The sequence below is a fragment of the Simochromis diagramma genome, unplaced genomic scaffold (assembly GCF_900408965.1).
Source record: "Simochromis diagramma unplaced genomic scaffold, fSimDia1.1 OVJJ01000753.1, whole genome shotgun sequence".
Lineage (NCBI taxonomy): Eukaryota > Metazoa > Chordata > Actinopteri > Cichliformes > Cichlidae > Simochromis > Simochromis diagramma.
The window spans coordinates 21751650-21870216 of record NW_024387523.1 but is presented as its reverse complement, the minus strand read 5'-3'; the positions used below and the strand labels follow the sequence as shown (position 1 = coordinate 21870216).

Below are 118567 nucleotides of genomic sequence, written 5' to 3'. Positions count from 1 at the left end.
AATCATTTCTTCAACAGATTTGATTCAGCCATGAGGCAGTCTGCAACATCGGCTGCAGACTCACCCACCCCCACTGCTGCTGTTCCACCTCAGACACTTCACACCTCCTCTATTCACCCTGCTCACTCTCCCCCACCCCCAACTGCAGCATCCAATACACACTCAACACAAGGCTCCAGCCTGTCTCTCTCAACCACCCAGGTTAGGAGGGAACTGAGGAGGATTAATGGCAAGAAGGCAGCGGGTCCAGATGGCATCAGCTCGAGGGTCGTCAGGTCCTGCGCGGACCAACTGTGTGGGGTGATGGAGCACCTCTTCAACCTGAGCCTGAGGTTGGGAAGAGTCCCACAGCTCTGGAAAACCTCCTGTGTTGTACCAGTGCCAAAGACTTCACGCCCCAAGGACCTCAACAGCTACAGGCCGGTGGCTCTGACATCCCACCTGATGAAGACCCTGGAGCGGTTGGTCCTGGCTCAGCTTCGGCGCCTAATAAGCTCATCACTGGACCCACTTCAGTTTGCCTACCAGCCTGGCATTGGAGCGGATGATGCCGTCATTCACCTCCTACATCGTTCCCTCGCTCACCTGGAGACCGCTGGAAGCACTGTGAGAATCATGTTCTTTGATTTCTCCAGTGCCTTCAACACCATTCTTCCCACAGTCCTGAAGGACAAGCTGGAGAACTCTGGAGTGGACCATCACCTCACTACCTGGATCCTGGACTACCTCACCGACCGACCACAGTATGTGAGGACTCAGGGCTGTGTGTCGGACAGGGTCGTCTGCAGTACGGGGGCCCCACAGGGAACGGTTCTGGCTCCGTTCCCCTTCACCATCTACACTGCAGACTTCTCCCACAATTCCACCCAGTGCTTCCTGCAGAAGTTCTCTGATGACTCTGCAATAGTCGGCCTCATCACTGATGGGGACGACAAGGAGTACAGAGGTCTGACCCAAGACTTTGTGGACTGGTGCCAGCTGAACTACCTCCAGATCAACGCCAGTAAAACCAAGGAACTGGTGGTAGACTTCCGCAGGCACAAGCATTCTCCACTGCAACCACTGAACATCCAAGGTATGGACATTGAGGCTGTGGACAGCTACAGGTACCTTGGTGTTCATCTGAACAATAGACTGGACTGGACTCATAACTCAGACGCCCTCTACAGGAAAGGGCAGAGCAGGCTGTACCTGCTGCGGAGACTCAGGTCGTTTGGAGTGGAGGGCCCACTCCTGAAGACCTTCTATGACTCTGTTGTGGCTTCTGCTATCTTTTATGGCGTGGTCTGCTGGGGCGGCAGCATCTCTGCTGGGGACAGGAAGAGACTGAACAGGGTGATCCGAAGGGCCAGCTCTGTTCTAGGATGCCCTCTGGACCCAGTGGAGGTGGTGAGTGACAGGAGAACGGCGGCTAAGCTGTCATCCCTGATGGACAACATCTCCCACCCCATGCAGCAGACTGTGACAGCACTGAGCAGCTCCTTCAGTGGGAGACTGCGGCACCCACGGTGTGGGACGGAGAGATTTCGCAGGTCTTTCCTCCCCACTGCTGTCAGACTCCATAATAAAGACTTTAACTGATCAAGCACACACATCCATACATATGCAATAATACTAAGTGCAATAATCCTTTCTGTCATCGTTGTATTTTTACTCAGTTGTATATAGTATTTGTATTTGTATTGTATTTTTATCTTATTGTATATTTATTTTATTTTATTCTACTGTACATAGTATTTTATTTTATTCTATTCTGTACAGTTGTGTACTGTATTTATTCTTATTGTATTCTAATTTTTGCCTCATAACTTTTGCACTGTCCACTTCCTGCTGTGACAAAACAAATTTCCCACGTGTGGGACTAATAAAGGTTATCTTATCTTATCTTATCTTATCTTATCTTATCTTCTTTTGTACGTCTCACAAGAAGAGTGATCTGTTCTCCTGAAGGCTTCGGATGACTTCAATTCAGTGGATACAGATGAATTGCTGGAAGTACTTGATGCACATGAGTGCAAGCAGGTTCCTACCAAGGACACACTGCTCCCTGTTTTGGCACAGATAGGACACAAAGTACTTATTCAGGCCCCAATGTTTGTAATCAAGTGCTGGCGTCCCGTTGTGGGTTCTGTAGCTGGTTTACTCCCACCAGAAGGACTGCATCATTTCATAGCAGAAAAAAAACCGACTGTAAAAACAGTGAAGGAGCTTCTAATCTTTCCAGAGGAGATGACAGCTGCCCAGTCAACAGTTTCTCGTTACCTGAAAAGGTACATTGGAGAAATTGATTTCAATTATCTTCAGCTTTTCCTGCGGTTCTGTACAGGATCCAATCTGTTGGATAAAGCCATACTAATTGAGTTCATAGAAACTACAGATTTCCTCCGCAGACCACAATCCCACACATGTGGATGTGTACTAAAGCTGCCCCTTGGTTATCACAGCTATCCAGACTTTCGCAGTGAATTTAACAGCATTCTCGCAAGCTCTATGTGGGTGATGGATGTGGTGTAGGTCAGTGTTACCCAACCTTGGTCCTCAAGGCACTCTGCCCTACATGTTTTAGGTTTTCCACCCTAACAGTTCATAGAAACACGGGTGTAGTTAACAGTAACATGAAGGAATGAATGTGAATGTTCAATAGACTGGGTGGTTAAGTTCTCTTAACAGTGTAGCCCGTTGTGCCTTTTTCATGTGCAGCCTTTTTTTTCATCTGGTCAGTAATTGCTTTCTTAGTTTCTCCCCCCAATTAAAATAGTAAGCTAAAGGGAATGTTCAGGTTTTTTGAAGTGGAGTTACCTGTAGTAGACAGCACTTAGCACTCTGATTTTGCAGAAGCAGCAGTGAGTGTTGGGGACAAAATAAGGCAACAAATTGCTTGGGGAATGAGACCACAAAACAACACCAGTTGAAAATACATATACATATTTAAATAACATTTTCAGTGCTTCACCTGGTAGGAATCCGTACACTAAACATAGAAGTGCATCTGTTCCTGCTGCACACATTGTTACTGTGTTTCTGGTTAGTGCCAAAATAAATTACTAATTTTAACATTCTAATACTTTTTTACTACAGGAAGAATAACAAATATTTCCAATATAGCATACAGTAACAGTTCTACAAACTGGAAGATTGCTGAGTGCTGTCTACTGTATATACATACATAAGTACAACACCATTACAAATACCATATTCCAACTGATTAAGCATGTTCTATATTAAAGTATTTCAGATGTTTGCAGAAATCTTAATAGAAACAAGAATGTGAACCTTTATGTTCCTAATGGGTTTAGAAGAAAAGTTGTCAATTACAGAGATTGGTTACATTGTAAAGAGGTTTGTATAACATTTTAGAAATAACTGTTATTTTATCCTGTTATTATATGCAAAATACAACCTGTTTTTGAGTATGGTGTATTTTGAAAGACACCAGTAAACCATTCTCATTTGTACAAAACTTTGCCCTCTCTGTTACATTCTATACATCTTTAAACATGAACATGTCTAATGACACCGCTGAAAGTTATTTAACTACTCATTCTATAATGTCATACATGTGCTGTGATTTTAAGAAAAGAAGCCGTTCTTTATCAAACATGGGATTGCTTTAATCTATTCCACAATAACAAAATTATAGGCTCAAGAAACATTTGGAGCATTGGTGACACAACTATGATTATATAGCCTACTTGGTCTTCTTGTCTAATTGATCACAACATTAGATATATTGCCAGTCTATGTGGTTGTTATCCAAGGTTGTTTTTGTTAGAAATGAACACATTTTTGGTACCAAAAACTATTATGAACAACTTTTGATGCTTTAACAGTGTGATAAGTTTAACTCAATCCCAAAAGGATTTATTTTTTTCTAACCTGTATCATATTTTAGTTTAATACTCCACGCTTTGTAGCTACCAAGAGCAAGCAACACTTCATGATGAGTTAATTTACTGACATGGATAAAATGAAAATTATGTTATACAGTCTTCTCTGATAATTTTGATACAAAGACAAGATAACTACACACTGGAGAAAAATAATTACTTAATAATAAGTACTTTAAGCTGTAGGAATACGTACTGAAGTACAAAATGTACTACATTTGTATGTTTGTGTCCATTTAAGTAGCCTCAAATAACTGTGAATGAACTGTATCCCTGAGATGAAAATATGAATCAAGGGCCTGGGACATGGTAGATGGGAATTCCAAGCTTGATTCCTCCATTATTATTGTGCACAAATCAAACACTTGCACATCACATGGGACTGAACTAACAAAAGTGCAGCTATTTTTACACAAGGTCAAATCTTCTGTCAGTGGAACGAGACAGTCTTCTGCACCCCAAAGGTGAGGGGCCATGTACATGACATCAGGTATCCCACAGGGCACGTTGTTATTCTTTGAGGGCCTTATACGGTGAGCATTCCAAACACTCCGGATGTCACCTCCTGATGAAGAAACAAGAATTAGGTCAGAGCTGTAATACAAGGCATTTTTAAAATGGTCGAAAATAAGTGTGGTGCATCCTTAAATGAATTGAAAAGCAGCGATGTTTGGATGCAGTTTAATGAAAACCAAAGGAAGAGGGAGTGATTGCAAAAAAAGAAAAGAAAGAACCACTGAGTTGTGGGATCTGGGCTTTATACTAATACTAATACTAATCTTGGTCCGGATGCGCAAAGCTTTTCAACTTCATGCGCATAATACAGGTGACAAAATCAATATTTTTCAATCCCATGAGGGGATCCAATATCATCTCAGACCTGAAATTACCAATGATAGAGCGCTGAAGAGTTACTGATGCGTGAAGCCTGACTGCTTTTGACAGACTGGCAGTGACAGATCGGTAGCTGCAGCATAACTGATGCAGAATGAGCGCAGACAAGGATAATGTCCTCCGATCAGAAAAAAACAACATTTAAGTTGTGCTGACTTCTGATCAGTTCAATTGGCAAAGTGTTCCCTGATTTAAAAACTTTGGCTGGGTTGATGCTTCAGCCTCCATTACGCACATACAGAGCGCAGTTGACCTACTTCAACAACGTTAGGAATACATTGCATTTACCGTTCGGTAAAGGTAATGTCGTTTTAACTATGTAAACGATTATTTTGTTACCCTTACTGCTAAAACAGCGTAATTTAATGTAATTAATTACCACCACTGGTTATCATAATATGGGCCATTTACCTGAATGATTGGCATGAAGCAGAACTGTGACAGAGCTTTGTCAATGAAATCCCCAAAGAAGAATCCTTCGTCCTTCAGTTCTCCTAGAAGCTTGATCCATGACTCGACTCCTTCTTTTCTCATCACTCCCCACCAGCTCTCAATTCTCTGGTTTGCTGTACTTGCTCCTGTGACGTAGCTTCTGTCTCCTGCTCTATCATCCCCGTCATTTCTCCGTAAATAACGCTGGAGGTCTCTGACTAACACGTTCTCAGTGCCCATGTCAGTTCGTACGAGCCTGGGGAAACCCCCACGACTCTCCACTGCTTCCACAAAGTAACCTCCGATAACCTTTGGGTCACTGTTAGTGTGTGCGGCCCGCAGCCAAATGATGTTGCGTGAGAAACCGTCGATGCATCCATTAATACATATCCCATATGGCTTTAGTTTGTCATAAGAGTCTATGTGCCACACAAAGTTAGGCCCCTGAGCAAAATATTGCCTCCTTCTGAGACGTCTGGTCTGGCGAACCTGGGAACCTACTGGGTCCAGTAAAGAGATGAGGATCCTGACGTCTTCTTTCCTGATCGCAATGCCGTGTTGTTTGCACTTTGTAAACATCCACCGATAACCGTGATCCTTCCCAGGTCCTTGCAGTTGGTTCACAATAAAATCTATCCCGGCGTCCAGGTCGTACTTACGTCTGTAAAGCGACTTGGCTCTCAATATCCGGTTTAAATGTCTCTCCGTAATGATGGTTCCTTGCATTGCCAGGCTTTTCAAAATGCATTTGTAGCTCATTCCCAGCCTGAAATAAAACTCAATCAGACTGTCTCTGTCCATGATGTATTTAGCCTACTTTTATGCTTGTGTCTCTACGCAGCTGTCCAGGAATTCTATCAATAAGATGTGCGCACGTTATCTATTTCGTGGCCACAAATGCGTAATTCGTTGCCACGTTATACCCAATTCGTGCCCACAAATTAGCATTTCGTGCGCACGTTATACCTATTTCGTGCCCTCGAAATAGTATTTCGTGGCCACAAATAAGTATTTCGTGGGCACGTTATACCTATTTCGTGCCCTCAAAGTAGTATGTTGTGGCCACAATTTATTTATTTTTTGGACCATGTCATCAGAGGGGCTCCGTACTTTATCCCTAGTCCTAAAGTGTATATTTATTTTCTTACTCTTATTATATATATTGTTTGTTTACTTGCACTGCTGTAACTGGAGCCTCGTCGTCTCGTGTCTCTTTATACTGGACTGTATGTAGCGAAGATGACAATAAAGTTTACTTTGACTTCAGCAGCGAGCAGGTGCACCGAAGGCTCTCGCGCTCACTTTTCGAAAAAACATCGATGCAAATTATAAGTCTGTATCATAATGTCTGGTGTTTTCGTGTTTGTTGGTTTGTTTTTATTTTGTTTTATTTTGCGAGTTGGTTTTTAGATGCCGCTCCAGCCGGTCAGAGAATCCCCCGCCGCCCCGCCCTCTCCTCTCTGCGCCGCAAGCAGCAGGCGCACCTCTCAAACGAAGGGCGCCCTTACTCCCAGCAAATGGGCGATAGAAAACCGATCGGTGACTATGCCATTCCCAATATGTGCTGGCTGACGTTGGGGCAGCATGAGTACGAGCATTTTTTTTTGCCGATGCCCGTGATGCCGCCCCCCACCACGATGCCGCCCCGGGCAACCGCCCATGTCGCCCGTATCTAAAACCGCTACTGCACATGACTGTAAAAAGGATATAAAAAGGATGATCTTCACTTAGCAAACAAATATTTCCATAACTGACAACATGACGGACATTTTACAGTGAAACATATGTGCATCCATTCATCTCTCCATTTGTTACAGTGTGTCTTGTAGGGTGATGGAGTACCTGGAGAGAAAGCATGCAGGAGTACGGAGAATGGTTCCTATGTGGGAACAGAACACACAAAACATAACATAACTTATTTTCCCATCATTTATCTCATTTATACAACTAAGAGAAGCCTCAGTTGTTTTGTATATAACTCATGTTGGGGAATTGGGTATATCATTAAAAAAGAAAACTGGGACAGAAAAAAGGCAATATATCCTTGCTTCATATATTGTCCTTATTAGATAGATGTAATTAATTGCCAGGAAGGTAAGGAGAAAGGAGTAAGGTAAGTTTCTTTCTTTGTTAAAACACAGTAACATGCATATAGTGTTGCAAAGCTGTGACTTTTCACAGTAACTCTAACTATTGTTTAATTCTTAATACATTTTTTTTTTTTTAATCCCAGTAGCGGTTTTAGATACAGGCGACACGTTATGTTTTGTCTGTGTGTGTGTGTGTGTGTGGGTGGGTGTGGGGGGGGGGGGGTTAGGGGCGCCACAGGGAGTGTTCGCCCAGGGCGCCAAACAGGCTAGGGCTGCCACTGCTTAATCCATTTATTTCAGTTCCCAGTAGTTCCGTTCTTTGGAATTGTAAGTCTGCTTCCATATCGATTGTATTTATCGGTTCCTCTTGCTCTTGTACTACAATAAGCTGATTTTAGTTTGTGTGCCAGAGGAGGAAAATAGTGGCGCATTCACAGCAGGGATATGGATAATATTTTGTTTTTTCACCTTTTAACAAAGGGGGAAATTCTTCCAACATGTACAAACATTTGAACACACAGCATGCAATTAATTTGCATGTTAGTAATGTCTTTGATATGCTGCTTAGCGATGATGGAGCCAATGATAATCAAATGAGAATCGATAAAGATAATCAATAGGGTATCAAATTGCTGATATCGATATGCCAGAACAGCCCTTACTTGTCAAACATGGACTCCACTAGACCCCTGAAAGAGTGCTGCAGTATCTGACACAAAGATGTTAGTAACAGATAGATAGTAGGTCCTGTGAGGTGTGAGCTGGGGGCTTCATGGATCTGACTTGCTTGTCCAGCATATTCATTGGCCCTTATCACACACACTCAAATCCTTACACTTGCCCATTTTTCCTGCTTTTAACAAATCAGTGGAGGATAAAATGTTCACTTGGTCCCTAATGTATCCCACCTACTAACAGGAGTCATAATGAAGAGATAAACATGGTATTCCCTTCACTATTCCCACTTGTCTGAAGGCCTCCACCATTTTTCCCATCCCCCAAAAGACTGGAATAGACAGCCTCAATGACTGAAGACCCATAGCCCTCACACCTATAGTCAAATTCAAATTCAAATTCAAATTTTATTTGTCACACACACAACCATACACAGTATGACATGAGGTGAAATGCTTGTAGCTGTGCAATGTAGTGCCCGACCATTAAATGACAGTGGTTTTACAGTATTTACAAATTTACAGGTTATACAAAATTTACAGATTTAACTTAGAAATTTACAGTAAAAAAATGTGCAAATAGCAGAAAGAGATTATAAATTATAGGAAGTGTGCATGAAGAAAAACCAGAGTGCGTGTGGTGATGTGATGTGTGTGAGAGTCCAGTCTTATAGTGATGTGATGTGTGTGGGAGAGTCCAGTCCTACACCTGGTTCAGGGCCCGAATAGCCTGGGGGAAGAAGCTCCTCCTCATTCTCTCTGTTTTGGCCTTCAGGGAGCGGAAGCGCTTCCCAGACCTCAACAGTGAGAAGAGTCCATTGTTGGGATGGGAGAGGTCCATCATAATCTTCCTAGCTTTGGTCTTGCACCGCTTGGTGTAGATGGACAGCAGGTCAGGGAGCTCTGATTGAATGATGCGTTCGGCTGAGCGCACCACTCTTTGCAGATCTCGTCTGTCCTGCTTGGTGTTGTTCCCAAACCAGGTGCAGATGTTTCCCGTCAGGATGCTCTCGATTTTGCAGGAGTAAAAGTTCTTGAGCACCTTCAGTGTCAGATGGAAGTCTCTAAGTCTTCTGAGGAAGAAGAGACGCTGACAGGCTTTCTTAACCAGGGTGTTGATGTGACAGGACCATGACAGGTCCTGAGTGATGTGGACACCCAGGTATCGGAAACTGTCCACTCTCTCCACTGGCGTGCCACTGATGATGAGGGGCTTGTAATTCCTCGCCTGCTTTGTAGTGAAGTCCACGATCAGCTTCTTAGTCTTGCTGATGTTTAGGAGGAGGTTATTCTCCTGGCACCAGGTCTCCAGGTTCCTAATCTCCTCCAGGTAGGCCGTCTTGATATTGTCGGAGATCAGGCCCACAACAACAGTGTCGTCAGCAAACTTGACAATGGAGGTGGTGTCTGATGTGGCTACACAGTCATAAGTGTACAGTGAGTACAGCAGGGGGCTTAAAACACAGCCCTGAGGCACTCCAGTGCTGAGTGAGATGGAGGGGGAGACAGTGATGGACTGTTTGAAGCACGTTTGAGGGAGAGCCAGGGAGAGGTTGAAGATCTCTGTGAACACCGGTGCTAGCTGGTCAGCGCAGGCTCTCAGGACCCGGCCAGGGGTTGCATCTGGTCCTGCTGCCTTCCTGGTGTTCACCCTCCTGAAGGTGTTCCTCAAGGCATGCTCTGTGATGATGAATGCATTGTCTTCACTGGTGCACTCCGAGCGCGCGCAGCCGTTTGTTGTTTTAATTGCCGCGGCGTCGAAGCGAGCATAAAACGTGTTCAGCTCATCAGCCAGTGAAGCGTCGGCATTCATCATTGACGAAGCTGGTCGTTTATAGTCCTTTATTGTCCGCAGTCCTTTCCACAGGCTCCTAGAGTCGCACTGTCGTAGCTGTGACTCTAGTTTTTCCCCGTAGCTCCGCTTTGCCTTTCTGACCGCACTGCGCACGTTGTAAGACGCAGCCTTGTATAGGTCCATATTACCGGAGACGAGCCCTTCATTGTAGGCAGCAGATCTCAGAGCGTCGTGGATGTTTTTATCCACCCACGGCTTCTGGTTGGGAAACGTTCGGTTGATAGATCTTTCTGCTGTGTCGTCCGCTAGTTTCCCGATGAATCCCACAACCGCTTCCGTAAACATGTTGATGTCATCAGAGCTGCGCCGAAACATGTCCCAGTCTGCGTCATCCAGTGCGTCCTGCAGCGCGGTCACTGATTGGTCCATTCAGCGAGCAACCTCCCTCCTAATTGGTGGTTGCTGCTTGAGCCTTTGTTTGTAAGCAGGCATGAGGAAGATGGCGGCATGGTCCGATTTTCCAAATGCCGGCCTTGTAACAGTTCTTGAACGGGGTGTAGCAGTGGTCTAATGTCCTAGTGCCCCGGGTGGGGCAGTTGATGTGCTGGTGAAGGTTGTGAAATGTCAGTTTGAGATTTACTATTTAAAATCTCCCATAACAATGAGTGCGGCATCTTGGTGAAGTGTTTGTTGATGTGTGAGAGCCTCATGTAGCTCACATAAGGCAGTGTCCGAGTCCGCGTGAGGCGGAATGTAAACAGTGCAGGCAATGACCGCAGTGAATTCCCGAGGGACATAGAAAGGGCGACATTTAACGATCAAAAGTTCCAGATTGGATGAGCAAGAGCGTGTGAGTGGGGAGATGTTTGTGCTGTCGCACCATCTGTTGTTCACCATCAAACACACTCCACCACCTCTTTTCTTCCCCGACTCCATTGTCCTGTCCATGCGGTAAACCGAAAAGAACCCCGCCGGCTGCACGGTGTGGTCTGGTATTGCTGGGTCCAGCCAAGTCTCGGTGAAGCAGAGGAGGTTGCAGTCCCGAATGTCTCTCTGGAACTTAGTTCTGGCTCTGAGGTCATCAAGCTTGTTCTCGATGGATTGAACATTGGCTAGCAGGATACTGGGCATGGGTGCGCAGTGTGCGCGAGCCCGTAGCCTGTTCCTGATGCCGGCTCGTTTCCCTCGAGGCCGTCGCTTAGGGTTGCGTCCTTTGTTCTCTCGCAGGATCTCCTTTGGCCAGGTTGGGTCCGGAGTTAAACATGGTGAAATGTTTGTGTATTGTAGACCAATAGAAACCAGAGTGTCTCTACTGTAGCGAATTTGTGTGTTTTGCATGATGCCCATGCAAGATTATGGCAGATATAGCAAAAAGTGACGAAAAAAGAAAAAAAGTGGAAAAGTTGGGGCAGAGCATCCAGCACGGCAGCCGACCTCACCGGCGCCATCTTAGACTTTTTCATGAAGTGTTTTGAGCGATTAGGTTCTCAGAACATCAGAGACTGTCTACCCCCCTCCCTCAACTCCCACCAGTTTGCTTACAGAGCGTATCAGTCCACGGTGGATGTTAGCACCATCGCCCATTACAGAGCGGTGCGAAATGTGGAAAACAGGTAGAGCTACGTAAGGATGCTGTCCAACACCAAAATACCAGACATCCTCACAACCATACTGGACCACCTTCAGATCCCCCCTGCCACCTGCTTCTGGATCAAAGACTTCCTCACCAACTGGCCTCAATCAGGCCATTGCCAAATTCTCCTGTCTCAAGAAACCCACGGCCATCACAGGGTCACCCCCTTCGCATCCTGCTAACCACATGACTTGATGCCCTCCAGTCGGCTCCTCAGGTCAATCGGGTCCCACACCTCCAGACTCACAAGCATCTTCTTCCTCTGGGCCATTTGGACTGTCAATAAACACTATCCAGCCACATCCCACCCCTGCCCACATATCTCACCAATCTGAGCCACGGTCTGAGTAACCCCCTTATTTAGGCCACTCACACACGGACTCTATTCAAGCCAAAGTCTTTTTTTTTGCACTACTTTCAAGCACTTTGCAAGTTGTCCTCTAATGTGTGGCTTTCTCTTATTTTTGTTCATATGTTTGTATCGTGTTTGTATATATATCTCCTATTTGCTATTCATCCCCGCTGTCAACTATGAATATTTCATTCTGGCACACTTGGTGTAGAGCACCCATCTCTGTATTCATGGTCTCGTTTACTGGTTCAGATGTGCTCATTTTGATTTTGTGGTCATTAATTAAGCCTTTTTAACATATTCACTGTAGCTCTGAGCTTTAGACAATACTCAACCAAGTTGCGTGTGAGATTACAAATACCAGACACAGTAAAATTGGGCATTAAATGATCTTTAAACTTCCATTAACAAATACGCTGGTGTGAGAATTGTTCATGGTAAGAGTGCTGAATTCCCAGCTTTTGAGTGGTCTTGTAATCTTCCTCCTGCTTTCCTCAATTACTTAAAACATTTTGAGCAGTAAGAATGCATCTGAAGCAGATTATCTCGTCTTATGTGAATGCATGTTTCTGAATGTGAAAAATGGCAAGTTGGAACAGTGTCCTGACCCTGGTTCATATGTAAAATCGTCTGTATTAATATTTATCAACTTGATGTTATAATTTTGTTGTGATTGAGAAATACTCCCTCTTCTACAGAAACCTTACAACAAATGAAAGTGTGGCAGTGCCTGCCTGACAGATGAGTTGTTTGAGCAGCAAGACAAGACAAGGCTCTGAAAGGTAAATTCAGTTTCAAAAGAGAAGCAAGATAGTAAAACAAGCAAAACAACAACAACAAAAAAACCCTCAAGGAGTATTAAAAATATTTACTATTCAGACAGTAACAAATGTTATAAACTTAAGTGAAACCAGATACACTAGGACGTAACACAGGGTATAAGCACACTCAGGAAACAGCATGACAAGACAAATAACTAAGGAGAGAATGAGGCGATAAATACACAAACAGTAACAGGAGAGAAAACTAAGCAGCTGACAATGACTCACAAGATCAGGCTCAGGGAATATGGCACCCAAGACTCAAGTTCAGGCTTTAGCTGCTTGGCACCTAAATGCTCCTTTTGTGCCTCTCTGGTTGCTCTTATTGCTGGGACTGAACAGAATTAGCTAGCCAGTTTAGGTTAGTTGAAGGCTCCAGGAGAGCTAAAAGCAGGAACAGAAAACTCACTGGGACAGCCGGCTCTGATTGCTCTGGTGGCAAACCAGACAGAGCAACAGTGTCTTAGGGGACTGTTACAGGAGACACAATGAGTTCAGGCAAAGCAGTGGAGGGCTGGAGGGTCCTGGTCCTGGCTGCATGGACAGGCTGGAGTCTAGCACCCTTTCTCGTCAGACTTGGGACAGGCTGAGAATTAGGCACCTTTACTCTTGGAGCAGGGACAGATTTGGTCTGCCGCTATGGGACTCAGGCAGAGGGGCTGGAATAGATCTGAAGACTCTCATTTTATGTGGGGGGACTAACGGATACTCGGCCAGGCACCACAACCTTGGTCAAATTAAGGTAAACTGAGCAGTGATGCCGGAAAATTTAGGGCAGTGTGGAGAAAATGTGGGATCTTGACAAGCGATTAGATGAGGACTACTGTGAGGGCCGGGTTACTGTCGTGGTGAGGAGTGTTGGAATTTAAAAATATAATCTGAAAGCTTATCTGCTATTATATTGTTTTCTGGATAAGAGAGGGCCAACTCTTAGTACAGTTTGTGCCGACAGGACTGACAGGAAATTACATGCTTTTGCAGAGCATGCTTTTGCAGGTGAAAAGTGAAACTAAGCAGAGTGTTTGATCAAAACGAAAGGTCTCCATATCCGGATATGTAAAATAAAGATCATTTTTTGAGTTTGACCACTTTGAGCCTTGTGTCTTTTTGGTCCTAAGAATCTAAAAGAACCATTTTTAATAGGAGCTGACCGGGTGCCGCAGGAACAAAGGGCTGGCCAGTAGCAGTGAGAATGTGAATTCAATAGTCTTTCAGAAAATCATGCAGAAATCCACAAGAAAAAATAATTAGCCACTTAATCTGACTGATTCTTTCTCTGTGGTGAAAACAGGGTACCATCATCCTCAGAGCCTGATTGCTTAAAGCAAAAACTCAAAAGGCAGGGGAAGGTAAACAGGACCCAAGACACAGGAGACAACTTACCAATAAAACAAAACAGGAAATGAATTATAACCACATCTGATGTACTAAACATGGGTGAACTTTACAAAAGGAAAACACAAGATATTACAGAGCGAAAACTGGTAATTTCAGAAAATACAAAAAACCCCACACATAATAAAGTCAAATTTAAACAGCAAACTGTAAAAACCTCAGAGAACATAAAAAGACAATAACTTAAAACCTAAAAGAAAATTAAAGAAATAAAATTTGAATTTTTTTTTTTACTATAAATCAGCCAAAGCCTAATCCAAAATGTAATCAGTAATTTAAAGCACTGGCTCCAGCCCCATTGATCATGATACCATAGCAGTACTTTTAAATGACTTGGTGGCAGAACACTGACATCTAAAGAGAGATTTAAAAAAAGAATTCTCATGTAAGACAACTGACTTGAAAGCATGACAGAAGACTAACACACTGATGAAATCTTCAGTGTTACAAAATCCATGTGTACCAGTGCAGTCTGACTGGCCCATTGCTCATGCATAGGTGTTAAGGGACCCATGGACTCAGGTACAGGAGGCATCAGACCGTCAAGCTTCATGGCTTTTAAATCTATTTGTTTACTCTAGGGGCTTAGTTTTCTTCTCTCCAAAACAGATCGATCTACTGGGAATGCTACTGGTGTTGTTATGATGTTTTCCAGGGTGCTGCTCTGCTGGTAGCAACAGCTCCTTCAGATTCACAAGATGCTGACACAGTGATACAAAGTTCTACAATTAACTCAGCATGGGAACCACAAAGCACCAGCCACCTTGCCATACAAATTTGGATCTTGGAATGAGATAGTGAGTCATTGTAGTGTTCAGATAGTCTGAGCCCAGTCCAAAACAAGAGAAAAAAGTAGCACTGACCGTATTATAAATTTTATTTATTTAGTTATAATTCTGACCTTTTTTGTTTGCCATACTGAGAGAAAGAGGCAATCACTGTATGAAACATTAATTTTTACTGAAGCTATTTGAAATGGTCTAAAATACATTAAGGTGACATCTGTGTCCACATAGATAGATGTGTTAGATATTGCTAAATTAACTTGTATTTTATTATTATTTCATAAGCATCAGATGAAGAGCCCAAAAGAAGAATTTTTCCCAGGAACCTCAAATCCAGTTAATTTGGCTATTAATTATAGTAATGATAATTACTCACTACCAGGGCTGGACTGGGACAAAAAACTGACCCGGGCATTTTGACTAGAGATCGGCCCACCAGGCATTATAGGGAAAACCATAAAGCCTTTGAATGAAAACAAACGTTGTTGTGACAATGATGTACACTGTCTTGTTGGTATATATGCATAAGTCTAATAAACTTAAACCTACACCATCCTCCATATTCTGGTATTCTAAATCGTACTTAGCAGAAACCAAAAGACTGCTTGGTCGAGTTAACCTCCTAAACTATCTACAACACATGGTGGAAACCTGACATTAAGGCTATGTTCACACTGCAGGCGAAAGTGCATCAAATCCGATTTATTTTGACCCTATGCGACCCATATCCGATCATGGTATGACAGTGTGAATGGCACAAATCCGATCTGGGTCACTTTCGTATGTGGTACTGAATCCGATACATATCTGATGTTCCAGAAAGCGACTGCTGTGTGAACGGTCAAGTCGCATTAAATCCGTCTTTTACGTCACTGACACAAGACAGACGCCAATTATCAGCGCCAGAGAAGCGCCCGATAAGACATCGCGAACGCTTCCTGGCCATCCGGTGAAACTGCTGGGAAGACAACGTTGGAGAAACGTTAACATTTTATTTGGACTGCATAATCTGCAGATTCTGACAGAAATGTGCAACTATCATTTGAAGCACCGCTCGTCTCTAAAACAGCAATAAGGATAATTATTAGGTTATTTACATTATTATGTAAATAACAAAATAACTTAAAGCAAAAATTGGGAAACGTAAAGTCCGAAGTCTTTATATTAAGGGCCATCAGTCAAACAATATTGTTTGCTCTGGGTCTAAACAGAGCGCGTTGTGTGTGACATCTTCTTTTGCGCATGCGGGCCGCTTTGAGCGTTCACACTAGAGCGCGTTTGCTGTCGCATTTTATTTGTAGTGTGAACGAGCAGACAAAAAAATCGGATTTGATCAAAAAATCGGAATTGAGCATTAAGACCTGCAGTGTGAACGTAGCCTTTGACAGAGAAGACTAAAGGTGAGACATGACCATTACTGAATATTAAAAATAATAAATGACAGATTTAGTGATATTTTCATAAACTATTTATTTACCACATCAATAAACAGCATGGCAGGGCAAAATATTTTTTCTAACATGGCAACCTTCAAAAAGTGACATAACATGACTTTGGTTGTAAGATTCAGATAATGATTTATTAAAAGCCAAACAGTTTAAATGAGAATAAGAAAGAAAAATATATTTTCTGCCCCCCTTTCCCTGTTAATGCCCTACCTGGCCCCCCTGGTAAAACTTTGTTAGACCCGCCCCTGCACAGTTACCAGCTGCCAGCTACTTAGAAAAGGATCTGTGTATTATTTGTCTCTCAGAAACAGTTCATAACTTCCCTTCAACTCATTCGTGTCACCTAAAAGGTAAACCTGTTTCTCCGTCACCTGTTCAGCTCTGATGATTCAGCAAGGACATCTCCTGGATTCATCTTCATGTTTCCCTGTCTCTAGATATCCAAACAATATCATGACCAGCAGCTTTTAAGGCTTTGGCTCCAGCAAACATCAGCTGATACTAGAAATTAATATTAAATACATTCTAACAACAGCTTATCAAGCTTAAACGTGCTGCTGTTGTTTATCCGCTGGTTTCCTCTTTCTGGGCAAAGTGGGCAATAAACAAACAAGAGAGAAAAGCCGATCAGCTGATCATTTATCAGTTTCATGATTGAAGTATCAACAGGAGAGGGAGGGGGAGAGAATGAGAGAAGTAATATTAATATTTTCTCTCAATACATGATGATTCCGTTTTTACAGAACTGTTTGCAACTCTAATAACTAATTGTGAATAAAATTAAGTTCACTATCAGTAATATCATAGCACCCGTCTAGCAGTATAAAAAATCCGTCATGCTAGCTGGTAAGCAGTACAAGTTATTTTAACTGGGAGGAAATAAAAATGTGAAAATAAACTACAACTAAACTTGGTTTATATCTGACCCACTCAGACCAACTTCTCACCTGCCCCTCGGACCGGCCGCGCCTCATGTCTCTCCTCCTCCTGCCTCCCTTATCCCTGATCCACCTGCTGGCCTCCACCACTTGCTAATGTTACTGAAACTGTGGAAGCTCCGCCATAGAAAACAACTGAGTTCTTTTTACACATCTGCCAACATCTGGCCAATCCACCACCTGTCATTGTTTATACCGTTACAAAAAACAAAGCAAAACGAAACGAAAAATCCCCATCTGCCCACCAGGCAAATGCCCATGCCCCATGGCCAGTCCAGCTATGCTCACTACTGCTAGTACTGCTCACTACTGAATTATACTGCTAATTGGGAATAAAATTGATGAACGCCAGAAAATAATTTGGATCATGTCTTTATGAGACGTAATATCATCACCTGAGCTCTGTAAAGCTATTTAAATATTGCTAGATTATTCTCCTCCCTTAACAAACACGCTACTTCTATCTATACAGAAACTTGGTGGCTTACTGTGTAAGTCACATTTATGAGGAAAAGATTCATAATCAGGGAAGATCATAATCGGGGTATGTCCACATTAATAAGTGACAGAGAGCGGAACTAACAGCCCTCCCGTTGTTCAATAAAAAATGAAATAAATATAGCTCATCCGAGGGTTACTCACACTTTAACGATGGTATGGAAACCAAAGGATCCACAGAGAAAATGTATTTTCTTAAATTGTGTAATCTGTAGTCTATGATGCAATAAACAAGCTTTGTCCTGGTGTGACTGATTTCGAAATGGGTGGTTTCCAAACGCGAACATGGGTACGTGAGGAAATCCGCGCAAACCACACCTCTCCACACCTTTGTCAGAGATGACGGTATCACGTTCCCTGGTAGCAAACGAGTATGTCACGCTTGTTACCTGTGAGTGAAACGGTGAAAAAGCTCTCACCGATAGAGTCTACGCATCGTTTGTACGTGTATTATATGAAACTGAACCAGAAAGCGATTTCCTCCTAGATCGGGTAAGTCATTTATAAAAGTATCATATTTTACCAGATGATGCGGTAAAAACAGCTTAATCTTCGCTGATGTTATTTTCTTTATTATCTGATAAGTGAATAGAAATGTTATCACAAAAGAGACATGGCTAAGTGTGTTGTAATGTTGCTTTATATATGATGACTTTCTAAACTATAACTTGTTATACTTTGCTGATTATATCACCACACACTCTGTCTGCAGATTGTTAATGTTTCCCAGTCAAACATCTAGAATGATTTCAAAATCAAAGGTGCTGGTTTTCCTGCTGTTTTTCACTGGTATTGGTGTGTATTTCAAAACGGGCTACCATTTGACTCATTATGCTGTGGACCAAAAGCTGTGTGCTTGCATAAAATGTTTATCAGAGGATAAGCAGTTGCTTCTGGATCGATCGAATAGAAGTGTTCAACCATTTTTGACTGCAAACTTAAACCTCTCACAGAATGAATTCAACTGGTGGAAGGTAAGTAGTCACCAGGAAAGGATGACATTTCTAACCCCCCCCCCCAGCTCATTTGGTCTAACAACAAAGTTTATTTGAAATGTCTGACAGGATTTGCAGGCTGAAAGCCGTAGCTTCAGAGTTTATGAAACAACGGTGGCCAACTTGTTTCAGATCTTCCCAAAGAATCCAGATGTTATACAACCCAAATATGACCACTGCAGGACTTGTGCTGTGGTGGGTAATTCTGGTAATTTAAGGAGATCGCATTATGGACCGCTGATAGATTTACATGAAGTTGTCATAAGGTACTTTCTAAGCTAAAGCAATTTTTCTTTACCATTAAATTCAAATTCAAATTCAAATTCAAATTCAAATTTTATTTGTCACGTACACAGTCATACACAGTACGATATGCAGTGAAATGCTTAGATATGCAGTGAAATGCAGTGAAATATCCCCTCCTACACAAAAGATCCAAACTGATGTGAAATATATCCCTTTGTGCTGTTTAGAATGAACACTGGTATTACCAGAGGCTTTGAAAAAGACGTTGGAAACAAGACAACTCATCGTGTCATGTATCCAGAGAGTGCTGTGGATTTGGATGACAACACCAATTTTGTACTGTTTCCCTTTAAGATACAGGACTTTGAGTGGCTCATTAATGCCTCTACAACAGGGTTTACTGGAAGGTGAGTTCTATTTTTCAGGGCTACATGCACATGTATTTGAAATTTATTTAACTAGACTCAGTGTCTCATTTACAAGAGACCTGTTTTAGACAACATAATTAAATGAAAATAATAAAATAGAAAAAATAAAATAGCAAAATCTGCCTCATTAAGATCAAGTTCCCAGTGATGGGAATGAAAAGTGATGAAAGTCTTTCTGTAATGTATTCCACGAAGAGAGACCTCAAATGACGGCACCTTCTTACTAAGCTCTCTACAAACTGATTATCCTGAAATCATACTATGACTACATTTTTATGCAACATGCAGACAGATGAAGTGTCCTCATAACAACTCATCTTACTGTAGTCCATTTAAGTATGCTTTTGTACTGTTCTTAGGATTGTGACTTAATATAAAGTAAAAATAAAAAAATTAAATAAAGACTCTTAATGCTTGTTGAAAAGTTATTTTATGTAAACCATTTTTAGGCAGTTGTGCAGCCACTAATTTGGGCACATGAAAATCATACATTCAATCATACAATCATTTTGTACTTTAATTTATTTTGTTTCAGATAAAATATTCTGATTTCATCTGAGCTTGCCCAGCTTTCTTCTTGGTCCCACCAATGCCACCCCATTAAAAGAAAAAATAACACTCTTAGGTTTAGATGTTACAGTCAGCATACACTACCTTCTTCTCTCCCAGCTGCTAAAATTACCGACACCTGCTACTAAGCAAAGTATCTCAAAAGATTTCCCCTAGATTGTCTTGCAGTACAGAATTTACATCAAATGCAAAAATAGAATGCCAGTGCATGAATTCAACATGTACGCAGATTAAAAGGATTTGGCTGATGGATGTAGTTTAAGGTGAAATAAGGTGAATTTCTGTATCAAACCATTACTCTGATCCTTCTCCATGTTCAAGACGGACCATGCCTTTTTTAGCTTTGTTTTTGTTAAACACCTACTTCATATTTTTCAATGTCATGCTGTTTCCAACAGGTCATATATGCCAGTGAAATCAAAGATCAAAACTAACAAGGATTTGGTGAGTAACGTCAATGGCAAAGCTTCCTGGTGGCAATGGTAAACATGAAAATAAAAGCTGTTTAAAGGCTCATTCTAATTTCTAACAGGTCATGGTGGTAAATCCAGCTTTTATGAAATATGTACATGAGGTTTGGCTTGGAAATAAGGGACGTTATCCATCCACTGGCTTTATGGCTTTGATTCTTGCACTTCACATTTGTGATGAGGTAAGTACAAAGTTTTCAGTTTCTGAAGTGCCAGACGTACAAAATAAAACATGATTTTTATTGTCATACAAGCTGGTCCATTTGAGTCTTTGCTAATTTGTTCTTTTGTTCTTATATTGCTCTCCTAAATAGATGTGCATTTCAAAAGTTCAAAATGTCTTTGGTGAAGATCAGAGCAGGTTTACCCACCAGTACCACTTGATTAAAAAACTCTGGTTTAATCTGTGAATGGTTAAATTTCAGTTCACATGCCCTATGAAAGTGAAAGCTGTTGCAAGTATTTTTGATGTGTCCCCTTCTTAAATTGACTAGACTACATTCTAGAAGACATTCCTTCATGGAAAGCTTTTTAGCTAAACCTCTCAATAAGAGGTTTTGTCATTGTATACTCATGGTATAATCATGGTGTTTCCATTTAGTGCTCAGGTCGCTGTCCAACTGTTCATTTCATTTTTCAGCAGCCATTGTTTGGATTTTAGTTAAAAAAGGGACATTTTGTTCATGCATTTGTTTCCCATTCATTCATATGTTCATTTTTGTCTTCCTAGGTTGATGTGTTTGGTTATGGCGCTGACAGTGATGGAAACTGGAGTCACTACTGGGAAATACTCACAAACAAAAGGTTAAGAACTGGAGTACATCCTGGAAATTATGAGTATAACATCATCCAGCAACTAGCTCAGCAACAAAAAATTAAGTTCTATGAAGGCCTAATGAAAAAAATGTGATTGAATGCCATACACTCAGTGGGGAAAGAACTGAAAGCCAAATGGATGTGTATCTTGTTTGCTTGAGAGGTATATGTGTTGTTGTAAAATGTGAAAGCTATATCTTAGAAGTGTGTTTTATTGCTGGTAAAGAGGAGCATCATAAGTAAATGATTATGATGGTAATGTTTAGTCTTCTCAATTGAATGGAATAGGCCATAGGAGAACATTGTATTTGGATAGCTTGAACTAGAACCAGTGATGGCCAAACGAAGCTTTCTGAAGCATTGAAGCTTGTGTTAAAAACGGTTCATTAATCGAAGCGTTTCAAGATAGTCCTCTCTGGTGACATCTGGTGGCCAAAAATATGAAGAACGTCTTGAATGTAGAAATTAAAGTGTACTGCTTCATTATGACTGCCCACTTTACAGAGTGGACTTCACAATTCTGTCTGATACTGGGCTACCCTTGTGTTGCTTTGAACATGTATTTTTTGGCTGGTTTTTTTTCCAATTTGTTTAATAAATATATTTGATCAATAAACTTCTTTTTAGTTAAACATGTACCATGGTGTGGTTGCTCTTTGCTTGATGTTGGTAAATACAATAGATTAAAAAATACATGTAATATATATATATATATATGTATGTGTATATATATATATATATATATATATATATATATATATATATGTATGTGTATGTATATGTATATGTATATATATATATATATATGTATATGTATATATATATATATATATATACGTGGCCTGAACCCCCTCAGTGAGATCATTAACAAGACTGGCTACGGATACCGACTACGGAACGGAACAGTTGTCAGCCACCTCCTGTACATGGATGACATCAAGCTGTATGCCAAGAGTGAACGAGACATCGATTCACTGATCCACACTACCAGGCTATACAGCAATGACATTGGAATGTCGTTCGGACTGGAGAAGTGTAGTCGGATGGTAACAAAGAGAGGGAAGGTAGTCAGAACTGAGGGGATTGAACTACCAGAAGGCAACATTGCAGACATAGAGGACAGTTACAAGTACCTGGGGATCCCGCAGGCAAATGGGAACCATGAAGAGGCCGCTAGAAAGGCTGCAACCACCAAGTACCTGCAGAGGGTCAGGCAAGTCCTGAGGAGTCAGCTGAATGGTAAGAACAAGATCCGGGCCATCAACACGTATGCCCTGCCCGTGATCAGGTACCCTGCTGGGGTAATAGGCTGGCCAAAGGAGGAGATAGAAGCCACTGACATAAAGACAAGAAAGCTCCTTACCATGCATGGAGGGTTTCACCCCAAGTCCAGCACCCTGAGGCTGTACGCTAAGCGGAAGGAAGGGGGCCGGGGACTGGTGAGTGTGAGCACCACAGTCCAGGATGAGACAACGAACATCCAAGAATACATTGGGAAGATGGCCCCAACTGACCGAGTGCTCAGTGAATACCTCAGGCAGCAGAAACCCAAGAAAGAGGAGGGAGACGAGGAACCATCATGGAAGGACAGGCCCCTGCACGGTATGTACCACCGGCAGATAGAGGAGGTGGCTGATATCCAGAAATCCTACCAGTGGCTGGACAAAGCTGGACTGAAAGACAGCACAGAGGCACTAATCATGGCAGCACAAGAACAAGCTCTGAGTACAAGATCCATAGAGGCTGGGGTCTATCACACCAGGCAAGACCCCAGGTGCAGGCTGTGTAAAGATGCCCCAGAGACAATCCAGCACATAACAGCAGGGTGCAAGATGCTAGCAGGCAAGGCATACATGGAACGCCATAACCAAGTGGCCGGCATAGTGTACAGGAACATCTGTGCCGAGTATAACCTGGAAGTCCCAAGGTCAAAATGGGAGATGCCCCCAAGGGTGGTGGAGAATGACCGAGCTAAGATCCTGTGGGACTTCCAGATACAGACGGACAAAATGGTGGTGGCTAACCAACCGGACATAGTGGTGGTAGACAAACAGAAGAAGACGGCCGTAGTGATCGATGTAGCGGTTCCGAATGACAGCAATATCAGGAAGAAGGAACACGAGAAGCTGGAGAAATACCAAGGGCTCAGAGAAGAGCTCGAGAGGATGTGGAGGGTGAAGGTAATGGTGGTCCCCGTGGTAATCGGAGCACTAGGTGCGGTGACTCCCAAGCTAGGCGAGTGGCTCCAGCAGATCCCGGGAATAACATCGGAGATCTCTGTCCAGAAGAGCGCAGTCCTGGGAACAGCTAAGATACTGCGCAGGACCCTCAAGCTCCCAGGCCTCTGGTAGAGGACCCGAGCTTGAAGGATAAACCGCCCGCAGGGGCGTGCTGGGTGTTGTTTTTTTTTACATATATATATATATATATATATATATATATATATATATATATACATATACATACATATATATATATATATATATACATATACATATATATACATATATACATATACATACATATACATATATATACATATATATATATATATATATATATATATATATATATATATATATATATATATAATGTACAACACCTTCTGGAGGATGCGTCTGCTGTGAGGTCCTGCCTACGTGTGCAATTAATCACTGGACAGCTGGAGAGATATGTTTATAGATAATATTGTATTAGGCCAATTTTCCTTCACATATTTTTCACCTGGGGGTAGAATTAACTGTGAACTGGCAAGGGAAAATGCTTATGAACTCGTAAAGTAAAGAAAATATGCATTTAACGTTATCCTGTTTGGTTTTTATTTAAGAAGAGAATTTGTTCCACGGTGCAATGGCCAAGTCTGTTTCCTTTCTGGGAGATAATTTCTCCTTAGAGAAAATCCTCTCACATGGAACAGAAGAGGCTGGAGTGGACGGAAACTGCAATGCAAGTTGGTAGAGATGCAGGTATATGGTCTTCCTGGGTCCCCCAGACTATCACCTAAAAAGAATAAACTGATTAAATTTGAAGCGTGAAATGGAAGTCTTTCTAAAGTAATTTAATGATATTTATATTATGAAAATGTGATTATTGTTTTGTTAAAACATTTTCTCACGTTTACAGATAAAAAGTAAACACACACAAAACAAAAGCAAACAACAAGAACAGAAACCTAGCAAACCACCCGACTGACCAAAATCAACTCAAAATACTTGCATATGACTAAACCACCTCTCTTCCTCGCTGGCTCCGTATGTCTCAATAGAATGATCAGTGGATTGATCAAATCCCACGAGTGATTCACTTCCTTATAAACCAGTGTATCAGGTACCGAAGTAGTTATGTTCTAAATGAAGCTTCAGATGTTACTGATCACGTGACTCTGGCCAAACAAATCAAGCCTTGACATGATGCTTCTGAAGCAGTATGGTTTTTTTTTTGACGCACACGCTGGAGTGTCAGGGCCATACCTTGGAGGGCGGGCCATCATTAAGAAGAACTCAGGTGTTTGAGAGAAGAGGACCAGGTCAGTGTGGCTGAGTGCACTTGACATTAATTTTGGCCAAGCTATCTGACAACCTGCTCACAGAGATTATCAACTCCCTAAGCAGGCCATTCTGACACCCATGCCTCCCTCTTTCTTTCATACTTCCAAGGCAGAAGAACAGATCACAAACAGGGCAACTAAAGTTTTTCTATCTGATAGAAATTATAACGTACAAATTAGTCAAAGGAGCTTGCAAAGAAAAGCGTCTGGACTTCTTTAAGTTGCTTGAAGATGTTTCACCTCTCATCCGAGAAGCTTCTTCAGTTCTAAGGTCAAATGGTGGGGAGTCCCAGATTTAAACCTAGTGGGAGAATATCCCCCCACAGATTTCAGCTGTTTGATCAAAGACTGCTGTCCTGAAAGAGCAGGCAGCCAAAATTAAAGTTTTCCCTCTTTATAGGACACTTGCAAACACTGGACAGCTGCTTCATCCAGCCATGCTTCACAAAACCCAAGACATTTACATCTAGAACAAATAAGAAGAGTTAGGATCAAAACCAATTGACCAATTTACAACTTAAAACCACTCATAAATATTTTGTTTTACATCTGATTGCCTCAAGGCCTTATGACATCCTCCTTGAACATACACTGAAAAAAGTCTAACATGCAGTCATTCATTCAATCTAATAAGTGCCATTCAAAACAGAATAAAATCATTGATTTGATTGTGAAACCCTTTCTTTTTGCATTTTAAAATACCACTTTTGATTTGGATGAAACTAAATATCTGTACAAAGGACACAACGCAAAGTTTTTGATTTCTCTCAAAACATATATTTCTTTTCATGTTGAACAGATAATATCTTTAATTTGAGTCAAAGTGATTTGCACTTGAACACGCCCACCAGAAATAGACCGGGACCCATTTTTATTCTGCATGGCTGCTGGAAACATCGTGTCACATCTTTGATTAATTTCATCTGAAAATAAACGTAAGTAAAGCCAAGTGTGTTACAAAAGCTTTTATAATTTGTATTGCCAAAATTGCAGAAAATAACCCCATTTAAGCTGGGTCGACAGCCACCCCCAATTTTTGCATGATTGTAGCTGCTAGCTATAAGCTAGCTAGCTATCCTGCGCAACGTTAGAACTGGTTACCAGAAACCGACCATCACAGTCGGGAATGCAAGTTTGGCAAAAAGCCGTTTTTTTACCAGTATACTAACTAGCTAGCGTTACCACGATGCATCGGTGGTGGATACAGCTAGCTAGCATAAGTTCATAGTTCATAACATTCATAGTATAACTCCGTGCTCCGCTTCGTTTGAATTTTTCTGGTGAGCTCGCGGTTTCTAGACACAAGCTTGTGTTTGTGCGCGCACGTTTGTCTCTCTTCATATAAATATCTGTGTGTTATGTGTGTGGACACCGAGCGCAAAAGATAATTATTAATGTGCATGATTTAGAGACAGAAATAACACGCCAGCATATAAGATCAATGACATAAGACTAATTCCTTCAATTGACTTTCAGGCGCGGCTCGGAAAAATGTGCATTTTCTGAAGAAATTGTAATTTTAACAGCAAAAAATTGACCCTATGCCAAACTTAGTCGCTAATGGCTGGTCTGTAGACTGTTTGGTATGTCATGTTACGTATTTCTTGGTTTTTCTATGTAATGTGTTTTATAGAGAAGTAACATTATTCTTTTTTTTCTGTATGCTTTCAGAACCACAGATCGCTCCATCCATTCCATGGCTGAAGCATACATTTTCATTTAATCTGAACAGGTATCATTTTGCATTTACACTGCACATCCTTTTTAAACATTTCATATTAATCTAAACTCTCCCTCATTATCCTCTCATTCACCTTGCTGATGTGTTGAGGACTTGATAAAAGAATACATGGTATGTCCATATCTGTTCTGTCTCTACATGAGATGCAGTCTCTTGATGTAAATTTGACAACTCTGCTATTAAATGCAGTGATTAATGTAGGACAGCAACGATTAATCAACTCATCAAGTTAATATCTTAGGGTTCTGTATTGTTTTCTTTTTTTTTTCTTGGGCTTTGTGGAACATTTATGAAAATGTTCCACCATTGATTTAATTTAATGATTATGCAATTCACAATCTGATTAGTCAAATAATTGTTCTAATAGTCTGTGACCAAACAACTATCAAAATAGTAGTTTATTATGGTCAAAGATTTATCAGGTGTGCCAGACTTCAGTTCTTCACTTGTACATTTTGTTCCATATTTTACCTCAAGATATCCCAGAAAGATGAAGCTGAGGAAGAGCTGCAGAGTACCACCATGGCACTCTTCGTCTTCAGGGACAACTCAAGCCTCCTACATCAGCCTCGAGACATCGGGATAATCATTGATGGTGTGGAAGTCCTGAATGAGTTGCCTTCTGTGGCAGCTGGAGTGGCAATGGTCTTTGGACTCTGTTATGCTCTTAATATGGAATATCCACGAGGATTCAGGTTCACCTTTGAGGCTCTTCAAAAGATTATGATGGAGCTTGACTTTAACAAGATGACCTCTAAGATTCGCAAACTTAATTGTGAACTTAACACTGCACAGTAGTGTGTTTGCATGCATGTGTGCATGTGTATGTGCACATGCATGTGCATGTGTGCTTGGGTATTTTGCTTGGTTGGCCTGCAGTGGTATTCTACATTCAAAATTTATAAGAACACCCATTTGAAAGGGAGATTTAAGTTGATTTCATTGATACATGTGTAGATTTTTTTTTTTTTTTTTTACATTGTACAGGCACAGTGCACATATAAACATTTTTGAGTACTTGCAAATTGGTTTAAAAAGAGTTTTTATAATGGTTTTATGCCAGTTTTAGACAGGTTGCAGGTTTTATACTGGTTTTCAAAAGATTGCAGGTTTTATAAAACAAACATTTCTCTAATCATTTCTGCCGTAGCACTAAATCTGTATATTACTAATCCTCTCTATTGATTATAGTTAAAATGGTTTGGAACAATAAATAATTTTGAAATAATTGGTTGGCCAACTGTCTTGTTTTTTTATAGGAAATGCAGAGCATTTTTGAACTGAAATAAAATGAAATGTAAAAAATATAGTTCGAATATATGTAAGTCAATTACCTGGCTTCAACACAAACATTAGTTCATGTTAATTTGGTTCGATGTGAATACATTAGGTTGGTTAAATTTCAATATATTAGCTTGGTTCAATAATTAAAATATGGTTCTATGTAAAAAAAATCAATTTGGATCAATGCAAAATTTAAAGTTTCAGTCAAGTCTAGTAATATTGTTTATATCAACATAAAAGTATCAGGTCATATCAAGTGACTCAATTTGGATTCTATAAAGCCAAATATTTTGGATGTGACAACTGGACATCATTTTTTAAAATTTGAATAGGGTTATTCTTTTTACAGTGTATAACAGTGATGATCACCTCTTTTATTGAATTTTATTGAAGACAAACAAGCTGATGAGTAAGATAACCAAAAAAATGTGAAACTCTGTTATAGAGTCTTGACAGCTGCTGGTAAGAATGACCTGCGGTAGCGCTCCTTCCTACACTGGGTGTAAAAGTCTACTGCTGAACGAGCTGCTCAGTGCTCGTACAGTCTCATGCAGGAGGTGGGAGGTGTTGTCCATGATGGATGTTAGCTTAGACAACATCCTCTCCTCCCCAACCTGCTCGATGGACTTCAGCGGACAGTGCAGGACAGAGCTAGGCCTCTTGGTTAAGTGTCCCCCTGTCCCTCTCTGCTATTCGTATGTATTATTGTAGGGTCTACCTTACAATATAAAGCACCTTGAGGCGACTGTTGTTGTAATTTGGCACTATATAAATAAAATTGAATTGAATTGCTATTCCACCACTCCAGCAGACCACAGCATAAAAGAGAGCAGACGCCACCACAGTGTTGTAAAACGTGCCTAGAAGAGTGCTGTTCATCGTAAAGGATTTCAGCCACCATAGCAGGTGGAGACGACTTAGACCCTTTTTGTAGAGTGCATTTGTGTTTGTGGACCAGTCCAGTTTGTTATTGAGGTGAACACCCAGGTAATTTTACTGCTCCACCGTTTCACTGTCCAAACCCTGGATGTTCACTGGTGTAATAGGGGGTGGCTTTTTGCTGAAGTCAATCACCGGCTCCTTCGTCTTGCTGGCATTAATGTGAAGATGGTTCTGTTCACACCAGCTGATGAAGTCATTGATGACCCCCCTGTATTCCAGTTCTTTTCCCTCCGACATCCGACCCACAATGGCGGTGTCGTCTGACAACTGTCCATGTCATAACGGAAGTCTGCAGTGTACAGGCTGAAGAGGAAAGGGGCGAGTACTGTTCCTTGTGGGGCCCCCGTGCTACAGATTTCCACCTCAGACACACAGTCCCGAAGCCTCACATACTGGGATCTACTGGTAAGGTAGTCAACAATTCACAAGGACAACTGATGGTCCACTCCCTGTAGCTTTTCCCTTAGCACTGAGGGCTGGATTGTGTTGATGGCACTGGAGAAATAAAAAATCATGACTCTCACAGTGCACCTGGCACTCTCCAGATGAGAGAAGGCCTGATGCTGCATTTAGATGACAGCGTAATTCACCTCGATGTTCGGCTGGCAGGCAAACTCCACCGGGTCTAGGTTTCTCCCGACTAGTGGGCGAAGGTGGTGAATTATGATCCTTTCCATGGTCTTCATCAGGTGTGAAGTCAGTACAACGGGCTTGAAGTAGTTCGGCTCCTTGGGGTATGTTGTCTTTGGGACTGGCACCATGCAAGAGGTCTTCCACAGAACGGGGACCCTCTCCAGACTGAGACTGACGTTAAAGATGTATGTGATAACCTCAAAGAGCTGATCTGCACAGTCCCTCAATAGTCTGGAGCTGATTCCATCCAGACACGTGGCCTTCCTGGTTTTCATCTTCCTTGGCTGACTCCGCACCTGGTCAGTTGTGATGGAGAGGCTGCAGTGTAGGGTGTGGGTGGTTAGCTCCTGATGGGGGGAGGAGGCAGTAGAGTTGTTGAAGGAAAAAGGGGGCAAGTGAGGTGCTGTCCACTACTGTGTGAAGTCACCAAATTAGTGTTGTAATGCTAATGGCCTTGTTAAGAAAGGGGGATGAGTGGAAGACAGCACTTAACACGGGTCAAATTCCTTCTCCAAGTCCATAAAACACATGTAGACATACATGTAAGTCACTTCTGATGAACAACAACTCAGTGTTTTGTGATGCTAGGGAGGCAATGAAACCAGTGTAAACCTGTTCAGACTGTGAGAGTGAATTATGAGTTGAAGAAAATAATCTTGTGGATAGAGGTGAAAAGGAAGAAATAAAAGTATCAAATTGAGTAATTTTAGATCAAATGTGAGTCATTATGATTGGCGATATTTTTATATATGGAATGGCAACCAATATGTAATGAAATGAAGAAATGTATAGTTTGAAATGTATGTGCCTCACACTGTGGTTCACTAAAATCTCTCTCCATGTTTTCCTTCTACATTTATTGATTCATACAAATATACTGGATAAGACAAAATGTGAAACCTTCATTAAAGAAAATCTAGTATGAGACAGAAAACTATATAGAAATGTGAGATGTGAATGAATAAATGAGAAAACTGAAACAACTGCCATCTGCTTTTAAAATAACCACATGCAAAAAAAGTTAAAAGGTGAAGAAGAAATAAAACCAAGGTCATATTGTTGTCTTTGGATTATCTAAGGTAATCTGATCTAATTGTTCATAAGGAATAACATATTATCTTACACATGTGCAAGCATACTCAGTCACACACCAACCCTTTTATGGATCTCAAGGAGATGAGAAGAGGCTTTTGAAGAAGTGTATGGTGAAAAACAAATATATCCTTTATCCTAACACTCACTCATCCTTTACTCAGGAGAAACTAAGATGAAGCAGCATTAACTTAATGAAAAGCACTCACTGAGGCACAGATACATAAACAGTCACCAGAGACAGTGAAAAGAATTCATTGGAAAATATTTCACACAACAAGATATAATACACTTCACTAAGCTTTTTTTTTTTTTTTTTTTTTTAAATCTGTTTCTGCATGCAAGTAAATAAGTAAATCATCTGTGTGTCAACAGATAATTCAGTTTTCTCACTTAGACAGAACCATAAATGCTGTTCGAAGTCCTTCATCATCTGTCCATTCTCTTCTGTTGCAGCCTATCTCAGCTGTCACAGGTCAAAACACTCTGCACTGTTCCAAAAAATAGTAATGTCAAAGTATTTTACTGTGTAGTTTACAGTTGTGTACTGTTTTTCTAGAATATCATTACATTTACATAAGTAGACTGTGATCTGACACGTCAAATGTAAAATAACATAACATCACTGTAAATGTAATAAAACACAATTTACTTGTTTGTTAAATATATTTTGTTGTACATATGCATATTTAGATCGTAAAAATACATCCAGGAATGTCTCCCATCATGCCTTGGGACATGTGCTGCTGTTTAGATGTTCTTGTTCTATTGTTTATGGTTACGTTACTTTTAACTGTTATCTTGAATGTTGTGTTTACGCCGTGGTGCAGCGTCACTGACAGTTGTTGTTTTTTAGAGAGATTGCTGTACCATGAGTGACTTCTGTTGTGCTGTTGTTGAACCTTGAGGCACATTGTAGCACAGCAAGTGTTTTAATAAGGAGCTTCCCCTATCAGCTTGGGGTTAAATAACAAGCTCAATCTCTCTCTGTGAGCTTCTTTGTTAAGATTTCTCTGCATGCCACAATGTAAAACATTACATGGACGCGCTGTGCTAATTATATATTTTGAAAAAGAAATGTAGAGGTAGGAATTGCAATTAATATAAATAACATGACGCTAAGCATCGGCCAATGAATGTGAACTAACAACAAGGTCGCGGGTAACGCTGCGACCGTAGGAAAAAAACCCTAATATGAAGGCATTTTACTGTGCATTTTACAGTAATGTTCTGTTCTTCTAGAATATCATTAAAGTTACGTAAATAGACTTTGACTTCACATTTTGAATGTAAATTAACGTTAAATCACTGTAATGTAATACTACATAATTGTCTTGATTATTAAATGTATCTGTCTGTACATATGCATATTTAGATTGTTAAAATACATTCACAAATGTATCATGATCTCACAAATATCTGTCCGTTATTTGAAAGATCAAATTCAAATGTAATGCTATGGAAAAGTATATAACATGATCCCTATAAGCTTGTGTTACATCACATAAGTATTATTATCACTGCTAGTTAGGCCGTTCGTGGCTCAAGAGTTGGCAGTTCGCCTTGTGATCAGAAGATTGCCGGTTCGAGCCCCGGCTCGGACACTCTCCGTCATTGTGTTCGTGGTCAGGACTCTTCACCTACCGCCTACTAGTGATGGCCAAAGGGGCCGATGGTGCGATATGGCAGCCTCGCCTCTGTCAGTCTGTCCCAAGGCATGCAATCAATTATTATTCAAACCAACTGTTAACTGTATATTTCTGTACATTTACGTATTATGATTCATATTTCCACATTCAGTGACCTTGTTTATAGGTAATTTCATTGTTTGATCGCGTAAAAATGTTCCTAATTTAATGTCTAAAAGCACTTGGAAAAGGCAGAATCCCATGTCAAATTAGCGCAACAAACTCTATTTTCATTACTGAAAATAACCGTATTTTTATGGGACAGTTATTTTCTGTTATTTTACGGTCGTATTTTGGCGCCCCAGCTGCCGTAAGATTACCGTTGTTTTACGATGTTTTTTGTAACAGTGTGGGCAGGTCACCAGTCTGTCACAGAGACTTGAGAAAAGCGCTATGGAAAGGTAAAACTGATATTATTTTTGAAATGACTACAAATATTGATTCATTATATTTGTATTGTTTTTAATTAAAGTGACATGATATCAAAAAACTGCACTTTAATAACATTTGATCTGAAAAACCTTAGCTATTGTCAAGAAACACAAGTCACTTGATGACTGATTAGGAGGAAGTCATTAGTTGACTCAGAGCTAGTAGCAACACGTTACGGAACAACAAACACTCCAAACACACCCTTAGAGTCAAACAATGAAGACACATCAAATGTAGATTTATGATAAAATGTGTCCTTCGACAAAACCTTGATAACTTTGTTATGAATAGACTTGTAGTCAACACCCTCTCTGTTTTTCACATAATGATATTATCCTATATCCTCGTATGTGATTGGCCACAATGTGGAGAGATTGGAGCATAGCTGAGCCACTGTGTGAGAGATGAGCAGCGAAAGGAAATTAAGTGAGGAGCCGGCTCTCGCTCAATGGGAGTCGACTCTTCTGATTCACTACAAAGCACTCTCTAAGCACGGCTCTTAGAGCTGATACTTTTGCACATGACACATTATCGAGCATTACGTTGTGTGTCATGGATACTGTTGACTCCAAATCTCCCGACCACTATCTCGATCTGAGACAGCAAGACTGAGACAGCAAGACCGAGACAAGACCGAGTGATCCGAGATCAAGACAAGAGTGAGAATAAATGGGGTTCTGTCTGACCCAGTGTTCTCCTCCACAGGTTCTCCTCAAGGGTGCGTCCTATCGCCCTTATTATTCACTCTCTATACAAATATGTGTCAGGGCAGACATGAAAACAGGGTCATTATTAAATATGCAGATGACTCTGTTATTGTCAGCTTACTGAAAGAGGGTGAAATTAACCACGGTCCAGTCATTGATGACTTTGTTCAGTGGTGTGAGGAGTCTTATCTCCAGCTGAACATATCTAAAACAAAAGATATGGTTGTTGATTTTAGGAAACAACAAAATGGGCATGGAGTCACTTTAATTAAAGGTCAGAAAATAGAGCAAGTACAATCATATAAATATCTTGGGACCATAATAAATGAAAAACTGAAATTTGATCAAAATTGCAAATCAGTTTGTAAAAAGGGTCACCAGCACCTTTATTGCCTTAGGAAACTTGTTCATTTCCACATTGACCAAAAAATTTTAACTTTGTTTTGTCGTTCTTTTATTGAGTCTGTTTTATCCTTTTGTTTGGTGGCATGGTTTGGTCAGACCTCTGTCACAGAGAAAAACTCTCTAAATCAGATAGTGAGATGGTCCAGTCGTCTGATAGGTGAGCCACAGTCTTGTTTAGCCTCCCTGTACTCTAAGCAGGTACAGAGGATGGCTTTATCAATCCTTAAAAATGGTTCCCATCCTCTAAGGGGTGAATTTCAGCTTCTTCCCTCAGGACGGAGGTTTCTATTTCCGAGATGTAGGACAAAGCGTTATAAAAATAGCTTTGTCCCCGTTGCTGTCACTGAATTAAATAAGAACTGTTTTTGATTCGAAATATTAAAATTACTATATATGTGCCACAGTGAGCTTTATATATTTACTAGGTATGTGTGTTTTTAAAGGGATGCCAAATGCTGTCATTTTTCTGTAAAGCAAATTTACCTTGCCTTTGGGTAAATAAAGTTACCTTGAGACCAAAACCAAAGATCGGTCTCGAGACATCCAACTCTACTGACTACATGAACAACACTTTACAGTGGTTGTATATAAAAAACATATCTGTACCCATTCATCTCTCCATCTGTTACAGGTCATGTAGGGTGATGGAGTACCTGGAGGGAACCCATGCAGGAGTACGGAGAACGGTTCCTGTGTGGGAACAGAACACACAAAACATAACATAACTTATTTGCCTAACATTTATCTCCATTATACAATTAACTTCCTAGGACCTGGTGTCCACATAGGTGGACATCACATTTTGGGTTGTCTAGACCAAAATACTAAATTTTGCTCTACAAGGGCCTGATATCCATTTATGAGGACATTATACTATCAGTGTTCTATCAAAATTTAAAACGAATGTCCTCATATGTGGATTTCATTTTTCTCAGAAAAAAAAAAATCAGGTAAAAAAAAAAAAAAATCAGGTAACTATTTGTTTTTACATTCATCAGGTCCCAATCAGTTGGAGCTTAAACAGTTTAGGCCAACATTTTGCTGTGATCTTTATTTTGAGTTTGTAGTTATAATCTTGATTATTTTGCATTACAACATAAAACAATATGCTCCACAAATTTGTCCTGCCTTGTTAATCTATTGGCTTGTTGTAAAGTGTTGGTAGGTGTCGTAAAGGGGGTGTGTTAGGTACGAGGGGGTGATGAAAGGTTAAGTAAGTAAGCAGGACGTGGAGCAACAGTTTTCTGATCGTCGCCGTTTATTGTGGTATCGTTGTAACATAAAAGGAATGTAAACAGAGCTCCCACCAGAGGCATTTGTTTTGTATTTTTCGGTTTGTATCGAGAATAAATGTTTTCCTTTTTTTTACATTTGCCTCGTTTTTGCTACCGAAAGGCATACAAGTGATCCAAGAAAAGCACGAGTCAGAAACTTTACGTCCTGCAGAAGCGGCAAAGAAGGACCAAAGGTTGCCGCTACACTGGGTATATCATTAAAAAAGAAAACTGGGGCAGAAAAAAGACAATATACCTGTCAGGGACTGGGTCTGTGACCCAGCATTTAGAGTTTATTGTTATATTTTTGTGATTTCTTAGGTATATTGGAGGTATGTTAAGATCTTGCTGTGGCTGTTATTAGTTTGGATTTGAGTTTTCTTGTATTTTGTTATTCATTGTTTATGTTTAAGTCCATCTAGTCATAAGCTCCTAGGTTGCCTAGTTATAGTTCTTTGTTTATTTAGATTCCTTTGTGTCATCACTCCCTGTGTTAAGTCTCCCTTGTTGGTTAGTGTGTCTAACCTGTCATGTTTCATGTCTGCGTGGTTTATGTTGTCAAGTTCGTTTCATATCTGTGTCCCCTCATCTTTCCTGTTTATTTTGAAAGTCTTGTTTCCATGTTCTGTGTACTTAGCTTACACTTTCCTTGTTGTGTCATTATGATCTATTGTGTCAGCTCTTTCCTCATGCGTTTCCACTTCAGCTGATCACCCCGTGTGTGTATTTAGTCTGTGTTTCCATTCAGTCATTGTCAGGTCGTCTGTTGTACTTCCCCCTAGTCATGTCAGTTTCTAGTGTATTTAGGGCATGTTCATGTTTCAAGTCTTGGTTTTTCCTCACCGTTTCTGTCATGCCCCTGCTCACTGCCATTTTAAGGTCAGGTATCATAGTTGCCATAGTCTAGTCTCGCCCAATTTAGGTTTAGTTTTAGTTCTCGCCACTGTTGATTTTACCTTATTGTATGTTCCTGTTTTTCATCAGCCACAATAAACGGCTCACTTTTACTTTACCACAGTTTTGTCTTCCTCCATGTCCTGCTTTTACATCTACTTCCTCATCACCGGTGTACCCTGTCGTGACAAAATCCTTGCTTCATAGATTGCCTGTATTAGATAGATGCAATTAAATGACAAGTAGGTAAGGAGAGAGGAGTAAGGTAAGTGTCTTTCTTTGTTAAAACACAGTGATGTGCATAAAGTGTTGCAAAGCAACAAGTATATTTACAGGATCTGTTGTCCATCACAATACTGTAATATAACCAGATCATCCACTTCTGTCACTTACGACAAGTTTTGTCTATGTCCTTCATCATAAAGTGCGGAAAAATGCACACACATGTATTCAACTCCTGTTGAATACATCACCTTGGTCCACAGCCAGACCTCTGTGGCACAAAGTTTCAGGTATTAAACTGCTAGAATTTCAATGAACATAGACCTTTTGTTTCATTGTTTTGAATTTCACCCACATTGGACAAAGACAGGAATACTTGCACAGCCTGTTAGGCTTCTTTCCTTTTTTGCATAAAGCAATTATTTACATTTATCTCTACTGTTGCTCTTTTGCTGACCTCAACATTCATTTGCTCATTCTCAAAATATTTTGAGTTAGGAGCAAAGGCTTTGGTCTGCTTAATTTTTACCTGTTTAGAAAACAACTATAGAAAAAAAACAACCACTGTACTTTTAAAATGTCAAAGTCATTGTCAATGTCAACTTTATTTATATGGCACTTTACAGCCAACAAGATGCACCAAAGTTCTGCACAGCACAAACACCAAAGCAATTGATAGGAGTACCTGAAAAGAACGAAGGGGGGAAAAAAGGCAGAGATTATTTGTTTTAAACGCGACACTAGTTTCATGTAGATGAAATCAAAACCAACTCTAGATAGGACACAGTTTATTTTTGAGCCATCATCTGGTGTTCACATTCTGTGGAGATTTTCACATTAGTCAGATATGAAAATAATAAAACACAGCTACAAGTTAGGGGCTCCTTGAAGCCAGTCTCAGATATAGAGATACTGTAAAAGTCAATTTATTCCTCTGCATGTAGGGAGGATTTTTTTTCAGAGAACTGGTTCTCAGTAGTTCAGTTCTTTGGATTGTGTTTATCGGTTACTATCGCACTTGTACAATTAACAGATTTCAGTTGTGTGCCAGAGGAGGAAAACAGTGGTGCATTCTACAGCAGGGATATGGACAATATTTTGTTTTTTCACCTTTTAACAAAGGGGGAAATCCCTCCAACATGTACAAACATTTGAACACACAGCATGCAATTAATTTGCATGTTAGTAATGTCTTTGATACACTGCTTAGTGATGGTGGAGCCAATGAAAACCCAATAAGAATCGATAAGAGAATCAATAAGGAATTAAATTGCTAAGTGATACTGATATGGGAAAACAGCCCTTACGTGTCGAAGCATGGACTCCACTAGACCCCTGAAAGAGTGCTGTAGTACCTGACACAAAGATGTTAGTAATATGATTTTTTTGATTTGATTTTGATTTTATTGATTAGCATTCAAATATCTCAGTGAAGACAGAACAAAGATCTACCACAAAACAAGAAAGCATGAGACAAGGCTAATCAAAAGGTATTGGCTGAAGAATTTGCTTATTACGCCAACCCTTTTAACAAAAGATCTTTTTGCATGCAGTTCCTGTACACAGGGCTCGAAGCAAATAATAAAACAAAGCAAAAACAAAACAAACAAACAAACAAACAAGAAAAAAAACTTTCCACTTTACAGGGAGTGCAGAATTATTAGGCAAGTTGTATTTTTGAGGAATAATTTTATTATTGAACAACAACCATGTTCTCAATGAACCCAAAAAACTCATTAATATCAAAGCTGAATGTTTTTGGAAGTAGTTTTTAGTGAAACCAATATAACATCTCCACATTCACAAATATACATTTCTGACATTCAAAAACAAAACAAAAACAAATCAGCGACCAATACAGCCACCTTTCTTTGCAAGGACACTCAAAAGCCTGCCATCCATGGATTCTGTCAGTGTTTTGATCTGTTCACCATCAACATTGCGTGCAGCAGCAACCACAGCCTCCCAGACACTGTTCAGAGAGGTGTACTGTTTTCCCTCCTTGTAAATCTCACATTTGATGATGGACCACAGGTTCTCAATGGGGTTCAGATCAGGTGAACAAGGAGGCCATGTCATTAGTTTTTCTTCTTTTATACCCTTTCTTGCCAGCCACGCTGTGGAGTACTGGACGCGTGTGATGGAGCATTGTCCTGCATGAAAATCATGTTTTTCTTGAAGGATGCAGACTTCTTCCTGTACCACTGCTTGAAGAAGGTGTCTTCCAGAAACTGGCAGTAGGACTGGGAGTTGAGCTTGACTCCATCCTCAACCCGAAAAGGCCCCACAAGCTCATCTTTGATGATACCAGCCCAAACCAGTACTCCACCTCCACCTTGCTGGCGTCTGAGTCGGACTGGAGGTCTCTGCCCTTTACCAATCCAGCCACGGGCCCATCCATCTGGCCCATCAAGACTCACTCTCATTTCATCAGTCCATAAAACCTTAGAAAAATCAGTCTTGAGATATTTCTTGGCCCAGTCTTGACGTTTCAGCTTGTGTGTCTTGTTCAGTGGTGGTCGTCTTTCAGCCTTTCTTACCTTGGCCATGTCTCTGAGTATTGCACACCTTGTGCTTTTGGGCACTCCAGTGATGTTGCAGCTCTGAAATATGGCCAAACTGGTGGCAAGTGGCATCTTGGCAGCTGCACGCTTGACTTTTCTCAGTTCATTGGCAGTTATTTTGCGCCTTGGTTTTTCCACACGCTTCTTGCGACCCTGTTGACTATTTTGAATGAAACGCTTGATTGTTCGATGATCACGCTTCAGAAGCTTTGCAATTTTGAGACTGCTGCATCCCTCTGCAAGATATCTCACTATTTTTGACTTTTCTGAGCCTGTCAAGTCCTTCTTTTGACCCATTTTGCCAAAGGAAAGGACGTTGCCTAATAATTATGCACACCTGATATAGGGTGTTGATGTCATTAGACCACACCCCTTCTCATTACAGAGATGCACATCACCTAATATGCTTAATTGGTAGTAGGCTTTCGAGCCTATACAGCTTGGAGTAAGACAACATGCATGAAGAGGATGATGTGGACAAAATACTCATTTGCCTAATAATTCTGCACTCCCTGTAGATAAGTAACTACAGTGGGGCAAAAAAGTATTTAGTCAGCCACCGATTGTGCAAGTTCCCCCACTTAAAATGATGACAGAGGTCAGTAATTTGCACCAGAGGTACACTTCAACTGTGAGAGACAGAATGTGAAAAAAAATCCATGAATTCACATGGTAGGATTTGTAAAGAATTTATTCGTAAATCAGGGTGGAAAATAAGTATTTGGTCACCTCAAACAAGGAAAATCTCTGGCTCTCACAGACCTGTAACGTCTTCTGTAAGAAGCTTTTCTGTCCCCCACTCGTTACCTGTATGAATGGCACCTGTTTGAACTCATCATCTGTATAAAAGACACCTGTCCACAGCCTCAAACAGTCAGACTCCAAACGCCGCCATGGCCAAGACCAAAGAGCTTTCGAAGGACACCAGGAAAAGTATTGTAGACCTGCACTAGACTGGGAAGAGTGAATCTACAATAGGCAAGCAGCTTGGTGTGAAAAAATCAACTGTGGGAGCAATCATCAGAAAATGGAAGACATACAAGACCACTGATAATCTCCCTCGATCTGGGGCTCCACGCAAGATCTCATCCCGTGGGGTCAAAATGATCATGAGAACGGTGAGCAAAGATCCCAGAACCACACGGGGGGACCTGGTGAATGACCTGCAGAGAGCTGGGACCAAAGTAACAAAGGTCACCATCAGTAACACACTACAACGGCAGGGAATCAAATCCCGCAGTGCCAGACGTGTTCCGCTGCTGAAGCCAGTGCATGTCCAGGCCCGTCTGACGTTTGCCAGAGAGCACATGGATGATACAGCAGAGGATTGGGAGAATGTCATGTGGTCAGATGAAACCAAAGTAGAACTTTTTGGTATAAACTCAACTCGTCGTGTTTGGAGGAAGAAGAATACTGAGTTGCATCCCAAGAACACCATACCTACTGTGAAGCATGGGGGTGGAAACATCATGCTATGGGGCTGTTTTTCTGCCAAGGGGACAGGACGACTGATCCGTGTTAAGGACAGAATGAATGGGGCCATGTATCGTGAGATTTTGAGCCAAAACCTCCTTCCATCAGTGAGAACTTTGAAGATGAAACGAGGCTGGGTCTTCCAACATGACAATGATCCAAAACACACCGCCCGGGCAACAAAGGAGTGGCTCCGTGAGAAGCATTTGAAAGTCCTGGAGTGGCCTAGCCAGTCTCCAGACCTCAACCCCATAGAAAATCTGTGGCGGGAGTTGAAAGTCCGTGTTGCTCGGCGACAGCCCCAAAACATCACTGCTCTCGAGAAGATCTGCATGGAGGAATGGGCCAAAACACCAGCTACTGTGTGTGCAAACCTGGTAAAGACCTATAGTAAACGTTTGACCTCTGTTATTGCCAACAAAGGTTATGTTACAAAGTATTGAGTTGTATTTTTGTTATTGACCAAATACTTATTTTCCACCCTGATTTACGAATAAATTCTTTACAAATCCTACCATGTGGATTCATGGATTTTTTTTTCACATTTTGTCTCTCACAGTTGAAGTGTACCTCTGGTGCAAATTACTGACCTCTGTCATCATTTTAGGTGGGGGAACTTGCACAATCGGTGGCTGACTAAATACTTTTTTGCCCCACTGTACATCAAAGCCAAAGAATCAAGAGTTTTTTTGGGTTTTTTTTTTTTTTTTGCTCTTTTCATTCTTGATATATATATTTTTCTAATACTCTATTTTTAAACATATTTTTAAACAAGGAAAATGAACTACACCTTTTTAAATCACTGTCATAACTATTCCACAGGTTAACTCCTCTAACAGAAACACATCTCTGCTCTATATTTGTCCTTATCTTGTTTTTTTTTTTAAAGAAATCTGTTCCCCTTAAGTCATATTGACTCTCTGACTTTAACCAGCTTCTGAGTACTGGGGCAAAGCAAGTTATTTTGTGCTTTATACATTATCTGTGCCATTTTATATTCAACTAAATCATAAAATTTCAAGGTATTCAAATTAATAAACAAAATGTTAGTTGGTTCCATATAGTTTGATTGGTTTATAATTCTTATAGCTCTTTTTTGTAACTTGAAAATAGGAAGAGTGTTCGTTTTATATGCATTACCCCATATCTCCAGACAGTAAGTCATATATGGAAGCAACAGAGTACAATAAAGTGTGTATAATGATTTTTTGTTCAGGACATGCTTTGTTTTATAGAGAATAGCAATGGTTTTTGACATTTTTGTTTTCATATGGTTTATATGAGACTTCCAACTCAGCTTATCATCAATTATCACTCCAAGAAATTTATTTTCGTTCACTCTTTCAATTTCAATTCCATTAACCCTGATTTTAGATACATTTTTCATTTGTCTAGTGCCAAAAATAATCAATTTTGTTTTCTTTATATTTAATGATAACTTATTTACATCAAACCAGTTTTTTAATATATTTAACTCCTTTTCCACTGTAGTCAGAAGCTGATCTAGGTTTTTACCTGAGCACTACAGAGTGGTGTCATCAGCAAACAACACAGTTTGGAAACACTACATATGTCATTTATATATAATATAAATAATTTAGGGCCCAGCACAGAGCCCTGAGGAACACCACAAGTTACCTTCAGCTGATTAGATTTTACATTATTGAATTCAACATATTGATATCTGTCATCCAGGTAACTTTTCATCCACTTGTATGCTAACCCTCTTATGCCATATCTCTCTAGTTTATTCATTAATATAGAATGATCAATTGTATCAAACGCCTTTTTTAAGTCTATAAAAACACCAACAGTATATTCCTTATTATCTATAGCATTAGATATCCCTTCAACAAGTTCCATCACTGCCATCGAAGTGGACCTTTTCGCTCTAAAACCATGTTGGTTATCACTTAGGAGATTATGCTTCTCCTTATATTTATTAAGTCTATTAACAAATAACTTTTCTAAAATTTTTGAGAACTGTGGGAGTAGTGATATTGGCCTGTAACTGGTAAACTGACATCTCTCTCCGTTTTTATGGATTGGAATAACTTTTGCTATTTTCATTTGTGAGGGAAATACACCAGTTTGAAAGGACAGATTACAAATGTATGCGAAAGGTTGCACTATATATTCTATAATACTTTTAACTAATATCATGTCAATACCAAAACAGTCAGTGGACTTTTTCTTTTTAAATGCCTTCACAATGTTAATTATTTCTCTATGAGTTGCAGCACCAATAAACATGGAGGACACAATCTGAGTAATACGTTTATTTAGGTCGTTATTATTTCTTGACTCTGGAATTTCTTTTGCTAAATTAAAGCCAACATTTACAAAGAAATCATTAAATTCATTTGCAATGTCTTTAGTTTTATCAATCACAATATCTTTATCTTTTTTAAAATAATCTGGATAATTCTTATTTTTTGAGCCCTTCTTGATTATACTATTTAATATCCTCCATGTTTCTTGTGTGTTACTTCTACTTTGCTCCAATAATTTGTGGTAATATTCTTTCTTATTTGTTCTTATAATATTTACTAATCTATTTTTATATAACTTGTACTTTATTTCAGCATCTTTTGTCCTCTGTTTTACGAATCTCTTATATAGATTATTTTTCTTTTTACATGCATCTTCTATCCCCTTTGTGATCCATGGGTTATTTGATCTGTGATGCTTTCTAGTGATTTTCATTAAAGGACAATGTTTTTCATATAGTGAAATTGCAGTTGATAGGAATGCATCATATGCACTATTTGAATCTTCATTTGCAAAAACCTCATTCCAATTGTGTTCCTTTAAGTCCACCTGGAGGGCAGCAATGGCTCTTGTTGTTCTATGTCGTATCATATCAAATATTTGATTCTTTTGTTTAGTTTTAATCCCAAAATAATTTTGAAAAATTGCAAAAACAGGACGATGATCGCTTATATCAGTTATAAGAAGTCCACCTACTATTTCACGGTCAATTTTATTTGTGAATATATTATCTATCAATGTAGCTGTATCAATTGTTATTTGGTTTTATAATTACAGGGAAAAGGGAGTTACTATACATTGTATTTATGAAATCTGTTGTTTTCTGATGTCCATTTGGGTTTAGCAAATCTATATTAAAATCACCACAAATTATTTGCACTTTTTTATCATTTAGGTTGCTAAACATAGCAGCAAGTTGTTCATTGAATGTATCAAGGCATGAACCTGGTGTCCTATAGATGCAACTTATAATTATACTGCTAGCTTTTTCAACATGGATTTCAATAGTGACACATTCCAATACGTTATCTATGGCGCTTGACATACATTCAATCAGACTACATTTCAAAACTTTATCTATATACAAAGCAACACCACCTCCTTTTTTATTCACCCTGTTCATTGTAAATAATTGGTATCCTTCCAGTCCCATTTCACTAACTTTCTCATTATCGAGCCATGTTTCTGATATTGCAATTATATTAAACTTTTTTAAGTTACTTAAACATTCTGTAATTTTAGAAAATTTTTTAATACAGGCTCCTACTATTGAAATGTATGACCGACAATGCATTTGCCATTTTAATATTCATATTGAATTGGTCATCTGTATAGTACTCACAAGTATTATTGGTGTTATTGTAGAAGTGGGTATCTGGGTCAATGTTACTTTCAGGGTCATGCATGTTGTGCTCTGCATAGTTAAACGTTTTGAAGTTCGTTTTCTCAGCGTGTGGCAAAATAACCACCTTGACAGTCCTTTTCATAATCAAAGTCTTCCTCTTCAATATCTCTGAATGGAAACCTATAATCTGTGTCCAAACTTGTCATTTATGTGTTTTTTGTTTTTGTTGTTGTTTTTTCCATTGTTTTTGAGCTGTAAGGCCAGAAATACTTTCCATACCCATTGTTCATTATCCAATTGTCACTTTTCCAATAGATTCCATAGTAGATTCCTGATTATTTATATTGCTCTAAGTCTTTGAGTTCTCTTATCATCACAACTTTCGCTTCTTCGGGAGTGCCATTTAGTCTTATCCTTACTTTGCAGTTCCTCGTCCATGTCGCTTGTATCTTATTTTGTTTTCTCAGGCTGCGTGCCTGTCTTGCAATTTCAGCAGTCTTTTTCGTTAAATGTTCATTTAAATAAACACCAGTCCCTTTTAGCTTCTTTCCCTGTTTCAGTAACTCAATCTTTGTTTTGCGACTCACAAACTGAAGAATAATTGATGGCTTTGTTTTACTGTCTTTTCTGGGGAGCGTGTGGCATGCAGCGATATGATGGCTCTGAATACTTACATTCTTCGTTTGAAGGAATTTTATCACTTGCTGTTCAAGCGTTTGCAGCTCCTCTACTGGGGCATCTTCACCGTCTTTACCTCCGCCAGCTGTTACTCTGGCGTAGGTTCGGTGTTGCGTCTCCAGTCCACCTATGACTAAATCATCCATTCTTGTGTATTGTTCAAGGGTCTCTATTCGCCGTTCCAAGTCGTCTATTTTCTTGTCCTTGTCCTTTATGAGGTTTTTTTAGTTGTTTTATTTCATCCATTGGGTGATGTAGCATACCTTGTTGTTTAGCCACTTTGCTCAGTTCATCAGACATGAAATTAAGCAATTTCCTAATCTCCTCCAACTCCTCTTCAACTCCTGGGTTTGCTAATAGATAGATAGTACCCACTTAGCAGACAGGTCTGGCCCAGATCTGGTGTCAAGCCGGCACTGCTGGCTGACTTCTGGCATGGTAAGTGGTATGTGATCCAGATAGGGCCAGGCCTGGCATAGATGGCACTGTTTGTGTGATGGCATGCCACATCTGGCCTGATTTCGGTTTGGTTTACATGGCCCACGCTCATAGAAAACAGGTCTGGCCTGTGCATCAAGCTGGCACTTCTGACTGGCTGGTGTCATGGCAGGGTGTATGTCAACCAGATGTGGGCCAGGTCTGACAATGATGGCACTATTTATGATCCTATTTTCCTATTTTAGTTAGAAGACCTAACTGCCACGTTGCAATACTATACTGCTATGGTAGCCAACGTTTCAAATGCAGGTTTGACAGGTTTGTGAGTGTTTACTTTATCAAAAACCTAGTGTGATTGGGTGAATGTGGCATGTTGTATAGAGTACCGTGAGTAATCCGGGAAAGCAGAAAAGCCCTATGTAAGAATCAGTCCATTCCCTGTCTGAATATAGTTTTGCCATGTTTCTTTTGCACTATTATGTTGTTATTACATGGCTCTGTTAAGGTACACATTAGCACAGCACAGGGCCAGCATAGTGTCTGCAACTGGCCCGTGGCTGCACACAACTTACACATGGCCAAAATACCAAAAAGAATGACGACACTTTGGCGGCCCAGATCAGGTTTGCCAGAGGTAAACCACACATGGGCGACCAAAGGGCCGTCATTCTTTGTGGTATGCTGGCTATGTGTAAGCACATTGTGGGGGCCAGATCCAGGCCATACCAATTTTGCTATGTGGGTAATAGGTGATGTAAGCTGTGAGGTGGCGGCTCCGTGGAGCTGACTTGCTTGTCCAGCATATCCATTGGCCCTTTTTCCACTCACTTAAATCCTTACACTTGCCCATTTTTCCTGGTTTTAACAAATCAGTGCTAAACTGCAAAATTCAGAAATTAAAAAAAAAAAGCAAATCAGTGCTGAGGGCAAAATGTTCACTTGCTCCCTAATGTATCCCACTTACTAACAGGAGTTATAATGTAGAGATAAACAAATTATAACTATAATTATATAAAATAATGTAAATAATAGTTATTGATATATTTCACTTTCAACAGAGACAGTGGAACAGCCACACCATTCTGCATGGTTAGAACAGAATTTGCCTCAAAGGAACCAGTAAACATGCTAACATACAGTAGTTTTGACTAGCACTGGATGAAACCATGCAAAAATGACTCATGTGTTATGCATGATAAGTTTTTCAAACATGTGACTAGCCAGGAAGCAGTTGGCACTCCCTTGTAATATAATACATGTAAGTACTGCTCACCCGGTCTTCACCAGCCCTGACATAGAAGCAGGAAAAAAAGGCATCACAGGGCCTCTGGTTAAAAGCCTGTGTGGGCAAACTAGCAGGGATCGTCACCAGGCTGTTCAACCTCTCCCTGACTCATGCCACTGTTCTTACCTGTCTGAAGGCCCACATCATCATTCCCATCCCCCAAAAGACTGGAATAGACAGCCTCAACGACTAAAGACCTATAGACCTCACACCTGTGGTCATGAAGTGTTTCGAGTGATTAGGTTAGGTTGATTAGGAACATCAGAGACTGCCTAAATCCCTCTCTCAACCCCCACCCGTTTGCTTACAGAGCGTATCTGGCCACGGGGGATACCATCACAATCACCCTTCACAGAGCGGTGGGAAATCTGGAGAACAGGTAGAGCTATGTGAGGATCTTTGTGGACTACAGCTAAGCATTCAACACCAAAATTCTCACTACCAAACTGTACCACCTTCAGATCTCCCCTGCCACCTGCTCCTGGATCAAAGACTTCCTCACCAATTTGGACTGTCAATAAACACTATGTTACTGCATGTGAGAAGCAGCAAGTTGGAACAGTGTCCTGACCCTGGTTCATATGTACAATCTGTACTAATGTTTATCAACATGATGATATAGTTTTGTTGTGATTGACAAACACTCACTCTTCTAGAGAAACCTTACAGTAAATGAAAGCATGGCAGTGCCTGCCTGCCTGACAGATGAATTGTTTCAGGAGAAAGACAAGACAAGGCTCAGAAAGGTAAAATTACTTTTAATAGAGAAGCAAGATAATCAAAAATAAGATAATCAAAGCAAACAAAAAAACTAAAAAAACGATTTACTATTCCGATTGTAAAAAATATTATAAACTTAAGTGAAACCAGCAACACTAGGAAGTAAAACAGGGTATAGCACAGTATGACAAGACAAATAACTGAGGGGAGAATGAGGCGATAAATACACAAACAGTAACAAGAGAGAAAACTAAGCAGCTGAGACAATGACTCACAAGATCAGGCTCAGGGAATATGGCACCCAAGACTCAAGTTCAGGCTTTAGCTGCTTGGCACCTAAATGCTCCTTTTGTGCCTCTCTGGTTGCTCTTGCTGCTGGAACTGAACAGAATTAGCTAGCCAGTTTAGGTTAGTTGGAATGGCCCAGGATAGTTGAAAGCAGGAGCAGAAAACACAGGAACAGAAAACTCACCGGGATAGCCAGCTCTGATTGTTCTGGTGAGAAACCAGTCAGAGCAATAGTGTCGTAGTGGGCTGTCACAGGAGACACAATGAGTTCAGGCAAAGCAGTGGAGGGTCTGGAGGGTCCTGGTCCTGGGTGCAGGGACAGGGTGGAATCTAGTGCCCTTTCTCCTCGGGATTGGGGCAGGCTTGGACCTAGCTACCTTTACCCTTCCTCTTGTGTTAGCTTTCTGTTATCATCGCTCATGTTAACGGGTTGGTTTTAACCTGTTTATTAAATCAGCTATAAAATACACTAAAAACAACAAGCTATCATCCAATTTGTTTCTCATCTCTTGGTTACCTTCTTAGGTTTCCTTATCCATGAAAATGTTGGTTTCAATACTTTTGGTGTGGCGGGGCCTTTTTCTCAGAATACCCCTCATTTTCAATTAAAAAAAAAAAAAATGGTAAAATGAACCTCAAGAGAATCATATTAGTACATAAAAGGTTGTCACCTGTTACCTGATTAATACTGAGGGGTATAGAAAACATCTCTTAAATAAAAGGTTTTGTATTTATTTATTTATTTATTTATTTATTTATTTATTTATTTATTTTAATATTAATATTAATAACTAAAGTGACATCTATGGTTTTATGGGTCAATTTTGGACCCATAGATATTTACATGAAGAAAAGTCAAAAAAGTTTTTTTTTTCCAGCAATAGAACTTTAATATAAACTGAAAAAAAGAAAAGAAAAGCAGAACAGGTGACAAGTGATACTTTTTGTGTGTTCTTTGCAGAGATATTTCTTGCAGTTGAAACACAATAAATTTGTCTTTCTGTCCTTACTGCTTGGGCAGACCTGACACCTCTTTCTTTTTGAATCAGGTGGCCTGACTGGGGTTGGGGCTGTTTCGGTCGGTGTTGAGGCAGGGCTGGCTGAGGAGGATGCTGATGCAGATTCTGTTTGTGTTGCTGATGGTGTGGACGGAGTGCTGGGTGAGCTCTGCAGCTGTCTGACAAAGGATGCAGTGTCTGGGTCATCCAGTAATCCACATGTTGGGAAAAATTAACTACTTAATCTGACAGACTTCTTTCTATTTGGTGAAAACAGGGTACCATTGTCCTCAGAGCCTGATTACTCACAGCAAAAACTCCTTAAAAGGCAGGGGAAGTTAAACTAGCCACAAGACACATGAGACAACTTGCCAATAAAACAAAACAGGAAATGAAAGGAAATGAATTACAACCAAACCTGATGTACTAAACATGCTGGTAATTTCAGCAAATACAAACTGCTTAGATTTGATCAAATGTTGGATGGCTGCAAATGTCCTCCAACTCAACGAGGGGAAAACTGAAGTCCTTATATGTGCTCCTGACAGATCTTTATCCCATAGTGAAAGCCCTTGGTCCTCTCTCAGTTTATGTTAAATCCTCTGTCAGGAATTTAAGTGTCACTTCTGACTCGACTCTCACACTGGACGGTCATGCTAAATCTCTGGTTCAGTCTTGTTTTTATCACTTAAGAAATGTAGCTAAGTTAAGCCCTATTTTATCTCGCTCTGAACTGGAAACTGGATTGCTATACATGCATTTATTTCCTCACACTTGGACTATTGTAACTCACTGTTTATGTGTCTAAGCAAAGGTGATCTGCATCGTCTGCAGGTTGTGCAAAACGCTGCAGCTAGGCTTTTGACAAAGTCCATTTTAAGATCCTGGTCTTGACTTTTAAAGCTTTGCACAGATTGCACCAGCCTACATCTCTGATCTGCTACAGCCTTAAGTCCCTAGCAGGTCCCTGAGGTCATCTGATCAGGGCTTACTTGCTATAAAAAACTAAGATGAGAACTAAGGGTGATAGTAGTGATGTGACGTTCTGTATCGAGGCTTCGAAGCTTGTGTCGAGTAACGCAATGCGCGTATCAAGGCTTGCTTCATTTATGGGAGGAGCTGAAAATGATGACATCCGAAGCCTCGCTGCCCGGCTGTACCACGTGACTGGTTCACGAAGTGGTTCGAACTTTGTCGCGAGCTATGACAGATATAAACCCCTCAGACTTCATTCAAAAATGTGGGTGTTTGATGGAGAGTTGCGGTTAGTGAGAGTTTGGAGACAGTTTGGAGGTTTATGAGAGTGAGGAGAGAAAGTCAGGAGAGAATGGAGCCAGCTAAGAAGAGGAGGATGTCCTCCCCTGTGTGGGAACATTTTGATTTTATTCCTCCCAACAAGGTATGTAGATTTCTACAGAAGATGTATTTTCATAATACTGATGGTGCAATACAATTTATGTTAAGCTGTCTTTACTTTTGTACAAGGTGAAGTGTTGGCTATGTGCCAGGGAGCTGGGATATAACAACAACACCTCATCCATGCTTAGGCACTACAGAGCTTTGCATGAGAATAAGGGGAACAACGATTGTGGAGCAAGACCAGGTGAGCCATCAAATGCCATGATAATATAGCATGCAGTAATGTTACTAAATGATATAACAATATTATACAGCTGTTATAAGTTACGTGTGTGATATTTATATTTGTGCTTTGTCTTTATTGTCTTTCCTCAGGAGAACAATCTCAAATAGATGAAGACCTGGTTAGCATGGTGATTGAGGACTCCCAGCCATTTAGCATTGTGGAGGACAAAGGATTTAAAAGATTTGTTAAATCATTAAATCCTAGCTATGTTCTCCCCACTAAAAAGGTCATAAAAGCAGTGAAAATGTAGTTTTTACAGAATAAAATGTGAACAGGCAGGAAGTGTGTAGCTGTCCATACCTCAACGTTACAAAAGCACAACTACTGTCCACACGCCAACCACACCTCACCTCACAGTAAATGATCATTTCCATTTTAAGCATTTCCAAATAATCATTTTCCATACTGCCAGTATAAATATACACAGTATACTGCCATATATACTACAATATAGATGTTTTACACACTCCTTTTGTTGTTGACATTTACTGGCTGTGTGCAAAAAGGCCACACTCTTCAAATTCATGCCAACTAATATTTTTACGTCCAGTAGATGTCCTACTAGAGCAAATGAAGCTTCAAGAAGCTTTGCGCTGGAGTGAACCAATTGGATGAAAAGCTTCAGTGCTTCATGAAGCTTCATCTGCCCATCACTAGGTGATAAAGCTTTTGCTATTGTGGCCCCTAGACTGTGGAACTCTCTCCCTCAAACCCTGGACTCTTTTGCTTTTTCTTAATTCTAGCCTTTTTCATATTGTCTGTTTTTGTCAGGGCTCTGCGTGCGGGCAGGTGGAAATGTGGATCCAAATGCAGGACTCCGAGACGAAATGTAACTGAAAACCACAGCTTTTATTGCTGGCATGAAACAAAAACAGAACCCAAGCAGGAACACACAGGCAGGATCTGAGGGTACGACACAACACTGGGTTGAGGAAAACACAGGGCTAATATACACAGGGTGGTAATCAGGGAATGGGTAACAGGAGGGAGACACAGCTGGGAGACACAATTGGGGCTAACGAGACAGGAGGAGCAAAGCTGGACACACTGATATAAGACACAATCCTTCAAAATAAAACAGGAAACAATACACAAGGACGCAGACTAGGAAACATAGACTTAACACGGGCAGAACTAAAAATAAACCAGAATAAGCTGGAACATAGAATATCATCATCAAATAGATCAAGAAGATAACCAAAAAATACAAAATCAAACCAAAACATGAAAACTCAAAATACTGGGTCAAAACTGACCCAGAACCATGACAGTTTTATCTTTTTATAACTTGTTATCTTATGTGCAGCACTTTGTGATTCTGTCTAGAAAGGTGCTATATAAATAAAACTTTAATTAATAATTTTTCCAGCTATATTCTCCCTAAAAATAAATGCATACCATTAGACCATTACAGCCCAACAGAAGAATTTTGCCCAGGAACCCCATATCCAGTTAATTGGGCTATGGTTAACAGTAATGATAATTACTCACTACTGATAATTATACTGCTAATTGGGGATAACATCGATTAACATAATCTTGATCATGTGACATTTATAAGGAAAAGATTCATAATCGGGGAAAATCATAATCGGGGTGTGTCCACATTAATAAGTGACAGAGAGCGGAACTAATATGCCAAGATCTTTATCGGACAGAAAGATGAATATATGTGGATTGTGGACGTGTTTTTATAGTTAACAGTATTTGTTCGTTTGTCGCGAGGTGCAACCCTCTCGTTGTTCAATAAAAAAAATTATTGAAATATAGCTCGTCCGGTGGTTACTCACACTTTATGGAGACGAAAGCAGCCACAGAGAAAAGGGATTTTCTTCATTTGTGTAATCTGCAATCTGTGATGCAATAAACAAGATACAGCTTTGTCCTGGTGTGACTAACTATCTAACTATCCTTTACAAAATGGGTGAAGCGGTTTCCAAACCTGAACATGGGTACATAAGGAAATCCTCACAAACCACACCTCTCCACATTTTTGTCAGAGATGAAGGTATCATGTTCTTGGTTAGCAAACGAGTATAGATGTCACGCTTGTTACCTGAAAGTCTTTCTGTAATGTATTCCATGAAGACATCACAGCACAGAATTTACATCAAATGCAAAAATAGAATGCCAGTGCATGAAGTCAACATGTACGCAGATTAAAAGTATTTGGATGATGGATGTAGTTTAAGGTGAAATAAGGTGAATTTCTGTATCAAACCATTACTCTGATCCTTCTCCATGTTCAAGACGGACCATGCCTTTTTTAGCTTTGTTTTTGTTAAACACCTACTTTATATTTTTCAAAGTCATGCTGTTTCCAACAGGTCATATGCCAGTGAAATCAAAGATCAAAACTAACAAGGATTTGGTGAGTAACGTCAATGGCAAAGCTTCCTGGTGGCAATGGTAAGCATAAAAATAAAAGCTGTTTAAAGGCTCATTCTAATTTCTAACAGGTCATGGTGGTAAATCCAGCTTTTATGAAATATGTACATGAGGTTTGGCTTGGAAATAAGGGACGTTATCCATCCACTGGCTTTATGGCTTTGACTCTTGCACTTCACATTTGTGATGAGGTAAGTACAAAGTTTTCAGTCTCTGAAGTCTCTGAAGTCCCAGAAGTACGAAGTAAAATATGTTTTTTATAGTGCTGTCATCGTTAATCTCACACCCCGTGCGTGGGGCTGAATCGCGCTAACATGTTGACACCGTGCAGCCCCACGCACTGGGCGATCCGCGCTAACTCGCTAACGGAGATTTGCCGTGTTAATGTGGTTATGGCATTAACGTCATTTTAACGAGATTAACACTGACAGCACTAGTTTTTTATTGTCATACAAGCTGGTCGATTTGAGTCTTTGTTAATTTGTTCATCATTTTTTTTGTATTGCCCTTTTAAATAGATATGCATTTCAAAAGTTATTCAAAAGTTCAAAACGTCTTTGGTGAAGATCAGAACGGGTTTAAACACCAGTATCACTTGATTAAAGAACTCTGGTTAAATCTGTGAATCGTTAAATTTCAATTCACATGCCCTATGAAAGTGAACGCTTCTGCAAGCCTTTCTGATGCTTCCCGTTCTTGATGTGACTAGACTACAATGTAGAGGACAGTCCTTCATGGAAAGCTTTTTAGCTAAACTTCTCAATAAGAGGTTTTGTCATTGTACAATCATGGTGTTTCCATTTAGTGCTTGCCCAGGTTGCTGTCCAACTGTTCATTTCATTTTTCAGCAGCCATTGTCTGGAGTTTGGTTAAAAAAGGGACATTTTGTTCATGCATTTGTTTCCCATTCATTCATATGTTCATTTTTTGTCTTCCTAGGTTGATGTGTTTGGTTATGGCGCTGACAGTGATGGAAACTGGAGTCACTACTGGGAAATACTCACAAACAAAAGGTTAAGAACTGGAGTACATCCTGGAAATTATGAGTATAACATCATCCAGCAACTAGCTCAGCAACAAAAAATTAAGTTCTATGAAGGCCTAATGAAAAAAATGTGATTGAATGCCATACACTCAGTGGGGAAAGTACTGAAAGCCAAATGGATGTGTATCTATAACTATAGTAATTTCCTAACCCTCCTAACTGAAACTGATATTGAGATTTATTAGGAAGGATGACAATTAATCTCTAAAGGGATTTTCTTTCCTAATCCATTGCTTAATTTAAATATGTAAATAAATGCACCCAGGAGTTATACTATATGGTAGTTTCTAACATGAGGTTTTTAAGAAATGAAGTATTTTCTTAAGAGTTGGTGGAATTACAAGAAGACAAACAACAGCAGGCAAGCTGTCGGATGTCTAAACATGTACATAGTATATTGTGTTTAACTGAAATACTATGCTGTATTATTCTTAGTTAAAATAAGCTGTTTACGTGAAAAGAAACATTTTACAGTTATGGTGAAGTAACTTATTAAGAGAGGGGGTGTTTATGTTCATGTACCGAATATTGTCTGCATTTTCTTTCATTTTTTGTTTCCTGTCCTGTTCAGTACTTCAGCAATCAGAATTGTTGTATGAATACAATACAATACAATTTTATTTATATAGCACAAAACCAGGGGGTACACCAAAGTGCTTCACAGTAAGGAATAACGGTAAATCATTAAATCATTAAAACAAGGTAAAATAGACAAAATAGAGAAAACAAACAAAAAGCATTAGTAAGTAGAGATGGGGAGAAATCATGATTATCCAGACAAATGAGTAGCGATACAGCAATTACTGAGCGGTGAGAATTAGCGAGTCGTAAAAGCCAGGTTGAATAGGTAAGTTTCAACCGTGCTTTAAAGGATTGAATGGAGTCAGAGGCACGAATGGTAACAGGAAGACTATTCCAGAGGTTTGGTGCTACAGAGGCAAAAGCACGATCACCCCTAGTCTTCAGACGGTAACGGGGCTGGGCCAGAAGTAACTGACCAGAAGATCGTAAAGAACGGCTTGGAGTATAGAGACTGAAGAGGTCGGTGAGAGAGTCAGGGGCAAGGTTGTTTAGGCATTTGAAAACAAGCAGCAGAACTTTAAAATCAATCCAAAATTTAATAGGCAGCCAATGTAGGTCAGACAGCACTGGAGTAATAGAAGCAAACTTTCTCGTTCCGGTTAGGTGATGAGCTGCAGCATTCTGAACGAGCTGTAATCGTTGGAGGTAAGCAAGTTGGAGTCCAGAGTAGAGCGAGTTACAATAATCTGATCTGGAGGTCACAAAGGCATGTATCAGTTTTTCAAGATCTTTGTACGGTATTAAGTGTTTGACCTTTGAAATTTGGCGCAATTGGAAGAAGCCAGATTTAACCACTGAGGAAACCTGTTTATCCAGCTTAAATGAACTATCCAGACAAACAACTAGATTACTTACAGTATCTGTAAGAAAGCAAGCAAAGGGACCAAATCGGGCAACTAGCTGGTCTCATGAAGTGTGACTATCAAACACCATAATCTCAGTTTTTTTCTCATTTAAAATGAGAGAATTGGCTGACAGCCACTCAGTCTGTAACCTCAGACAAACAATTCAATGAAGCTGACAGGTCATCAGACAATTGGAAATAGATTTGAATGTCGTCAGCATAACAGTGGTAGGAGATCTGATATATGTCAAAGATAAAACCCAGGGGTAGCATGTACAAGGCAAACAGCAAACAGTAGAGGGCCCAGCACAGACCCTTGTGGTACTCCACAACAAAGAGGGACAGCGGCGGACGAGTAGCAGTCCATCATGACAGAGAAAGTCCTACCCGAGAGAGGTTGATCTGATATCCTCGTGTTGGTGTTGTTCCCAGATCATCATACTAAATGTTGTTCCAGGATCAACATTGCAAGTGACCAATCAGAATGTTGTGACGTCATACTTTTGCGACTTCGGGAAAAACCGGCGTAAAACAAAAAACTGTACCTAAGCTGCGTGAAACCGCCTCTGTCCGCCGATCAATGGACCCTGACCCTAACCCTAACCCTAACCATAACCCTTTAATAAACAGTAAGCAGAATTGATATTGTCCTTGCAACATTGGAATTTCATAAATGCACGAATGGCTTGGCGCGCAAAAGAATAACATCACAACAATGTGATTGGTCACTTGCAATGTTGAACCTGGAACAACATTTTCATGATGGTCTGGGAACAACACCAACACGAGGATATCAGATCATCCCCCGAGAGGTAGGATTTAAACCAATTAATAACATGTTCCGGTCTCTCTAAAAGAATTTTATGGTCTACCATATCAAAAGCAGTGGACAGATCCAATAAAATTAAAATGGCAGGGCAACCTGAGTTGGTAATTAAAAGAAGATCATTGAAAACTCTCAGCAATCCTGTTTCAGTGCTGTGGTGAGGTTTAAAACCAGACTGAAATTTGTCACTAATGTTATTTGCATTTAAGTAGGCCTGTAGTTGTAAGAGGACACGGCCCGTGAATAATGATAAGTTAATCAATGATAAGAAATGAGGCCCAATTACATCGAACCCATCCTTTAAAATCCGGGATGGGAGGAAATGATGAGCCGAGATCGAATTTCTCAATTGATCAATTATACTTTTAAAAAGTAAAAAGTGAAATTGGCTCAAACTGGTAGAAGTTGGACAGAGATTCACCAGGAGGAAGAGGATTCACTACAGGAAGATGTGGGAGTGAGGTTTTTAGAAGTGAAATCTTCCGTGTAAAATAATTTAAAAACTGCTCACAGAGAGCTGGGGGGCCAAAGTCTAGTTTATCAGGGCAAGGATTGATGGCAGAATTGAAATTTTAGACAGGGCCCGGGGGTTATGGCTATTAGTCGCAATGATGTTGGACAAAAAAGCAGCTTTAGAAGTCTTAACACCATCCTGATATATAGTGCAGCTGCTACGTAAAATGTCGTAAAATGTCTGAAGGTGAGGAAAGAGCCCAGCTGATTTATTTTTTCAAGTGGAGAAAAAATGCCAATGTCATTTTGTCTAATACAGTCACCAAATATTTAGATATTTAGAATTTTACAAGGTTGATCTCCTGAAATTTGTGTTATTGTTAATATCTGTGGAGAGTGGAGAGTTGTCATACCCTGAGAGCAGGCAAAACTCTAACACGCACAAACAGTCAGAGACAGGGAGGCAAGAGAGCTAAGGTGGAGAGCAAGAAAAACTGTCAGCAGTATGCACACACACACACACACACACACACACACACACACACACACACACACACACACACACGATAAAGGTTGGTGGATCACCCAGCTTTGACAATGTATGGTATGCTGCTTTTCAAGAGGTGGACCCTTGGACTGTCGACCAGATTATGGTCCACAGTACTTTCCAAATTAAATATATACCCAGCAATATAGGCAATAGAGGATTAATGATTTAATGACCTCCAGAAAATCATTACCACCAATCAGAGTGAAAAGAAACACTTGTTCAAAATTACTCAAATGAAATAAAAGGGACATAAAAGAAAACAAAGGGGCTTATTAAACATCTATCCATTTCTACATGCACATTTTGAATAAAGAGGCTCACATGGAAGTGCTGAAGTGTTTTGCAATTACAAAATTTAAATTAGAATCCCCAAAATTGGACTTTTAGACTGATGAATCACAAAAGGTTAAAGTTAGATGTCATTATATATGATGATACATAGAGGGCGCTCTTTTACTACTTAATAGAGCAGAAGAAACTTGACACCCTAACCCTGTTAAACATAACAGGTAGGGTTATGTTACCTGTAGAGTTATGTTACCTGTAACTCTAAACCTACACAAAAAAGGGACTTATACTCCCAGGAGGCAGTATTTTTCCAAAGTCATGGCTTAATTTTAGTTATGTAAATTATTTATTATTATTAATATTTAAAATATTGTAAATGAGAACAAGAAAAAAAGAAATCATTTTATATATAAAGCGAGTGGTTCAGTTTCCCTGATGTGGATCAGGCCTAGTTTGAGAATAAAATGGTTATCACTGACATTTATCACACTGACATGAGACACAGACTTTCAAAGTAAAACAGGAAATATAACACAGAGACTTGACACTGAGACAGAGTCATGACTGACCGGAGAGACAGAGGGAACATGAAGCATAGAGAAAAAGGGTAACCACAACACAGGTAAGGTACAGAAACTCCAAGCTTCTTTAAGAATAACCAAGAAGTATAAATCAAACACAAAACACTGGGTCACAGCCAGGACCATGACAGCAATGACGAGAATGCAAAAGACAAACAATGAAAACCTGGAAAGCCAGTTTCCTGGTAATCAAAGGGCTAACATAGAGACAGACAACTAGGGCTGGGTATCGTCACTGATTTCTAGAATCGATTCAATTCCGATTCACAAGGTCCCGGATCGATTCGATCCACGATTCGATTTAATTCGATTCAATTTAAATCTGGGAAATTTTGACAGTCAGAAATATTATAATTCAGGTCAGTACATTTACATATTTTTGTATCAATAAAAAGGAAGCTGACACACACAAGACTTTATCACAGGTGTAAGCGTCACAGCAGATGCTTTTGTGTCAAAGTAGCTGAAGATAAAACACAGAAAAACATGAAGGTGATTTTCCTGGCCTGGGATTTTATAAAAATATTCTGCAGTACATCAAAAACAAAAGAAAACCATTAATCAACATATGAACATCACCTCTGACGTTACAGCGGTTTTATTAGAGACACGGCTAAGCGTTTTGCATTTTGAATAATTTTAAAAAGTTTAAATTTGTTCAGTATTGAACAGCAGAAATGAGGTTTTCTTTTCGGAAGAATGTAAAAGGGAAAAAAAACAGCGGCCGACAGCGCTGTAAACAACAGTAGACTGGTGCGTAACAAGCAAGCGAATAATGAAGAAAGGGAAACTGTTCTTGAAGTACAGAGAGAGAGAGAGAGAGAGAGAGAGAGAGAGAGAGAGAGAGAGCTGTGCATCGCGGTGGAAGCAAAACAGTAAAAGTCAGAGTGAATTCATGACGATGTTTATGTGAAGCGTTTGGATCTTCTTTTGCTGCTGGTTCGGTCAATATTGTTTGGAGAGAGATCAAACTAACAGCTTTAGAATCAGCACATAAAGGGCGTGAACACAAAGCGCGGACCCGCCGACAGATCAGAATCAGCGAGCTGTCGGCTTTCAGCCCCGACCGTGAGAAAGGGGACATCTAACTGATTCTGATCCGCGGGTCGCGCTGTGTGTTTAAGTCTATGTGCAGAATCTGTGTTCCTGCTCTCATTTACTGTCTTAACTGTTTGGTGGTTCTTGAAATTTTGTGAGATGTCACCTGAGATTCTGGCATTTTGGGCAAAATAAATTTATATTAAAAAATCGATTCAGGATTTTAATGAATCGATTTTACGTTATCCAAGCCAGAATCGATTTTAATCCATGAATCGATTATAAAAACCCAGCCCTACAGACAACCACTCAAGCTACCATTCACACCTGCAGCCAATTTAAAATAACACTTCACCTAGAATCCACCCAGTTACAAATAGATCATCAGTTGTAAGAAATTTGAAAAAATTAAAAGCTTATTTGTACTTTACATGTACTACCTGGTGTTCTAACACAAAAGCTGACAAAACATTCAGTTTTCCATGCTCAAATAAAGAGACGAAAAAAGGGCATATGACCAAAATAATTTGTTTGTTTGTATGACCAGAGTAAAATGGTGTACTTTGGTATACAACATTGGAATTATATGACAGTTGTTTAGCAGGTCAGATGAACACACTGGGAAATTGCTTCTTTTTAGAGAATCCATCTTAGAACTGTTAGGGTCCCTGGGTCGTTGACCCAGTGTTTTGTGTTTTGGTTCTTTGATTTTGTTATTTCATTATATTCTAGCTTTGCTTTATGGGTTTTAGGATCATTCTTAGTTTAGGTTCTCTGGGTGGGGTTTGGTTGGAGTTTTAGTGTTCTGGTTTTCTGTCTGTGTTCCATGTTGCTGTCTCCCCTGTCTGCTGTATCCCCACATCCAGTCAGTGTCTGTGTCTGCCCTGGTCCCACGTCTCTGTTCCCTTTGTTATAGTGCCTGCATGTGAGTCTGTGTCTTTGGTTCAGTCTGTGTTATGTGTTTCCTGTTTTACTTTGAAAGTCCATGTCTGATGTTAATGTATTTGGTTTCACTTCCCCTTGTCTCGTTAGGCCTGATTTGCCCCAGCTGTGTTTCCCTCCTGTTACCCATTCCCTGATTGTTCCCTCTGTGTATTTAAGCCCTGTGTTTCTCTGTGTCTGTGTCGCGATCTACTGTTTATTTAGCTGTGTGTTCTGTCAGTCCTCCGGTGTAAGTTTATTTTGATTTTTCCCCAGTTATGTTACATTTGAGTTTAATATTAAAGTTGTTTTGAGTTCTCATCTGTCTCTGGAGTCTGCACCTTGGGTCCTATTCCTGTCTGCACACTTAACAAGAATTTGCAAAGATCTAAAATAAAGTGTGTTCTGTGGCCTCAAATATCAGGCCACAGAACACTGATTTGGTTTCTGCTTATTAAATTTCTTATAACCTTCTTGCCATTGGTCTATGTTGAGTCAGTCTTGAGACTGACAGTTAACTTTTTTTTTTTTTTAAGCAGAAAACCTGCAGAAACAGGTAACGGGAGTATTATGATAATTTTCCTGAAAACTACCATCTAATTTCTTTCCAGTTTAGAACAGAAAATGATCAAAACAAGAAGCAAACAATGGAAAAAACCTATTACACCTTCCTGTGTTTTGGCACAAAAAGCAAGTACCACACAAAAGATCTAACGCCCACAGCATGCAAGACTGAAGGGTGGTTTTTGCAGCGCTTTCCCAACACTTTTGCTTTAAAGACAAAACCAGGAACTAAGAACTCAAATTAATTACAAATTAAAGGTAAGACAAACTAAACAACTGCAAGCAGCTGTAAAGTCAACCACACAGGATAAATACAATGGAAAAGACAAAAGAGAAAAGCTAAACAGACTAAAACTCAAACTGAACATAATTCAGCATAAACAGAAATTGGGAGTCCAAAAATACAAAATGCTTGGTCCAAAACCCAGAACAGTGGTTCCCAGAACCCAGAACAGATACAAGATGAAATTAGAAGAGACGACCAACAAAAACATTGTATATATGAAATTTTCTCTTTGATCAATAGAAGAATCTGTATTCCATCACAGAAATGGAAATAGGATTTAAAGTTTACCCCTGATGTCAACCAATTATTTATATAAGTATACAATACAGGGAACATACAGACTGCCAGTGGGGTCATGTAGTGGTATCTGGTTAAATTTGCTGGATATGATGTCACGGTCCTGGGTCGGTGACCCAGTGTTTTGAGTTTCGTACTTTTACTTTTGATTTTATCATGGATTATGACTGTTTGTTTTGGTTTCTGTCCCACATTTCAGGTCTCTATGTTCTGTCTCCTTAGTCTCTGTCAAGTTTACGTGTCGTATTTCTCTCCAGAATAGCTAGCTTTCTGTCCAGTCCGCAACTCGCAATAAAGCTGTGCATTTTGAGTTCACCTTGCCTCTGTGAGTCCTGCATTTTGGGTCCTTTTCCCTGCCTGCCTGCACACAGCCATGACATATGACATATCTAGTCTTTGATTTTCCATGTTACAAGATACTTTCTACTTCAGCAAATTAAGACAAGGCATCAGGTTTCACTTTAAGCACCATAGCTTAAAGTGAAACTGAATTGACCAAAAAGTAGCTGCCATCTGACTGGATGGGAGTTCAACTGTTTTTGTGCAGGTTGAACAGGTTTCTTTGGTCTGCCCAAACAATGAACGGTAGCGCGGTCCTCTCTAGCCTCTGATCAGACAAAGTTATCTTTACAGCAAGCTGCTTGTGGTTTCCCACATCATAATTTCTTCCTGCAGGTAATAGTCAGCAGAATAAAAAAAGGACAGGTAACTTTACCACCTGAGTCTACATGCAGAAACAGTGCTTCCCCCACCCGAGAGTCTCACGTGTCAGCCTCAACAACGAACCGTTTGAAGGGATCTGGATGGAGTAATTGTCACAACAAGCGGATCGGACTCAGGCACAGACTGGGAATCACAAGTTAACAGTTCTTTATTCACACAAAAACACCAGGTGCACCATATACAGGTGGGGGGAAAGGCAGGGGTTCCAGTGGTCCACGGGGAAGGTTTGGGGAAGAGAAACGGGTCCTTCTCACTCGTACGCCAAATCACTTCTCCACAAGCTCACTGGTTTGTTCTTTTTGAGAGATCCCACATGCATGCCACTCTAAACTGCCCACATTCACGCAAGGTTCCAAGTTTCGGGGAGTCTAAGCAGGGCTGGACTGGGACAAAAAATCAGCCCGGGCATTTTGACTAGAGACCGGCCCACCAAAAATGTGACGTCATTCAGGGGTAAAACCGCAAAGGATTCTGGGAATTTGTGGCAAGAGGTACTAGCGCATGCAGGCTTTCAATTGAACTCAGTTACACAGCGATAAAAAGAAACACAAAAAATGGCAAGAAGCTGTTGTATTATTAACTGCAATAGCCGGTGTTGTGCCAAAAACTGATTTCCGGTATTTGCCAAAAACTGATTGCTCGTATTTAAATTGCTATAAGTAACTTGTTGGGCTATAATATGTGAAACATATGTCAAATGCATCCCTCATGGATGACATAAAGTCATCTCTCCATCTCCATCTCTCTCTGCTGCTCTTCTGTCTCCTCTGTCACAGACTTCTCCACTTTTGATGATAAATCAGCCTGGTGCAACATGTAAGGATTGGCACAATTTGTTAAGATTTTGAGGAGTTTGAGAAACTAACCTTAAGCATAAAATAAAATTTACTATCAGTAACTTCATAGCACCCGCCCAGCAGTATATAAACTCGGTCATGCTAGCTAGTACGCAGTACCAGTTATTCTAAGCGACTGTAAAAAGTCAGCACAACGAAAACAAACTACAACTAAACTTGGTTTATATCTGACACAGACAGCAGGTCATAACTTCTTACCTGAAGTTCAGTTCCTCTGCCACTATGACCGGCGGCCGCCTTGGGTCTCTCCTCCTCTTGCCTCCCCTTTCCCTTATCCACCTGCTGGCCTCCACCACTTGCTGATGTTGCTAAATCTGTGGAAGCTATGCCATAGCTACCGCCAAACAATTGAGTTATTTTTACACATTTGGCAGCGTCTGCCTGAAGGGCTTGTTTCTTTTTGGCCCTAATTTTTTCTGCACCTCCTTTCCTATTTTTGTTCTCCATTTTCTTTAGTTCGTCTATAAGATTGCTAAACAAGGGGGAGGGTGCATCCGACCTCCTCGGCTGTAATTGGTCCAGCCCAGAGTCGATCATGACCAATTGGCCAATCCAACACCTTTCATTATTTATACCCTTCCAAAAAAAAAAAAAAATCGATCGGCCCATAAAAACAAAAAATCGCCAGCGGCCCACCGGGCAAATGCCCGGTATGCCCGATGGCCAGTCCAGCTATGAGTCTAAGCACAAAAAGATCAAAGTCATGAATAGGTATACACACAAAGACACTACAATTCACAAAGCCGGATTTACACTAACGTATCAAACTCAATAGTCCAGGGACGAGGAAGTCAGAGCCACTACCTTAACGAGTGGCCTAAGAACATGAAGAACCACCAATGAAAAAATGTTAGTTTACATAACAAAATAGTCGACAAATCACCTCGACAATGAACAATGATGACTAAAAGTTAACAGGAACAGGTATTGCCAAGTTTGTAGAGTTTTCTGCATGGTATTTATCTGAAACAGGGCAAATAATTAGGAAAGATGAATGAAGATACTGAGTAGCAGCTTTTGCCTTCATTTTATGTATTGAGTGAGGGAAGAGAGGCGCGAATCCCCCTACTGGAGCTCTGAGGCATTACTAATGGATCAACAGAAAGTCATCTCAGGCACTCGAAAGAACAATTAAGTCATGCCATGAAATATAAGGAACAGAAATGCACAGCCCAGAAAGGAATCAAACTTCTGATCCACCACATATGCTTTTCAAATTATTGCTCTGTGTGAAACAGGACCCCAAGAACATAAAAACAACAACAACAAACTTTATTTATATAGCACATTTAAAAACCAGCGGTGTACCAAAGTGCTTAACATGCAAGAGAGTAGGATGAAGTAACAGGGAAGGATGAGGGCTATGGCAAGGTACCAAAACATGCTAGGTTGAATTGCATATAAAAGCATAAAAGTAAGTATCGTATTCAATGTTTTATCCTAAGTGTAAAGGATAAAACAGTCAAAAAAAAATTAAAATGAAAAATGATTAAAAGTAATTAAGAATAAGCCGAAGATAAGAATAAGCATTAAGCTAACTGTAAGGAAGAGGACTCCCTTACTGCATTTATTTATATTATATGTATAGCACTTTGGAGCACACCTTTCACTTTATTAAAAGCACCTTATCAAGCACTTTATGAGCATTGCACTTTAAGCATGGATTTGCACACAAGCAGTTTAAATATTTATTGTCTATTTATTGGGAATTTTAAAATCAGTTGGTAGCCTTATTTCAGATCCTGCACAGCTGCTCCTCGTCAAGGAATGTGGTGGTTGTCTGTCAGGAGAGAAGAATGGTGATTGAGATTGTGATTAAGGTTTACCAATAAGGAAAACTAATGCAAATGTGTGTGTGAAATCTAGGGATAAAAGTGGTGCAAATAAGTGTTTGTAAGTTAATGATTACTCACCTTTCTTGCCTGTGTCCTCTTCAAGGTGTTTGGGCAAATGTTTCCCCGGGGGTCCAGACACCATTTAAAGGTTCCGGGAGAGACCATTGGTAAAGAGAGTGTGGTGAATCTTTTTGTGCTTGGGTTTCTGGGTTTTTATAATATTGGGTTTGGTGTAACATTAAAGTGTGAAGTATTTATTAATATGTAAATGTGAAAATGTATTTATTTATTCTTATTGATATATTGTATACTGTGGTGGAAGGTTGGGATTTAAGAATTTACCTGAGAGTGGAATAATGGTTGAGTCTGTGACAGCTGAACATATTTAAGGCTGCCAGTTGTCATTAGAGATGGATTTTTTGTGCTGTGAAGAAGCTCGACAAGTTAATTGTTTTAAGGAGAGCCATATAGCAAATAAATACTTTGTTCCACTACACTTGCCTTGGTCTGTCTCACTGTGTTTCCAGTCGCTAAGGGCTGCCCTGTTACACTAACTAACAAGCAAGCGTTAACTGGTAGAAAAGGCGAGGCTAAATAAGTGGGTTTTTAACCGCGATTTGAAGGAATGGATGGAATCAGACTCTCGCGTATAGCGATGGGGAGGTTATTCCATAAATCAGGTGCAGCCAAGGCAAACGCGCGGTCACCTCTAGTCTTCAGCCGGGATCTCGGTAGTACCAAGAGTGACTGGCAAGATGATCTTAGTGCTCTAGTAGGGGTGTATAATCAAAGTAGCTCAATGAGGTAGCTTAGCGCTATATTGTTAATAATTCGGAAGGTAAGCAGCAGGATTTTGAATTGAATACGATACTTAACGGGAAGCCAATGTAGATCAGCAAGGACAGGGGTAATAGAGACACGCCGCCCACTACCAGTAAAGAGACGAGCAGCCGCATTCTGAACAGTTTGGAGTCTATGGAGGAGAGTAGAGTTAAGACCGAAGTAAAGTGAGTTCCAATAATCCAACCTAGATGTCACCAAGGCGTGGATAATGTGCAATGTTATACTTCTTAAAGATTGCGCCTAAGGGGAGCATATACAGTGAGAAGAGCAGGGGGCCAAGGACAGATCCTTGAGGCATGCCGCAGGAGACAGGTGCAGCAGAGGAGAAATAAGGGCCAAAATTGACTGAGAAGGACCTATTAGAAAGGTATGACTTAAACCAATCTAGGGTGGCACCTCCAGTGCCAACTGTGTGTTCAAGCCTCGCTAATAGGATGGTATGATCTACCATATCAAAGGCCGAGGATAGATCTAGTAGGACCAAGACTGAAGAGCGTCCAGAGTCAGCAATCAGAAGGAGATCGTTGAGGACTCTGAGCAAGGCCGTTTCAGTGCTATAACAGGGTTTGTAAGCAGACTGAAATTTATCATAAATGGCATTCACATCCAAATACGACTGGAGTTGTGAAAGAACGATCCTCTCCAGTATTTTGGACAGGAATGGAAGCTTAGAGATCGGACTATAGTTTCCAAGATCGTTATGATCAAGGTTCCTTTTTTTAAGAATGGGCTGGACAACAGCGTGTTTGAAGGCTAAAGGAACAGAGCCTGCAAGAAGGGATATATTCATTAGAGATAGGATGCTGGGTCCAATTACGCTGAAGCAATCCTTAACTATACGAGATGGAAGGATATCATAAGCAGTAGAGGTGTTCTTTGATTGGACAATAAGTCGCTTGAGAGTATGGAGTGACACCGGCTCAAACTGTTGAAATGATGATGAACAACCAGGGGTGGGAATAAAACTCGGCACTGAAGGGAGCGAGGACTTAAGATGTAAAACTTTATGAATAAAATGAGTTGAAAAAACTTTCACAGAGAGCAGGAGAGCACGCCAGTGGCATTTCAGGACAGGGGTTAACCAATGAATTGAAAACATTAAAGAGAGATTGGGGGTTGTGACCATAAGTAAGAATAATTTTAGACAGGAAGGCAGCTTTGGCCATTTTATCAGCAAGTTGAAATTGCAACCGGCTGGCACGTAATGAACCTAGAGCCTATCTTTCTTCCATCTTCTCTCATCCCGGCAGCACACATGTCGCAAGGCACGTGTAGAATCGTTTAGCCAGCATCGGGAAAGGGATCTAGGGTGCTTCATTTTAACAGGGGCAACAGTATTGAGGATGGAGGAGCATGTGGAAAAAAAGGTGCTAGCAAAGTCATCAATCATGGAAGATAGTCAGGAATGGAGGAGGCAAGTTTCGGAAAAGACATTGAGTAATTCTCCACAGTTCCAGAATTAATTATACGTGTAGGGCGTAGGAGAGCATCAGAGTGAAGTTCAGAAGTACATAAGTTAACATCAAAGATAACAGGAAAGTGATCAGAAATCCCAACATTGCTTATATCCTTAATGCTATCCTTAATATGAAAAAAACAGTTCGAGAGTATGGCCCCTAGCGTGGGTTGGTTGGTTAACCCACTGGACAACATTAAAAGAGTCCATTAATGCAAGGAAATCTTTGGCTAATGGATCGTCATTACAGCAGATATGAATGTTAAAATCACTAACAATAAGCAAACAGTCATATTTAAAAATAACTGAACCAAGGAGGTCAGCAAATTCGTGAATAAAAGTCTTATTATATTTAGGTGGCCGTTAAACCACAACAAACAGAGAAGTTCGTGAGGCGATCATCTCCAGAAGTTGAGCCTCGTAGCTGAGGTAGGAAGGACAGGGTAGCTGTCGGACTTTGTATTTACATTTAGAGACCGAGGCTAAGCCACCGCCTCTACCGGTAAGCCTCGGAGAACTAAGACACAGTCCGGGGGGAGAAGCTCAGAAAAGGGAAGCGACTCACCAGGGCGAATCCAGGTCTCCGTCAAAAAGAGAGCATCAAGGCTCGTGGCGGAGAAAAAGTCGTTAAACACAAAGGTCTTATTTACCAGCGACCTGACGTTGAAAAGAGCCATCTGTGTCCAGGGTGCAGCATCCGCACGAGTAGCACGTTGCAGGGCACTGAGGTTGCTGTCGTTGACACCACGTCTGTATGAGGCGATCCAGGTCTGAGCAAGGAGGCATGCCGCTGGAAGGGCTGGGTAAGCTTGCTGTGAGACGGAGCAAATCCACCGGTGGCCAAGCAGTTTAGCGACGAGGCGATCACTGGAGACTGGATGGAAAGAGCGTAGCAAGTCCCCAGAGGCATATGGGTAAACCGTAGGTAAGCGTTCATACGCACACGGAAGCCACTCTTTTACCGCGTCTCCTGTATCGTTTCTTATACAGATTGAAAGGGGGTAGGCAGGGAAAGCTAGTGGGGGAGTCTGGTCGTAGTGGGGCGGCATCTCCCAAAGTCCAGTGTTGATCGAAGCGATGTGAATAGGAGAAACGGAGGTCTAGGAGTGTTTGCCGGTCATATGTTAATAATGCACAGCCACCTGATGAGCATAATATGAAGAAAATAGTACTATGCCAAAATCCAGAAGCCGGGGTAGAGAGGGTAAAGAGCAAAGGGGCAGATGCAGGCGAGAGCGAGGGTAAAGACAGCCAGCCATAGACACCGACGCCATCTTGAAAAGCGCACACGCACACACTGGCTTTAGGTTGGAGTAACACTCCTTTTTATTTGCAGCAATACAACTGCGGTTTTTAGCTTTGATCAGCTCAGGATGCAGACACTCCTGGCTCATTGCCACACACTCCTCTCCTGCCTGGCTATCGCTATTAAAAAAAACAAACAAACCCCCCCCAAAAAAAACCAGACACACAGGCAATTAACTTGCCAGGCACACCTGTTCTTCCCGCTTCCGCTCAGCCCTGCGAGCTGACTGCGTCACCCCTCCTTTGCAGCACGCCAGAGACCACACCGCCACCACACACTGGCATGGACGTTGTTAGTTTGTTATTATCATGTTCCCCGTACCTCTACGGCGTCTCCCAGGGCTAGAAACACCTCAGTGTTTGTTTTTGTTTCTGCTCTCTCTTTCTCTCTTTGTCTCTTGCTAAGGCAGAACTCACTGCAAGTTCCAGTCTCTGGCAGACACACCTGCAAATCATTACTGACCTGCAACTCTTTGCCTTGGCTTTCTGGTGTCCATTTAAAATGGCAGATCGAGGCTTCTCATCGCAGGATTGTTGCATGACTCCCATTTCCCTGGACCCGTCCCAGCCTGTGCTTTCCCAGAAATTTTGACGTGAGTGGTGTGTGGCTCCTGGATTCCTCCCTCCCTCCTGCACATTTTTGTATATAGAACTGGGTGTGTGTTTCGGTTGTAAATAAACTGTTAAATGTTTCTTGACTCCCACACCTGAGTCTGCATCCACCGCTGTAACAATTCTGTTATTGTGAATACGTTTAATGTTACGTCTAGGCTTCTTCTCAAGCAGTGGCGGTCCTAGCCTCTTTGGCGCCCCGGGCGAACACTCCCTCTGGCGCCCCCCCACCACACACACACACACACACACGTAAAACATATTAAGGATTGTACATTGACATAAAACTGTTGTCGGAATCATACTGAATTTCACCAGAGAAACACACACACACACACACATATGAAGAGAGAGGGAGAGAGTATGCATAGTATGCAAACAGCTACCAAACAGCCATCATAATTCGTCATACAATGAGCACAGAACAAATCAACAATTGACAATGACTAATTAATATTAAAATCTACAACATGATGTATTGTTTGGAGTTTAGTCTGTTACTGTTACTATTTTTACCATTTCTTTTTGGAGCAACTGAAATCCACATTATTTCCTTAGGGATTAATAAAGTATTCTGATTCTGATTCTGATTGTTCCAGGATGACCTGCCATTATCCAATGACACATCTATTTTTTCTAAACTGAGCACCTGATGGCTTTGACCTTTTCTTGTCCATCTTCCTTTGGTTTTAATTTTGCACTCCAGTATGAACACCCATCCCTCAACCCGAGGATCGCCACAACATAACCTACCAACCACCCTAGTTCACTTTGTCTAAGGTGTATTTCTGGGATTTCACACAACCCAGGATTCAAATCATGAATACATAATGGGCTTGGATTTACAACATTATGAATGAAATGTGCTCTATTTGGGAGCAGCCGGCCCCCCTCCCCTTTCGACGGGTTGTGTGTGAGACTTTAAATCATCAAACTGTAAATTATAAATGTTAAATTGTGTTGATCCCTTTAGCCCTAGTCCTAAAGTGTATATTTATTCTTACTCTTCTTATATTTATTGTTTGTTTACTTGCACTGCTGTAACTGGAGCCTCGGTTGGAGCAATTTGTCCCCCCGGTTCAAATCACAGACAAACGGTATCCCACAGTTGCTTATGTTTTTAAACTAGTGCTGTCAATGTTGGCGCGTTAGGATCATCACTATTAACGCAATTAACATTTTTAATGCACTCAACCTGTCTAGAGCACAGAATGAACAAACTTCGGACAAACTGCCCGAAATGCATTGACAGAGACATTGCAGGGATTTTGAGTCAGTCTGCACTCCAGATGAGTTAATTGTTAATCGTGTTAGTCATGATGACAGCGTTAGCACGCTTAAGATAAGAGAGATAAGAATTTATTGGTACCACGGTGGGGAAATATTTTTGTTACCTCAGCTCAGGTACAGATAGCAGAAGGAAAATACAAAAAGTAAGAATAAATAAAGTACAAACGAATATGAAATAAGTAGGATAATACACTATATACAATGGTAGCATACACAGTATGTGATTATGGATATGGTTGTGGAAATATACAAGACAAACTATAAACTATATAGTTATAACATAAATATTCTACCCCTACTATTCCTATGTAAGTAATAGATATCTAAGTATAGACATGTACTCGCACACACGTACACACTAAATATATATATATGTATACATAGACATCAGTGTAGGGACTAACGCGTTATTAAGTAACGCGTTACAGTAACTACGTTATTTTTGTGGTAACGAGCACGGTAACTAGTTATTATGCCAAAATCAGGAACGCGTTAATCGTTACTGGGATTTAGATAGGGTCGTTATTCGTTACTTCGTGTGGTGGCTATCGCGGAGCTTCCACAGATTCAGTAACATTAGCAAGTGGTGGAGGCCAGTAGGTGGATGAGGGAAAGGGTGAGGCGGTCGCTGTCCGATCAATGATCAGCTGATCGGCTTTTCTGTCGGAAGTCCCGTCTCTCTTGTTTGTTTATCGCCCGCTTTGCGCCAGAAAGAAGAGACCAGCGTTAAACAAAGAAAGAAATGACAAGCAACAGGGGTGGGTAAAGGGTGCAGCATCGGAAGGGAATGAGTGTCAAAGGCATTTGGAAAGGGAGGGGGGATGAGTGTGGGCATATCAATGTATAGGTATGTGTGTGCGTGTCCAGAGTTCAGCTGAGAAAGTGTCCTTTGCCCTGCTAGGCTGAGTAAACAGTCTTCCAGCCAACCCAGGTGGCCTTGTAGGGAATGGGAAGGAACAGACTAAACACAGTCGTTGGATATCTGGTGAGAGGGAAACATGAAGATGAAACCAAGAGATGTCCTTACTGAATCATCAGAGCTGAACAGGTGATGGAGAAACAGGTTTACCTTTTAGGTGACATGAATGACTTGAAGGGAAGTTATGAACTGTTTCTGAGAGACAAATAACACCAGGATCCTTTTTTTAACGTAGCTGACAGCTGGTAACTGTGCAGGGGCGGGTCTAGCAAAGTTTTGCCAGGGGGGCCAGGTAGGGCATTAACAGGGAGAGGGGGGCACAAAGAAATACTTTTCTTTCTTATTCTCATTTAAAATATCTAGCTTTTAAAAAATAATTATCTGAATCTTACAACAATCTTAGATTGATGCATATATACCATCAAAACAGTGTACATCACTGTCACAACAGCATTTGTTTTCATTCAAAGGCTTTATGATTTTTCCTATAATGGTGGGCTGGTCTCTAGTCAAAATGCCCGGGCCGATTTTTTGTCCCAGTTCAGCCCTGTATGCAGCTCATCTGCAGTCTGGAGTTACCTACATCTTCCTACTCAGAAGGCAGAATTTCTGAGTTCTGAGTACAACCGAAAGCACCATGACTGCAGTTTTCGTGTTGGATGTAAAAAGCGCACGTGAAGTAGGCTAGAATCATGGTGGCGGTCAATGACGGTCCAGGCATGGGATTTCTCTCATGGAAATATGCACATTATTCTTTCCTTTCTGCTGGTAGGTGGCACAGTGCACTTGTGGCAAGTAAGCAAGCTAGAAGACTGGCAGTATCCAGTTACGGAAGCAACACATTAACAAGAGAATTCTGAGTAAAACCAAAGTTACTTTCCTGAGTAACTAGTTACCTTGAAAGTAACGAGTAACTTGAAGCAACTGAGTTACTTTTGATAGAAGTAACTAGTAATGTAACTAAGTTACTAATTTAAAGTAACTTACCCAGCACTGATATACTTAACATCTATACCTGCACACGTCCATACACATAGAAGGTGCATTATGCATGACGTGGTGACCGTGGATGTCCACAGTGTCCAGTGACATAACATTGTGATTGAGGAGTTATAGAGACTAACTGCTGTTGGGATGAATGATCTGCGAAAGCGCTCCTTCCTGCAGCGAGGGTGTTTCAGTCTCTGACTAAAGGAGCTGCTCAGCACACTCAGACTCATGCAGAGGGTGATGTGGGTTGTTCATGATGTCAGCTTTACTAACATACTCCTCTCGCCCACCATTTTCACAGACTGCAGAGGACATCCCAACACAGAGCTAGACCTGTTTGACCAGTTTGTCAATCCTGCTCCTGTCCCTGTCTGTGCGTCCGCTCCCCCAGCAGGCCACTGCATAGAAAAAGGCAGATGCTACCACAGTGTGATAGAATGTCCTTAACAGAGTCCTGCAGACTCCAAAGGACGGAGTCAGCTCTGACCTTATACAGGAGGTCTGTATTTGTAGTCCAGTCCAGTTTATTGTTGAGGTGAATACCCAGGTACTTGTAAGAGTCCATTATTTCAATGTCTTTTCCTTGGATGTTCACCAGTGTTGTAGGGGGTGACTTCCTCCTTAAGTCTATGACCATCTCCTTTGTCTTGCTGGTGTTGATTTGGAGTGCATTGGTCTCACACCAGCCAACAAAGTAAATGGTAAATGGACTGGTTCTTATATAGTGCTTTATGAGCACTCAAAGCGCTTTACACAACTAATTCATTCACCCAATCGCACCCATTCACACAAGCACTTTTTGTATTGCAGATTATGTATCAGAATTTCAGGAGCAGGACCACGCCTCCAAACACGCCCCTTCTGGCTGTCATCTATATAGGTCCCCCTAGTTCTGCAAGATGATTGTTTACGTGCCCCACCCTCCCTCCCTCTTCTCCATTCTTCAACATCTTCACTTCTATTTAGTACATGGGGATCTGCCAGGCCCGGAAGCCATTGCCAGTCCCCTTCGAGGCCTTCCCCAAACCGCAGCTCAATTCATGTCAAAGTATTCACTTTTTCCTACTTAAAACGCTGTTAAACTTAAATGAGGACGTGGGCCCAGATAGTGAAACTGTTAAGTGTTTACTGTCTAACATTCATAAACATCATACCCCGATGGATGCATCGGAAAGCAACATGGGTTTAGTATCTTGCCCAAGGATATTTGGCATGCAGACGGGTTGAGAACCACCAACCTTCCAGTTAGTAGCTGACCTGCTCTACAACCTGAGCTACAGCCACCCCAAGCCACCAATATTAACTGTGTCCTTCTTCCCTCAAAATGGAAGTGTTTGTGCCTGCAACAAATCTTTAATAGAATATGACCCATGAACTTAGTGAACTTACAAAATAATCTCCTGAGCCCTTTTTATCACCCACAAACAATATCTCAGAGCATACATTCAACTGGTGGAAGGTAAATGTTAACTTTTATATTTTAAAAATGGATGATTTCTATTTCAGTTACACTTAAAAGTTGGTCTGTTGGTCCTCCAGCCGAGTCTCTCATTCAGGTGAATGTCCAAGCAAGACACCTGCATTCTCACATTTCACACATGAGGTCAATAGAATAGGGAGTGTGTGTGTTTTGGATGAAATATGTCTCACAGTTGCAAAGAAAAAAATCATTTTTGAACCCTTTAAACTCCACTGACTTTCAGGTCAAATTGACCTGAAGGTTATCTATGTAATACAACAAACCTATTTGTCACTGACAGGTACTACAATGGGGTCAAAGTTCTATAACTGATATGAGGAAGTTACATTTCCAAATTGCAATCTGCCTATAGCGAGAAGAAAAATATCAGATTCTGACTGCAGGATATGTCCCACCAGTCTCTTCCAGATTAAACAATCGGATTTAATCTTTCGTCAGGTAAGAGAGAAGTCATTGTTAGTTTGTAAAAAAAATGTTCTGCAGATTTTATTTTTAATCACTCATTAATTTAAATGACCATTGAGATAACACAGCACAATTGCATTAGTCAACTTCTATCACGCATATTATGAAAAAGTGATTCTTGATCAGTGGGCCTGAGGCACATTGAAATGAATACTCTTTAGCACCAAAGAACATAGGGTTGCAAAATATTAAAATAACAGGACTGTTGCATTGCTACCAGTTGGCTGGTACAGCATGTTATTTTTAGGAAACAAAAGCTCACTCACAGCAATGAGGAAGAGAATCAGAGAGAAATTACAATATGTTTTCTATTATGAAATTATGTTATGCACACAGTGCATACAGGGCCAGGCTGGGACACACATACTGTAGCAGTCGCAATGTAAGGTGAAGGGGACCAAACATGGAAAAACAACCACACGAGCCTTCAGACATCTTTCAGAGCACTGAATATATTTCATATACAGATACAGAGGTTTAACACTCTCAACAGCAACACATCTAAAGATGAATATGAATTTGTGAAAGATGAATTTCTCCCCTAGTAATTATGTCCCTCCATCTGCTTTCTTACCATGGTAATTTCACCTTCCTTTGTCTATTCCTCACTTCTCCACAGCTCGTGCTAGCACCAGAATTTGACACAGTTTGCTGCATCTCTTTTTTAGTTTTTATTCTCTTTCTGCTTTTCAGCACCACTTTTTCCACACTAAAAAATTTCCAGTAGCTGTGTGAGTGCACAGAAAAGGTCAGAGAGGAGACTTTAGTGGGTGACCCAGTGTAATGAAAATTAACCAATGACTGGTGCACAGTGGGGCTGCAGGCTGGCCCATGGGCCCAAAGGTATACTGGCCCACTGGAAAAATGCCAAGTATGCCAGACTACCATTCTAGCCCTGAGTGCACATAAATGATGTGTAACTGTGGCTGAGTTTAGGCATGGCAGTAAATAACAGTAATATCCTATAATTCACAGTAGTGTGGAGTAGTGATGTGCAGTGTCTACTGATTTTCATTCTGATCTGATACCAAGTAAGTTCAGGCTGGTATTGACAAGTCTGATCTGTACTGATACTTAAAAAAAAAAAAAAAAAAAAAAGTAAAATAAATATCCACATCACTAGTATGGACTGATTTTAACAAAGTTGTAGTCTATCATTAAAATGATTTGTCTTGTTTGTGGCAAACATATGGTTGATGTATTGCCACATTGTTAAATCCTGTGCTTTTTAATGTATCCACAGACACAACTAAATCCAAGAACATCAAAGTGCGAAGATGCTTCCCTTGAAGATGAAACTCTTCATCCTATTTTTCTTAATTTTTGCCACAGTCATCGGAATGTTTTATGGAAATTCATACATTTTGACTGTATACCAGCATTCCTTCTTCTATCGCAATACAAGTCTTTGTGCCTGTGACAAATGTTTAATGGAATACGATCCATGGCTTAGTGAGCTTATGGAAGCATCTCCTGAGCCCTTTTTGTCAGCCACAAACAATATATCAGAGGATATTTTTAACTGGTGGAAGGTAAATATGAAAACGTAATAAATACATTTTAAAAATAAGGATATGCTGTAATATGCAAGTTTTTTCCTATATCGTCATTAGTTATTTCAGGTACTCATGATTGTGTCAGATACTGATAATATATAGAGATAAATAAGGTATCCAATTATGTAACTTTTTTTAGACTGAAACATTTAGGGAATTTTCACTATTTTAGAACATGGAATACATTTGTCAAATATTTGCAATGCAGTAAGCACTGTAGTAATAGGACATTAAATGTGGATTTAAATAATGCAAATTTTATGACCTTATCAACAATCCTACATATGACATTAGAATTTCAATACTTTCAGACTAATCAGTTGTTACATATAGGTATTGAAGCCAGCAATTTAATAACCATAGTCTTGCTTTTGTTTCATGTCAGCGAATACAACGGGACAAACGCAAATATACTTTCTACAATAAAACCGTGGATAAGATGTTTCACATCTTCCCACCCAATGTGGGTTTTACAAGACCCAGCCCTGACCTCTGCAGAACTTGTGCTGTAGTTGGGAATTCTGGTAATCTAATGGGATCATTTTATGGACCTCTGATAGATTTTCACGATATTGTCATAAGGTAATGTTTACATAACTCCACAGGCAGTTTATCATGCAGTAATCTATATATACGTATGTGTATGTATGTACAATAAATCCTAATAAATAACATGTGTGGTAAATCCTGTTCTAGAATGAACCGTGGCCCTACCAAAGGTTTTGAAAGAGATGTAGGAACCAAAACAACACATCATGTGATGTATCCACACAGTTCTACCAGTTTGGACAACACCACTTACCTTGTTCTGTTCCCATTCAAAACCTATGATTTAGAGTGGCTCATCCAATCCTTCACTCAAAGGTATGTGCAGTTCAAAGTTAATACCAGTGTTTTTCTATTTGGATAAAAATTAGTTTCAATGGTCTTTGACAAAAAGAGTAATAAATGGTAGCAAAAACAAGATTGGACAAGTTAAAAAAAAGGTGATTTTCTGACAGATAGATGTATCATATCATTTCCTGCGGAAATGGAGCTAAACGAATCTGTTAGAGGCAGTAAGATAAAATGAAACAACATTTATCTCATGCTGGTCAAATTTAGTTGTCATATCAGTGCAATAGAACCACCTAAAAACAGTGAATTTGAACATAAAAAGAGATAAAGTAAATCTGAGAGTTAAAAACACTGAGAAGTGTCCACTGCATTTTATTTTTTGGATATATGGTGTTTTACACATTTTCTTTTCCCAGTGATCTCTGTCGCTCCCTTCCCTATTCCAACCTATTTGTGAACCATTCAGCATTACTGAATTTCCTGGAGGAAACCACCCGAGGGATTAATAAAGTTTCATCTAATCTAATCATACAACTCATGCATACAGGAGCAGGGTAATATTCCTAGAACTAGAACCAAACAAGGTGAGGCAGCATTTACTGTTCATGCATCTCTATTGTAGCATAAACTCCCCTCACACTTGCAGCGTGCAAAATCTATTAGTTAATTTAAATCAGGATTTAAAACTGTTTTTTGTTTGTTTTGCTTTTACGTGAAGTATAAATTCTAGCGCTGTCAGTATTTATCTTGTAAAAATGATGTTAACGCCATAACCGCATTAATCGGCAAATCTCCGTTAGCGAGTTGGGCTTACATAAGTTGGCTTGCGTTGGGCTACACGGCGTCAACGCATTAGCGCAGTTAGCTCCTTAACACGTTACCGCCGTGCAGCCCCACGCATGGGGCAATCCGCGTTAACTCGCTAATGGAGAATGCCGCATTAATGCGGTTATGGCGTTGACATCCTTTTAATGAGATTAATGCTGACAGCACTAATAAATTCTATTATAATTATTGTATTTTTGCTTAGTCCTAATGCTTTCCTCATTTTGTGTTTGTAAAGCACATAGAATTACTTTTGTATGAAAGGTGCTACAGTAGTTTGACTTTGACAGTTCATACATGTTCAGTGACATGCAGTTAAGGTTTTGGAGAACAGGATGGAAGCATGTTGGTGAAAACACTTTCTGTATGCTGTATGATAGAAAGGGGACAGAGGGGGGAATGCCTCCCCTGCACCCTGGTGACACACCTTTACCCCAAGGCCCTGCATGTGTGGGTGATTGTGGTGGAGCGGGAAGAGGGAGGCAGCTGGAGATGGGGAGGGAAGGAAGGGAGGGGCAAGTGGCTGGCGCCAGCTCTCCCGCTAACCCCAGTAGGCACCCCCACTCTGCAACCCACCAGGGCAAGGTGGCCCAGGCCCATCCGCACCGGGGCCCAGTTCACCAGCGCCGCCCGGCCCCACAGAGCTCAGGGACAGCCCACCCGACCCCACCACAGAGAAAACTGCACCCACCCTGTCATCCACTCATCTTCCAGACTACACAAGACAATAGACGCCCAGGCTGAGATCTTCCTCCACCTCTCCTGTATCTCCCCTCCTGCAGAGTGAGTTCGCGGAGAGAGGAGACCTCCTGCAAGATGTAACAGCCTCCCCCACCAGTTGAAGACCCCCCCAGGTGGCTCGATGCACTGGCGGCACCCTGCACCAGGGCTGAGGCCCCATACACCCACCCACCCACAACCCCAGCGACACACCAACCAGGACCCAAGCGCCCAAGGCACAGCCAGGGCCCCAGCCCAGAGACGGAGCACCCCCAGAACCCCATGCCCGCCCCGGACCCACCCTGGGGCAGCCAGGCTACCAGGTCAGTAACCCACGTCCGTCAGCACATACCCTCCCCTAGCCCCGCTGCATGCAGCCACGAGGAAGCCATCACCTAAGAGCCAACAGAGCCCTTAACAGGCCCTGACCGCAACCCCGGGTTGAGCCCTCCAAGGAAGATGCTCCTGGGGAACCCCCCGACGCCCCAAGCCTGTCCCTACCCCCACACCAATCACACCAGCGAAGGTGGGACCAAACTATGACCCCCCACCCCCACTAGGTGTTGAAGCTGATCAAAGGAGCCCAGAGCAATTGATCTGATGTGGTGGCAGAGGCTGCATCAAGACTAATGTAATCTATTAGATAATTTCTATATTGGTTAGAATTAAGATTATTCTTATTTTTCCAGTTCATGAGGACTTTTTTCTTGGCTATGCATAGGGCAGTGAAAACCATATGGGCTATATTCTTTTCTGTAGTGACATAATCTAAGCTGCCCAACAAACACACTAAAGGGGAAGTTGGGATGTTACATTTCAGACACTTCGATAAGTCTTCACATATCTCGCGCCAAAACTTCTGAACTGGTGGACAGAACCAAAGAGCGTGGATATAATTGTCCGGTGAATTGGTTTGACAGTGTGAGCAGTTGTTGGAAGATGAAAAGCCCATCTTGAACATCCGGTGACCTGTATAGTGTACTGTATGTCGTATTCTGTATTGAATTAACTGAAGACTGGGATTTAAATGAAAGGTTTTTAAGCATATCTGAGACCAGAAGTTTTGGTCTAAGTCAACTGATAAATCTGCTTCCCATTTTGCAATAGGAAGTGATATTGATTCATCTGTTTTAGAAAGCATTCTGTATATTTTGGAAAGTAATTTGGGGGTTTTAAGAGTAAGAAATTGTACCACACTTGATGGTGTTTGTAGTTCAACTTGACCGGGTTTAAATTTATTTTTTACTATGGATTTAATTTGTTGATATTCTAAAAATCTTTTCTTGTTGATCCTATATTGTGTAACTAGTCTGTCAAATGGAATAAATTCTGTTCCTTCTAGTATATGTTCTAAATATTTGATTCCTTTACCACTCCAATCTGAAAAGTTTATCATATTATTGTTTTGTAATATGTCAGGGTTGTTCCAGATAGGTGTACGTTTGCATGGGATTAATGAAGACGCCGTCAATTTTAGAAACTCCCACCATGCTGTCAGAGAAGAGCTGATGTTGATGCTTTTGAAGCATTCATGTCGTTGGATGTTTGAGCTGATAAATGGTAGGTCTGAAATCTCTAGATTATTGCAAAGTGCTTGTTCTATATCTAGCCAAGGTTCGTTTAAGAAGGTATGTTTTAGCCATGCTAAGATAAATTGAAGCCTGTTGGCTAAGAAGTAGTGCTGAAAGTTAGGTAGTTCTAATCCTCCTTTATCCTTGGTCTTTTGTAATGTTTTTAAGCTTATACGTGGGGGTTTATCTTTCCAAAGGAATTTGGACATGTATGAATCTAGAGATCTGAACCAATCTTGTGGTGGCTTAGTTGGGATCATTGAGAATAAATAATTTATTTTTGGTAAGACCATCATTTTTATAGCGGCAACCCTTCCCATGAGTGATATGGGTAGACGTTTCCATCTAGCCAGATTGCCTTCTACTTTCTTTAAAAGTGGGATATGGTTTAATTTAGTTAGATCTGCAAGCTTGGGGGAAACATTAATACCGGCGACCGTGGCTCAGGGGGTTGGAAATCACATCTGTAACCGGAAGGTCGCCGGTTCGATCCCCGGGCTCTCTGTCCTGGTCGTTGTGTCCTTGGGCAAGACACTTTACCCTACTTGCTTACTGGTGTTGGCCAGAGGGGCCGATGGCGCGATATGGCAGCCTCGCTTCTGTCAGTCTGCCCCAGGGCAGCTGTGGCTACAACTGTAGCTTGCCTCCACCAGTGTATGAATGTGAGAGTGAATGAATAGTGGTATTGTAAAGCGCTTTGGGTGCCTTGAAAAGCGCAAAATAAATCCAATCCATTATTATTATTATTAAATATTTTATATTTCCCGATTGCAGTGGTGTAGAAGAGGAATTATGGAGGGAGCAATTAATCGGAAGGACTGTAGATTTTGACCAGTTAATTGAGTAATCTGATATTCTTGCAAAAGAGTTTATCAATGCAATTACCCCAGAGAGATTGGTTTGTGAGTTTTGGAGAAAAAGTAATACATCATCCACATAAAGGCTGATTTTATGTTCCACGTTCTTACCTTTTATGCCCTTAATTACTGAATTCTGTCTAATTGCTGGCGCTGGTGATTCAATAAAAATTGCGAACAGTGAAGGGGAGAGTGGACATCCCTGCCTGGTGCCCCTCAGGAGACAGAGGCTGGGGGATATTTGGTCATTTGTTTTGACACAAGCTGTTGGGGAATTATATAATATTTTTAACCAGTTAATGAATGAGGATCCAAAACCAAATTTGTGTAAAGTTGCAAATAGAAATTTCCAGTTAACTCTGTCAAATGCTTTTTCTGCATCTAAAGAAAATATTGTAGTTCGATGTTTTTACTGTATGAGTAGTCTATCAAATTAAGTAATCTACATGTATTGTTGATGAGTGCCTACCTTTTAGGAAACCAGTTTGGTCAGGATGAATTAAGAGGGGGGTTATTTTCTCTAATCTCTTTGAGAGAGCTTTGCAGATTATTTTAAGGTCTACATTTATAAGGGATATTGGGCGATAGCTTGAGGGATATACATGGTCTTTGCCTGTGTTGTATGTTCACCAGTATGATAATGATGAAGCAGTAATCTCAGTTAACGTGGTTTTATTAACCAGCACAGCAGCAGAGAACTTACATGCTTGGATTCAATAACGGAATGGCGCCTATACCACTCAAAACATACACACACACACCTACACGGAGGTACGGCAGGCGGATTAGGACAAAATACCAAACTAACAGCAGGTTATCTACATCCCCCTTCTTTAGTACATCCCCAACCGGACATAAAGTTTAATGCATACTGAATAATAATAATCACAGCATAAAAGGTGACATACGCTGACCCTTAGGAATATTTAAATTTGCAACCAGATGGAAGAAATAAACATGACAAGAATATCATTTTGCTGTATAAAGTTAAATATGATTACTACTGAAAATCACCTCAAACAGAATTTAACTTGAAACATTGACATCAGTTACTGTTGGCTCAAACATCAAACCTGAAAATGTTCTGTGTTTTAACTAGTACCCAATTAATCCCTATATCTTGGATTTGGTTTGCACACACGACCAAAGCGTGTCCTGTAAACACCATCACTCTTGGAAGGTCTTGGAGAATGCAAAACATCAGAAGAGCTCTCAACATGAGTGCTGTCTTTAAACTGTTCTACATCATTGTTTTCACCCACAACCTGCAGTCCATCATAATGATGATGATCAGTGTCTTTCTGAACAGTAACAGGCTCAGACACAGGCAATATGTGTCTGCGATTTCTCCTGTAAGTGTTTCCATCTGACTGTACCAGGTAGGATCTAGGTTCTTTACAAAGTTCCTTCACCACACCTGTGCGGTCATAACCCTGTGGGGTCTGTAACCTCACAACTTGTCCTTCGTTGAGAGGTGGAAGTGGTCGGCTGGATCTGTCATAACAGACCTTCTGAGTCAGTCTCTTGTTGAGTAGTTGGGCTTTCACTCTCTCAGATTCAAGGTGTTGTGGTTCGAGCAGTTTCGTTGTGATTGGGAGCGTGGTTCGAGTCTGTCTGGATAGAAGTCGTTCTGCAGAGGAACCCAGGTTCACATCACGTGGAACATTCCTGAGGTTCAGCAGGTTGAGAAATACATCAGTGCCATCTCTGTGTGATTTCTCCATCAGCTGTTTAGCACTGCGCACTGCTCTCTCAGCAAGCCCATTGGATTGAGGATACCCTGGACTGCTGGTGACATGTTGAAAGTCCCACTGTGAAGCGAAGTCTTTGAAACGCTGGCTTGTAAACTGCCTGCCATTGTCTGAGATCAGAGTGTGTGGAGCACCATGAACTGAGAAGTGTCTTTTCAGCTTTTTGATGACTGTCGCTGATGTCAAATCCTTTAGCAGGTCAAGTTCAAACCAGCCTGAGTATGAGTCGACTACTACTAAATAGTGCTGACAGTGCCACTCAAAGATATCTGTAGCCACAGTTGACCAAGGAAGCTCTGGAACTTCATGCAGATGAAGGGGCTCTTTTTGTTGATGAGGTTTAGTGCTGTTACACACCGAGCAGGAAGTAACTGTTTGTTCAATATCTCTTGACATGAACGGCCAGAAGACGATCCCCCGTGCTCTCCGCTTGGTAGCTTCTACGCCGGGATGTCCTCTGTGCATGATGGTGATGTAGTCTCCTTGCAGTGATTTTGGGATCACAGCTTTGGAACCTTTAAGAATGATGCCATCATCCACAATCAGCTCATCCCTGAAAGGAAAATATGGATGAACTGCTGTGGGAAGGTTGTGGAGTCGTTGTGGCCAACCATGTTTGATGAACGAGCTGAGCGCTTGCAGTGTCTCATCCTCAGCTGTGTGTCCTTTAAGTTCCTCCAGGCGTGAAGAAGAGATGCAGCTCACCGTCATGACATCAAAGTTGTCCTCTTCTTCAGGCTGCTGGAAAGTGGAGCTGTTGGGAGCACGAGACAGTGTGTCAGCCAGATACATGTGTTTTCCACGTTTATATGTGAGGGTGATGTTGTATTTTTGGAGCCTTAACAACATCCTCTGTAATCTGGCTGGTGCAGCGTGAATAGGTTTCTTTAGTATGGTGACCAGTGGCTGATGGTCTGTTTCTACGACCACAGGCTTGCCATAAATGTAGTCATGAAACTTTGTACATGCGAAAACAACAGCCAGCAGCTCCTTTTCTATCTGAGCATATCTGGTTTCAGTGTCTGTCAGAGTACGTGAAGCATATGCCACAGGTCGCCCTTCCTGTAAGCAAGCTGCACCAAGACCATACTGTGATGCATCGCACGTTAGTGTCACAGGTTTGCTGACATCATAATATGACAGAACAGGTGGATTAGACATGTGCTCTTTAAGTGCTTCGAACGCAGTCTGATGCTGTGTGTCCCACATCCACTCGCTGTCCTTGTGTGTGAGCTGTCGCAGAGGAGCTGACAGATGGCTGAAGTTTGGAATGAATTTTCCAAGATAATTGACCATCCTCTGCAGGGCTTGGACATCTGTTGGAACTGGCATCTCTCTGATTGCGGCTGTTTTGGAAGGGTCTGCTTTAAGCCCCTCGCTTGTGAAAATGTGTCCGACATAACTGACCTGATTCAGCCGGAATTTGCACTTTAATGGGTTTAGTCGCAGGTTTACTTCTCTGGCACGATCAAGGACTTTTCTCAGGTTGTCATCATGTTCTTTCATGGTTCTTCCGCCGATGAGTATATCATCAACAATGATGGCACATGGATACCCAGCGAATATCTGCTCCATGGCTCTCTGAAACACCTCGCTGGCAGCGTTAAGACCAAAAGGCATTCTGAGGAACCTGAAACGACCAAAACAAGTGCTGAAGGTGGTTAGCATGGATGATTTTTGATCCAATGACACCTGCCAAAAAGAGTTCTTAGCATCCAAAACAGAGAACACAGTAGCATTTGACATTATTGCAGCCACTTCTTCTACTGTGCGCATGGGATGGTGTGGTCTTTTCAGAGCAGTGTTTAAATCTCGAGGATTTATGCATATCCTGATTTCATCTTTGCCCTTCTTGTTGGTGGCTACCATGGAAGACACCCAGTCCGTCGGCTCTGAGACGGGAGTAATGACGCCTAATTTCTCCATCCTGACCAGCTCTGCCTTGACCCTGTCTTTCGTGGCCAAAGGGATGCGATGTGCTGGGCGAACAACTGGTTTCACATCTGGGTTCAGTGTCATGCGATAGGTGACTGGCAACCTCCCAAGCTCATCAGAAAATAAGTCGCTGTATTCTGTGATAAGCTGTTGTGACAGGTCGTCTGCAGACATGCTCAATTGGTGGACGTCATTGCTGAATGATACAAGTCCCATTTCTCTGCATGCACATAGTCCAAGTATTGGCTGAACATCTTCATTAATAACAAAGAATGATAGCACATGTGGCTGCCCATGCAGAAAACACTGCAGCTTAATTACACCTGAGGTTTGAATCTTGCTGCCTCCAAATGCTACTAGGTTAACGGACTTGGGGTGTGCTTTCATTTGTTTATCTGCTCTTATAATGTTAACCGTTTTCTTGGGAAGCACATTACATTTAGCACCTGTGTCCACCTTCATTTCAACAGGAATCCCATTAATCTGCACGGTGACAAAAACTTCCTCTTTGTGTTCCACATGCACATCAGTCGCATGGATTGCATATTGCAGATTTACACCATCAACGTAGAATGTGTCATCTCCGCTGTCATCAGCTTGGTCTGGTTCCACATGATGAACTGACTTTCTGTGTCTTGCTACGTTTTGGGTAGGCCGAACAGCTCTGCACCGTTTCTTAAAATGATTCCACTTTTTGCATGCATGACACTGCTGCCCAAAAGCTGGACATTTGCTCTTTTTTGCAGCATGAGCACCCCCACAGTTAGTACAGTTAGTGACATGCTGTGTTTCAGACCTGTCTCCTTGTATTTTCTTTTTATCTCCTCTGTGCTTTCTTGTAAATGTGGGCTGGAGCACATCAACATTTGATGCAGATTGTTGAGGAAAAGCAAGTGTTTTATTATGCTCTTCAGTCATTTCATGAATCTGGCAGACAGATATGGCTTTTGCTAGCGTTAAATCACTATCACGCAGTAGCACTTTCCTTAAATTGTCATTGTTGATGCCACAAACTAGTCTGTCTCTTATTAGTTCTTCACTCAGATCACCAAATCTGCAGCTTTTTGCTTTAATCCGTAAATCACTTACATAGGATTCAACAGTCTCGCCAGTCCTCTGATTCCGCGTGTTGAACTTGTGTCTTTCCATCGTGACATTGGTTTGAGGGCTGCACATTTCTCTGAATTTCCTTTTGAGGCACTCAGGATCCTCCTTCGATTCTGCAGGAATGAGGACTCGTCCTCCATCGCCGGGCTCTCTCACTTCTGGCGCGTAAACAAAAGACCGCTCCCGTTCTATAGTTTCGGGACCTGCTAAGTTGAGCAATATGTAGGCTTGTGTGCGCGCTGGCTTGTCAGAGTGTGCCGCCGCTATAAAAATGTCATACTCTTGCTCAAAAATGCGCCAATTTTCAGCAACATTACCATCGAAAACAAGCGGGTCGGGCCTCCTGAATCCTTCCGCCATGTTGTCTGCAGTCCGGATACAAAAAACTCACCCACAAAATAGACTTGAGACGGGGGAAAAAACACCGTCAACTACGAAGTACGTGTTCCGTCGCTTCTGACACCATGTTGTATGTTCACCAGTATGATAATGATGAAGCAGTAATCTCAGTTAACGTGGTTTTATTAACCAGCACAGCAGCAGAGAACTTACATGCTTGGATTCAATAACGGAATGGCGCCTATACCACTCAAAACATACACACACACACCTACACGGAGGTACGGCAGGCGGATTAGGACAAAATACCAAACTAACAGCAGGTTATCTACAGCCTGGTTTTAGCAGGAGATTAATGTTTGCAGAATTTATATTTGATGGAAGTCTGCCCTTTTCTTTGATTTCCAACAACGTTCTGTAAAAAAACTGGTGCTAGAATCGTCCAGAATTCTTTGTAGAATTCTGCAGGAAAGCCGTCTGGACCTGGAGCCTTATTATTGGGCATGCTTATCAGGGCTTGGATAAGCATGCCCAATAATAAGGCTGGAGTTCACCTGGTGTCAGTGGCGAATCCAGTGCCATTGCTTGAGTGTCTAATAATCTTGGAAGAGTTATGTTGTCCAAAAACTGATCAATTTCATTTTTAGATGGGTTTATTTGTGGTGAATACAACGTTTTATAGAAATCCATGAAAATGTTGTTTATTTTTTTCAGGTCATATATTGTGTTCCCAGATAAATCATGAACAGCACATATAGATGTTTTTTCTTAATTCATTTTTAGCTGGTTCGCTAGAAATTGACTGAGTTTATTACCATGTTCATAATTTTGTAAGTGTAGTCTTTGTACTAAGAATTTTTTTTTTTTTTTTATTAATTATCTCATTTAATTCTAGTTTTGTTTTACGTATTTTGTTCAATGTTTCCTGATCTTGTTTTCCTCTTTCTTTTTATGTGATGAGAAAGAAATAATTTTCCTTGCTTCCCATAGAACAGAAGCTGATGTTCCGGGAGTGTCATTAAGTCTAAATATAGAGTCCATTCTTTTTTAAAATATTTAATAAAGTCTTCATCTTTAAGCAGTGATGTATTAAATCTCCAGTTTTTACTTGGCGTAGTATTATTCTTGTGCACTACTCTGTGTTCACACCGAACGCGATGGACGCGAATAGAGCGTCAGGTTTACATGTAAAGTCAATGAAAAGGCGCGATGACACGCGATTGCGGGTCCCATGAAAATTCGGAAGCAGATTTGCGTCGCGAAAACGCATAAACACGTGAAACGCGCGTCAGTGTAGCGCGTCTGGCGCGTTTGACGCGCGAATAAAACCACGCGCGTCAGTTTTTGTGTTGCATTTTGTGCATACGCGCGTTTCGCGTCTACCGCTCGAGTTGGAAAAATCTGAACTCCAGCGTCAAATCGCGCCGCGACAACCAATCAGGAGCTTGGTGACGTGGCTGTTACCTAGGTCAAGGGGGCAGATCCAGCCAAAGCCTTTCATACTTCAATGGAGGGGAAGGCTAATCAATGCTGTTGCAAACAACCCAGAGCTGTACGACACCAGCTGCTTTCTGTACCGAGACAGGAATAAAAAGGACCGAACTTGAAGGAAGATATGTGAAGACATCGGGCAACCTGGTAAGTTCATTCATTTCTCTTTTGAAAGTTTTCACTGACCCGGGGAAGCCGCACAAAAGCTAGCAAGCCACCGCTATTTTCCCACTGACATACAAATACCGTTCTGCTTTTATGCATGTTGTCATTTAGGAATATATTTTATTGTTTATTAATAAACAGCACACAGTGGTCCCGCTGTTCATCCGTCACTGCTTTGCTTTTTCGCTGATTTTTTATTGCACAGTACAGCATTGCATTCTGCAGCCTGATTGACAAATCTGCTCCCGTGTCTCCTGCGCTTGCCAAATTTATCACGTTTGGTTTTGATAACCATCACGTTCAATAGAAAAAACAGCACAAAAACACCCATAACTATGAGCCTCATTCGGAAATAGACACCTGCACCACGAGGGAAAAAGGCGCACGAAAGTGGCGGGCAGATGAAGACAAACCGCGGCATAATAATACTTTTACGTTTTGCAATCTACAAAGGTTTGCACTTTGAGAATCAATTGTGAGAACTGTGACCAATGTTCATGTGTGTGGGGAAAACAGTGTATAAAGTGCGTGACCAGGGGCTAGTTATTCTGAGAACCCCTGCTGCAATAGATGAGGGACCACTGTCTACTCTACGATTATTATATTCAACCTGTTAACATTTAATACTGTATTGATAGAACCAACTGATTCTGCAGCAGAGCATCCCCAGTCCCTGAGCTCCTGCTGCTGCACCCACAGATATGTACAGCAAGCACTGATACCTTTTTAGTCGGTGGGATTGCCTTGTGATCACCTTTACTAAATATCTACAACCAATCTGATTATATCCTGTTTTTGTTTTGTTGTTTTTTTCCAATGTTGAAATTAAAATCTAGTAGCAGTCTTCTCATTTCTTAGTGTTTTGTGCTGTTTTACAGGCCCACAGGGGAGGACGGCTCCGAGGCAGATGAGGGACGGGTCCCAGGACGGTCCATCGGCGGTGGAGCTGGCCATCCTGGTGTCCCTGAAGAGGCCACACCAGTCTGGAGAGCAGCTGGTCGTTTTTATTCCTGTCTCTCTGTAAATTCTTATATTTTATATATTTATGTTTAATGTTTTTCTGTTTGAGAATTTTAATATTATTTCAAATAAATTTTTATAATGACTAATGTCTCAGTTCTACTACACAGCAAATGTTGGCACACGACTTGACACATGTAGAATTTATTTCATATTATACTAATGACAAAATATACTAATACAGTGGGATGCAAAAGTTTGGGGAACCTTGTTAATAGACATTATTTTCCTGTATAAATCCTTGGTTGTCACAATAAAAAATGTCAGTTAAATATATCATACAGGAGACACACACAGTGATATTTGAGAAGTGAAAAGAAGTTTACTGGATTTACAGAAAGTGTGCAATAATTGTTTAAACAAAATCAAGCAGGTGCATCAATTTGGGCACCACAAAAAAGAAATGAAATAAATATTTAGTGTATATCAATGTGTGTGTCTCCTATATGATATATGGGGTGCCTTTGTCTGGACGTGCTTCCCATCCAGAGCTGCACAGCACAGAGGAAAGTTCCAGCGCTCCTGGAATCCCTCTGTGATGGACCGCCAGTCTCCAGGTGAAGGCGCAGCCATGAAGTCGTCCACTAGACAGTCCCAGATGGCCGTCGCTGCCTGGGGGGTGATCTGGCTCACCGTGGACACACCGACTCTGTAACTGAATGCTTGGTCGTGAAGGAGTCCCCGGTGACAAGGAACCTGGACAAAATTGTTCAAAATCAGTATTATGTGTACTGCAGTTACAAAATACATTATTCAAATTCCAAAATACTTTTGTGATGTCAGATTTAAATCACAAAACTTAAATCTTACATAAAACATTTTGTAATTATAAGGATAATTACAAAATGTATATTAGATAATATCTAAAACAGTTGTGTTTTGTTTTAACTTTAACATATCATAATTTGATTGGTAGCAACTTTTGCCACTACAGTGAGAAAGTCACTCATAATTCCTAAACATGCCAATCAGGTAGGAATGAAGTAAGACATTAATAGAAATAAAGAGTTGTATGTTGACATGTAGCCATTTGCTTTCTTATATCATTAATATTTTTGAAAAATTAATCTGTGATAAGACCTAGCTTATCAAGATAGAACCATGTAACTAAAGATGAACCAAACTGTTCAGTTTTATCTAACTCTGTTTTAATAAAGGCTGGTGACCCCTGTTATAGAGTCTGACAGCTGCAGGGATTATATACAAATATTTAACTACACCAGAATTAAACCAGGTCTAAATAAAAAGGAGTGAGTATCACTACAAAGATTAACCTACAGTGGTCCTAATACCAGTTTGATATCAGCAAACACCGAGAGCATATGTATGACACCACAGCCATGCTATCAATGCAAACACTGATAACAGCAAAAATTTGATTGTTAGCAACTTTTGCCACTACAGTGAGCCAATCACTCATAATTCCTAAACATGTCAATCAGGTAGGAATGAAGTAAGACATTAATAGAAATAAAGAGTTGTATGTTGACATGTAGCCCTTTCCTTGCTTAAATCATTAATATTTTTGAAAAATTAATCTGTGATAAGACATAGCTTATCAAGATAGAACCATGTAACTAAAGATGAACCAAACTGTTCACAGTTTTATCTAACTCTGTTTTAATGAAGGCTGGTGACCCCCTGTTATAGAGTCTGACAGCTGCAGATTATATACAAATATTCAACTATCCCAGAATTAAACCAGTTCTAAATAAAAAGGAGTGAGTATCACTACAAAGGTTAACTCAGTGGTCCTAATGCTACAGTTTGATATCAGCAAACACTGAGCGCATACATTGATGTGACAGCACAGCCATGCTATCATTGCAAACACTGATAACAGCATAAATCGAATTAAATCGGGACTTGATGAGAGCTTCTGAGTATCACTAGAAATATTATAAACAGTCGTCTCCATACCACAGTTTGCTTTCAGTAAACACCGACAGCATTCACTGTTAGCATAGCACATCCATGTTAGCAGTGTATAACTGGATGGTTTAGCATATTAGCACAGGTATCAATAAAGGACTACCGTATTAAATACTTTTACTAACCTCAGGCAGACAGACAGGTGCTCTGCAGGTGGGATTGAGCGCCTGTAGTTGGTGTCTAGGCGGGCGATGCTGGGACCGACGAGGGAAAGCAGGTCCTCAAACTGGCCGACGGTGATAGCGCTGGAATCGGCCGTCATCCAGGCGCAGCTCCTGGAGCAAATGGTGAAACTCACCAAACTGCTCATGCCTCTGGAGGACCTGATGGACCCAGGTACGGCGAGGACGTCTTTTACGCCGCTGCTCTGCTCTCCACAGTACATAGAGAAGGGAGACTCTCTCTTCAAGCGCTAGCTCGACAGCTGCCATCTTGCAAAGATACCGGTCTGGCACAACTTCCTCCCACATTCCTCCCACATTTCCGGTTCACGCGCGATGGATTTTTCTTGGACACGCGTTGAGACGCGAATGTGCACGCGTCAAATTAGGGGCGTTTGGGGCGTTTTATTCGCGTCCATCGCGTTCGGTGTGAACACACCGTTAGTGTTAAAGATACAGGAGCATGATCTCTGACAGCTATAGGGTGAATCTCAGTGTCACTCAGCAGTGAGCTGCTGACCAAAAAATAATCCAGATGAGAGTAGGAGTGATGAACATGTGAGAAAAAAGTATATTCCTTACTGTTGGGGTGAAGGGAGCGCCATGCATCGCAAAGACCAAAGTCGCTCATATACTGTTTGATTATATTTGTGGACTGCCATAGGGCTGTTCGATATAACGATATATATCGGATTGAGATATAAAAACATCTATCGTTTCATTTTACGCTATCGTTTGTTTCGTGGTGTCGTAAAATAAACTCTTTACGGCAATATTTTTTCATCGTTTTGATGGTCACTGTAGTGGCTATATTAATTTCTTAAAGTTCTCTCTTTCTCTTATATTTTATATAACCACACTATGGACGGTCAAGCGCCTGTTTTTATGGGTTGTGGTTAGCAACAACGACGGTAAAACCATCGCGTGTCCGCTTGTTTATATTTCACATAAACCTTTCACAATAAAGCTCAAGATCCTGTTGAGACTTTTCAAAATAAACTGAATCACGTGAAAGAGCAGATTATTTACGGATGAGAAGTAAAAAAAGAGCCGCCAGGTGCTAAAAAATAAACCTTAGACTCAAACGTTAGAACAGGCTTTTCCCCGCAGCACGGCGTGTAATAAATACTCACAAAGAAAACGGCAGCCATTACAACTTATGTCTAAAAATGTATAGTTTCATGCATCGGTTAAAACACCCGACTCCAGGTACACGACGCCCAGCTGGAAACACTTCACGCAAGTCGAGCTGCCCGAGATTCACAGAATTTACAGAAAATGTTACATTTTTGTGATTTATATCGTTATCGGGACGATAGAATTCTTATATGGGGATATGAGATTTTGGTCATATCGCACAGTGCCAATTACACTGAGTTCTTGCTGTATTGAGCCTATCCATTTCTTCATTTAGTCCAAGGTTGAGGTCACCTCCAAGAACAAGTGTGCTATCTAAGTGTTCAGAGAGTGCACTAAAAAAACGTGAAAGAATGAGGGATCATCGACATTTGGACCATATACACTTACAATACATAGCTTTTTATCAAGTATAGATAGTTTAATGATTAAGAATCTGCCCTCTGGATCTATAACTGTATCGAGTACTGTGAAATTAATATTTTTATGTATTACAATTGCTACTCCCCTTTGTCTAGAATTATAACAGGCTGAGAACACATTAGGAAACTCAGGTGTTTTAAGTTCTTTTAAACCTCTAAGAGGTCTGGGTCTGTGGGTCTCTTGTAAAAGGACATCTGCCTGTAGTTTTTTGAGTTGGTTAAATATTTTTAACCTCTTTTCCCTGGAGTCAGCTCCATTTACATTCCATGTAACAAACCTTAGTGCGCCCATAGATGTGTGTGTTTAACTAGGGATGTACGCTGTGTGTGTCGCTTAGACAGGTGGAGAGAATGAATCACTTGTTAGTAAAAAGAGATAAGGAGAGAGAGAGAAAAAAATGTGTGGCGAGATGCTCCCTGAGTCTGACTATGTGTGTGCATATTTACTAACATGAGTACGCTTGACATAAGTGTGTGTATCCTATACATCTGTGTGCGCTGTGTGATTGATGGCAAGGCAAGGCAAGGCAAGTTTATTTGTATAGCACAATTCAACAACAAGGTGATTCAAAGTGCTTTACAGAGACATTAGAAACAAAAACAAATAAAAAGCATGATTTAAAATTGATTAAAACAAGCAAACAAACTAACTAATTAACAAACAAACAAACAAAACAATATATAAAATCAAAACAGATAAAATCAGAACAATAGATTAAAATCAGTAGTTAAAGTGTTAGTTTTGAAATTTAAGCTTAAAAGTGTGGATTTGGTGCTTTATTCAAATGCAGCTGAGAACAGGTGAGTCTTCAACCTGGATTTAAATAAACTGAGTGTTTCAGCTGATCTAAGGCTTTCTGGGAGTTTGTTCCAGATATAAGGAGCATAAAAGCTGAATGCAGCTTCTCCGTGTCTGGTTCTGACTCTGGGAACTGATAAAAGACTGGATCCAGATGACCTGAGGGATCTGGAAGGTTCATACTGGGTCAGGAGGTCACTGATGTATTTTGGTCCTAAACCATTCAGAGCTTTATAGACCAGCATCAGAACTTTAAAGTCTATCCTCTGACGGACAGGCAGCCAGTGTAAAGACATCAGAGCTTGACTGATGTGGTCCACTTTTTTGGTCTTAGTGAGGACTCGAGCAGCAGAGTTCTGAATGAGCTGTAGTTGTCTGACTGATTTTTTAGGTAGACCTGTAAAGATTCTGTTACAGTAATCAAGCCTACTAAAGATGAATGCATAGACTAGTTTTTCCAGGTCCTGTTGAGACATCAGATCTTTTATCCTTGATATATTCTTGAGGTGATAGTAAGCTGATTTTGTTATTGTCTTAATGTGTTTTTCTAAGTTTAGGTCTGCATCCATCACTACACCCAAATTTCTCGCCTGGTTTGTGGTTTTTAGGTGTATAGATTGAAGTTCTCTGGTGACCTGTAATCGTTTTTCTTTGGCACCAAAGACTATTACCTCAGTTTTGTTTTTGTTTAGCTGGAGAAAATTGTGGCACAACCAGTCATTAATTTCCTCAATGCATTTACCAAGAGCCTGTACAGGGCCTCGGTCTCCTGGTGACATTGTGATATATATTTGTGTGTCATCTACATAGCTGTGGTAGTTTATTTTGTTGTTCTTTATAATCTGTGCCAGTGGGAGCATGTAAATGTTAAACAGAGGGGGTCCCAAGATGGAACCTTGGGGAACTCCACATGTGATACTTGTCTGCTCAGATGTGAAATTACCTATTGATACAAAGTATTTCCTGTTTTCTAAGAATGTTTTGAACCAGTTTAGTACAGTTCCTGAAAGACCTGCCCAGTTCTCCAGTCGTTTGAGTAATATGTTGTGGTCAACTGTATCAAATGCTGCACTGAGATCCAGTAAAACTAAGACTGACATTTTTCCACTGTCTGTATTCAGACATATGTCATTGAACACTTTGGTCAGAGCGGTTTCAGTGCTGTGGTTCTGTCTAAAACCTGACTGGAAGGCATCATAGCAGTTATTCTGTTTTAAGAAGTAATTGAGCTGTTGAGAAACTGCTTTCTCAATGATCTTACTTAAAAATGGGAGATTTGAGATCGGCCTGTAGTTGTTCATTTGTATCTTGTCAAGATTGTCCTTTTTCAGTACAGGTTTAATTACAGCAGTTTTTAGTGGTTCCGGAAACATACCTGACATTAAAGAAAAGTTGACGATCTGTAACAGGTCTGACTCTAAAGTCTTTGAGACCTTTTTGAAAAAACTTGTTGGCAGGACATCTAAACAGCAAGAGGAGGAGTTCAGTTGACCTAAGATGTCCTCCAGGTCTTTGCTGTTAATAGGGTGAAACTGTTTTATGGTGTTTAAAGAGTTTTTCGGTGGACACAGTACATATTCTGGATCTGCTGTTGATGAACCAATTGCTTGTCTAATCTTTTGGATTTTTTCTGTGAAGAATTTGGCAAAGTAAATGTGCTGCCGTTGAGCACATGACTGTGCGTGATCGTGCTGTGTGTATGTGTCGAAATAAAGGATGTTCTGGAAGTCTGGAAGCAGGTGATCGAAGCAGTGAAAGAAAATAAAAAGAACGAAACCAAGGACAAGGGTGAGCAGCATAAAAAAAGAGAGGGGGAAAGAAAAAAACGAGAAGAAAAAAAAGTAACGTCAATTTTATCTGAATTTAGAAACAGAAAATTAGAGGTCATCCAGGTCTTTATGTCTTTAAGACATTTCTGCAGTTAACTAATTGGTGTGTGTTATCTGGCTTCATGGATAGATACAGTTGTATATCATCTGCATACAAGTGAAAATGAATGCTATGACTTCTAATGATACTGCCAAAGGAAGCATGTATAATGTAAACAGAATTGGTTCTAGCACTGAACCCTGTCAAACTTGATCATTAACCTCTCCATTTACATGAACATATTGGAGTATATTAGAACGATATGATTCAAACCAATGCAGTGCAGTAACTTTAATACCTACAGCATGTTCTAATCACCATAAAAAAATATAATGGCTTGTGGTACATAGCTGATTATTAGCGATATGTTGATCACAATTAAGATTGAATCATTAATTAATGGTAAGAATTCTCTAAACAGTCTTATCGAAATGGGGTCTAAAAGTTGATGGTTTGGAGGAAGTAATTACTAAAATGAACTCAGAAGGATTAATTGGAGAAGACGACTAAATAAATATTAATAGTACTGAAAGTAGCTGTGTAATGTTAATGATCGGCTCAACAGATTTCTAACTTTTTTGTCAGTATGGCTACAGTGCTGAAGAGGAACCCAAGTTGTTCTTATTTTTGTTCAATCAGTGATGAATAGTGAGAATTTCTAGCTTCAAGGATTTTTTTTTTTATAAAGTAGCAAACTATTTTTTCAAGATAAATGGTGATCTTCTAAATTTGTGAGATGCCATTTTCTCTCTAGCTTACATTGCCTGCTTTAAGGTGTACATTTCAGAGTTATACTAGGGAGTCAAGTACTTTTGATTTGAGGCTTTCTTTTAGGAGCTACAGTATCCAGAGTTGTACATAGTGAAGAAGTAAAAGTATTAAAAAGATAATCGACCTCTGTGGGAGTAGTGTTCAGGTAGCTGCTCTGCTCTGTGTTGGTACAGGGCATTGAAGAAGACAAGGGGGTGAATTATATCCTTAAACTTTATAACAGCAGTTTCAGACAGACATATACTGTGATGAAATCTTTTCCCCACAGCTTTGTAATCCATTATTGTAAATTTAAATGCTATTAGGAAATGATAAGACAAGAGAGGGTTTTCAGGAATTACTGTTAAATGTTCACTTTCTATGCCATGATCTAGAGCAGTGGTTTTCAAACTGTGTGGCACGCCCCACTGGTGGGGTGCAGAGTTCTGACAGGTGGGGCGCAAGTTACCTGGTGGAAGAGTCATGTGGTGCTAATGTTTCATATTGGAATTGCTTTTGAATGAAGAAATTTGTTAATAATGTTAATGTAATGTTAATAACATGCGCATCCACTGCTGCCCCAGGTTTGGGTGGTCGTCAAAATGGAGAGATATGTGACAGTTATAAAAAGAAAAACATGTGTTGCATCTGAGACAAACGAGGCAAGTACTGATAACAAGCCAAAAAATAAGCCAAAAAGGAAATATGATGAAATGCATCTTGATCTTGGTTTCACAGTGAATGTGGTAGGAGACAAGGAGAGACTGGTGTGTATTTTATGTTTGAAAACTCTGGCAGCAGACAGTATGAGGCCCAACAAATTAAGAAGACACAGACATTAAACCCAGTGACATCCAATGTTTCCTCTAAGCCGCGCACATGCGCAATTGCGCACTGCTGGTACGGTCTTTGCGCACAGAAAATCTGTATTGCGCACAAAAAACTAACCTGAATTGAAATTAAAATTAAAACTTCAAGAATTCTGCTTTGCAGTGTTAGTCAGTAAGTGACTGGCTGCTCCTGTATGGGATTAGAACGATGCCACCTTATCCCATAGTCCAGCCAATAATGCGATTCACATTCGTATATATGCAGCTAATCAACGTCGTTGACAGGCTATGACATAGTCCTTATGTGCCGGCACCAGTGTTTTAGCTAGCAAAGCGGTGTGGCTGATGTGGAGGGAAGCAAAGTTAATGACATCGTGTACAACCATTGGAGATGTGAGCAGGACAGACAGAACAATTGACGGAAAAAGTGTGGACTTTATACCAGTTTTGATTTTGTGTTGATAGGCCACGTAATACCAGAGTTATGATAAAAATATATGCAATGTTTGGTTTTCTTCCTGAATACTATCATTGTTTATATTTTCTGCGGGAAGAAACGGTAAAAACGGCGTTTTATAAGGAAAACGCTCGAAAGCACCTGTGAGCAAAAACAAAACCAAAAACCCCCCTCTGCCTTTCCTATTGGTCGAAAAAAGTACTATGTCGACCAATCAAAAAATGATATGGCAACGTGGCAGCTAGTTATTAAGAAATGGGGGGAAGTTTTAGGAGTGACGGCGGTGTTTTGAGATGTGAGAGATTTAAGACGTTTAGCGCAAATCTTGTGTAGTTAGTGTGTAGTGTAGTCAATAGTTTTGTTGTGTGTGTCAGAACAATGAGGCGACTGCTGAATGTTACAGGTGTTACAGGAGTGATACATCTCCTCTTGTCAGGCCTGCAGGTATCAGACTGTTGTTCTCCTTTATCTCATAGTGGACAGATTTTGTTTTTTGGAGTTGCACAAATAATTTGTGTGGATCAAATTTAATGCAGAACAGCTGATTGTTCTGTAAATAGTTTGAAATGTTTGCAGCACTTGTCTCATCAAGCATAGTTGACACCATATCTAAAGCTGCGAGGCGTATGAGCTCCTCTGCTATTGTGTGTGGTTTCTTGCTCTGAGCAGTTTTGTATACGACTTTGTACAATGCCATTAATGCTTTGCTGTTTACTGATACAGATTTTACAAAGCGTTCTTCCTGCTGATGGTATTCTCCAAGTTTTCTTTGAAAGAATTCAAGTGGCTTATGGATGTCACCAATGTTCCCTCTAATTTTTAAGCCAGTTAGTTGGGAGCTAGCACAGTAATCCCATGTCTTAAAGAGCACACCTCTTCCCTGAGAGCATCTTTTCAGAAAATACCTTCCAAATAACAGTGCTCAGTATGACTGTGTTAGAGATCCATTTAATGCAACTGCACCTGCTGATTTCAATTCTACCGAAGAAGACCAATTCAGTCTTGAAAGTCTTGTTCCATGGTCCCATGGAACAAGACATGTGATTACTGACAGTTAATTCATGATTTAACAAGTGGGGCAATTGCTTTTTCATGTGGATAGCTTTTTTCCCTTGATAAATAAAAATCATAATTTACTTGGGTTTTCTTTATTAAAGAGAATAAAAGTCAGACATATAGTCTGATATAGTGGCATCTGTTAATTTTTTAACTAAATTTGTAGTCTTGGTAGAGAGTTAGGCCAGTTGCCTATTCATTACAACTCAGAAATGTAGTTGGACATTTGAGACCATGCCAAGACCTGTAAACATCACAGAGATTGAGATTTCTGTTCAGAGCGGGTCAACATTAACAAGAAAGGGCCATTGGAGGTTCTGAAATTAACCTCTGAAATTAACACCAGGCCTACAATTTAATGCAAGGATATAAAAAGATAGGACAGAAAAAAGCATTATCAATAGCCAAAATTGGTTAATTATTTTTTGATTACATTAATGCTTTGTGATAAATTTTCTTCTGTGAAAAAAATAAACTCTACATAAATGGTAAATGTAAATGGCCTGCATTTGTATAGCGCTTTTCTAGTCCCTAAGGACCCCAAAGCGCTTCACACTACATTCAGTCATTCACCCATTCACACACACATTCACACACTGGCGATGGTAAGCTACACTGTAGCCACAGCTGCCCTGGGGCGCACTGACAGAGGCGCCCCAAAACAACTATGCAAAGCTCCACTGCATGAGTTTATTGTTATTGTTTTTGTTGAAATTGTTAAATTCTAGGAAAAAGTTAATAGTAAAAAATTAAAGGGTGGATTTATTATATTTTATGTATATCCAACAGGCAACAAACAACAGCTAACTCAGGCTTAAAAGCGAACAAGGATTTGGTGAGTTATATGATATGCTGCATAGGTACCCCAAAATATATATAATTCATTAGAAAATTCATCAGTCTTGACTGTCACTATAAGTTGAACTATAATCTTTAACAGGTGATGATCCTCAGTCCAGCCTTCATGAAATATGTGCATCATGTTTGGTTAAAACGGAAGGGCAAGTATCCATCCACTGGCTTTATGACTTTGATTCTCAGCTTACACATGTGTGATGAGGTAGGTTTGTAAAGCATAGTTATAATAACATATTAGATTCAGGAAACCAATTAGATATGTTAATGATTGTGTGATAATAGATAGATAGATAGATAGATAGATAGATAGATAGATTGTTTTTATTTTATAGCAGGGGTGTCGAACTCCAGGCCTCGAGGGCCGGTGTCCTGCAGGTTTTAGATAACTCCATGGGTCAGCACACCTGAACCAAATGATTAGTTCATTACCAGGCTTCTGGAGAACTTCAAGACATGTTGAGGAGGTCATGTAGCCAGTTAAATCAGCTGTGTTGGATCAAGGACACATCTAAAACCTGCAGGATACCGCCTCTCGAGGCCTGGAGTTCGACAAATGCGATTTATAGTGATGACATAGGTTAGATCCTTATGAGATTCCTTTATTAATTTTACTATATTTGTATTCCCAGGTCAGTGTGTTTGGGTTTGGAGCAGATCGAAATGGAAACTGGAATCACTATTATGAAAAATTAAAAGAAAAACGTCTGCGAACTGGACACCATGCTGGAAATCAAGAATACAAACTCATTGAGGAACTCTATAAGAAACAGAAAATTCTTTTTTTCAGAGGATGGTGATCTTTCTTTTCTTTTTTCTTTTCTCTCTCTGTGACATTAATAATAATTAAAGAATGAGTTTACTGATAGAAAAAATGTACATGTTTTTGCTTGATGACATATATCTATTTGCTCTCTTTTGAGTTTAATTAGTTTTGGCAAACTTTGCATAAAATGGATTTTATTCTGAAATGGTTTGGCAGTATCCACAGGCTCAGTTTTTACGCTGACAAAAAAAAAGTTTTAAAAAAGTACAACAAGTTGTTAGAAAAACAAATACTCAAGTAAAGCATCAATGCTTGAAAATTCTACTTAAGTACAGTAACATTAGAGTAAAGAATTTATATTTAGTTAGTTCCTGCCACTGGACTGAATGCCATGGCTAAATATTTTTGAGCAGCAAAAACGATTGAGTGTTAAGCTATCAGCTTGGCCTGCCCCAAACAATTATTTTGATAGTCGACTAGTCACCGATTATTTTTGCGATTAGTCGACTAATCAGATCATGGATCCATTGGATGTAAAACGTACAGCTTATTGCACCAGCATGCATCTGCTCTTATATAGCTATCATTAGCTTACAGCTTCAAGTGTTCAAGGTATGTGCTAACTAAAAATAAAAACAAGATGACAGTTTATTAATGAAATTTGCAGATTGTAGCAACAAACTGAAAACAAATATAACAAAAGTGCATTTTGTGCTCAGTGCTCACAACTATCCATGTTTTTCTTCAAGCAGTCACATTGCTGCCACAATATTGGAACCACTATCATGTACTACTCCTTTTATTTTGGCAGGCAATATGTCAAACTTTGTTACCACCTCTTTCATCCATGTCATTATATTGACACCAGTATGCCTCTCCTCAAGAGGCATGGTGTCAAGAATGAAGCTCATCATCTTCCAATTCACTCAGGAAATGGCAAGACACACCAAGGTAGGCCTCTGTTGCATGACTGGTCTAGACATCAGCAGTCACGGTGAAGAAACTTTTGACAGCTCCAAGGGTCTGCTTTACCTAAAGATATGAGATGATTTGAAACAATAGTAACCATTAGGAAGAAAATTACAATATAGTTTTTTATTATTAATAATGTTTGTCAGTTTATGCATCAATATTTAAATTTGCCAATTCAATAATTCAGTTACATCAAATACAGTTAAGTAGGTTAAACATTCAACATATCAGTAAAAATAACTTTTTAACCAGGATAACTTTTTTGGTTGCTCAGTCAGCAAGCTCTTAATATTATTTCATCATTACATGTATTAAATTGTAATACAAATTGCTATTTTGTGTTTGTAGTGTCAGAGAGTTCAATCCGTTATTACACTCTTAAATCCTACTACTTATTCCTGCGTCTTTCAGGATCTTACAAAGCTTGAAACAACGCGTTGACTATTAAATTAGTCGCCAACGATTTTGATAGTCAACGTAATCATGACTAGTTGACTAATCGCAGCAGCCCTACTATCACCATAAACAGTAGCATAAAAAAGAAAAAAACCAAAAACACACCATGACCAGTTTGTGTCTCTGTAACTAACCAGAGAACTTCAAGCATTACAGCACATGACTAATTTGTGTTACTTTTCTCCAATGACCCAACGAAACACATAAAGGCAATAATAATGATAAAAATAATAAAAATAATAATAACTTTATTTGTATTGCAAATAAAAATCAAATACAGACACATAATCAACATACAATCTATGTAATCAGAGAAAGCTTAAGGAGCTTAAGTTACCTTACTGCGCAAAAGTCCACTAAACACACGCAACCAAGCTACCAACTCTCCCGACTTCATATAACCAGGGAAACAATGCCTGGCTAGCTAGCTAAGGTTGCAAAAGAACACCACAAAAACGCATAGCATAGCAAATGAGCTAAAACAAAGGGTTACCGTGCCAGTTTCCTCTGTTGTTTTTCACTGGTAGCCGATAGCCGCTGTAACTTCTCATAATGGCATGAGAGCCAGTTCCGTAAGCAATGCCATTTTCAGCATTGCTTTCAGCCCATTACTGGAATATGTCAGTGTCATAAATTTTGGGCCACATGAGGTTTTTGCCTTGCAACTTCTGATTGGTGGAACTGACACGCAGTCGCTACCTTGATTCTGTTGGCTCAAACGATTAAAAATAGATGCCAATCATGCAAATTGGCCAGAGTTTAAAGTGTCCATTTAAACCGTCTATTGCTAAAGGGGAATGTTCCCCGCTGCCTGTGAATGTGTGGATAATTCTTAAAAAATATATATATAAAAAAAACACAAGCATTTTTAGGTATGTAAATAAAATTAAATATTTTCTGCTGTTTAATACCTAAAAACTTAATTCAGATATAGTTAAGCCCTTTGGGGAAGAGCAGGGCTTGATTCAAGCTGTTTCATTCAGTGTCCTTAACAAAGTGCAGGCACAAAACAGAGACAAAGGCTTGAAAAAATGATAGGATACACAATGTTTTAAAACATGTTAATTCAGGTCAGTTCCGCTTAGTTCCCTTTCTTCTGGTTATTCACACCCCCCTGCATTTGTTCTTTGCCAAACCAGTGACAGCACCAGTTGAGAGTCACTGCACGTGTTCCATACAGACTTTAAATTTCACCTCGAATTGTTTTATGACAGTATTAGCCCTTTTCTGACTTATTTTAACTGGCAGTTTAAATAATTTTGCAATTCACACAGCTTAAATAAATATTGTGTGCTAACCTTTATGTGTGTGTGTGTTTTTCAGATGATGCATTTCAGGAATACTTTGAAAATACTTGTCCTAGCCTCAAAATAATCAGTTGTTTTGAATTTAATAAATCCTCTTAACCTTGTTTTTTCTTCCTAGCCAAATAAAAAGTTCCACAGAAAACAACAATATGGAAGGTCATCTTGCAGGACTCAATAAATAGTTATAGGTAGGTTTTTCAAATGTCATACTTGGTGTAACCTTAGCTGTGTTGACATTGTTACGCAACTGATATAGTATATGGTTTGATGACATTGCCAGTGTTTACAGAGCAGCAGGCGTATTTTATCATTTGAGAGAATGGGTAACTGGAATGTCACACCTTTAATATTTTCCTGTTTGCACACTATCAGCTTTTGACGTGAGCTGACAGCAGATTAACCAACATTACAGGCTCCTTTATTAAATCTTTAGATCATTACTGTATGGAACCACAGATGGAAAATGTGTTTTATAGTCATGGATCCTTCTTCAGTTTTACACTGGATATAAAATGCAGAATGCAGTGGGTTTGTAGGTGATTAGGGCTAGTGGTGTGCAGTACTGCAGTGTTTAGTATTCATCTGATATCAAGTAAATACAGCAGGGGCAGTATTGCCAATAATACCAATACCAATGCTTTTTAAGGCAGCTTATGTAGGAGAGACTAGCATATAATGGTTTATGAAATTAATCATCACTTGTTTGACAAATCTGAACACATTTTAATGACCACCACAAATCACTATGATTTTTACTCCAGAATAATTAGTTAACATAATAAAACACATACATGAAATATATTTGACTGTCAACACAAAAAGGTTATTATATTCAAACATTTTTCATACTTCATGTTTTAGGTATATTTTTTCAGCTCCAGTACGATAATTTATTTAACACAAGTCAGTGGCCTGAATATATTATCTAAATGTCTTAGTATATTTTACAGGCAATCAATCTGCTTACCTAACAACTAAGATGACCAATAACACTTTACTATTAAGTAATGCGGAAGAACCGAATAAAAAAATATTTTAACCACTACATGAAGTACCTTGTTGTTCTTTGCCTGTTAGAAAGGACAGTAAGACTGGGCTCTGTCTGTAGGCTCTCTGCTGGAGGTCTTAGTCTGTCGAAGGGATTTCCTTCCTCCCGTCTTCATCTTTTGCTGCTTGTTCCAGCATTTACAACTGTAAATTACTTCTTACATGATTTCTCACTCACTGCAGCCTGCATTTCACTGCTCAGTCCCATGGGCTCAAGTGATAGCTAAACACAGCAGAACATGGAGGAGGGGATGGAGCAGCATGTACCTGCATGAGAGGAGCAGTGTTTACACAGAGATGCCTATGATCTGATAAACACGAACAATGCCGTGAGCTTGGTAATTATATTAAAATATTACACCAATACCAGTGTTGGTCTCTACATTATCGTTATTTGGCTTGGTCTAGCCACCTCTAGTTAAAACAGTTCAAAGAGCCTAAAGTTTCCCTGGGCCAGTTCAACCATACACTATTTTACCAAACATTAGAAAAAGTGTTTGAAGTGAAACATTTGTGATGTTCTAAATTGCATTTAGATCATTAAATTGTCACATATGACTAACAGCTTTAAAATTTTGCTTTTTGCTTTTAGCAGGCAGGTTGTTTGTACTTATTTTCTAATAGAAAAGGAAATGAATAGCAGAAATTAAGTTGCGAGAATTTTGGTGAACTACACCAAAACACCAACTGTGGAAGACTAGAAGGGGGAATGAGAGATCAGAAAACTTGACATCTGGAATTAAAAAAAAGAAAGAAAGACAATTCATCAGGACCCTGATGACAAAAAATTCAAGTAACAAGGATCTGACAGAGAGTAGAAGTAGGAACCCATCCTTGTTTGATGAAAAACAGGTGCTGGTGCTAAACTCTTGAAACAGCTAGTACAGCCAGAAGGGGGTGATTGGAGAGGTGTGCCAGCATCCATACATACATCAACCTGCGGGTAAGGAAATGGGAAAGAGAGAAAGTGCAGAAGAGAACAGGCACAGAGGAAGAAAGAGTATGAACGACATGCTTGACTATGAAATTCTAATATAATTTTGGTTGTACTATAGATGTAAATCAAAATTAACAATTAATTAATTTCTTTCAATATTTTAACATCTGTGTTTGGATTGGAATGTTTGCAGAGTTTACAATTGCTGTGTCTTTAGCTTTGTTAAGCTCTGTCCTCCAGTCCAAGCTGGCTACTGAAATACGGATCACACAATCAATCACCAGTGACTCTGCCAACCTTCTGGCACTGCCCCTGGAATCCACTGCACCACCTCTCCTCTGCAGTGGAGCCGCAGACCACACTCCACCACATTCTCAAAGGTAATTTTGTGTGTAGCATCGTGTTATATGGGATCAGTACAAACTATTTTAAAAGTTGTAAATTTTAAAAGTTTTAATCCATAATAAAGTGCTGTCAAGTAGTATTTAGATTGCCTTTTCTATTGATGAGATTTGTGTTTCTGTAATTATTCCTTTTTCTACTAAACTACTGAGCACTAAACTACTGAGCATTAAACTATTCATTGTTCTTGCCGGTTGGCTTTGGTAAAATCAAGCAATAATCTAAAATCTAACCTGCAATCTGTTTATGACTACATCTGGCTAATATTGGCAGTTCATGTGCTAGCACATCCACACCTTCTCTGTCTACATTCATTTCAGTGTCAATAGAAATGTTCCATCACAGCACAGCTGTTATGATTAGCCTGACGGTAACTGTCAAATGATGACTTGCACCAAAAAAACCCCAAACAAATAAAACAAAACTATGCAACATACCAGCTGAACACTATGTGTATTGTGCTCATGAAGCATAATAATAGTGGAAGATGATTAAGGTTTAGAAGAAATGTTTAAGGATCAGAAGAAAATTAGGCAAAGGGCTCCAAGACATTGATATTCATTTACAGACAAAGCTGTGATGTGTATTTTGTGTGATGTGTGTTATACAGACTGTAATCGTGCTAATTTGAACATGTTTTAAATGGCTAATTGAAAGTTAACATAATTTCATCCCAGCTGATTTTGATTGACATGCACTCTTACTGTACACTGAAGCACTGAATCCAACACATACCAACTCGCAACTGATTACAAAAACTCGGGTATGGGAGGAGTTTGGAGAGGCCATGGAACAAGACTTTCGGACTGCCTCGAAGAGATTCTGTCAAACTGTCAGGGGGCTCAGGAGGGGAAAGCGGTTTCCTACCTGCACTCTGTATTGTGCGGGTGGAGCGTTGCTGACTTCGACTGAGAAAATTGTCGGGAAATGGAGGACCTCCTTAATTGCAATGGCACGTCTTCTGTGGAGGAAGCAGTCTGGGGACGAAGGGGATGACCCGCCAATCTCCAGAGGCAAGGTCACTGAGGCATTTAAACATCTCCTTGGTGGCAGGGCAAGCTGATACCAACTGAAAATGTAGACATTATTGCTTACAAAAAGCTCAATGGTCAGTCTCTTCTTTAGTCAAGAGGATGTGGTTTTCTCAGTTCCCAAAAAGATTTTCACTTTTTTTTTAAATCTGACCACAGAACAGTTTTCCACCTTGCCTCCGTCCATTTTCTCTACCAAGAATTAAACATTCCCCACAACGTTGAGCTGTGTGGAAAATGTTGAACACATAATTAGATCTAGATAATGCATCTGCAGTTACATTGTCAGTGTTTTAACATTAGTCTGTGGCTTACAATCCTGCAGACCAGACCAGTGCCCAATTCTCTTGTTTGTGTTTTGCATCACAAGAAAAAAACAAACAAACACTGGTCACAGTTATCATTTTTGGATTATGGTCGGTGAAAACTTGAATAGGTTTCAAAGTAGATTCTATTTACACTTGAAAGCTCTACAAAGCAAGCAACAAGGCAAGGACTTCTTTGTTAATTGTGCTGTAGTTTAGCTTATGTTGTACTTTTAGAGCAACAGCAGGTGGGGTGATCTAGCCCAGCGGTCCCCAACCTTTTTTGCGCCACGGACCGGTTTAATTGCAGACAATACTTTCACAGGCCAGCCTTTACGGTGACCCAGATAAATACAACAAAATAAAATGATACGACCAAGACAAAAACTGTGGTGTTTTGTATATATAATAAACGCAAATTCACTGTGTAATTGTGTAACTTTATTGGCACCATTCCCCAGAAAAGGCCAACAACACTGAGAGTAACAGCCTCCTCTTTGCCCCTTAATGCTCTCTGGTTGCTATGGTAATATGTAAACATTTCTTTCAAAATAAGACACACAACTACAACACGTGAAAAGACCCAGGGAAACCAAGTTAATGATAAAAACCCTGAAAACCATAAATTTCACACCTGAGCCTCAACTCTCGCGGCTAGGTGTCAAACTACTCATGGACCGGTACCGGTTCATGGCCTGGGTTTTGGGGACCACTGATCTGACTGACAATGAGGTGGAGTTGTTGCTGCGATTAACACAAAAGTACAAAGTTGCAAAAGCAAGTGAGAATAAAAGAATTTGAAGAAAAGCTAAACATATTAGTGTGGACATGACCTATCTGTTAACGCAGAGAAGTGTGAATTTCACGCCTCCACAGTCTCTTTCCTGGGCTTTTGTTATTTAAGGACGGCAGGTGAAGACGGACCCAGCCAAGGTTCAGACAATTGCTGAGTGGCTGGTCTAAGCCTCATTAGAAACAGCTCCAATGCTTCTTGGGATTTGCCAACTTTACTGATTCTTCATCAGAGGTTACAGTAGGGTAGCAGTGTCACTTTCTAGACGTACGTCTCTCAAAGTTCTGTTTGTTTGGTTCACAGAGGCGGATCCAGCATTCTCAAGATTAACGACTCTGTTCACCTCAGCACCATTGTTGGTACATTCCGACACTAGATTACGTTTTGTGGCAGAGGTGGATGCTTGGGTAGCTGGGGTTGAAGCTCTCCTTTCCCAGCGCTTTGGACTCCCATGCAGATTGTTATTGTAAATAAACTGATTGTAAACTCGATCGCGTCTGTGCATTGTGTCTGCTTTTGGGTCAATTTCTGTGCCGTCTGTGACAAAGTTATCATCTTCCAGGATATAATAAATAGATAGATAAGTACCTTAAAAAATGTAATTCATAGTGTAATTGGAGTTGTATATACATTGCTACACAACTAATAAATGGCTTAATATCAGTATTATTCATTTTTAATTCAAAAATTCAGTATCTAGGAAGTATAAAAATGTATGCTAGTATCCTTTTTTGGAAGTGTTTCTTTTACTCCAATATTGTGATTGATTTGAACATTTGTCAGTGTCGTAAATAGCATACAAATCATCATCAGTTTTAATAATAGAGTACTGTTACTTATTTAGAGACCTCTTTATAGTGATGATATGTGTATATCACAGTCACTGCTGACTTCTTTGTCTACTAAACCACTGAATCACTCACACACCATGAAATATGCATATTGTATTTGTTAGTCAGTAGTTAACAGCTATTGTTATTGCAAGCAGCTGACAAACCTTTTAACATGTCAGCAGTCATACTGGTCACAAAATAAAGTAAAAGTTTAGAACTTTAGAACTTTAGAAAGCAAATTTAACACATTATTACTAGAGATGGACCGATCCGATATTACGTATCGGTATAAGTCCGATACTGACCTAAATTACTGGATCGGATATCAGCGAGAAATAAAAAATGTAATCCGATCCATTAAATATCAAAAAAGCACCTCACAAAACTTGCTACATGGCGTAACTCGGCTCATAACCGTAGCACGTGATAGAGCGGCTGTGTGTATTTGTAGCCTCGCTACCAAACCGGCATTTCATCTCCGAGGAAGTTATCCCAGAGAGAAGTAAAGCAAGTGTGTAAGTTCATCTCTGAATGTTTGTAAAGCATTCCCATGTTAAGCTTAACAACCGATATATGGAGCGACTGCCTCTCTCTCTCTCTCCTGCTGCTACTTCAATTGTGAAACTGCTTAATGATCAGCTGATCGGCTTTTCTGTCGTGAGTCAGTCTCTCTTCTTTGTTTTTGGCCCACTTTTCAACAGAAAGAGGAAACCAGCGGCTGAACAACAGCAGCACGTTTAACCTTGTGTCATGGTCCTGCGACCATGGCTCAGTGACTTTGTGTTTATGTACTTATCGTTATTACTTTCATTATTATTCATGGCTGTTTTGGGATGGTTTGTGTTTGGGATTTTAGACACTGGGTTCTGGGTTTGTGCTCCCTCTGTTGGTCCCTGGTGTTAGTGTTCCCCTGTCTCGTCAGGTTAATCAGGTCCAGCTGTTTCCCCCACCTGTGTGTGATTTCCCAGTGTCTCTTTGTGTATTTATAGTGTGTGATTTCCTCTGCTCCTCGTCGCGTCGTCTGTGTACATACCCTGTGTTCATCCTCTGTGTTACCCTGCGTACTCTGCATCTACCCTGTGAAATCCTCTGCGTGCTCTCCCTGCTGTTCTCCCTTCGTGTTCAGGTTTGCCACTCCTTTGTGTAGTTTCACCCAGTTTAGTTCATCCGTAGTTCTGTTTTGCCATCTCCTCTTTATGTTTGTTATTATCAATAAATCACCCTCACACCTGAATAAGTGCTGCGCTTTGAGTCCTCCTTCCACTCTCCACACGGCCGCTGCCCCGGACCGTGACAGTACGACGCGACCACAAGATGGACCCAGCAGCGCTTAATCCATCCAGGGAGCTACGGGAGACGCTCATCGACGCCACACAGGAGCTGATCGACCTGTGGCTGGAAAGCCTGGGTGGCACGTCCCAGCGCGCTGTAGAGAGGCGGCTACAGCGTCTGGTGACCGGTCTCCCATGGCTTCTGGACTCGCTCTGTTCGTGGGAGCGGGAGTTTCTCCTTTTGGACCTCGGACTTCACCCCCCGTCTGCTTTTACTTTCGAGCAGTCCGAGGCGGTGAGCGAGCGACATGTTCTGGCTTCCCCAGATTCCGAGACTCTGTTTTCTGGGGCTATTCAGAGCGGGATGGGAGACTGTTCGGATCGCTTACCTACCTTCGTGGTGACGGATCCTTCGCAAGTGGGCGTGTACAGACCCTCTGTGGAACCGAGAGACTGTTTCTCTGCCGCTCCTTCTGAGCCAGGACTTTATCACCATTCTCCGGCTCAGTTCTGTGTCCAGCCACAAGCTTCCCAGTCTGTAGCTCAACCATTAGCCTCCCTTAAGCCACAATTTTCACACTGTTTTTCCACCGCTGTTTCTGAGCAGGGAGACAAACTGTTTCATTACGGACCTGTTCCTCAACAGCTGGCAACATTAGTGACTGTTACTCACTCCGGGGCTTCCCCAGAGGCGGGGTTGCTGCCCTCAGCTTACTCTGGACCCCTGGTGGCCAAGATGCCAGCTGTGAACTGCACCGGGCTGTCACTGCCTGAGCAGGGTCAGTGCTCTGCGCAGCTGCAGCCCTCCGTATGTGTGCCGGAGGCCCACGTGCCTACTGGTTTTGTTTCATGTGTGCCGGAGGCCCACGTGCCTACTGGTTTTGTTTCCTGTGTGCCAGAGGCCCACGTGCCTACTGGTTTTGTTTCAAATGTGCCAGAGGCCCACGTGCCTACTGGTTTTGTTTCAAATGTGCCAGAGGCCCACGTGCCTACTGGTTTTGTTTCAAATGTGCCAGAGGCCCGCGTGCCTACTGGTTCTTTTTCATGCGTGCCGGAGGCCCGCGTGCCTCCTGGTTTTGTTTCCTGTGTGCCAGAGGCCCACGTGCCTCCTGGTTTTGTTTCCTGTGTGCCGGAGGCCCACGTGCCTCCTAGTTTTGTTTCCTGTGTGCCAGAGGCCCACGTGCCTCCTAGTTTTGTTTTGTGTGTGCCGGGGGCCCCGGTGCCCGCTGGTTCTGAGGCTGTTTTTGCTGGGGGGCCCGAGGAGCCCGTCCAGCCTCCTGTTTCGCCTGCTGGGGGGCCCGAGGAGCCCGTCCAGCCTCCTGCTTCGCTAGCTGGGGGGCCCGAGGAGCCCGTCCGGCCTCATGCCACACCGGCTGCCACGTCGGCTGGGGGGCCCGAGGAGCCCGTCCGGCCTCCTGTGGCTGCTTCTCCACCTGTGGCTGCTTCTCCACCTGTGGCTGCTTCTCCACCTGTGGCTGCAGCGCCGCCTCCTGCAGTACCACCACCGGCAGTGCTACCGCCTGCTACGGCCACACCTCAGCCTGAGGACGCATCCTCGCCTGGCCCGGCTTCATCATCGCCTGGCCCGGCTTCATCCACGCCTGATTCTGGTCCAGCTTCATCCTCACCTGGCCCAGCTTCAGCTACAGCGTCAGCTTCGCCCGGCCCAGCTTCAGCTACAGCTTCATCCACGCCTGGCCCGGTTTCATCCACGCCTGGCCCGGTTTCATCCACGCCTGGCCCAGCATCATCCGCATCGTCTGGTCCAGCATCATCCGCATCGTCTGGTCCAGCATCATCGTCTGGTCCAGCGTCATCCGCATCGTCTGGTCCAGCGTCATCGTCTGGTCCAGCCTCCGTGTCTTCATCGTCTGGTCCAGCCTCCGTGTCTTCATCGTCTGGTCCAGCCTCCGTGTCTTCATCGTCTGGTCCAGCCTCCGTGTCTTCATTCACACCTGGTCCAGCTCCAGCTTCAGCTTCAGCTTCGCCTGGTCCAGCCTCCGTGTCTTCATTCACACCTGGTCCAGCTCCAGCTTCAGCTTCAGCTTCGCCTGGTCCAGCCTCCGTGTCTTCATTCACACCTGGTCCAGCTTCAGCTTCAGCTTCAGCTTCGCCTGGTCCAGCCTCCGTGTCTTCATTCACACCTGGTCCAGCTTCTGCTTCAGCTTCGTCCACGCCTGGTCCAGCTTCAGCTTCAGTCTCCTCATCAGCTGCTTCGCCTGGCCCAGCTCCATCATCTTCCTCGTCTGGTCCAGCCTTCGTGTCTGCATCCTCGCCTGGTCCAGCCTTCGTGCCTGCATCCTCGCCTGGTCCAGCCTTCGTGTCTGCATCTTCGTCTGGTCCAGCCTTCGTGTCTGCATCTTCGCCTGGTCCAGCCTTCGTGTCTGCATCTTCGCCTGGTCCAGCCTTCGTGTCTGCATCTCCGCCTGCAGTAGAGCCTGCAGCATTCGCACCATCGCCTGCAGCAGCGTCTTCCGTGCCTTCAGCCTCGCCTGGCCCAGCCTCGTTTGGGTCTGGACCTAAACGGCCGTTTTCTAGACCGCTGGCTAGGCTACTGGCCGGGCGCCGTCGCCTGACTGGCCGCCGTTGCCTTCCGCACGGCCGGCCCCCGGACCGCCATCGCCTGAGCGGCCGCCGTTGCCTTCCGCACGGCCGGCCTCCTGAACTCTTTACGCGCCGCCGCTGCCTTCCGCACGGCCGGCCTCCTGAACTCTTTACGCGCTGCCGCAGCCCCTTTCGCGGACGGCCTCCTGAACTTTTTACGCGCCGCCACGACCTTCTTCGTGGGCGGCCTCCTGAACTGTGCTTTGGACTCTGCTCCCCTGTGGGTTTTGTGTTCATCTTTGTTTTGGGACTCTGGGGCCTCCGTCCATGGTCGTGGCCCGGTCCCTCCGTCCTGGGCCCCCTGCCGCCCGCCCGGATCTGGTGGTGTGTTTCTGTGGCTGTCGGGGGCCAGCCCTTGAGGGGGGGGTACTGTCATGGTCCTGCGACCATGGCTCAGTGACTTTGTGTTTATGTACTTATCGTTATTACTTTCATTATTATTCATGGCTGTTTTGGGATGGTTTGTGTTTGGGATTTTAGACACTGGGTTCTGGGTTTGTGCTCCCTCTGTTGGTCCCTGGTGTTAGTGTTCCCCTGTCTCGTCAGGTTAATCAGGTCCAGCTGTTTCCCCCACCTGTGTGTGATTTCCCAGTGTCTCTTTGTGTATTTATAGTGTGTGATTTCCTCTGCTCCTTGTCGCGTCGTCTGTGTACATACCCTGTGTTCATCCTCTGTGTTACCCTGCGTACTCTGCATCTACCCTGTGAAATCCTCTGCGTGCTCTCCCTGCTGTTCTCCCTTCGTGTTCAGGTTTGCCACTCCTTTGTGTAGTTTCACCCAGTTTAGTTCATCCGTAGTTCTGTTTTGCCATCTCCTCTTTATGTTTGTTATTATCAATAAATCACCCTCACACCTGAATAAGTGCTGCACTTTGAGTCCTCCTTCCACTCTCCACACGGCCGCTGCCCCGGACCGTGACACCTTGATAAGCTGTTATTAGAATTTATTTAATATTACTTTCTACACCAGGATCTACGTAGCTGTGCAGGGGCGGATCTAGCAAAGCTTAGCCAGGGGGGCCGATAGGGCATTAACAGGGAAAAGGGGGCACAAAGACATACTTTTCTTTCTTATTCTCATTTAAAATATCTAGCGTTTAATTATTTAATAATTATCTGAATCTTACACCCAAAGTTTTAATCTGATGTAAAATGTATAGAAGTCCATTACTGTATATAGTAACTGTTAAGTCTAATATACCCTAGTAAGCTGTAGTACTTTTTCCTTTGGGAAAGTACCATCTGTGAATTCTGCAATTCTGTTGAAGAAAGATGTTGAATCTATTTAATTATTCTTGAAAAATAATTTATTTCTGTGCATTTTTTTTCACCCTGCATCAAATTAAAGTTGATTACATAGATTAACCCTTTAAGACCTACCATAGAACCAAGTCCGCCAGAGCTTATATTATATTTTTACATGCTGTGGAGCCATTTTTGGGAGCATTTCAAGTTGCTATACATCAATACAACCATTATAGCCCAGATTTTAATAATATGTATTCATTAAGTGCATAGTAATTACATAAATTGCAAAAAAGTGCAATAAACTACAAAAAAATTGAAAATCGTTTTTGCTTTTTTAACATATATTTGTAGTTAGAGAAATTTAAGAGGCTTATCCCTCAAAACTGTAAATACAAAAAAGTTGCACAAAATAGTTTCCTACCACAGGAAATTTATTTTGAGTGTCTTCATAGTTTTATTTTTGAAATACACCAATTTTTATACACTGCAGGAAAAACGAAAATAAATATTATACTGCAAATTTGCAAAAAAGCAGCATATGCATCAAAATAAACTATTTCCAGCAGTGCAATATGAGTCCTAAGCATCCCAGAAACGACACAGAAAGTCATAAAGTCAAAGATAACTTTTAAAAAGACCAGTATAGGCCCTGAGGCCCTGATGGTAAAGAAGACAACATTTCCGCGAAAATGACGTCACTTCCGGTTTCGGGCAGGTAATGGCGGAAATGCAAAAGTTCGCGCTGACGTCTATTCCAACGTAGGAAGTGTTATGAACAGCTGATCGGATCGGCACAGCGTGTTTCTTCAATATTATGTTTTTGTTCCTGCAAGCGTTTTTTATGCAGTTTTTGCAAAGCTTTATGTGGAAGGAAACCGTGACCTAGGACAAGCTGATGGCATAAGATGTAAGTACAACTCCTCCGGTTTCATATGCAAAAAAAATTTTTGCGCTAGCTTACGTGGTTGCAGTGCTACCGGGATTTAAAAATAGTTACGCAAAACAGAGCGTGTCCGCTCCGATCGGCTCTAAAGGGTTTAGCATCATGAGGAAGAGGGTGGTTCCCTATTTTCTTTTGCTGGGAGTTTGCAACCCTATTAGTTAGGTTGCTTAATATTTCTGCTAAGTACTCTTTAAAAAAACCAGAATAGGGAGGATGGAGTAGGTTTAACTTTATTAGATTGATCAGTGTTGCTGAACTATGAAATATTTTGGGTGCAGTGTGTTTTTTTACATACAGGTATATTAGAATAGCTTTAGTGTTGTTGTTTATTTAAACTTGAGTATGAACTTATACAAAATGCAGCAAGATATTAAAAAAAACTGTTTTATTGATTAAAAAACACTATATCGGATTCATATCGGTATCCGCAGATATCCAAATTTATGATATCGGTATCGGTATCGGACATAAAAAAGTGGTATCGTGCCATCTCTAATCATTACCAGTCCTTTCTTCTGTACTATTGACACTTCATGTGTTGACAACCTTAGGTTGTGTCCACGCCTTCTCTGTCAACATTATTTTCACTATCAACAAACCTGATGCCTCAGGGCACAGCTGGTGATTGTAAAAACAGTGACTTGTCTAAGAAGTTTACATCCAATGATTTCCACATAGTGGAAATGGCAGAGATAAACCCCTAAAATTCCCTACACCGTCCTTTCACCTAAATTTAAAAATGAAAATCTAAATTTTGCAAGAGAGAAAAATATTGCCATTAGTCCCATTTAAGAATAAACTTAGATGGGATAGGCAAGCAAGCATTTCTAAGTGATGTTATTTGTAATGTTTCAGTTGAGAGAAAAATAAATAAATATTAAGCATCATGTGTCTTTTGCAAGCCAGCTGCACTCACATGATCCTCTACTGATCCAAATCAGCTAACACATTATAAGCAAAGATAATAATCTGTATCTTAATTCAAAAATATCATATAACACTACTGTTTTGTAAATATTAAATAAATTGCTTTCCAGTGTTTAAGTCAAATTAGTTAGTATGACAAATAGTTCTTTTAAAATTTACTTGAAAAAAAAACCCCAAACAACTATTTTATTTTTTAATAATTTTATTAAATCTATTTTTCTGGATGATAGAAGCCACTTATGAAGCATATCAATGAAAAAAAAGATTAGGTTTTGGAAGAAGTATTTTGCAAACTAAAACACAAAATGTGACACACTCTGGGCAGAGAGACATCCATAAAGAATGGCTTAATGCTGGATGAGGACAAAAACACACAATTGGTTGAAATAAATACCCAAAGTTTCACCTGAAGACATCAATGTGAAAAAAACCAAAACAAAAAAAACATCACAGTAAGAACAATGGCAAAGGTCAGAAATAACTGCATCAAAGGGAAGTGGAGGAAGCAAAAAGAATGAGTTGAGTAAAATTTGACTTATCTGACCGTTTTGTTTAGCTTAATTCGCCTTATTATCCGGTGCACCTTATGTATGAAAACAGATCCGGTCATCAAGCCCACTCAAGAATGGTGCAATTTATTTTAGAGATTGTAACATTTAGTCCTATCAAGTAATCATAATAATAATAACAATAACAATTACAACAACAATAAGAACTCTTATTATTATTATTATTATTATTATTATTATTATTGAAACACTTTTTCACATTATACACTGGATATTACACAACGATAAAGGTTCTCCATTTATTTTTTATTACAGTTAGTATGTCCTTTGCATGGTAATACTAGCAGCAAAGGACACAAAAAATGACATCAGACAATGACATGTGATGGGGTCCTGCCCAAATATCAATGACACTATCCTCTTGAGGCTGTTTTGGCAGCATAATTTAGACAACTTATGTTGGGTTTTCTATTACTTTGTTACTTGTTCATTTGTGTTCTTAGTAGCCTCATTGAATGGTGAGTGTTAGTATTTGTAGCTACCATGTTGCATAGTGTTTTAGAGTTAGAGGTTTTAAAGATAGGCGATTGTGGGCGAGACACTTCACCTGTTGCCTTCTGGTGGTGGTCAGAGGGCCCGGTGGCGCCAGTGTCTGGCAGCCTCGCCTCTGTAAGTGCGCCACAGGGTGGCTGTGGCTACAATGTAGCTTGCCATCACCAGTGTGTGAATGTGTGTGTAAATGGGTGAATGGGTGGATGACTGGTTGTGTAAAGCGCTTTGGGGTCCTTAGGGAATAGTAAAAGCGCTATACAAATACAGGCCATTTACCATTTACCATATGACCATATATGAGGGTGGAATCTTAAGTTTTCAGCTAATAATAAAGAACCTCTAGTAAGAGTTATGCGTTAAATGTTATGGTGTAAAACATGGACTCAAATATCAGCTGTATTGTGCTGATAAGAGGCTAATCCGATTGTTCAGTCTGACGTCACTAGCCGTGTCTGGGTCTAAACTCCGCTACAGGTCCATATATCTAACGATCACTGTGGCGTTACTGAGAGTTGAAAAACTGTCTAAAGTCTTTCATCTTTAATAAAATGATCAGCGTTCTGCTCTACCAGGTGTAACAATTGAGTTTAACATCCAGGCATCCATGAAAACGGAATTTATGACATTTAACGGAGTTAGAAGTTAGCAGGGAGTTAGCTCGCTAGCTTCTATCTAAATACAATATAGCATGCCCTGACTGCGGGGTTTTGGAAACAAATTAAAACGTACAGCTCTGCTATCACTTCCAACATAAATGAAGACAGAAAACTAAACAGCAGTGACGTTTGTAAGGTTACTGAAGTTTGGCTAGCTGGTATATAATGATGTGCTACGTGACCGCTAGCGACACAGCTATGTTAGCATAATATAAACAAGCTAACTTTTTTCCACTCGATAAAAGTTAACGTGAGTGTTCTCGGTGGTCAGGAACAAATGTAATCGCATGGCAGGATGCTGTAAAAGGACCAAACTTCAGCCAGGAGAACAACTGAGATAATCCATCCACAATACGAGGTTAGTCATTCATATACTGCTGCATGGGCTGGGCTGTAGTTACATCCTAAGGTTTTAAAAACTGAGCTTAAATAAATGATTAGTGGTAATAAAAGCCGAGGGAGGTCAACAGGGATCACTGACTGTTTTAGGAGCTTTTTGAGATCAAATAGAAAAAAATACATAACATTGAACATGTTAACAACACAAAAGCCATATTAAACGCAGACTACTTTAGACCCGGAAGTAGGATTCGTCGTGTCATCACTGAACAACTGGATAGAATATATATTTAAAGGTATTTATGTATATCTATGTGTTTGCATGTGTGTCGGTTTTGTGGGTTGTCATAATAAAATACAATTTAGTGCCACAACTTCTCTGTGTGGCAATGCACAAGTCAGACACAACCTCTATAGTTATTTGCACATAGTCAACAACCACTCCCTCCCTCCCTCCCTCTCCCACTGAACAGTTGCTCATTACTTGATAGCTACATGGATAGCTTAATAGATATATCCTACAAGTTCTTCTTGACTCATATTCCTGGTTTTTTAATGTGTTTTTGGTAAGATGCATTAAATTTACACTCTGTCTTATCTCACACTAATCTGTAGCGGACCTCTGAAGTGTGTTTGCATTTATTTAGTATGCATTTCCCAGATTTCTTTTTTTCCTATTTTTTCAAACAGTTTAGCAATTTATCTTGTTCTGCCTCAAATAGAAGGGCCTCATATTGTGTAGTCAAATTCTTCAGAAGCAAATGGGATAATTTTAATGAGTGCCATTTTGAGTTGTTTTGCTTTTTAATCATTGTGTTGTTTTTGTTGCTATGTTACTTCATTTTAGGTTAATCAGCACCAGAACCACAATGAAAGTTTAACTGAACAGGAGTTTTTCAACAGCAACAGAGGTAAGCAGAGAAAACAATGAGATAAACAGTTCATGCAAATGCAGAATCTGACCAAGATCTGGAAATATTTTGTACTGTGTGTTTTCCATTCTGTTGGGTGTCATACTGTTTTATTCAACTTCAAACAACAGATCTTGTTACTTACACGAACTAATAATGTGGGAGGTGATTTATGCTGGTAAATGCTATCTGTTCAAATGCCATGAATATAAGAGGACACTAACCAACTTTTTATGCTTATCCGATTTTGTGCATTCCAGTGCAATGATGCTGCAAGCTATAAATATTTATAAGTAAAGAGCTATTGTTTCTATTACTGTATTCTAAAGGCTTAGTCCTATTTTTCACATTCACACATGTATTTGTTCTCAGATTGGAACTCTGCCAAGATGTATTTCAAATGGGGAAGATCCAGAGTTAGCATTTTCCCGCTACTGAGTATCACAGCAATTGTTTTGGTCTCCAATCTTTTATGGAGTTTTTCTGGATATACCTTCTGTCATCGCGAGCCGAGTCTTTGTGGCTGTCAGAAATGTCTAAGAGACAGTGATCCTTGGTTTAATGACATCATCAGTGAAGCTCCTGAACCCTTTCTGTCACAGAAACATATACCTTCAGAGAAAGATTTCCTCTGGTGGAAGGTAAATAATAAAAAACAACATATCAACATATCACTTTTTTGGCTTCTGTGGTGATGTTAAAGGTATTATTATTATTAAAGAGCAGTATATTCAAGTATGTCATGACATTTAACAACATATTGCTGCTGTTAAATGACACGGTCTACCTCCATCCAAAAAACAAGCACAAATATTCCTCTATTGTTTAAGTAAACAAACTACACAAATTTAAAGCACCTTGTACTATCTTTTATTTTTTTTAAATATACTGCACTCTTCATCCTCCTGTATTTCTACCTGAAGAATGGTAAAATCCTTATCATTTACTGGCAATGACAAGTTCTGGAAAACTTTTTTAGTTCCTTAAGTGAAAGTCGCAATATCACAATATGAAAGCGCCTCCCTACGCATAAAACTGGATTGTTGGCATTTTCTTTAAAGGGCCAGATTTACTAAATGGGGCAAAATAGCATGTGAGCGAATTCCCACTCATCAGTAAGACAATCAGTAAGATAATTGTTTTGGTCTGCAACCTTTTATGGAGTGTTTCTGGATATAACTTCTGTCAAAAGAAATGGCTTAATATAGCAATGAGTATTTTTTTGTTTCTCTCAAGAAAGGGGTAGCGTTCAGGCCCAGGGGTTGAGGTTCACACTAATGATAACTTAGAGCTCTGAGGTAAAACTGTGACTCTATCTGAATTGAAAGACAAAAAAATATGTTTGTGTAAGTACTGTTCATAATCTATCATTGCATAAATGTGCACAACTCATATGTTTGAATAAACTTACAGATTAATCCTGATGTTGTATCTTGCAGATCAGTCTCAAACTTTTCAGAACAATTCTAAATACCAAATGAAAGTACTGAAATAAACTTCAGGCCTAATAAGATTTTTGCCTAAATCAGTATACATTTTTTACTCTTGAGCTTCAGTGATCTTTCACAGTTGTTGTAAATGGTGCATCATAATATTGATGCTGATATGGAAAAAGTCACAGGGGTGGGCATTTAGACAAGATCTAACTGTGAGCTGTGAGCTTAATCAAGAGGAGTTTATGTTTGAAAGGGTCTTTGCCAGACTTACTGGTGACTCATGAACTTGTAATCATTGGGAAATCCTATAATATTTTTGTTCTGTGGGGAAGTTTGATTTTTTTTCAATAACTTTCTCCTCTTTGTCAGAACTTACAGGGGGCAAGACTTCAAAACTTGACTTTGTACAATAAAACTCTAGAGAAGCTATTTCAGACAATAACACCAATTGCAGATATTGGAGAACCTCGTCCTAATCACTGCAGGAGTTGTGCCGTGGTGGGGAATTCTGGAAATTTGAGAGGATCGCATTATGGACCTCTGATTGATTCCCATGATACCGTAATAAGGTAATAATCATTTAACACAAACACAAAATCTAATGTAAACAATGTTCTTGCGAGACAAAAAATATAATATAATATAATATAGTATAATATTGTAGCGGGTCAGGGCTGTTCGGGGTTCTGTTTGTACAGTTATGTTTTGTT

The 118567-nt window shown here is 40.6% G+C and overlaps 1 protein-coding gene and 5 long non-coding RNA genes across 7 annotated transcripts; all 6 read left to right on the top strand.

Moving 5' to 3' along the window:
- Nucleotides 1-17836: 17836 nt before the first annotated feature.
- Nucleotides 17837-21817, top strand: LOC120727188 (CMP-N-acetylneuraminate-beta-galactosamide-alpha-2,3-sialyltransferase 1-like). 2 transcript variants are annotated; one of them, XM_040021385.1, is made up of 7 exons: nucleotides 17837-18134; nucleotides 18355-18616; nucleotides 18707-18903; nucleotides 19111-19290; nucleotides 20280-20325; nucleotides 20414-20533; nucleotides 21082-21817. In XM_040021385.1, exons 2-7 carry the CDS (start codon nucleotides 18362-18364, stop codon nucleotides 21259-21261), a joined length of 978 nt encoding a protein of 325 aa, XP_039877319.1. In that variant the 5' UTR covers nucleotides 17837-18134; nucleotides 18355-18361; the 3' UTR covers nucleotides 21262-21817. The 2 variants fall into 2 exon arrangements, with proteins under 2 accessions (XP_039877319.1, XP_039877320.1); XM_040021386.1 differs by lacking the exon at nucleotides 17837-18134 and having other exon boundaries at nucleotides 18499-18903.
- A 3485-nt stretch (nucleotides 21818-25302) lies between these two features.
- On the top strand, nucleotides 25303-27683 carry LOC120727189. The gene is made up of 3 exons (XR_005694449.1): nucleotides 25303-25649; nucleotides 26386-26446; nucleotides 26933-27683. It is a non-coding gene; the product is annotated as an uncharacterized LOC120727189 (long non-coding RNA).
- Nucleotides 27684-41448: 13765 nt separating this feature from the next.
- Nucleotides 41449-61266, top strand: LOC120727213. Its single transcript, XR_005694459.1, has 3 exons — nucleotides 41449-41618; nucleotides 49887-49890; nucleotides 61257-61266. It is a non-coding gene; the product is annotated as an uncharacterized LOC120727213 (long non-coding RNA).
- LOC120727214 lies at nucleotides 51868-54087 on the top strand. The gene is made up of 3 exons (XR_005694460.1): nucleotides 51868-52104; nucleotides 52193-52312; nucleotides 53061-54087. It is a non-coding gene; the product is annotated as an uncharacterized LOC120727214 (long non-coding RNA).
- Nucleotides 61267-72201: 10935 nt separating the features above from the next.
- Nucleotides 72202-75213, top strand: LOC120727090. Its single transcript, XR_005694423.1, has 3 exons — nucleotides 72202-73144; nucleotides 74415-74703; nucleotides 75113-75213. It is a non-coding gene; the product is annotated as an uncharacterized LOC120727090 (long non-coding RNA).
- A 22126-nt stretch (nucleotides 75214-97339) lies between these two features.
- LOC120727089 lies at nucleotides 97340-98910 on the top strand. The gene is made up of 3 exons (XR_005694422.1): nucleotides 97340-97593; nucleotides 97699-97818; nucleotides 98246-98910. It is a non-coding gene; the product is annotated as an uncharacterized LOC120727089 (long non-coding RNA).
- The last annotated feature ends 19657 nt before the right edge of the window (nucleotides 98911-118567 follow it).

Bases quoted from the DNA above. Each gene is read 5' to 3' on its own strand.
- LOC120727188 (XM_040021385.1), top strand. From the start codon at position 18,362: ATGTTTCCCAGTCAAACATCTAGAATGATTTCAAAATCAAAGGTGCTG. The intron at 20,326-20,413 runs GTGAGTAACGTC...AATTTCTAACAG, and splicing joins TCAAAACTAACAAGGATTTG to GTCATGGTGGTAAATCCAGC. The intron at 20,534-21,081 runs GTAAGTACAAAG...TTGTCTTCCTAG, and splicing joins CACTTCACATTTGTGATGAG to GTTGATGTGTTTGGTTATGG.